This window comes from Camellia sinensis, chromosome 15 (assembly GCF_055761805.1).
Source record: "Camellia sinensis isolate YWXY chromosome 15, ASM5576180v1, whole genome shotgun sequence".
In the NCBI taxonomy this organism is placed as follows: domain Eukaryota; kingdom Viridiplantae; phylum Streptophyta; class Magnoliopsida; order Ericales; family Theaceae; genus Camellia; species Camellia sinensis.
Window position 1 is genome coordinate 17,029,966 of NC_138975.1, and position 121,896 is coordinate 17,151,861.

The 121,896-nt window shown below is 38.1% G+C and overlaps 5 protein-coding genes, 1 long non-coding RNA gene and 1 other non-coding gene across 15 annotated transcripts; 5 read left to right on the top strand and 2 right to left on the bottom strand.

The window, feature by feature from the left end:
- Positions 1-41,529: 41,529 nt before the first annotated feature.
- On the bottom strand, positions 41,530-43,344 carry LOC145812827 (uncharacterized). The gene is made up of 2 exons (XM_082908053.1): positions 43,214-43,344; positions 41,530-42,493 (listed from the first exon to the last, which is right to left on the bottom strand). Exons 1-2 carry the CDS (start codon positions 43,342-43,344, stop codon positions 41,530-41,532), a joined length of 1,095 nt encoding a protein of 364 aa, XP_082764179.1.
- Positions 43,345-55,547: 12,203 nt separating this feature from the next.
- On the top strand, positions 55,548-78,210 carry LOC114271237 (dentin sialophosphoprotein-like protein). The gene is made up of 12 exons (XM_028212857.2): positions 55,548-56,082; positions 62,218-62,444; positions 65,040-65,107; positions 70,435-70,509; positions 70,696-71,057; positions 71,247-71,315; positions 71,406-71,494; positions 74,262-76,463; positions 76,600-76,677; positions 76,812-76,926; positions 77,515-77,565; positions 77,697-78,210. Exons 1-12 carry the CDS (start codon positions 55,675-55,677, stop codon positions 77,745-77,747), a joined length of 3,795 nt encoding a protein of 1,264 aa, XP_028068658.2. The 5' UTR covers positions 55,548-55,674; the 3' UTR covers positions 77,748-78,210.
- Positions 78,211-82,184: 3,974 nt separating this feature from the next.
- LOC114271238 (uncharacterized) lies at positions 82,185-106,068 on the top strand. Of its 7 annotated transcripts, none has more exons than XM_028212864.2 (16): positions 82,185-82,549; positions 83,205-83,807; positions 84,688-84,817; positions 84,930-85,131; positions 86,130-86,216; positions 86,341-86,400; positions 86,567-86,653; positions 87,313-87,384; positions 87,854-87,909; positions 96,954-97,039; positions 97,891-97,981; positions 98,067-98,224; positions 98,339-98,430; positions 99,407-99,469; positions 100,539-100,612; positions 100,908-101,385. In XM_028212864.2, the coding sequence occupies exons 2-16, from the start codon at positions 83,246-83,248 to the stop codon at positions 100,981-100,983; spliced, it is 1,896 nt and encodes a 631-aa protein (XP_028068665.1). In that variant the 5' UTR covers positions 82,185-82,549; positions 83,205-83,245; the 3' UTR covers positions 100,984-101,385. The 7 variants fall into 7 exon arrangements, 5 of the variants coding, with proteins under 5 accessions (XP_028068665.1, XP_028068666.1, XP_028068669.1 ...); XR_014356908.1 differs by lacking the exon at positions 100,908-101,385 and adding an exon at positions 101,813-102,158 and having other exon boundaries at positions 82,190-82,549; positions 98,067-98,129; XR_014356907.1 differs by having other exon boundaries at positions 82,190-82,549; positions 98,067-98,129.
- On the bottom strand, positions 102,059-105,246 carry LOC114271240 (uncharacterized). Of its 2 annotated transcripts, none has more exons than XR_003632280.2 (4): positions 105,113-105,246; positions 104,215-104,277; positions 104,008-104,084; positions 102,059-102,483 (listed from the first exon to the last, which is right to left on the bottom strand). It is a non-coding gene; the product is annotated as an uncharacterized LOC114271240 (long non-coding RNA). The 2 variants fall into 2 exon arrangements; XR_014356909.1 differs by having other exon boundaries at positions 104,017-104,084; positions 105,113-105,238.
- Positions 106,069-106,077: 9 nt separating the features above from the next.
- On the top strand, positions 106,078-113,372 carry LOC145788594 (Tudor/PWWP/MBT superfamily protein). The gene is made up of 3 exons (XM_082909483.1): positions 106,078-106,268; positions 108,167-109,092; positions 111,827-113,372. The coding sequence occupies exons 1-3, from the start codon at positions 106,078-106,080 to the stop codon at positions 112,921-112,923; spliced, it is 2,214 nt and encodes a 737-aa protein (XP_082765609.1). The 3' UTR covers positions 112,924-113,372.
- A 3,667-nt stretch (positions 113,373-117,039) lies between these two features.
- LOC114271241 (large ribosomal subunit protein eL28y) lies at positions 117,040-119,841 on the top strand. 2 transcript variants are annotated; one of them, XM_028212869.2, is made up of 4 exons: positions 117,040-117,197; positions 117,291-117,455; positions 117,952-118,115; positions 119,479-119,841. In XM_028212869.2, exons 2-4 carry the CDS (start codon positions 117,308-117,310, stop codon positions 119,605-119,607), a joined length of 441 nt encoding a protein of 146 aa, XP_028068670.1. In that variant the 5' UTR covers positions 117,040-117,197; positions 117,291-117,307; the 3' UTR covers positions 119,608-119,841. The 2 variants fall into 2 exon arrangements, with proteins under 2 accessions (XP_028068670.1, XP_028068671.1); XM_028212870.2 differs by having other exon boundaries at positions 117,043-117,193.
- Positions 119,204-119,313, top strand: LOC114310395 (small nucleolar RNA snoR98). The gene has a single exon (XR_003646111.2). It is a non-coding gene; the product is annotated as a small nucleolar RNA snoR98 (small nucleolar RNA).
- Positions 119,842-121,896: the final 2,055 nt, after the last annotated feature.

The following is a 121,896-nucleotide window of genomic DNA, read 5'->3' on the forward strand; positions in this document are numbered from 1 at the left end:
GTTCACTAATCCAACGCCGATAGACTTTGCAGAGCCTGGTGCGACGATGACTTTGTTATCAATTAGATCTTGTATTTCATGGCGAAGACGAACACACATGTTAGTGTCATGGCCGGCTTGTTGATGGAAGGCACAGTACTTGGCCGGATCATGTGAGGAAGGGACGTTATTCGGGAGAGGCCGGGGCTCAAGGGGTTTGAGATGGCCTTTTTTGATCAACACAACCATGGCTTTGGATAAGGACATATGAAGCGGGGCGAAGAACCTCTGGCCTCGGGGTGGGTACTTCAGGGTTTGTGAGGTTATATTGGATGTACCGGCAAAAGGGTCGGCAGGTGTTGACTGGGTTTGCTGATCTCCGACAGATGTAGGGCTGAAGTTGAGAGGGATGTTTCTGGTACGACATCTATTTTCCCGACTTGCCCCTTGATTCAGAATGCTCTCATCCTGAGTGGCAAAAGTGCCATCCACAGTCTTTGCAACAACTGCCAGCACTTGCTGTTTGTTCAGCCCTTTGTCCTTCAATGCCTTGATAACCCACCGAAGTTGTGCATAAGGATTAACACCTACCCCGGCATCATTCCTACCACTTGCTTTAGCTTGGCCAAGGAATTGGGTCGCTATATCTGAGCGGAGCCCGGTTGTTTTCGACATGTCACCACCCAGATCTGAGATGGTTTCAAGTTGGCCATTTTCAGTTGCAGCTCGCCCCAAGATTGAAGAGCCTTTTGGATCAAAATTTCTGGCCCGTGATGTGGTCGATGATGGAGCCAAAATGCCAAAGGCTAAATCTGCCACAGTTCTTTGCAAATCTTCAATCATACTCCCCAGCTCAGAAGTAGTGGGTTCATGGGTTTGAGACGATTAGGGTTCAGATGCATCCATCATGCATAAGTCCATGCTGACTGAAATGAACACCTCAGGCTCGGGTAGATAGGCCGGGGTGATGTATATGCTGGGGTTGTAGTTGGATGGCAGTATATGGATTAGATTGAGGTGTGGAGGTGACGGGTCAGTGGTGGCCTGAGGTCCCTTTGGTGGAGCTATGATATCTTCGTCAATAAGATCCTGAGTCTTATGACGGAGGCGAATGCAACGGTTCGTATAATGACCGTGTTGTTGATGATAGACACAGCACTTAGCTGGGTCATATCTGGCAGGGAGAGTATTTGGAAGGGGTTGAGGTTCTAGGAGCTCACGGTACCCTTCTTCTCGCAGCATTTTCAAAGCTTGAGAGAGACTCATGTAAAGAGGATGGAAATTTTGGGCTTGGGGCCGAATTGAAGTGGTTGGTTTTTGGCCATTATCGGGAGGAAGGCTTTCAATGCGTATGGTTGCAGTGTTTACTTCTTCTGAGCATTTCGCAACTGTGCCACCACAGTAGTAACATTGAAACTGTGAGCAACATTCCTATTCAAAGGCTCATTATCTCCCACAAAGATCCCTTGTCGGAGGGCCTTCTTGATTTGAACCCCAATGTCATGAAGGTCCTTAAAGTTGAATATCATATTCTGCAATGTCTCGGCTTGTCTAACCATATCTTGCTGCAGCGAATCCACTGATTGCTGAAAATGGATCAACAAATCCTCTAAATTTGTCGAAGGCTGCGCCATGATAGAGGTAGATGCTCGTGCTCTGAACAAAGGTGATGTGACTGGTGACTGTCGAATCAGTTGAACCAATGAGCCCTGCTTGGCACTTCTTTGCCTTGCCTCAACGAAGGAAACACTGGTTGCCCCTGAACTAAATCTCCAACCTGACAGAGTCTATCAACATAAGTCCAATGTACCCGGGAGATATTGGAGCCTTCTGAAACTATGGTTCCAAGAATACCTTGCAAAAGAGAAAACAGACAGCATCTCAGCCAGATTTCACCAGAATAGATATGAACATAGCTGAATGACTGTACTCGTTATTGAATTCTACCTCAAAATTTTCGGCCCCAAAACTGATATCCTCAAATTCATACCCAGCCTTGCAACTGATACATACATTCCTGTAGAGACACACCCTAACAACACATATCAAGCAAGTGAGAGCCAAAATGCCCCTATAGTGGGGTAGGGTTTCCGTGTCCTATTTTGTCAGGAGCTAGAGTTTCACTACGCACGCATGCGGTTCCAAACAATCCTGCATTCGGGTGAGCAACCTGTCCTAGTTTGGAACAGTCTCTAAGGCTTCCGATATACAACTAGGTCAAATTGTCAAAGAGGGTGCCTCGGCGGTGATCCCGATCCGAGATTTGTGTTCCCATCGTAGCAGAGCCTGCAACTGGTCAGCCTTATGGCACGCTTTTCTAAGAAGGCCTCTGGCAAACTGTTCAAGAATAACAGACAGCAAATACTGTGTCCTAGGCGCACCAATGCAAATGCAATGCAAAGAAACACATAAATGTAGATAAAACAACATATCATGAGTTTCAAGTCAAGTTCTCTAAATCCCCAACAGAGTCACCAGAAACTATAAACCCGACTTTCTCCTTCTCGGAGAGGGCACGAATTGGTCTTACTACAGTTCAGACTCCTGTCACGGTTCTGAATCTAATCTCACAAAGTGCAATGTGAGACTGATAAACACCAAAGAGTCCAAATCCGGCAAATCGTTTTGAAAAATTGATTTTGAATAAAAAGCGCCAAACATGGACTGCTTTGTCAGATTATAGAGTCGCCACCTAAATATTTTATTTTAGGGAAATTTAGGAAACCCTGACTCGTGCCAAAGGCCACGTGTCCGTCATCACCAAAGTTGCCTCGGCTCGGGAACTTGGGTACGAGAGGGGAAGGTCTTGAAATGAGCACCCCCGCTCGCCCGATCAAAGGATCGGCCTCTACTAGGCATGATATGTTGTTTTATAAATCTCATGTGTTCTTATTCTGGTTATTAGCTAACTTTACTATGTGATGCACACAGCATACAAGTATGGACTCGATCACGAGAATTAGAACAAAACAACTCATGTTTGTTTTCAAAAATGGTTTGGAAGTGCTACTCGCAAGTAGGCTAAAGCGCAGATTTGCCACCCTCAAGTGGGTTTAAAACATGATGATTTTGCACTTCGCAAAGTGGGCTTAAAACTTACAGTCATCGAGTTGTTCCAATTCAGGCAATCAAGCCTTCACCCACAGGCATTCATGCAGTTAATCACTTAAGCAAATAGCCTCATAGCAAGCATGATATCATGGCAACACTCACACTCATGCAAGGATGCTAAAGCGTAAACACTTACAGTGTACACCGAGCTAAAACAAAAGCTAGTTAGAAAAGAATGCATGATCCTAACTATGCTAGCAATACCTAATGCAACACATGCAATAACGCAACTAAATAGGCTCAGCTATCTAAGATGGCATACAAAGCAACTTGATAACATGTATTCAAGTAAGTATTGAAATACGATGCAGTTTGAATGATGCGCCGAGCCCGGTGCATGCAAGACAAATGAATGCTGCATGCATACAAAGCATAAGGTATGCTAATTGAAATATGTCCCTAAACTAACCATTGAAAGCGGTTAAGTAAAAGGGAGAAAGAAGTGGGGTTGGAAGACATGCACACACACATGCACCCTTATTATTACAACAATGCACCCTCTCGAAGGAGGGTCTGAATGAATAAGCTAAGCTAAACTAAGCTAAGCTAACTATTACAAACCACCTAATTAACTAACTTAGCTAATTAACTATTACAACACAATTGAAACTAAATTAACTAACTATTCTAAGCTAATTAAAATATTACAAAGATGAATTAAAACACATTAACTAATTAATTATACAACCGGTAAATTAACTAGCTAAGTAAAGCAGTAAAATGGCCTCGAGGGGGAGGGAGACATGTATGCTCGGTTCGCTTCACCTGAAAATGCATTGCCTTACCATGAGTTGCCTCTGTTTGCACTCGTGGTGATCTCAGAACATCATACGAACTTCCAGATTGCATCTGCCCCAACACAGGAACACTTTGAACAATTTTCCCTGTAGGTGGCCGGCCGGCCACCTCAACTAGTCAATAGGCTACCTTAGCTGGCCGGCCGGCCAGTGCAAGTGGTCGGTAGGCTAATGCAAGTGGCCGGCCAGCCACCTCTCTTTCCAGAATTCTGCCTTTGCTGCAACAGAGAGCAACAGAGCCAAGACAATGTATTTTGCAAGAAATGTGTGTACTACCACCCGCCTCATCATGTCTCAAGCTTAAAAGAGTGTGGTACTTGGCTCTCAATCCACCAATCAAGCATCTTAATGCATGATGGCCGAAGAACCAAGCTTGTACAAGCTTAGTGAATGCCCACATAAGACTCAAAGTGCCTCCACCCCATCATGCATGATCAAGGGTTTTGGCGACCAAGAAATGTGACATGTTCCATCACTATGAGTATGAAACGTCTCGCATTTCTTATGTTTGGATTAACGTCCGATCTAAACAAATGCAATGCAACACAAATGCTTATCTTGTTCATGTTTTACTTGACTCATTTCTTGTTTACATATTTTAGATTACCAATTAATCCCTTAACCGGTTAAGTCCAATGTGAAAGTCCTCTAATAAGAGGGGTCAACCAAAAGGGTGGTTTAGGACATGAAAGGGATTATGCCTTTGACCAGGAGGAACCCTCAAAAGAGTGTTAAAGCCATTTGAGCACAAACCCTACCTCATGCTTAAAGACAAACTTAAAGCTAAACAACTTTCAAAGCATATCAAAAATAAAGAAATGAGGGAGGTGGCAGAAATTTCAGTGCTAAAATGGCATGACAAGTAATGCTACAACATGCAAGCAACACATGCACAACATGTTAGGGGCCCCAAAACTCAAAGCTAATCGAAGCACTTACACTACAACCATGCATAACAAGCCTTATATGGCCAAGACCATTCAAAACAAAGTCAAACCAGGCTAAATCAGTGGCAAAAACATACTGAAGTAGAGCTAACACAAACTAGGATAATAGGCTAGAACATGAAACATGTTAGGCCAACAAGCATGATTGCACTACAAGTACCAAAAGCAAGAAAGAAGTGACCCAACCAGCCAAAATCAGAGTTAAAGCATTTTAAAATATAGCCAAAAACATGCTTGAACTAAGCTAACATAAGCCATAAAAAGATGCTACTTTGTAGTGCTAACAAGGCATGGCATAAAAAGACAAGGAGGGGAGGCCACCCCCTCCTATTTTGGACTTCAAAAAAAAGTTTCTACCACAGAAATTCCTCTGGAATTCAGTGGTTTTAAGGCCAAAAAAGGACTCAAAAGCTCTTAAGAAAAGGCTCAAAAGGCTTTGCAAGCCAAAGAGCAAAAACGGGGGGACCACCCCCTAACCAAACAAGGTTCAAACCTTAATTTTAAAACCTTAAAATCAGAGTTTTTAAAGGTCAAAACCAGCCTCAAAATAGTGTAAAAAGATGGCCAAGCACTTAGCTAAAACAAAGCTTAAAAGGGACAAATTCTTACCCTTGAAACGCAACTGCAAAACAAGCATAAATCTGAGCTCAAACCAAACTTAGGAGCTCCAAATAAGCCTCAAAGAACCTCAGCTCCAAGATGAGGATATTTGATTAAGGGTCCCTTTGTAAAAGCATAGAGAATTCTAAGCTTAAGGCACAAAACAAGAAGAGAGAGAGGCTGAGATTTTGATCACAAAATTTTGTAGAGAGAGAGGGATTTTAGAGAGAGAGCCTCCCAAAATTGTTAACCTTTTCATATGAAAGATATGGCCTCCATATATAGCAAAAACACAAGCCCTGGTCGAAATATCTGAAAATAGGATAGCTGGAGCTTGTGTAGAATAGCTGGAGGGAAAAGATCTGCAAAATAACTGAGTTTGAGACACTAGTGGCCGACAACCCACTTTTTTGGCCGGTCGGCTACTTGTGGTAGCCGACTGGCTACTAAAAATCGTCTTCCAGGCCCGACTTCAAACGGGCATAAGTCCTTTATCTGGACTCCTTTTCAGGTCATTCTTGTGTCTAAATTGAAGCCTCGGAAGTAATATTTCCAATGGTGGAAGCCTCACATCAAAATTCCAAGAGTGAAAAAATTTATGCTCCTTTTAGTGAAGACTGCTCATTTCCAGCTCAATAAGATTGATGTCCAACTTCAACCAACCATATCTCCCTCATCAGGCCTCGGCTTTAGGAGATTCTTGTGTTTAAAATGAAGCCTCGGAAGTCCACTTTCCAACGGTGGTGGCCTCATAGCTAAAATCTAAGTGTACAAATGGATAGGCTCAATTTGGCGAGGGTCGCTCGACTCTCCCTTAACGATTCATGCCCATCTTCTTCCCCAACTTGGTTTCTTCCCTCTCCTCTAATTTTCTTCAACTCCAAACCTCTAAACAAGATGTTTTAAAGATTTTTTCAATGAGATCATCTCTCTTTCATTCATTTCCACTTTGTGCTTGCTCGATTTATCGAAAAGCGCAATGTTTAACAAAATACGAGCCTCGGAACATCGTAAAAACATTTTTTTCAAAAAAAATTTGAAGGAGAGGGTTTTAAGGTCTAAAATCTTTGGGGAAAATAGTTTTAGTCCAAAAAATGGGGTGTAAGGTTTGGATTTGACTCTCTCCTTTCCAAAGAAATCAAACCATTTGCACAAGATAGCCTGCACCATCGAATGATCCAATTAGTGGTGCCCAAATCTTAAGAACGGTCAAAAATGGGGTGTCTACAGTTGCCCCTCTTTGACAGAGCTCAGAGTCATGAAATGACGTGAGTAAATGTCAAAGCCCAGAGACGACCCATTTTTGACAAGGCCAAAGACTTGGACAAATAAACAAAATACAAATGCAATTGGTTGAACCCAAAGGTTGCCTACGTATCCCTTTGCAATGAATCAAACCAGCGTAGTTCAGGGGCATGATGCAAAATGATAGGCAATATAACAAAACAATGATATACAATGCAAATGATATGCAATGTAATTGAATCATCTACCCACAAGCAGTGCAAAACTACAAAATATCATAAAGGGATGGAGATGCAGAATCAACCTACGTTTAACACAGAAAAGATGCCAGAACCCTTAAACCACAATTCTCTTAGTGGAATAGGCGTATGCACATGAAAAACTATGTGTTTTGCAGAAAGAATACAAGTAATTGGGTGGGATGATATAAGTGAGGAAAGATCGTGATCCTAAATGCTGAATACAACAAAACAAAGTACAATATAGTGGATGCAATGAATGAAGTGAATAAGGCGTAAGCCGAACCATATTTTGCCCAGAAAAGGCATGGACACAAAACAGACCACGTCTAACACAGAAAAGGTGCCGACACCCTCAGACCACAATTCTCTTAATGGAATAGGCGCGTACACATTATCTCAGAACCATGCTTCAACGAAGGAAATGTATGAGCACATGCCAGACTAAGCATAACATGGAAAGGATGCAAGTGACAAAATGGACAATGTCGTAGATGCATACAATATATTTTATATGCAATAGCTAAAATGCAATGTGGTAGCTAGGAAGTGAAGGTACCTTATAAGGGCAATTGGCAATGACTTACCTCATGCTGCTATGGATCTTTCCCTTTCTACAACTTACGTTTTCGAACCACAGGTACTACTTTTCTCCCTAGCTATGGTCGCAGCTTTCCCTATTCTCCAACAGGGTGACAGACTAAGTTGGTTTAGTATCCAAAATTGAGGCGCATACCCGCTACCTCAACTTATGGGGCTGCCATACAGATTTCAAGTCGAAGATACACCCCTGGGTATTTAAACCAGACTTTAGTCTCTGAAATCCCGAACCTTTGCGTTCTAGGCATCGGCCATTCGAACTCTAGTTTCCACCGTCTCAGTTGATCTCCTAGGAACTCACCACAAACACAGGTAGGTGGCTATACCAGACCACTGGAAGTCGTTCAGGCACGACAAACACCAAAGGAATTGCACCATCAGAGGATTTAAGGTCTCCTAGACCAGGTGAGTGCACAAGACAGTACAATAACCGTGCTATATGCAAGGTGCACGAAACAGTGCGATGCAGAGTGAATGCACAAAATAGTGTTATATGCAAGGTGTACAAAACAGTGCAATGCGCTAGATAGCGCGAACAATTTGAAATGCACTAAACAGTGCGATGCGCTAAACAGTGCGAACAATTGGGGTGCGCAAGATAACGCGAATACAATGCACTGACGAGTGCAGGTAAGGTGCGCAAGAAAGCACGATGCACTGCACTAACCAGTGCAGGTAAGGTGCGCAAGAAAGCGCGATGAACTACAATAACAAGTGCAGGTAAGGTGCGCAAAATAGTGTGAGCAAGTTCTATGGAAAAGAAACGAGCATTTTATATCCAAGATGAGAGCATGTAATGAAATGCACAAGACAGTGCGATGCACAAGAAAGTGCGAGTGATGAATTTCACAAAAAAGTGCGATGCGCAAGAAAGCGCGAGTGTAAACTGTACAAAACAGTGCGATGCACAAGAAAGCGCGAGTGTAAACTGCACAAAACAGTGCGATGTGCAAGAAAGTGCGAGTGATGAATTGCACAAAAAAGTGCGAAGCGCAAGAAAGCGTGAGTGTAAACTACACAAAACAGTGTGATGCGCAAGAAAGCGCGAGTGTAAACTACACAAAACAGTGTGATGCGCAAGAAAGCGCGAGTGTAAACTGCACAAAACAGTGCGATGCACAAGAAAACGCGAGTGTAAACTGCCAAAAACAGTGCGATGCCCAAAAAAAGTGCGAGTGTAAACTACACAAAATAGTGCGATGCGCAAGAAAGCGCAAGTGTAAACTACAGAAAATAGTGCGATGTGCAAGAAAGCGCGAGTGTAAGCTGCATAAAATAGTGCGATGCACAAGAAAGCCTGAGTGTAAACTGCGCAAAACAATGCGATGCGCAAGAAAGCGTGAGTGTAAATTCAAATGCACAAAATAGCATGATGCGCAAAAAAGCGCGAGTGTAAATTCAAATGCACAAAATAGTGCAATGCGCAAGAAAGCGCGAGTGTAAATGTAGGATTTTAAGGTCTCCTAGACCAAAGAATGCACAGGATAGTGCAAGTATGTCCAAATGCACCACACGCAAGTGGAGAAAGGTTGCGTAAGAAAGCGCAATACACAAGAAAGTGGGAGTGGCACACAACCACAAAGTGCACAAGATAGTGCGAGTGAGATACAATGCATGAGAAAGTGCGATGCGCAAGAAAGCACGAGCAAAGATACAGGATTTAAGGTCTCCTAGACCGGGTGAGTGCACAAGACAGTGCGAGTGATACGAATTTGCAAGGTGCACAAGACAGTGCGAGTGATATGAAATTGTGAAATATATGTACTGAGTGACATCATTGTGCAATAGATACACGATGTTAATTGGAAGCATGTTCGATGCATGAAACAAGCATATTCTATGCAAGAGACAAAAACATATTCTCTGCAAGAATCATAAACGATGCGTGGCACGCATGCAACAAAAGTGTATGTGAAAATGTACATTCTACGCAATGAGGGGGGCAAATATGAACTTTGGTGCCTCCGATTTACCTCTCAAAGGACTTTGCAACGTGCTTAACTCAAAAAGGACACACCCTGTTCAAATTGGCAAGGGGTAACATTTGCATGCTGCTTGGATTACCATTCTAGCTTGAAGCAAGCTTGAGCTTGAGCTTGAGCTTGAGGTAGAGGCACACTCATACTCTAGACAAATGGCGAGGTCTGAGAAGGTGCACCTGGAATGCAGTCTCGAAATTTGCTGAAGTTGAAACACACTTAGATTCTCTAAATTTTCCCTCTTTTCTTTTGCTTTGCAATCCGGAATCTATGCAGCTTCAGATAGGTCCTGATTTTATTGTTCTCACAATGACCTGGGTTGAACCTTGCAGTTTTATGAAAAAACAAGCACAAATGTTGAGAATGACACAGCACTCTGAGCACAAAACGATTTATTTTTGAAATTGAGAAATGAGTTCTCGACCGGGTATTGAGCCTACGACTAACCATAGTCAAAACGACTCAACAAAGGGAAAGACAAAGGTAAACAACCTAAAAACATCTATTGACACTCGAAACGACTCAAAACAAGAATCGAGACAAACAAAAACATACATACAATACTCAAACGTGTTCCAATGGCGAGAGACCTCTCAGTTCACGGGGAGCCCACAGCTTCTCCAGGTATTGTTTCCCACCCTTTCTCATTTGTGATTCTCACATCACTCTGGCACTCAATCTCCAGTTTTCTGAAAAAGCCCTTTTCCACACTTTTTCTCTCAGCGCACATCTCTCTATTATTTAATCTCTCTTCTTTTTCATCCCTTCCCTAGGTGGTTGATGGATAAACAAGAAGTTGTGGGCTCTTACCCCTAGTATTCTACTAGATTCTCCTTCTTCCGCTCATAGCAGTTAGCTTTTCCACAAAGGGGTTGTGGCGCGACTGGATGCAAATCTGCAACTCACATCGGTTGACGATGCCCCTGGCTTAACTTGACCGTCCCACTGGCCAGGGATACAATTGATTGGCCTCACACATTACATTTTCTATGCTCCCATTCCGGGTCAGATACCAATTTGAGTGAGATCAAACCCGTCTAGATGAGGGGGTCAAACATCTAGCTCCATTTCCTGTTCGTGCTTCGCACTTAGCTTGATACCTCGGTGCTTAAAGGATAAAAGAGCTTTCAGCCCTTTGCTGTTAGCTTGAGTTGTGCCCTTTCTGGCAAGTATGGTGCCCTTTCCTGCAAATATGGTGCCCTTTCTGGCAAGTATGTTAACAATGGGGAAAAGACAAAAAACTTGACTCAACTGTGCCCCTAGTTCATCACTTTGACCATTTTTTTGTTTTGCTTTCAACTAAAACAATTTTAACCAACATGAGAGTTAGATTAACATCCTTGGTTGATTTTCTGATTTGAAATCATGCAAGTCAGGTTGTGGACACTGAAAATTTTCCTTTTTTGGGTCCAAGAAATGGTTCAATTTTTGAAAAATGGAATAATTTTCGAGAGAATTGGTCAACCTCATTAAAAATCCTCAAAACTGTTTTTGCAAATGGCCACTGCTCGACCAACATAAAATTTACCCTTGAGATGTACAACCTCATATCTGAACTTGAATTGTCTTGCAGCTGAATCTTCCAACGGAATAGAACAACTGAATTTGAGCGAAGGCGAGCCAATTTGTACATAGACAAGATAGCCGAGTTGAACAGGGATAAACCAATCAACATGGATGAGCCAAGCAGGTTGAAAAGGATTGGGGCCGAACTTCCAGATAAAGTTGCCTACGTATCCTAAACATGGGAATCAGGCCTGACATAGTTCCAGGGTTGAGGTACACTCGGGTGTTGACACTCTCCTTTTACGCTCTAACTTTTGCCAAGGCCACCCTTCCGGGTTTTCAACCTTGCGAGCTCTATTTTTCTTCTCTTTTCATTTCTTTTCATTTCATTTCTTTTCTTCTTTTCTTCTATTCTTTGCTTCATTTTTGTTCTTTTCTTTTCTTTTTCTTGCTCTAACTTTTGCTTGGGTCGGCCTTCTGGGTTTTCAGCCCAGCGAGCCTCTCAAGGGTAAAAGTTTAACTTGTCCATGTTGATCATATTAAGATCTCGAAGCCATCTGAATCCAGTAGAATGGTTGTTGTTCGCTGATGATGCAAGAATCCATCCAATGGGGGCTGAAGTTGGCCGGATCATGTGAGGAAGGGAGGTTATTCGGGAGAGGCCAGGGCTAAAGGGGTTTGAGATGGCCTTTTTTTATCAACACACCCATGGCTTTGGATAAGGACATATAAAGCGGGACGAAGAACCTATGACCTCGGGGTGGGTACTTCAGGGTTTGTGAGGTTATATTGGATGTACCAGCGAAAGGGTCGGCAGGTGTTGACTGGGTTTGCTGATCTCCGACAGATGTAGGACTGAAGTTGAGAGGGGTGTTTCTGGTACGACATCCCTTTTCCCAACTTGCCCCTTGATTCAGAATGCTCTCATCCTGAGTGGCAAAAGTGTCATCCACAGTCTTTGCAACAACTACCAGCACTTGCTGTTTGTTCAGCCCTTTGTCCTTCAATGCCTTGATCACCCACCGAAATTGTCCATAAGGATCAATACTTGTCCCGGCTTCGTTCCTACCACTTGCTTTAGCTTGGCCAAGGGATTGGTTCGCTATATCTGAGCGAAGCCCAGTTGTTGTCGACATGTCACCACCCAGATCTGAGATGGCTTCAAGTTGGCCATTTTCAGTTGCAGCTCGCCCCAAGATTGAGGAGCCTTTTGGATCGAAATTTCTAGCCTGTGATGTGGTCGATGATGGAGCCAAAATCCCAAAGGCTAAATCTGCCACAGTTCTTTGCAAATCTTTAATCATGCTCCCCAGCTCAGAAGTAGTGGGTTCATGGGTTTGAGATGATTGGGGTTCAGATGCATCTATCATGCATAAGTCCATGCTAACTGGAATGAACACCTCAGGCTCGGGTAGATGGGCCGGGGTGATGTATATGTTGGGGTTGTAGTTGGATGGCAGTATATGGATTAGATTGAGGTGTGGAGGTGACGGGTCATTGGTGGCCTGAGGTCCCTTTGGTGGAGCTATGATATCTTCGTCAATAAGATCCTGAATCTTATGACGGAGACGAATGCAACGGTTCGTATGATGACCGTGTTGTTGATGATAGACACAGTATTTAGCTAGGTCATATCTAGCAGGGAGAGTATTTGGAAGGGATTAAGGTTCTAGGAGCTCTAGGTACCCTTCTTCTCGCAGCATTTTCAAGGCTTTAGAGAGACTCATGTAAAGATGATAGAAATTTCGGGCTTCGGGCCGAATTAAAGTGGTTGGTTTTTGGCCATTATCGGGAGGAAGGTTTTCAATGGGTATGGTTGCAGTGTTTACTTCTTCTAAGCATTTCGTAGCTGTGCTACCATCAGTAGTAGCATTGGAACTGTGAGCAACATTCCTCTTCAAAGGCTCATTATCTCCCACAAAGATCCCTTGTCGGAGGGCCTCCTTGATTTGAACCCCAATGTCATGAAGGTCCTTAAAGTTGAATATCATATTCTGCAATGTCTCGGCTTGCCAAACCATATCTTGCTGCAGCGAATCCACTGATTGCTGAAAACGGATCAGCAAATCCTCTAAATTTGTCGAAGGCTGAGCCATGATAGAGGTAGATGCTTGTGCTCTGAACAAAGGTGATGTGACTGGTGACTGTCGAATCAGTTGAACCAATGAGCCCTGCTTGGCACTTCTTTGCCTTGCCTCAACGAAGGAAACACTGGTTGCCCCTGAACTAAATCTCCAACCTGACAGAGTCTATCAACGCAAGTCCAATGTACCCGGGAGATATTGGAGCCTTCTGAAACTATGGTTCCAAGACTACCTTGCAAAAGAGAAAACAGACAGCATCTCAGCCGGATTTCACCAGAACAGAAATGAGCATAGCTGAATGAGTGTACTCGTTATTGAATTCTGCCTAAAAATTTTTCGCCCCAAAACTGATATCCTCAAACTCATACCCAGCCTTGCAACTGATACATGCATTCCTGTAGAGACACACCCTAACAGCGCATATCAAGCAAGTGAGAGCAAAAATGCCCCTATAGTGGGGTAGGGTTTTCGTGTTCTATTTTGTTAGGAGCTAGGGTTTCACTACGCACGCATGCGGTTTCAAACAATCCTGCATTCGGGTGAACAACCTGTCCTAGTTTAGAACAGTCTCTAAGGCTTCCGATATGCAACTAGGTCAAATTGTCAAAGAGGGTGCCTCGGCGGTGATCCCGATCCGAGATTTGTGTTCCCATCGTAGCAGAGCCTACAACTGGTCAGCCTTATGGCACGCTTTTCCAAGAAGGCCTCTGGCAAACCGTTCAAGAATAACAGACAGCAAATACTGTGTCCTAGGCGCACCAATGCAAATGCAATGCAAAGAAACACATAAATGTAGATAAAACAACATATCATGAGTTTCGAGTCAAGTTCTCTAAATCCCCAACAGAGTCACCAGAAACTATAAACCCGACTTTCTCCCTCTCGGAGAGGGCGCGAATTGGTCTTACTACAGTTCAGACTCCTGTCACGGTTCTGAATCTAATCTCACAAAGTGCAATGTGAGACTGATAAACACCAAAGAGTCCAAATCCGGCAAATCGTTTTGGAAAATCGATTTTGAATAAAAAGCGTCAAACATGGACTGCTTTACCAGATTACAAAGTCGCCACCTAAATATTTTGTTTTTGGAAAATTTAGGAAACCTTGACTCGTGCCAAAGGCCACGTGTCTGTCATCACCAAAGTTGCCTCGGCTCAGGAACTTGGGTATAAGAGGGGAAGGTCCTGAAATGAGCACCCCCGCTCGCCCAATCAAAGGATCGGCCTCTACTAGGAATGATATGTTGTTTTATAAATCTCATGTGTTCTTATTCTGGTTATTAGCTAACTTTACTATGTGATGAGCACAGCATACAAGTATAGACTCGATCACGAGAATTAGAACAAAACAACCCATGTTTTTTTTCGAAAATGGTTTGGAAGTGCTACTCGCAAGTAGGCTAAAGCGCGGATTTGCCACCCTCAAGTGGGCTTAAAACATGATGATTTTGCCACTTCGCAAAGTGGGCTTAAAACTTACAGTCATCGAGTTGTTCCAATTCAAGCAATCAAGCCTTCACCTAGAGGCATTCATGTAGTTAATCACTTAAGCAAATAGCCTCATGACAAGCATGATATCATGGCAACACTCACACTCATGCAAGGATGCTAAAGCGTAAACACTTACAGTGTACTCCGAGCTAAAACAAAAGCTAGTTAGAAAACAATGCATGATCCTAACTGTACTAGCAATGCCTAATGCAACACATGCAATAATGTAACTAAATAGGCTCGGCTATCTAAGATAACATACGAAGCAACTTGATAACATGTATTCAAGTAAGTATTGAAATACGATGTAGTTTGAATGATGCGCCGAGCCCGGTGCATGCATGACAAATGAATGATGCACGCATGCAAAGCATAAGGTATGCTAATTGAAATATGCCCCTAAACTAACCATCGAAAGCGGTTAAGTAAAAGGGAGAAAGAAATCGGGTTGGAAGATATGCACACACACACACACCCTTATTATTACAACAATGCGCCCTCTCGAAGGAGGGTCCGAATGAATAAGCTAAGCTAAATTAAGCTAAGCTAAGCTAACTATTACAAACCACCTAATTAACTAACTTAGCTAATTAATTATTACAACACAATTGAAACTAAATTAACTAACTATTCTAAGCTAATTAAAATATTACAAAGATGAATTAAATTAGCTAAACACATTAACTAATTAATTATACAACCGATAAATTAACTAGCCAAGTAAAGCAGTAAAATGGCCTCGAGGGGGAGGGAGACATGCATGCTTGATTTGCTTTGCCCGAAAGTGCACTGCCTTACCATGAGTTGCCTTTGTTTGCACTCGCAGTGATCTCAGAACGTCATACGAACTTCCAGATTGCATCTGCCCCAACACAGGAACACTTTGAACAATTTTCCCTGCAAGTGGCCGGCCGGCCACCTCAATTGGTCAGTAGGCTACCTCAATTGGCCGGCCGGCTAGTGCAAGTGGTCCGTAGGCTAGTGCAAGTGGCCGACCGGCCACCTCTCTTTCTAGAATTCTACCTTTGCTGCAACAGAGAGCAACAGAGCCAAGACAATGTATTTGGCAAGAAATATGTGCACTACCACCCTCCCCATCATGTCTCAAGCTCAAAGGAGTGTGGTACTTGGCTCTTAAGCCACCAATCAAGCATCTCAATGCATGATGGCCGAAGAACCAAGCTTGTACAAGCTTAGTGAATGCGCACATAAGACTCAAAGTGCCTCCACCCCATCATGCATGATCAAGGGTGTTGGCAACCAAGAAATGTGACATGTTCCATCACTATGAGTATGAAACGTCCCGCATTTCTTGTGTTTGGATTAACGTCTGATCCAAACAAATGCAATGCAACACAAATGCTTATCTTGTTCATGTTTTACTTGGCTCATTTCTTGTTTACATATTTTAGCTTACCAATTAATCCCTTAACCGGTTAAGTCCAATGTGAAAGTCCTCTAATAAGAGGGGTCAACCAAAAAGGTGGTTTAGGACAGGAGAGGGATTATGCCTTTGACTAGGAGGAACCCTCAAAAGAGGGTTAAAGCCATTTGAGCACAAACCCTACCTCATGCTTAAAGACAAACTTAAGGCTAAACAACTCTCAAAGCAAATCAAAAATGAAGAAATGAGGGAGGTGGCAGAAATTTCAGTGCTGAAATGGCATGACAAGTAATGCTACAACATGCAAGCAACACATGCACAACATGTTAGGGGCCCCAAAACTCAAAGCTAATCGAGGCACTTACACTACAATCATGCATAACAAGCCTTATATGGCCAAGACCATTCAAAACAGAGTCAAACCATGCTAAATCAGTGGCAAAAACATACTGAAGTAGAACTAACACAAACTAGGATGATAAGCTAAAACATGAAACATGTTAGGCCAACAAGCATGATTGCATTACAAGTACCAAAAGCAAGAAAGAAGTGACCCAACCACCCAAAATCAGAGTTAAAGCATTTTAAATATAGCCAAAAACATGTTTGAACTAAGCTAACATAAGCCATAAAAAGATGCTACTTTGTAGTGCTAACAAGGCATGGCATAGAGAGACAAGGAGGGGAGGCCACCCCCTTCTATTTTGGACTTCAAAAAAAAGTTTCTACCACAGAAATTCCTCTAGAATTTAGTGGTTTTAAGGCCAAAAAAAAGGACTCAAAAGATCCTAAGAGAAGGCTCAAAAGGCTTTGCAAGCCAAATAGCAAAAACGGGGGGACCACCCCCAAACCATACAAGGTTCAAACCTCAATTTTAAATCCTTAAAATTAGAGTTTTTAGAGGTCAAAACCAGCCTCAAAGTAGTGTAAAAAGATGGCCAAGCACTTAGCTAAAACAAAGCTTAAAAAGGACAAATTCTTACCCTTGAAGCACAGCTGCAAAACAGGTATAAATCTGAGCTCAAACCAACCTTAGGAGCTCTAAATAAGCCTCAAAGAACCTCAGCTCCAAGATGAGGATGTTTGATTAAGGGTCGCTTTGTAAAAGTGTAGAGAATTCTAAGCTTAAGGCACAAAACAAGAAGAGAGAGACGCTTCTAGAGAGAGAGGCTGAGATTTTGCTCACAAAATTTTGTAGAGAGAGAGGGATTTTAGAGAGAGAGCCTCCCAAAATTGTTAACCTTTTCAAAAGAGAGACATGGCCTCCATATATAGCAAAAACACAAGCCCTGGTCGAAATATTTGAAAATGGGACAGCTGGAGCTTGTGTAGAACAGCTGGAGGGAAAAGATCTGCAAAATAACTGAGTTTGGGAAACTAGTGGCCGGCCGACCACTTTTTGTGGCCGACAACCCACTTTTCTGGCCGGTCGGCTACTTGTGGTGGCTGGCCGGCCACTAAAAATCTACTTTCAGGCCGAACTTCAAACGGGCATAACTCCTTCATCTGGACTCCTTTTCAGGTCATTCTTGTATGTAAATTAAAGCCCCGGAAGTAATATTTTCAATGGTGGCAGTCTCACATCAAAATTCCAAGTGTGTAAAATGTTATACTCCTTTTAGTGAAGACTACTCATTTCCAGCTCAATCAGATTGATGCCCAACTTCAACCAACCATATCTCCCTCATTTGGCCGCGGCTTTAGGAGATTCTTGAGTGAAAAATGAAGCCCCGGAAGTCCAATTTCCAACGGTGGTGGCCTCATATCTGAAATCCAAGTGTACAAATGGATAGGCTCAATTTAGTGAGGGCCGCTCGACTCTCCCTTAACGATTCATGCCCATCTTCTTTCCCAACTTGGTTTCTTCCCTCTCCTCTAATTTTCTTCAAATCCAAACCTCTAAACAAGATGTTTTAAAGATTTTTTCAATGAGCTCACCTCTCTTTCATTCATTTCCACTTTGTCCTTGCTCGATTTACCGAAAAGCGCAACATTTAACAAAATGCGAGCCTCGAAACATCGTAGAAACTTTTTTTCCAAAAAAAAATTTGAAGGAGAGGGTTTTAAGGTCTAAAATCTTTGGTGAAAATAGTTTTAGTCCAAAAATGGGGTGTAAGGTTTGGATTTGACTCTCTTCTTTCCAAATAAATCTAACCTTTTACACAAGATAGCCTGCACCATCGAATGATCCAATCAGTGGCCCCCAAGTCTTAAGGACAGTCAAAAATGGGGTGTCTACAGTTGCCCATCTTTGACAGAGCTCAGAGTCATGAAATGGTGTGAGTGAATGTCAAAGCCCAGAGATGACCCATTTTTGACAAGGCCAAAGACTTGGACAAATAAACAAATTATAGATTCAGTTGGTTGAACCCGAAGGTTGCCTACGTATCCCTTTACAAGGAATCAAACCAGCGTAGTTCAGGGGCATGATGCAAAATGATATGCAATATAACAAAACAATGATATACAGTGCAACGAAACAATGCAAATGATTTTCAATGTAGTTGAATCATCTACCCACAAGCAGTGCAAAACCACACAAATATCATAAAGGGATGGAGATACAGAATCAACCTACGTTTAACACATAAAAGGTGCCAAAACCCACAAACCACAATTCTCTTAGTGGAATAGGCGTATGCACATGCAGAACTGTGTGTTTCGCAGAAAGAATACAAGTAATTGGGTGGGATAATATAAGTGAGGAAAGATCGTGATCCTAAATGATAAATGCAATAAAACAAAGTACAATATAGTGGATGCAATGAATGAAGTGAATAAGGCGTAAGCCAAACCACATTTTGCCTGGAAAAGGCATGGACACAAAACAGACCACGTCTAACACAGAAAATGTGCCGACACCCTCAGACCACAATGCTCTTAGTGGAATAGGCGCGTACACATTATCTCAGAACCATGCTTCAATGAAGGAAATGTATGAGCACATGCCAGACTAAGCTTAACATGGAAAGGATGCAAGCGACAAAATGGATAATGCCGTAGATGCATGCAATATATTCTATATGCAATGCAATGTACTAGCTAAAATACAATGTGGTAGCTAGGAAGTGAAGGTACCTTACAAGGGCTATTGGCAATGACTTACCTCATGCTGCTGGGGATCTTCCCATTTCTACATCTTGCATTTCCAAACCACAGGTACTACTTTTCTCCCTAGCTATGGTCGCAGATTTCCCTATTCTCCAACAGGGTAACAGACTAGGTTGGTTCAGTATCCAAAATTGAGGCGCATACCTACTACCTCAACCTATAGGGCTGCCATACAGATTTCAAGCCGAGGATACACCCCTGGGTATTTAAACCAGACTTTAGTCTCGAAAATCCTGAACCTTTGTGTTCTAGGCATCGACCATTCGAACACTAGTTTCCACCGTCTCAGTTAATCTCCTAGGAACTCACTGCAAACACAGGCAGGTGGCTATACCAAACCACCAGAAGTCGTTCGGGCACGAGAAACACCAAAGGAATTGCACCTTCAGAGGATTTAAGGTCTCCTAGACTAGGTGATTGCACAAGACAGTGCGATAACAGTGCTATATGCAAGGTGAACGAAACAGTGCGATGCAGAGTGAATGCGCAAAACAGTGTTATATGCAAGGTGCACAAAATAGTGCAATGTGTTAGACAGCGCGAACAATTTGAAATGCACTAAACGGTGCGATGTGCTAAATAGCGCGAACAATTGGGGTGCGCAAGATAACGCGAATACAATGCTCTGACGAGTGCAAGTAAGGTGCGCAAGAAAGCACGATGCACTGCACTGACGAGTGCAGGTAAGGTGTGCAAGAAAGCGCGATGCACTGCAATAACAAGTGCAGGTAAGGTGCACAAAACTGCGCGAGCAAGTTCTATGCAAAAGAAACGAGCATTTTCTATGCAAGATGAGAGCATGTAATGAAATGCACAAGATAGTGCAATACGCAAGAAAGCGTGAGGGTAAACTGCACAAAACAGTGCGATGCGCAAGAAAGCGCGATTGATGAATTGCACAAAAAAGTGCGATGCGCAAGAAAGCACGAGCATAAACTGCACAAAACAATGCAATGCGCAAGAAAACGCGAGTGTAAACTGCACATAACAGTGCGATGCGCAAGAAAGCGCGAATGATGAATTGCACAACAAAGTGCAATGCGCAAGAAAACGCGAGTGTAAACTGCACATAACAGTGCGATGCGCAAGAAAGCGCGAGTGTAAACTACACAAAACAGTGTGATGCGCAAGAAAGCGCGAGTATAAACTGCACAAAACAGTGTGATGCGCAAGAAAACGCGAGTGTAAACTGCCAAAAACAGTGCAATGCGCAAAAAAAGCGCGAGTGTAAACTACACAAAATAGTGCGATGCGCAAAGAAAGCGCGAGTGTAAACTACAGAAAACAGTGCGATGCGCAACAAAGCGCGAGTGTAAACTGCACAAAATAGTGCGATACGTAAGAAAGCTCGAGCGTAAACTGCACAAAACAATGCGATGTGCAAGAAAGCATAAGAAAGCGCGAATGTAAATTCAAATGCACAAAATAGCGCGATGCGCAAGAAAGCGGGAGTGTAAATTCAAATGCACAAAATAGTGCAATGTGCAAGAAAGCACGAGTGTAAATGTAGGATTTTAAGGTCTTCTAGACCGAAGAATGTATAGGATAGTGCGAGTACGTCCAAACACACCCATGGCTTTGGATAGGGACATATAAAGCGGGGCGAAGAACCTCTAGCCTCGGGGTAGGTACTTCAGGGTTTGCGAGGTTGTATTGGATGTACCGGTGAAAGGGTCGGCAGGTGTTGACTAGGTTTGCTGATCTCCGACAGATGTAGGACTGAAGTTGAGAGCGGTGTTTCTGGTACGACATCCCTTTTCTTGACTTGCTCCTTGATTCAGAATGCTCTCATCCTGAGTGGCAAAAGTGCCGTCCATAGTGTTTGCAACAACTACCAACACTTGCTGTTTGATCAGCCCTTTGTCCTTCAATGCCTTGATAGCCCACCGAAGTTGTGCATAAGGATCAATACCTGTCTTGGCTTCGTTCCTACCACTTGCTTCAGCTTGGCAAGGAATTGAGTTGCTATATCTGAGTAAAGCACGGTTGTTGTCGACATGTCACCACCCAGATCTGAGATGGCTTCAAGTTTGCCCTTTTCAGTTGCAGCTCGCCCCAAAATTGAGGAGCCTTTTGGATCGAAATTTCTGGCCCGTGATGTGGTCGATGATGGAGCCAAAATCCCAAAGGCTAAATCTACCACAGTTCTTTGCAAATCTTCAATCATGCTCCCCAACTCAGAAGTAGTGGGTTCATGGGTTTGAGATGATTGGGGTTCAGATGCATCCATCATACATAAGCCCATGTTGACTGGAATGAACACCTCAGGCTTAGGTAGATGGGTCGGGGTGATGTATATGCTGGGGTTGTAGTTGGATGGTAGTATATGGATTACTTCTGGTAGGGAGAGTATTTGGAAGAGGTTGAGATTCTAGCTGGGTCATATCTGGTAGGGAGAGTATTTGGAAGGGGTTGAGATTCTAGGAGCTCTAGGTACCCTTCTTCTCGCAGCATTTTCAAAGCTTGAGAGAGACTCATGTAAAGATGATGGAAATTTCGGGCTTGGGGCCGAATTAAAGTGGTTGGTTTTTGGCCATTATCGGGAGAAAGGTTTTCAATGGGTATGGTTGCAGTGTTTACTTCTTCTGAGCATTTCGCAGCTGTGCTACCATCAGTAGTAGCATTGGAACGGCGAGCAACATTCCTCTTCAAAGGCTCATTATCTCCCACAAAGATCCCTTGTCGGAAGGCCTCCTTGATTTGAACCCCAATGTCATGAAGGTCCTTAACGTTGAGTATCATATTCTGCAATGTCTCTGCTTGCTTAGCCATATCTTGCTGTAGCGAATCCACTAATTGCTGAAAACGGATCAGCAAATCCTCTAAATTTGCCAGAGGCTGCGCCATGATAAAGGTAGATGCTCGTGCTCTGAGCAAAGCTGATGTGACTGGTGACTGTCGGATCAGTTGAACCAATGAGCCCTGTTTGGCCCTTCTTTGCCTTGCCTCAGCGAAGGAAACACTGGTTGCCCCTGAACTAAATCTCCAACCTGACAGAGTCTATCAACACAAGTCCAATGTACTCGGGGTATATTAGAGCCTTTTGAAGCTATGGTTCCAGGACTACCTTGCAAAACAGAAAACAGGCAGCATCTCAGCCGGATTTCACCAGATTAGATATGAGCATAGCTGAATGACTGTACTCGTTATTGAATTCTACCTCAAAATTTTTCGCCCGAAAACTGATATCCTAAAATTCATACCCAGCCTTGCAATTGATACATACATTCCTGTAGAGACACACCGTAACAGCACATATCAAGCAAGTGAGAGCCAAAACACCCCTATAGTGGGGTAGGGTTTCCGTGTCCTATTTTGTCAGGAGCTAGGGTTTCACTATGCACGCATGCGGTTTCAAATAATCCTGCATTCGGGTGAGCAACCTATCCTAGTTTGGAACAGTCTCTAAGGCTTCCGATATGCAACTAGGTCAAATTGTCAAAGAGGGTGCCTCGGCGGTGACCCCGATCCGAGGTTTGTGTTCCCATCGCGGCATTGCCCGTAATCGGTCAGTCTTATGGCACGTTTTTCCAAGCAAGCCTCTGGCAAACCGTTTAAGAATAACATATGACAAACACTGTGTCCTAGGTGCACCAATGCAAATGCAATGCAAAGAAACACATAAATGTAGATAAAACAACATATCATGAGTTTCGAGTCAAGTTCTCTAAATCCCCAGCAGAGTCGCCAAAACTATAGACCCGACTTTATTTGCACGCCTCCCTCTCGGAGAGGGCGCGAATTGGTCTTACTACAGTTCAGACTCCTGTTACGATTCTGAATCTAATCTCACAAAGTGCAATGTGAGACTAATAAACACCAAAAAGTCCAAATCCGGCAAATCGTTTTGGAAAATCGATTTTGAATAAAAAGCGCCAAACATGGACTGCTTTGCCAGATTACAGAGTCGCCACCTAAATTTTTTTTTTTGAGAAATTTAGGAAACCCTGACTCGTGTCAAAGGCCACATGTCCGTCATCACCAAAGTTGCCTCGGCTCGGGAACTTGGGTACGAGAGGGGAAGGTCCTGAAATGAGCACCCCCGCTCGCCCGATCAAAGGATCAGCCTCTACTAAGCATGATATGTTGTTTTATAAATCTCATGTGTTCTTATTCTGGTTATTAGCTAACTTTACTATGTGATGTGCACGGCATATAAATATAGACTCGATCATGAGAATTAGAACAAAACAACCCATGTTTGTTTTCGAAAATGGTTTGGAAGTGCTACTCGCAAGTAGGCTAAAGCGCGGATTTGCTACCCTCAAATGGGCTTAAACCATGATGATTTGCCACTTCGCAAAGTGGGCTTAAAACTTACAGTCATCGAGTTGTTCCAATTCAGGCAATCAAGCCTTCACCCATAGGCATTCATGCAGTTAATCACTTAAGCAAATAGCCTCATGGCAAGCATGCTATCATGGCAACACTCACACTTATGCAAGGATGCTAAAGCGTAAACACTTACAGTGTACTCCGAGCCAAAACAAAAGCTAGTTAGAAACAATGCATGATCCTAACTATGCTAGCAATGCCTAATGCAACACATGCAATAATGCAACTAAATAGGCTCGGTTATCTAAGATGGCATACGAAGCAACTTGATAACATGTATTCAAGTAAGTATTGAAATACGATGCAGTTTGAATGATGCGCCGATGTAGACCCGACTTTCTTCGCGCCCTCCTTCCGCAGAAGGCGCAAATTGGTCTTACTACAGTTCGGACTCCTGTCACGATTCTGAATCTAATCTCACAAGGTACAATGTGAGATTGATAAACACCAAAGAGTCCAAATCTGGCAATTGGTTTTGGAAAATCAATTTTGAATCAAAAAGCGCCAAACATGGACTGCTTTGCCAGATTACAGAGTCGCCACCTAAATATTTTGTTTTGGAAAATTTAGGAAACCCTGACTCATGCCAAAGGAAACGTGTCCGTCATCACTAAAGTTGCCTCGGCTTAGGAACTTGGGTACGAGAGGGGAAGGTCCTGAAATGAGCACCCCCGCTCGCCCGATCAAAGGATCGGCCTCTACAAGCATGATATGTTGTTTTATAAACACATGTGTTCTTATTCTGATTATTAGTAAACTTACTATGTGATGTGCACAGCATACAAGTATAGACTCAATCACGAGAATTAGAACAAAACAACTCATGTTCATTTTTGAAAATGGTTTGAAAGTGCTACTCGCAAGTAGGCCAAAGTGCGGATTTGCCACCCTCAAGTGGGCTTAAAAACATGATTTTGCCACTCCGCAAAGTGGGCTTAAAACTCCAATCATCGAGTTGTTCCAATTCAGGCAATCAAGCCTTCACCTACAGGCATTCATGCAGTTAATCATTTAAGCAAATAGCCTCATAGCAAGCATGATATCATGGCAACACTCACACTCATGCAAGGATGCTAAAGCGTAAACACTTACAGTGTACTCCGAGCCAAAACAAAAGCTAGTTAGAAATATGCATTATCCTAACTATGCTAGATACCTAATGCAACACATGCAAAATGCAACTAAAATAAGCTCGGCTATCTAAAATGGCATACGAATGCAACAATTTAATACATGTATTCAAAGAGGTATTCAAATACAATGCAGTTTGAATGATGCGCCGAGCCTGGTGCATGTAATACAAATGAATGATGCAAACATGCAAAGCATATGGTATGCTAATTGAAAAATGCCCTAAAACTAACCATCAAAAGCGGTTAAATAAAAGGGAGAAAGATGTGGGGTTGGAAGACGTGCACACACGTACGCACACTTATTACAATATTATGCCCTCTCGACGAAGGGTCCGAATGAATGAGCCAAGCTAATCAACTAATCTAATTAAACTAACTAGACTAATTATTACACAACAAATCAAATAACTAGTAAACTTTTTACTAATTATTACAACACTTTATCTAATTAATTAACAAATTAATTAAATTAGAAAACCAATGCTAACTAACAAGTAAAGCATTAAATTACACTACTTCAGCTCTGCTTGGAAAGTTGAACATGCATGCATGCATTCAGTTTCTCGCCCCGAAAAGCCTTCTGGTTTGCTCTTTAGAGGCTCTGTTTGCAGGGTGTCTCCAAGAATTCTCTGCTGAAACTTACCAAAACAATGCTAGGGAGTGCACCAGTGACCTGCCGGCCCTGAATGGTGGCTGTCGGCCACCTGCCAGCCAAAGAGAGGCACTGCCGGCCAAAAAATGAAGCACCGTCGGCCACCAGTGAAGCACCGCCGGCCACTGGTGTGCTGGTTCACCAAACTGCAACAGAGCACAAAAAAGAGAAAAATAGAGGTTCTTCCAGGGACGTGTTTGTGCTATGCCACTCCTTATCATCTCAAAACATCAAAGGAGTGGCACCATCGGGTCTAAAGCCACCAATCAAGCATTTTTTATGCATGATAGCCAAGGATCCAACTTGCACAAATTCAATAAATGCACAAAACAAAGACACAAGTCCATTACCTTATCATGAGAGATCAAAGGCAATAAAGACAAAGGGGACTGGCTCACTTTCATCACTTTGAGTATGAAGTGGACCAATCCACCTTGTGTTCAATATAACGTCCGATTGAGCACAATGCAATGCAACTCAAAACATGTTTATTTTGGCCATGTTGTACTTGATTCAATTCTTGTTTAAACATTTTAAGATTACCAAGCCATTCATTAACCAATTTGTCCAATGTGAAAGTCCTCTAATGAGAAAGAGGTCAATCAAAAAGATGACTTAAGACGTGAGAGAAACCATGCCTTTGACTAGGAGGAACCCTCAAAAGAGAGTTAAAGTCATTTAAGCATAAGCCTCAATCCCAAGCTTAAGCACAACTTTAGGACCAACCATCCCTCAAAACAAATCAAAAGTGAAGAAATGAGGGAGATGGCAAATTTTTCAATGCTGATATGGCATGAAAAACAAGACTCTAACATGTAAACAACTCATGTACAACATGTTAGAGACCAAAGCATTAAAGCTAGTAAAGAGCTTTACACTAGGAGCATGCAATATCAAGCACAAAGGACCAAACCAGCCTAAGACAGACCTCAAACATGCCAAAATACTGGCTAAGATGGTAACATGAAAAGCAAAAAAGACATGTTCATGTATTGGCCCATAAACAAGGCATAAGGCACAACTCTCAAACACAATGAAAGAGTGGAATATGTGAGAGTGTGACAAGGCTACATGCGTTGAAATCATGTATGAAATGATGCAATGGCATGCAAACATCACAAGCAACGCATGCTAGATGCCTTGAAACTCAAAGCTAGTCAAGGTCATTTACACTATAGCTATACAAAGCAAGCCTCATATGACCAAGACCACTCAAAATAGAGTTAAAACATGCTAAAATATGAGCAAAAGCATGCTGAGATGGAGCTAACACAAGCTAGACTGATAGACTAACTCATTAAGCATATTAGACTAGTAAGCATAATTACACTACAAGTGCAAAAAGCAAGCAACAAGTGACCCAACCAGCCAAAAACAGAGTTAAAGCAGGTCAAAATAGGGCCTGAAACATACTTGAATAAATCTACAAAGAGGTAGTAATACATGCTCACATGTTAGGCCATCAACACATGCAAACAAACACAAGAAGGGGAGGCCAACCCCTTCTATTTTGGACCTCAAAACATGGTTTTCACCACTAAAATTCCCTTGGAATTCAGTTGTTAAAAGGCCAAAAAGGTTGGTTTGAAAGGTGATGAAAGATGGCACAAAAAGCTACACAAGCTAAGGAGCAAAAGGCAGAGACAATCCCCTAACACAAAATAGGCTCCAACTACCATTTTTAGGACTGAAAAATAGAGTTTTTTGCAGTTGAAAGCCAGCTCAAAAATAGCACAAAAAGGTGGCAAAAACAAGTATGAAAATAAGCTTAAAGGGTGAGTCTTATATCTCTTAAAAGGAAGACAACACATAAGCAACAAAACCAAGCAAAACCACCTTAAGGAGCTCCAAGGAGGCATCAAGAGAGCTTCAAGCAATCTCAACCCAAAGATGCACCACTCTTGTTAAGTGTTGATAGGTTGAAGATGGATGTATGCAAGCTCTCAAGCACAAAAGCTTTTAGAGAGAGAGGAATCTAGAGAGAGGATTCAGAGAGAGAGGCTCCCAAACTTCTTCCTAAATTGTTCTAGCCCTCAAAACCATAGAGAAGCCTCTCTATATATAGCAAAATACAAGCTTTGGTCGAAATATCTCCAAAAGGGACAGCTGTAACAGCTGGAGCAAAAATATTTGCCAAAAATTGCTTTTCTGCATCAATGGCCGGCACTTCTTCACTGATGGCCGGCACTTCTTCATTGTTGGCTGGAATGGGTCACCCTTGGATAGTAGGGGGCTGGCATTGGCCATTCATGGCCGGCACATGGCCAAACAATCCCATTTATGGCCAGCATTCTCCACCTCTGGTTGGCCAGAAAAATTTACTTTTTGGGCCCGACATCAACCGGACATAACTCCTTCATTTGGACTGATTTGCAAGTCATTCTTGAGCCTAAATTGAAGCCCTAGAAGTCTTATTTCCAATGGTGAAAACCTCACATCAAAATTCTAACTGTACAAAAAGTTATGCCTATTTGAGTGAGGACTGCTCAGTTTCGATCCTATCCGGTTTTATGCCGAACTTCTCCCAAACTTGGTTTCTTCTCTCCTCGCCTCTTTTCTTCAACTTCATACCCCTAGATAAGGTGTTTTGAAAGAATTTTCAAATATTTCACCTCTCTTTCATTCATTTCCACTTTGTCCTTGCTCGGTTTACCGAAAAGCGCAACATTTAACAAAATGCGAGCCTCGGAACATCGTAGGAACTTTTCAAAAATATTTTGAAAGAAAGGGTTTTAAAGTCTAAAATCCTTTGGTCAAAATGGTTTTGGTCCAAAAAGGGGTGTGAGGTTTGGGATTTGAAACTCCTCTTGCTGAAGAAATCGAACCCTTGCACTGCATATCTTTCATCACCAAGTAAACAATCAGTAACGCCCAAGTCTTAAGGGTGGTCAAAAATGGGGTGTCTACATCCGAGCTCGGTGCATGCAAGACAAATGAATGAGGAACGCATGCAAAGCATAAGGTATGCTAATTGAAATATGCCCCTAAACTAACCATCGAAAGCGGTTAAGTAAAAGAGAGAAAGAAGTCTGGTTGGAAGACATACACACACGCGCACCCTTATTACAACAATGCGCCCTCTCAAAGGAGGGTCCGAATGAATAAGCTAAGCTAAACTAAGCTAAACTAACTATTGTAAACCAACTAATTAACTAACTTAGCTAATTAATTATTACAACACAATTGAAACTAAATTAACTAACTATTCTAAGCTAATTAAAATATTACAAAGATGAATTAAATTAGCTAAACACATTAACTAATTAATTATACAACCGGTAAATTAACTAGCTAAGTAAAGCAGTAAAATGGCCTCGAGGGAGAGGGAGACATGCATGCTCGGTTTGCTTCGCCCGAAAATGCATTACCTTGCCATGAGTTGCCTCTGTTTGCACTCACGGTGATCTCAGAACATCATACGAACTTCCAGATTGCATCTTCACCATCACAGGAACACTTTGGACAATTTTCCCTACAGGTGGCTGGCCGACCACCTCAACTGGTCAGTAGGCTACCTCAACTGGCCGGCCAGCCAGTGCAAGTGGTCGATAGGCTAGTGAGAGTGGCCGTGTAACAACCTTCACTCTATCTTGGTCATGCTGACATGCAATTATATGTTTTCGTCTTGTTAAACTTGCATTACGGATCTTGTCTTATTTTGCTTAAGTGTTGTTTGCTTTGCTTTGTTTGTTGCTTGGTGTGTGTAGCCGAGGTCATCCTAAGCCTAGGTCACCTTTGAGCCTCTTATGCCTAGGACCATCTTGGGATCACCTTGACTGACCTTCACCTTCACCCTGGCATATTGGCCGAGATGTCATTATCTAGGCCGAAATGTTATCCTTGCACCTAGTGATCTTGTTCCTGGATTAGTGCGACCTAGACCGAGGTGTGGCACATCTAGGCCGAGGTGTGGCACATCTAGGCCGAGGTATGGCACAGCTAGGCCAAGTGTTGTCCTTCCTAGCCGAGATTATTGTTCCCTTACTTACCGGTGCCTTGTTCTTAGCCAAGATCATTACCTGCCGGAGTGCCTATGCCATCTTGCTTGTTGAGCACACTTTGTCATAGTCTTGTCTCTTCACTCAGTCACCTTTTTTAGTAGAGCCAACTAGCCGTTGCCAGTGTCCGAGCTGAGTGTTAAATCAACTGGCAGAGAGAGAAATGTATCATTTGTTATATGTCTTTGTTCTTGAGGAGAGAGAAGCTCTAGAAGAGGGAGAAGGAGTTCTTAGAGAGGAAATAGATTTCCAAGCTTGCTCCTTAGAGTCCAAACCGTTTGATTCGTCTTTTGAGGTTAGAATCTTAATCTACTCTTGTTGTTCTTATTGTTCATCTAGCTGCATTGCATGATCGAGCACGATTTGTAAGCCATGCATCGATTTAAAGTTTGGTTTTAGAAAGAGAAAGTGTTATTCATGTGTTCTTGAATAAAAGCCTTGTTTGATCCGAAAGCTTGCATCAAGATTCATGTTTTTGTGTTTGTTTTCATAAAATCTTCGAGTATGGGTACCCAAGTCCATGTTTTTGAATTCATAGCATGAAATCTCAGATTTTGTAATGATAAGTTATGATCTTTGCATCCATGTTCTTCATGTTCATGTTCTTCATGTTCTTCAAGAAAGGGAAACCCAGATTTTCCCAACTTCATTTCCTTGAATGTGGCTATCAGGGCCACACCTCGACAAGGAGGTGTGGGACCTCGGCCAAGACCTGGTTGGTGCCCAGCAAGTTTTTCTCGAGATGAGAAACAGTGTTTTGTTTCGGTTCGACTTAGTTTTGAAGGAATGCCGAGATCAGTTGCATTCATGTAAAGCTTGTTTAAAAGTGTATTCAATAGACTTTGCCATGTGTTTGTAGGACTTGGACTCTCGCTTGACCCCGACGTTGAAGAACTATGTGAGTGGTATCTTTAATAAAGCTATGTTATAATGTTTTGATAAGCCTTGCTTTGCTTTGTTTTGAAAAGTATTTAATCAAGCATGAATGATTATCCCTGTTTTGTATGCCAAGTATAAGTTTTATTTTGGATGACATTCTCGGAAGTCCGTACATGCCAGGGGACTTTAAGCATTTGTGGCACTAGTCCGTACGTGCTAGGGGACTATAAGCATTTGTAGCACAACCTTTGAAAGTCTGTACGTGCTAGGGGACTATAAGCATTTGTAGCACAAGTCCTTACGTGCTAGAGGACTCTAAGCTTTTGTAGCACCTTTGTTAATGTCACCCCTTGAAACTTGAAAGCCTTGAAAGACTTTGATTGATGAAGCTTGAAAGACTTGTTAGATGAACTTGTTTTGTCTTTGATTTTGTGTAAGATATAATGTGTATCGCTTTGATAAAGATCTCGGATATTGTTCATGCAAACCCTTTATTACTTGTACCATTCACTAAGTATCCAAGCTCACCCTCTCTCTCTCTATATATATATATATATATATGTAGGTGATGAGCAGGACGGTGGTGATGCCTAGATGTGCTTTGCAACTTGTTTTGGACTCGCATTTTGTAGCATCTTGAAGATCATGCTTCTTAGCTTGTAATTCATTGTGTTTTGTATATGATGGCTTGAGAAGCCTTTTGGTCAAGATGTATTCTGTATTTTATTTTATTGTATCCAAGTTGTAAGACCTTAATAAGATGTTTGACATTCCACTCAATCTATGCACAGCTCTTATGGACTAATTAGATTTACATTTATTGCTTCCGCACATGTTAGCCCCATATGTATACTCTGATTGTGTGTGAATCCTTGTAAGTTGGCCTTTGGTAATCTCGGATTACTGGCCATCATGGCACCATTCTACTAGGGGCGGAATGGGGTCGGGACAGATTGGTATCAGAGCACAAGTTTCTTATAATACGTTACTCACACACTTCGAGTCCTAAAGAGCGTAGGATTTCCCTTAGAATTGATGTTAGGATTGCATCATAATGCTTGCTACTTGACAATGTGTGCATCGTCTCGGCATGACTATTTGTTATTTGCAAGCATATTATTTGATTGTTTTGTTTTAAAGTCACATTTTGCATATTTTTAGCATCATGAGAAGGGGTAGGCCTCCAGTTGGCCTAGATCATCCTGAAGACAGATTGGACAGATTAGAGAGATTAATCGAAGGTTTGGTCCATGAGTTGAGACAACCTAGGCCACAAGACACTAGTACTACTTCTACCCAAGCCGAGCAGACAAACGGCCGATATGCTGTTCCACCTCCACCTCCTCCAGCACCGCAAGTGCCTCCACAGCAAGCTTTATATGGGACGGCACCATAGCCCTGATCCGAGAGTTTAAGAAAATGAAACCGCCGAGATTCTCTGGGGGTATGGAGCCGATGAAAGCCGAAGCGTGGGTCTTGGAAATGGAGAAACTGTTTGAGATTTTTCCCAGCACCGACGCCCAGAAGGTGTCATTGGCCGCGTTCACATTAGACAACGATGCACGAAGATGGTGGATGATAACCCGAGAAAGCAAACCAGGTCTGACTTGGGCCAGATTTTTGGAGTTGTTGTACAACAAACACTTTCCCCTTAGCGTTCGAGACCGCAAGACTACAGAGTTCCAGACTCTAACACAAGGCAACAGGACAGTGGCAGAATATGACCGTACTTTTACCGAGTTGGTGAGATATGCACCTCACATGGTCGATGATGAACATAGAAAAGCCAGAAAGTTTGAAAGTGGGCTTCGTGGGCTGATACAAGATCAAGTTAACATGCTCAACATGCCGACTTACGCCAGAGTATTGGACAAGGCCATCCTTGCAGAAGCTAACTTGAACCGATATTAGAATTCAGGAAAGAGCCAGAGGAAGAGACAGAACTATGATAATCGCCGAGTTCCGTTTAACGCCAAGAAGAAAGCGAATGTGGGTAGCTCCAGCAACTCGAACCAGGAAGGTAATGCTAAGCCGACGTGTGCAAGTTGTGGGAAACCGCATTCCAGAGTTTGCCGTTGGGCATCAGGAGCCTATTTTGAATGTGGCAAAATGGGTCATCGCGTGAAAGACTGTCCGAAGGCAAGGACTGATGATGGTAAGAAGAATGGGAGTACCTCGGGCTCTGCACAGAGAAATAATATCGGGAGGGCCCAGACGAGACAGGGCAGAGTTTTTGCATTGGTACCAGAGAAGTAATTGTGTCATCCGAGGCTTCTGGCCCAAGCGGTTTTGCCTGTTCTTGAGGGTCCTTCGAGGTAGAGGGAGATTGGGCGGATGGGCCTCTGCTCTGGTTCCTGTTATCAGAGGAGGAGGAGAGTTCTTTGTCAGTATATAAATTATTAATACTGTTTTTGTGTATCCATAATCTAAGGAAGTCGTCTTCCCTCAAACGGAGAGACAGCAATTTTGACATAACTCGTACTGAACGAAATTTCGAATTACAAACAAAATATTATTTTCTGCCCATTTTTTTACTTCTTCATTTAAGAAAGGAAATGAATTAAATGAGCTAGTATATGGGGGCCTCTCCCTTTTGTAATGAATTGCCTGGCCAGTTAGTGGATAGGGAAATAGAATTTACGGTTGATGTTATGTTGGGAACCCAACCTATCTCCAAAACACCCTATAGAATGGCCCCGACCAAACTCAAGGAACTGAAACTACAATTACAGGAATTATTGGACAAGGGATTCATTAGACCATGCACTTCACCTTGGGGAGCCCCAGTTCTATTTGTCAAGAAAAAGGATGGTACACTTCATCTTTGTATCGACTACCGAGAACTAAATAAGGTGACCATTAAGAATAAATATCCACTGCCGAGGATTAATGATTTACTTGATCAACTACAAGGGGCACGGGTCTTTTCTAAGATTGATCTGAGGTCGGGCTACCATCAACTGAAGGTTAAGGCTGAGGATGTCGAGAAGACTGCTTTTCGGACAAGGTATGGCCACTACGAATTTTTGGTAATGCCTTTCGAAGTGACCAATGCTCCTGCAGCATTCATGGATTTGATGAACAGAGTTTTTAAGCCGTACCTAGACGAGTTCGTGGTTGTTTTCATCGACGGCAAATTGATCTATTCCAAGAGTGGTGATGAGCATGAGAAGCATTTGAGACTAGCCTTACAAATCCTAAGAGACAGGAAATTATATGCCAAGCTTAGCAAGTGTGAATTTTGGCTTTCCAGCATTTCATTTTTGGGCCATGTGATTAATGAAGAAGGAATCTCTATTGATCCACGTAAGATTGAAGCTGTCGTGAATTGGCCAACACCGACTAATGTGTCCGAGATTCGTAGTTTTCTGGGTTTGGCCGGCTATTACAGGAAGTTTGTGAAAGATTTCTCAAGGATTGTAGTACCACTGACACAACTAACTCAGAAAGGAGTGGCGTATGAATGGACCGAGGATAGGGAATCAGCTTTTCGGGAGTTAAAGACGAGGTTGGTTACAGCACTGATACTTATACTACCGTCAGACAAAGAAGAATTTCAAATTTATAGTGATGCTTCACATAAGGGATTGGGTTGCGTATTAATGCAAGGAAGTAAGTTATAGCGTATGCATCCCGTCAGTTAAAACCTCACGAAAAGAATTACCCTACCCATGATTTAGAGCTAGCAGCCGTGGTGTTTGCTTTGAAGATTTGGCGTCATTACTTGTATGGGGCTTCTTGCCAAGTTTTCACAGATCATCAGAGTTTAAAGTACTTATTCACTCAAAAGGAGTTAAATTTGAGACAGAGAAGATGGCTTGAGTTATTGAAAGACTACGACATGCAAATTTAGTATCACCCAGGTAAAGCAAACTCAGTAGCCGACGCATTGAGCAGAAAATCAATTAAAAGTCTGGCATGCTTAACCATGATTCCAGTGGAGTCGACCGTTACAGAGGAAATGAAGGCCAGACAAATAGAAGACGGATTCTTCAAGAAAGTTGTCGATGAGATTATCACTAAGCCGAGGTCAGGGTACAGTATTGAAAATCAGGTACATAAGTTTGAAGGAAGATTGTGCGTGGCCGACATTCCAGAGTTGAAAAGAAAGATTCTGCAGGAATCTCATGGTTCCAGATTTGTTGTTCATCCAGGGAACACTAAGATGTATCAAGATGTGAAACAAACTTTTTGGTGGCTGAATATGAAAAGAGAAATAGTTGAGTTCGTTTCCAAGTGTTTGCATTGTCAACAAGTGAAAGCAGAACACCAAAGGCCAGCAAGACTACTTCGACCTTTGCCGATTCCTGAGTGGAAATGGGAACACATCTCCATGGACTTTGTGGTTGGTTTGCCGAGGACACAAAAAGGCATGGATTCAATTTGGGTTATCATTGACAGATTAACTAAGTCAGCACACTTCTTGCCTATTCAGACTACATTCAATGCTGACCGACTTGCTGTACTATATATGAATGAGATTGTGACACTTCATGGAGTGCCGATGTCCATTATGTTAGACCGAGATCCGAAGTTTGTTTCTAGATTTTGGCAGAGTTTACAAAGAGCTTTGGGAACCGAGTTGAAGTTTAGCATAGCTTTTCATCCCTAGACCGATGGACAAATAGAAAGAACGATTCAGACACTCGAAGATATGCTCAGACTATGTGTGTTAGATTTCAAAGGAAGTTGGGAAGTGCATCTACCGTTAGTAGAATTCGCTTACAACAACAGTTATCAAGCTAGCATTGGCATGGCGCCGTACGAAGCTTTGTATGGAAGGAAGTGCAGATCGCCGATATGTTGGACTGAAGTGGGAGATAAAGCTTTGATTGGTCCCGAGCTAGTTCAAGTTACAACTGAGAAGATTAAGCTCATTCGACAAAGGATCAAAACTGCTCAAAGTCGACAAAAGAGCTATGCCGACCAGAGAAGAAGAGAGTTGGAGTTTGAAGTTGGGGATCATGTATTCCTAAAGGTTTCACCAATGAAAGGAATTTCCAGATTTGGGAAGAAAGGTAAGTTAGCACCTCGTTACATCGGGCCGTTTGAAATACTTGAAAAAGTTAACCCAGCTGCCTATAGACTGGCTTTACCACCGGAACTAAGTCAAGTTCACAATGTGTTCCATATTTCAATGTTGAGGAAGTATATTCAGGATCCACTACATGTAATTGATTACTCCGGGATTGCGGTTAATGAAGATTTAGGCTACGAGGAGAAGCCGATGAAAATTATTGACAGACAAGTGAGACAGTTGAGAAACAAGTCGATACCGATGGTAAAGGTTGAATGGAAGGAGCATTATGGCAAGGAGGCTACATGGGAAAAGGAAGAATAAGTGAAAATCTGTCATCCAGAGTTATTTGTAGAGCAAGGTAACTTAAGTTTGGGGACCAAACTTCTTTAAGGAGGGTAGGATGTAACAACCCTCACTCCATCTTGGTCATGCTCAAATGCAATTATATGATTTCGTCTTGTTAAACTTGCATTACGGATCTTGTCTTGTTTTGCTTAAGTGTTGTTTGCTTTGCTTTGTTTGTTGCTTGGTGTGTGTAGCCGAGGTCATCCTAAGCCTAGGTCACCTTTGAGCCTCTTATGCCTAGGACCATCTTGGGATCACCTTGACTGACCTTCACCTTCACCCTGGCATATTGGCCGAGATGTCATTATCTAGGCCGAAATGTTATCCTTGCACCTAGTGATCTTGTTCCTGGATTGGTGTGACCTAGACCGAGGTGTGGCACATCTAGGCCGAGGTGTGGCACAGCTAGGCCAAGTGTCGTCCTTCCTAGCCGAGATTATTGTTCCCTTACTTACCGGTGCCTTGTTCTTAGCCAAGATCATTACCTGCCGAAGTGCCTATGCCATCTTGCTTGTTGAGCACACTTTGTCATAGTCTTGTCTCTTCACTCAGTCACCTTTTTTAATAGAGCCAACCAGCCGTTGCCAGTGTCCGAGCTGAGTGTTAAATCAACCGGCAGAGAGAGAAATGTATCATTTGTTATATCTCTTTGTTCTTGAGGAGAGAGAAGCTCTAGAAGAGGGAGAAGGAGTTCTTAGAGAGGAAATAGATTTCCAAGCTTGCTCCTTAGAGTCCAAACTGTTTGATTCGTCTTTTGAGGTTAGAATCTTAATCTACTCTTGTTGTTCTTATTGTTCATCTAGCTGCATTGCATGATCGAGCACGATTTGTAAGCCATGCATCGATTTAAAGTTTGGTTTTAGAAAGAGAAAGTGTTATTCATGTGTTCTTGAATAAAAACCTTGTTTGATCCGAAAGCTTGCATCAAGATTCATGTTTTTGTGTTTGTTTTCATAAAATCTTCGAGTATGGGTACCCAAGTCCATGTTTTTGAATTCATAGCATGAAATCTCAGATTTTGTAATGATAAGTTATGATCTTTGCATCCATGTTCTTCATGTTCATGTTCTTCATGTTCTTCAAGAAAGGGAAACCCAGATTTTCCCAACTTCATTTCCTTGAATGTGGCTATCAGGGCCACACCTCGACAAGGAGGTGTGGGACCTCGGCCAAGACCTGGTTGGTGCCCAGCAAGTTTTTCTCGAGATGAGAAACAGTGTTTTGTTTCGGTTCGACTTAGTTTTGAAGGAATGCCGAGATCAGTTGCATTCATGTAAAGCTTGTTTAAAAGTGTATTCAATAGACTTTGCCATGTGTTTGTAGGACTTGGACTCTCGCTTGACCCCGACGTTGAAGAACTATGTGAGTGGTATCTTTAATAAAGCTATGTTATAATGTTTTGATAAGCCTTGCTTTGCTTTGTTTTGAAAAGTATTTAATCAAGCATGAATGATTATCCCTGTTTTGTATGCCAAGTATAAGTTTTATTTTGGATGACATTCTCGGAAGTCCGTACATACCAGGGGACTTTAAGCATTTGTGGCACTAGTCCGTACGTGCTAGGGGACTATAAGCATTTGTAGCACAACCTTTGAAAGTCCGTACGTGTTAGGGGACTATAAGCATTTGTAGCACAACCTTTGAAAGTCCGTACGTGCTAGGGGACTATAAGCATTTGTAGCACAAGTCCTTACGTGCTAGAGGACTCTAAGCTTTTGTAGCACCTTTGTTAATGTCACCCCTTGAAACTTGAAAGCCTTGAAAGACTTTGATTGATGAAGCTTGAAAGACTTGTTAGATGAACTTGTTTTGTCTTTGATTTTGTGCAAGATATAATGTGTATCGCTTTGATAAAGATCTCGGATATTGTTCATACAAACCCTTTATTACTTGTATCATTCACTGAGTATCCAAGCTCACCCTCTCTATATATATATATATATGTAGGTGATGAGCAGGACGGCGGTGATGCCTAGATGTGCTTTGCAACTTGTTTTGGACTTGCATTTTGTAGCATTTTGAAGATCATGCTTCTTAGCTTGTAATTCATTGTGTTTTGTATATGATGGCTTAAGAAGCCTTTTGGTCAAGATGTATTCTGTATTTTATTTTATTGTATCCAAGTTGTAAGACCTTGATAAGATGTTTGACATTCCACTCGATCTATGCACAGCTCTTATGGACTAATTAGATTTACATTTATTGCTTCCGCACGTGTTAGCCCCATATGTATACTCTGATTGTGTGTGAATCCTTGTAAGTTAGCCTTTGGTAATCTCAGATTACTGGCCATCATGGCACCATTCTACTAGAGGTGGAATGGGGTCGTGACAGGCCGGCTGGCCACCTCTCTTTCCAGAATTCTGCCTTTGCTGCAACAGAGAGCAATAGAGCCAAGACAATGTATTTGGCAAGAAATGTGTGTACTACCACCCTCCTCATCATGTCTCAAGCTCAAAGGAGTGTGGTACTTGGCTCTCAAGCCACCAATCAAGCATCTCAATGCATGATGGCCGAAGAACCAAGCTTGTACAAGCTTAGTGAATGCGCACATAAGACTCAAAGTGCCTCCACCCCATCATGCATGATCAAGAGTGTTGGCGACCAAGAAATGTGACACATTCCATCACTATGAGTATGAAACGTCTCGCATTTCTTGTGTTTAGATTAACGTCCGATCCAAACAAATGCAATGCAACACAAATGCTTATCTTGTTCATGTTTTACTTGGCTCATTTCTTGTTTACACATTTTAACTTACCAATTAATCCCTTAACCGGTTAAGTTTAATGTGAAAGTCCTCTGATAAGAGGGGTCAACCAATAGGGTGGTTTAGGACATGAGAGGGATTATGCCTTTGACTAGGAGGAACACTCAAAAGAGGATTAAAGCCATTTGAGCACAAACCCTACCTCATGCTTAAAGACAAACTTAAGGCCCAACAACCCTGATTTGCTTATAGATTTATAGTTATCTTAATCGTCTCACAAATTATTTCATAACTCCCCTGATTTGCAGGCCAACACATGGCCGATCCGGATCATCTCACAGATTATTTCATAACTCCCCTGATTTGCTTATAGATTTATAGTTATCTTAATAAATATTTAAGATAATTACACTTTGACCCAGTTTCCTAGCATAACTATATAAATAAATTAATCCTTAATTAAATTACACTTTATCGTATACTAACAGAAAATTAATTATTTATTTTACTACCACACCCACTATTATTATTATTGTTATCAATATTATTATTTATTTACTCTTACTTTTATATTTATTTATTTACTATCTTTAACTCTAATTTGACTCAACTAGTATTATAATTTCATATTTCTGTTAATTTGGCCCCAAATAATAATCCCTAATTAATCTCATACTTGATAATCCAATGCCAAGTTAGATTCTGTATTTATTATTATTTATTTAATAATATATTATCACATACATTCACAATTATATATAACTATAAGTATTTATGTGGTATTTAATTAAACGTTCAAGGTGTCACATTTCTCCATTTTCTAAATAAAAGTTTGTCCCCAAACTTAACGTACCTTAATTTTCGAAGAGGTGTGGTTACTTGGCTCACATTTGACTTTCCGTTTCCCACGTAGCTTCTTCGATACGATGATTTCGCCATAAGACCTTTACCAACAGTATGGTCTTGTTTCGGAGAATTTGATCACGACGATCGAGAATCTACACTAGTTGCTCTTCATAAGAGAGATCCTCCTGAACTTCCAGATCCTCGTAATCAACAATGTGCTCTAGATCTCAAAGGTACCGCCGAAGCATTGAAACATAAAACACATTGTGGACATTGGATAGTTCAGGTAGTAGTGCAAGGCGATAGGCTACAGGACCAATCCTTTCCAGTATCTCGAATGGCCCGATGTAACGTGGGTTTAACTTTCATCGCTTTCCAAATCGGATCACTCTTTTTGTTGGTGAGATCTTGAGGAACACATGATCCCCTTCTTGAAATTCCAAGTCCCGTCTCCGAGTATCTGCATAACTTTTCTTGTGGCTCTAAGCAGTGCGAATTCGCTATTGGATGAGTTGGATTTTCTCACTTGTGACTTGCACGATCTTGGGGCCTAATTTATTTCCTGTTCCCAACTTCTGTCCAACATAGAGGTGATCGACATCTCTTTTCATATAGAGCTTCGTACGGTGTTATTCCAATGCTTGCTTGGTAGCTGTTGTTATAGACGAATTCCACTAAAGGTAGGTGTTCATCCCAGTAACCTTTGAGGTCCAACACGCATACACGTAACATGTCTTCCAACGTATAGATTGTTCTTTTGGATTGTCCATCAGTTTGTGGATGATAAACCGTGCTAAACTTCAGTGTAGTCCCCAAAGCTTCTTGCAATTTGTTCCAAAAGTGAGACACGAAACGGGGGTCTCGGTCAGACACGATCGAAACTGGGATACCATGCAAATGAATAATTTCCTTGACATATAAAGTGGCAAACTTATTAAGGGAGTACATGATTTTGATTGGTAGAAAATGCGTTGACTTCGTCAATCGGTGTACTATAACCCATATTGCATCATTCTTCGAAATTGGCTGTGGTAGCCCGACCACGAAGTCTATAGTAATGTGCTCCCATTTCCATTCAGGAATAGGGAGTGGTTGCAGCAGTACTGCAGGTCTCTGATGTTCTGCTTTAACATGTTGACAATGCAGACATTTGGAAACATGGCTTGCTATGTCTCTTTTCATTCCGGTCCACCAGTAATGTTCCTTCAGATCATGGTACATCTTTGTGTTGCCAGGGTGGACTGCAAATCTCGAGTTATGAGCTTCCTCCAGTATCTTCTTTTTGAGTTCTGGGATGTCGGGTATGCAAATTCAATTTCGAAATTTCAGTATCTCATTGCTTATAGTAAAATCAGGGTCAGGCGTATTCCTTTGTTCCTCGTACTTTTTCTTCAAAAGTTTATCTTCCCATTGGCGCGCTTTAATTTCTTTAATCAATGTAGGCTCCACGGTTACGTTGGTGAGCAACCCATTGATCTTGCGAGAAATGAAAGCACATACCAAACTTCTAGTCATCTTTCAGCGTAGTGCGTCTGCAACCACGTTAGCTTTGCCTGGATGGTGATGGATCTCTACACCATAATCTTTCATAAATTCTAGCCATCGTCGTTGCCTCATATTCAGTTCCTTCTGTGTGAACAGATATTTAAGGTTCTTGTGATCAGTGTAAATCTCGCAGGTTGCACTGTAAAGATAATGACGCCAAATTTTGATAGCAAAGATTACCACAGCCAATTCCAAATCATGAGTAGGGTAGTTCTTCTCGTGAGTCTTTAATTGTCACGACGCATAAGCAATGACTTTTCCGTTTTGCATGATAACGTAACCCAAACCATTTTATGAGGCATCACTATAGATTACGAACCCATCTACTCCTGTAGGGAGTGCTAGTATAGGGACTGACACAAGTCGACTTTTTAATTCTTGAAAGCAACGCTCCTGTTTATCAGTCCATTCGAAGGGTGTATTCTTCTGAGTTAGCTGGGTCCAGGGTGATGCTAACTTTGAGAAATCTTGCACGAAGCGTCGACAATAGCCAGCTAGACCCAAGAAACTTCGAATTTTTGACACATTAGTAGGTTCTGGCTAGTTCACGATTGCTGCAACTTTTTGGGGATCAACCGAGATGCCATCCTTGTTAATGACGTGACCGAGAAAGTGTACACTAGTGATCCAGAATTCACATTTCTTCAACTTGGCATAAAGTTTGTGATCACGTAGTGTTTGTAGAACTGTTCGCAAGTGCTGCTCATGGGCCTCTGGCGACTTGGAGTATATGAGGATGTCGTCAATGAAGAGGATGACGAACTCGTCAAGATAGGGTTTGAACACTCGATTCATGAGATTCATGAAGGTTGCTGGGGCATTTGTGACGCCAAAAGGCATGACAAGAAACTCGTAGTGCCCGTAACGAGTTCTGAAGGCAGTTTTTTCGATGCTTTTCGTTTTGACTTTTAGCTGATAATAGCCAGAACGCAAGTCGATTTTAGAGAATACTTGGGCACCTTGAAGTTGATCGAACAAGTCATCGATTCGCGGTTCAGCTCCAGGTAATCGATGCATAATCTATCGTGCCATCCTTTTTCTTCACGAACAATACTGGAGCTCCCCAGGATGAGGTACTAGGTCGAACGAAACCTTTGTCCAGTAGTTCCTGGAGTTGAGTCTTCAGCTCTTTCAATTCTGTCATCGACATGCGATAAGGAGCTTTTGATATTGGTTGTGTGCCAGGTTGGGTTTCAATGGTGAATTCGATTTCCCGATCAACGGGGATACCGGGTAGATCTTCAAGAAAAACATCTGAGAACTCTCGTACTACGGGAATCACATCCACGGTAAGGGCCTCTTTTTGTGTATCGATCACATAACAAATATAACTACCACAACCCTTTCTTAGAAGTTGTTGGGCTGTCATGGAGGATATAATACATGGAGGGTTAGAGGCTCCAGTCCCATCAAAGACAAGTTCGAGTTGGTTTGGTAACCTGAGGAAGACCTTTTTGGCTTTACAATCGATAGAGGCGTGGTTGGCAGCCAGCCAATCCATACCTATGATCACATTAAAGTTCCCAATGTGGAGAGGAATGAAGTCTACATATAAGGTTTTGCCTTTTAAGAATATAGCACAAGATCTGTACACATCTGTACTACAAGCAGACTTACCAGAAGGAAAAGACACAGACAATATATATCTTAATGATTCGGATGTTGATGCCAACTTGGCAGCAAAGTGTGGTGCAACAAAAGAATAAGTTGACCCAGAGTCAATGAGGACATGAGCTAAATGACCACAGACAGAAAGTGTACCTGACACAACGTTTTCAGTAACTTCTGATTTTCCAGGTACCAAGGCGAAAGCTTGTTCTTGGCGTTTTTGGTCCTTCCTCTCTCCTCCAAGTCCTACGGGTTTTCTGACTGGGCCAGAGGGGCTGGCTGTAGGATTAGTCAGCTTTGGACAATCCCTCAGCAAGTGGCCAACTTGACTGCATTTAAAATATGCTCCCCTGTCTCGATAGCATTGTCCCCAATAAGGTTTCCCATAAGTGGGACAAATTGGAACAGTGCCACCTCAGGAGTTGGTAGAACCTCGATGGCCTGAACTGGTTGTGCCCGTATTCATCTTTTTGGAAGGCGCAACACCGAGTCTTCTGTTGTCTCTTTCCCAGTATCGCTTCTTATGGTTTGGTTCCCCGAAACGCCAGGCTTTAATCCCCTTTTCTACAATGTACGCCCGGTCTACCACTTCTGCATAGGTTGGCAGTTTTAAGACCTCAAGCCTGTCTTTAATTTCAGCATCCAATCCTGTTTCAAATTTTCTTGCTTTTCGAGTTTCGGTGGAGATAACATATGTTGCAAACCGAGCGAGTTGTGTGAACTTGCTCTCCTATCTGGCCACCGTCATGGTTCCTTGCTTTATATGTATGAATTCGGATGTCTTCTGTTCCCGCAATGAATCTGGGAAGCATTTTTCGTAGAATACTTCCAAGAATCTTGCCCAAGTCGTAATTTCTTCTTTGGCCAGAGTGAGAAGCCACTATTTCTATGCATTGTCTTTGAAAGTGAAAGTGGCGAAAGTTACCTTTTGTCTTTCGGTGCAGGGTAGGGCGCGAAAAATCTTTTCCATGTCTTTCACCCAAGCATTTGCTACCATTGGGTCTGGGCCGCCGATAAATGTGGTGGGTTTCAAATCTTGGAACTATTTTTTGGTAACCAGCTCTTCTCGCCGTTCTGGCATCCCATTATTGATGTTAGTTTGCAAGGCTTGCAAAAAGCTAGTAACCGTTCTTTCCATTATTCTTTCCATCGATTCAGTGCCACTAGCTGATGACTCACTTCCATTACCATTGTTAGCCATTCTACAAAGTAATAAACGAGGCATTACATTCACAACGCAGCATATATATAAGCATGTGTAGCGCAATCTATATTTATATAAAATGCCAACTTTACATTTTTTTACAATTCATATACATCAGTCAGAATATGTTAGTGTCTCAACCCTGTGGTAACAAAAACAAAAAGACAACAAAAAAGGGATTAGAACACATCATAGTCAGCATACAAAAAGATTTTCTTCTACCCAAATCTAGAGTGGTGGGTCAAATGGGCCGAAAAACCATGGAAAATAGTGCTGCATAAAAGCTCAAATTCCCACCCCAACTGAACTACACCAAAACACATCCACACTGTCTGGACTGTGAAAATGGGAACGGACTGTATATATCCCAAGGATGCTCGATCGACAATCCAGTCGGGTGTCTCAATATATGACAAGTCATTATTAAAGTCACCATTTTGAATATTAATTATCTCTAGCGGGTTAGGGACTGTGGTGAAAATATAGTCCTCAGGGTACACGTTCCCCCTTCTGGCCACAAAATCTGGGGGTAGAGGGCCTATGATATAGTGTGGGCGGTCATGTCCCGGGGCAACGCCAAGGACACGAGTGGGTCCAAGGAAACGTCTGTGTGTATCGGCACGGCTTTACCTCCACAGTAAATATGCAACATCGGTAGGGTCAGCCTGCATATAAACTGGCCGACCCATCAACTGGGCAAGGCCTGGGTGCAGTCCTCGGATTATGTCCTATGAATCTCCCCAACTCTCAGGTAAGGCGGGGGCGGGGTGCTCTGCTAGAATCTCATATAAATTAATGGCCTCAAGCTCATCCCAAAACGCATCATCAAGATTAATCTCTAACATTCCTACAACACCAGAATAAACGTGAGATTTTACACAAAAGGACTAACGTTGCAGGTAAATATTTATTATTATTTTTTTTTATCTTATTTTATTTTATTATGTTTATTTAGCTATATATTTTTATTTATAGATTTGTTTATAACTTTTTGAACTTCCTGATCAAATTAAAATAGCATTTTTTTTTGAACCGTTGCTCTGATACCACCTTTGTCACGACCCGACCCCAGGGCTTAGGGTTGGAATCGCAACTTACTAACTCGTTCTATTTGTAGTAAATTAAACTGCACAAGAGGAAATAAATATAAAAAAATAATTAAACAGGAAACTACTCCATTTTACTATTTTAGTAAGAGAAAATACATTTGTAGGGCTTTTAATATTTTATTATTCAGTAACCGGCCCCGAGTAGAACAAAAGGGAGCAAAAACAAAATATAAAAAAAGAAAGACAAAAATAGTGGTTCAACATCAATCCACGTGCGGGTTCCATTTCGTGAGCTTATGTGTTTCCCCTACATCTCGTCACCTGAAAGGGTAACAGCTATAAGTACATAGCAGAGTGAGAAATATTATGCCAAGAGTATAGGAAATACAAAATAATCATGGATAGTTAGTTAAGCCAAAACATTTACATAACTCAATTTGGTAAATAAATCATTTAAGTGGCAGAAACTGAAACATAGAAATTATGTAAATAAATAACCATAACCACGGTACAGAACAGATCAGAACAAAGGTCACAGAAGTGACAATCAGAACAGAGGACCATAAAGTGGCCAGACAGAGACCAATGGTTATTTAAGTCCCCTAAGGCGTGGGACTCTCGTGGTGGTACTTACAAAATATAATTGTTTATAAGGTCATAGTCAAATATTCTTTAAAATTTAAGCAAACATATCCATGGGTTTCATTTAAACAAATAGAGTTTAAAAATTAATCCACGTAACTGAAATATTTCTAAAACATAACTTGAATTGATATAACTTATAAAATATAACTTGTATAAAATAAATTATGGTAAGTCAAAACCTATGTAAAATATATTATGGTAACTCAAGGTATAATATAACTTACCTTAATATTGACCCTTAGTCTTTCTTTCACTATCACAACCTTCCTACTATAAATACCTACTTCAGTAACTTACGTGCCTCTGTTTCATTTTTTTCCTTTTTCCTTACTTTCTTTTCTACAAATTGATCCATTCCTCCTTATTTATAGTGAGGTGAGACCACTAGCAGGCCAACATGTGGCCGATCCGAATCATCTCACAGATTGTTTCATAACTCCCCTGATTTGCTCATAGATTTATAGTTATCTTAATAAATATTTAAGATAATTACACTTTGGCCCAGTTTCCTAGCATAACTATATAAATAAATTAATCCTTAATTAAATTACACTTTATTGTATACCAACAGAAAATTAATTATTTATTTACTACCACACCCACTATTATTATTATTATTATTATTATTATTATTATTATTATTTATTTATTTATTTATTTACTCTTACTTTTATATTTATTTATTTACTATCTTTAACTCTAATTTGACTCAACTAGTATTATAATTCCATATTTCTGTTAATTTGGCCCCAAATAATAATCCCTAATTAATCTCATACTTGATAATCCAATGCCAAATTAGATTCTGTATTTATTATTATTTATTTAATAATATATTATCCAAATTAGATTCTGTATTTATTATTATTTATTTAATAATATATTATCACATACATTCACAATTATATATAACTATAAGTATTTATGTGGTATTTAATTAAACATTCAGGGTGTCACACTTTAGGCCATACATGGTATAACAATACTGAATGTCGGCCAATGTTATCCTAATGTTTTCTCAGTGGGCTAGGGCAATTATACCATCAATAACCCTGTAGGAGTTGATGGCTAGTTGCATAGGGTTGAGTTTATAGTAGTGAATGATTTCCCTAAAGAGAATATCTAAGGGAAGCCGAAATCCGCATTCTATGAAGGCCACAACGGGAAAAGGCATGGAGTCTCTATCTGGCATGATGGAGTCCTCCTCCCCGACTAACCTAATCTGGATGTCGACGGGGATAGAAAACTTTCTCTTAAAATACTTGAGCTTTTTTGGGATGTCAACCCTCCACCTAAACATACCCATTATCTTGGGTAAAGGGGTTGGGCAATAGGGTAATGGATATAGGTTTGAATACCTCGGCTAAAACCTAAACTAGCATTGGGGCTAAGGTTTTCTCAAATCTAAGGGGAGTTTGTTTCAGTTTCTCCTAAGTGTTTGGTTTCTAAGCGAATCCCAAACCTAAAAGCTAAGCACGAAAACAAAGGAACAAGGGCAAGAATCTGGAAATCAAGTCAAAGAAAAACAAAAAAGAACATGATTCAGACTTAAGAAATAAAACAAAGATTCATGAACACTGAACATGTGTGTGCAAATGTGTCAAGGTCAAGAGTAATGAAAAATTGTTAAAACATCAAATGCTTAAGCAGTGCGTATGTGTGTGCAATAACCACGAACAGTATATAGACATAGAGATAAATTGAACAGCACAAATTGCAAACAAACACATCTGACATTTTGAATGATGAAATTCAAAGCGCAGTTAAAATTCAAGAAATCAAAAATGACTCATGATGACCAAAACATAAGAACAGACGAAGAACAGTACAAATTATTTAAAAATACGAGCAGTAATATTAGGGACTTGCCGACTGAAGATGAAGAAAGAGACGCCAGATTCAGATGACTTGAAAGATCAAAGTTAGATGATAAAAAGGTCGCCAGATGAGGTAATCAGAGCAAGTGCAGAGCTCCGAAGGTATAAAAATGGCAGAATCTAGAGAGCGAAAATTTGAGCACAAGAGAAGACAATGCAAGAATGAGAAGTAAAGAGACAGAGAGGGAGTAAGAGTTTTGTCAAAAATTCAGAAAGATGGCAAACCATAAAGACATGTCTTGGACGACGTGTTTGTCAGGCGGTGTGCGCAGAAGTGACGCGACCTGGTGGCACGTATCAGGTACGAATCAATGAGAGAAGGATGCGTGGCGAAAACAGTTGAGAAAACCGTGCGTGATAGCTTATGAGCAAATAAAACTCTAAGAGTTCTTGATTTAATGAAGCAAAAACCTCGGCTAGAGGAATAATCTCAATTAAGATACTTAAAGAACTTGGTTCTTGGTTCTTGGTTCTTGATCCTTGATAAAAATGGACAATTAAGTACTGGGCACTTAAAGCCAACGAGTAATGACCTCAGTCGACGGAAGGAATGAATTTTAGCCAGCATCATCTAGGAGTGGGTGATGTAGGTTCCATTACCTCAGGATGCTGGGATAATAGAACCTAGGGGGCAATTGTGGGGACATATGTTGAGGGTGACAGCACGTGGCTAAGGTGATGCCGAAGTATCAACCGAGGTGCCACGTGGCCTGGTCTTGATGCCGAGGTGATCTCGATTAGACCGAGGTTATCTGCGAGGATATCGGAATCCGGGATGAACAGATAAGGGACAAGAGTCCTAGAACAAGGGAGGATCTCAGTCTAGATAAAGATAAAGCTCTTAGGGAGTTTATCCCTATCTAGTCGAGAGTCCAGGATAAGCATTGAGCCTTAGTCCACAGGAGTGAGGCTTCTGCAGGGATCAGATCAGTGCTGGTTATAAAAGCAAGGCACTCCCGTAAGACTCAGGTATGTGTTATGTGTGATATACGGTAAGCAGTAAGTTCATTCTTGTGAGTTAAGCACAATTGACTATCTTTGAGAGATAATTACTGACTTGATCGTCAGAGTGCCCCCGGGTAGACGAACCACCGCCAGACTCTTATCTTTCTGTGACAGGTTGTTCGAGTTTAATCTATTATGCCGGTGCTTTCCTGCTAAGTTTCCCTATTTGGTTGTGTAGTCAAAAATCAACACCCACAATTATATATAATCGCTATTAATTGACTTAATTTTATTATTAACAAATTAATTAGTTGTCAAAAAAATTAGGTTATTACAATAATTTTCACAATTATATATATTGACATGTGTATCTAGGGTTGCTATGAATCCTATATCACAAAAATGGTATCTTGGAATCGTAAAAATGGATTATCAATTTCACAATCATTGATAAATATCAAATGTCAAAAGAATTCGAATTCGTGATTTTACACATATGCCAATGGTAAGAATTGTTATCATCCCAATTAATGAAAGCTAAACAATATGTATATATGTTCGTTTATAGAGAGAGATTAATTTATGTTTTTTCAAATATTTTGTTAGTTTCATATTTTCAAATACTTGAGTACATCGAGCAAATTGATGTTGACAACCTTTAGATTGATTTGTGCAAAAGTTGTTATCAAAAAGTTGAATATCATTATGATCACATTATTTGTCGTCATTGCATACATGATGATATTGATATTGTAATGAGGTAGTTTTCTTTAGGCAAATAATTGTTATGTACAATAATAATTCAAACTTAACAAGTGTTTTAATTTTTTATTAAATACAATATTTTCTTTTAACAAGTGTTTTTTTTTTTTTTTTGATTAGATATAATGTTAACATTGTGGTCAAAGACAATACTCATTCAATAAATATCATTGTTCAAGATAAACGGGTAGAGTTTATTTTAAGATGTCAACCATCATATTTGAAGAATATGAGATCAAAGGTAATGTTAACATTATAAATAACATATTTCTATCTTTTCAAACGCAATGTTATAATTTCAAAATTTTACCGGATAATGGAGTTAGAATGATTAAAGATTATATTGCATCATGTCAAGACTGTGCCTATGCATTTATCATACCGATACCAACAATGCAACGTCAACTAAATTGTGCACTATGCGTGACCTTTGTTTTAAATATAGATTGGTTTAAAGAATGTTTATACCTTTTAGAAGGTAAAAAATATATATATATATATATATATAATTTGTAAGTATAATATTTTTACTTTATAACATTCTATAAATACATAATATATGTGTTGTTCATCAATTATAATACTAACTATCATGTTGACAATACAGGAATGCTGATAGAAGATACATAATAATTTAGATTTTAGTTATAATATATTTTATTTATTCAGTGAATTTCAAAAAAATGTAATAAATTTTTATTTTTATTACTTTAATTATAAAATGTCAGTATTTTCTTTCAAAATTACGTATATTTTTTTATTAATAATTTAAAAATTTGTTCAACATAGCCATAATTTTTTTTTTTTAAATCTTATGCATAACACAGATGATATGTTAGTAAATTATTATTCACAACACTCCTATATCATACCATCTCTCTCTCCATTTTCCCTTCAAATTTTAATTATTTTAAAAAATACAAAATTAACTACCCTGCCCTTGCCTTACCACTTTGATTATATTTTTATAAAAAGTGCTTAAAATTTTAAATTGACTTGCTAGTTACAAATATATATAGATATATATTTTATTTATATATAATACACCAACCTAATATTAAATTAGGTTATATCTTGTAAGATTCATTACGTTCCATGAATAGCTAAGTATGACTGTCGCCAATTCTTGTATCGGAAGGTGTTGGGTTAGCTCCTGTAATAAGTGCAACTCTAATATTTAGGTCAAGTTTGACATATATAAAATATTTTTTTTTTTTTTTATCATATCATCTCTCTATTTTTTTATATATTTTTTTGTAAAAAGATAAAAAATATATTTATTTAGGTTATTTCAAACAATCTCTTAATTGTGATTGTTGAGTTTGAGATATTTAGGTGTTGGGTTAGCTTAAGCGCAACTCTAATATTTAGTTGTGATTGTTGAGTGAGATATTGAAATTTAGTTGTGATTGTTGAGTTTGAGATATTGAACATATTGCTGATAATAAGCCAAAACTATTTCAATAACCGACTCAATTTATTATTTCAGAATTAGAATGTAGAACCAAATTGGAAATAAAAATGAGAATTTGTAATTCTTGGTAAAACATAAGTATTTGTTAGCAACAATTAATATTATTAATTTCGTCAAAAAAAAAAAATACTTAGGCTTAAAGTTGTCCCAAGCAAGGTAAATTTTTATATACTAATATTATCTTTCACCAATCACAAATATATATGCTCCTATAAATAATGTTATATCCATCAATTGATATATTACAATTAATATATTAACGGATGATGTGACATAATTTTAAAAGTTTTGAATTTTTATAATTTAAGGGTTGTTTGGGATGTTCTAAATAAGTGTATTTATTTACTTTTTATGAAATATGAGTTGGATATGAGTTGAGTTTGAAGTGATATGGTAGAGAAATGATGTGACTTAAATAAGATGATGTGACTTAAATATGATGGTGACTTTTTAGCTTTTTGACTTTTTTGAGATATGACAAACAAGGCCTTATATAATAGGTGGGGTCATAATTTTGAAATGACAATAACATATGTTGCTATACTAATTGATATACCAATTCATACGTGTAGCACCATTCACTGTGTTTGGTTTGAGTTTTCTGGATTAAGTTTTTTGAAAATTGACTTTTTTAGTTTTTGTGTTTTTTTGTTTTTAGTGAATATTTTTTAAATTTTAAACATTTTTTTTTACTTTTTTAGATGCATCTTACTTAGATGTATCTAAAAAGTAAAAAAATTGTGAAAAAATATTTTAAAAAATTAATAAATACATAAAAATACAAAAAATGTACTGAATTCTTGTATTTTTTTTTGTATTTTTGGTATTTAGTGAATTTTTTAAAGATTTTTTTTACAATTTTTTTACTTTTTAGGTGTATTTATGTTAGGTGTGTCTAAAAAGTAAAAAAATTGCTTAAAATATTAAAAAAATTCAGTAAAAATAAAAAAAATACGAAAAATAAGAAAGTAAAATTTTCTGAAAAGTGTTTTGGAAAACTGGAAACCAAGCAAGGTGATTGGTTCTCTATTATTCCTCAAATACTCAACATAAATGTAGTTGATCGTACTGTCAAGATTAATCACAATAATAAAAAGTAGCACGTGACATATATTCTATCCGCATACAAGAATTACTTCATAACTGAATACCTAGCAATTGATGCTTAAAAAAATAGAAAATAAAAAAATAAGGGTAAATTACACTAACACCCCCTAAGGTTTATATTTATTACAGTTCCTCCTCACATTTGAAAAATTACATTGACCACCCTTGTCAGTGTAATTATTTGACGGTGTTAACTTTTAAGTTAAAATGACATATTTATCCTTATCCATTACATATACTTTAAAGGGTAAACAACATTAACACCCCCTGAGGTTTCAATTTAATATAGATCCCCCCTGACATTTAAAAAAAAAATAATTTAATAAAAATAAATATGAAAAAATATATTTAATTTGCAAAAAATTATTTCTAAACACTCGAAGGATAAAAATTATATAAAAATGATATTTATTTTTTATTTTTTATTTCGTAACCAAATTAATTTTTAATTTAAAAAAAAAATTCTAAAAATCAAACCATACATAGCCTAAGAATCTTTTGATATGTCATTTCTTACGTTGGTAACTTATTTAATTATTTGTTAATTTTACGACATTTTTACCATCTAAGGCATGTTTGGTAATCATTTCGTTTTCAGTTTTCAATTTATATTTACAAAAATTTTAAAAACTGTCATAAAATCTTATTTGATAATTTTTTTGATTTATAAATGGTTGTCTCAATTTGTAAATTTGAGGAAAAAACGTAAATTAAAAAAATGAGTTTACGTTGGTTTTTAAACAGAAATTTAAAGGGTAAATTACATTTACCTCCCCTGAGATTTCTGACAAATACAGGGACCTCCCCTGTGGTTTGAATAATTACAGTAACCTCCCCTACTTTACCTGACAATGTCAAGATTCCCCCATTTTTTGACTGTCGTTCATGTAACTAACAGAAGTTGCTGATGTCATCAAAAAAAAAAACTGAAATTCCTATAATGCCCTCAAGTTTTTGATTCGGGTCTCTCTTTCTCTCCTCAATCTATTTTTGCCCATGAGTTCTTTTTGGATACTACTCATTTTAGCACATATATATAAGTATATATATATACATATAATAATGGGAGAAGAAGAAACCAAGAAAGTTGAATATGCAGTTACTCCGGCGGTCGCACCATTTGAGAGGCTTCCGAGTTCTTTCAAACACGGCGGCGGAAACTCCGAGGAGGCTTCTTCTCTATCGTCGTCATTGAGACGTTGTTGCTCAACGGGGATGTCGTAGTTCTGGGCAACGACGAACTTGAAGGATCCAATGGTGGAGTAGAAGCTGATTTGTACCGGAACTTTAGCCGTTAAAGCATCGGATGTGGGCAGTCACGTTACCACCACCACTATTACCGTCGCTTTCGGCAGTGTTGTTGTTTGATTCGGTTGCCTTCGCTACACCACCGCCCATGCTCAGAAACAGAAAATAGTTGGATCAATGGAAATTGCAAAGATCAAAAGCCCCTATTCTTTAATCTAACCCTCAAGTATTATCTAATTTGTATATATGCCACATATATATGTGTGTGTGTGTGTGTGTACACTATATTCGATTAAAATTATTTAATTTATCTCAAATTTACATATATATATATATATATATAACCATAAAGGTAATATTTAATTGTTAATTTTATGGCTATTTTTTGTAAAACATGGTATCTGTAAAGATTGTTATGGGTTTGCTAATTGTTAATTTTATGGCTATTTTTGTGAAATATGGTATATGTAAAGATTGTTATGGGTTTGCTACTATTGCCTGCTGTTGTAGCAAAGGTAAAAAAAATGAAGTAAAAATCCTTTGTTTCAGCCATGAGAAATGGTAGATGATGAAACCAAAAAAAAAAAATGAGAAAGGAAAAGAAAAGAACCCCTATTCTTTATTCCTTGGTCTCACATACTTACTGAACTCTTTGTTATAGATGTATAAATCTCTACTATATAAATCTCTGCATCTATGTATATCTATATATATATATATTACTATTTGTAAAAATCTATATATATATATATATATATATCTATATTACTATATATAAATCCCTACATCTATATATCTAAATTAGTGATTTTTATCATCTGGGTCTTGTATATTTTGATTAAAAAAAAGTAATTATCTTCAGGGTTATCTCTCACTCTCTGTTTTAGAACTCAAGCTCTGAGGAGGATGACCCTGATGGAACAAAAGGTATTTTCATATTTTTGACCTCAAATTAAGGGGTAATATGTTCATTTAATATATGCAAGTAACGTCGTTTGTTGCAATCTGACGAAAGGGAGGAATCTTAATATTGTCAGGTAAAGCAGAGGAGGTTACTGTAATTATTCAAACCACATGAGAAGTCTCTGTATTTGTCAGAAATCTCAGGGGAGGTAAATGTAATTTACCCAAATTTAAAAAATTTTATTAACAAAATTTTTTTCAATTAAATTTTTTTTTCAACTAATACTAACCGATGGGGCAATTGGTAATGCTACTTTAAACCTTGGGGAGGGGATTGTAATTTCTAAAATATGAGGGGTGTCAATGTAATTTACCCAGTGAGGACAAAATTAGTATTTAAAAAAACTAAATTGCTGATATCAGCAAAATCTGTTAACTGAAAGAACAATCTTGTTGTTTGATTCGGTTGCCTTCGCTACACCACCGCCCATGCTCAGAAACAGAAAATAGTTGGATCAATGGAAATTGCAAAGATCAAAAGCCCCTATTCTTTAATCTAACCCTCAAGTATTATCTAATTTGTATATATGCCACATATATATTTGTGTGTGTACGCTATATTCGATTAAAAGTATTTAATTTATCTCAAATTTACATATATATATATATATATATATAACCATAAAGGTAATATTTAATTGTTAATTTTATGGCTATTTTTTGTAAAACATGGTATCTGTAAAGATTGTTATGGGTTTGCTAATTGTTAATTTTATGGCTATTTTTGTGAAATATGGTATATGTAAAGATTGTTACGGGTTTGCTACTATTGCTTGCTGTTGTAGCAAAGGTAAAAAAAAATGAAGTAAAAATCCTTTGTTTCAGCCATGAGAAATGGTAGATGATGAAACTAAAAAAAAAAATGAGAAAGGAAAAGAAAAGAACCCCTATTCTTTATTCCTTGGTCTCACATACTTACTGAACTCTTTGTTATAGATGTATAAATCTCTACTATATAAATCTCTGCATCTATGTATATCTACATATATATATATATATATTACTATTTGTAAAAATCTATATATATATATATATATATCTATATTACTATATATAAATCCCTACATCTATATATCTAAATTAGTGATTTTTATCATCTGGGTCTTGCATATTTTGATTAAAATAAGTAATTCCATCATGGCTTTCCCAAGTGGGACATCTTCAGGGTTATCTCTCACTCTCTGTTTTAGAACTCAAGCTCTGAGGAGGATGACCCTGATGGAACAAAGGGTATTTTCATATTTTTGACCTCAAATTAAGGGGTAATATGTTCATTTAATATATGCAAGTAACGTCGTTTGTTGCAATCTGACGGAATAGGGGAATCTTGATATTGTCAGGTAAAGCAGGGAAGGTTACTGTAATTATTCAAACCACATGAGAAGTCTCTGTATTTGTCAGAAATCTCAGGGAAGGTAAATGTAATTTACCCAAATTTAAAAAATTTGATTAACAAATTTTTTTTCAATTAAATTTTTTTTTCAACTAATATTAACCGATGGGGCAATTGGTAATGCTACTTTAAACCTTGGGGAGGGGATTGTAATTTCTAAAATATGAGGGGTGTTAATGTAATTTACCCAGTGAAGACAAAATTAGTATTTAAAAAAACTAAATTGCTGATATCAGCATAATCTGAAAGAACAATCTGTAATTAAATTTTAAATCTTAAGAAATGGGATGTAATTTTCAAAAAGTGAGAAAAAAACTATAAAAAATATAAATCTTAAGAATGTTAATGTAATTTATCCAAAAAAAAAATAAATAGCAATTGGGTTGGACTCCAATGCACATCTACTCACGTGTGAATAATGTTTCTCATTCTCTTGATGGTGGTGTATTTATAAGGGCAAATTACATATACACCCCTCCAGGTTTGGCAAAATTACAGATACCCCTGAGGTTTGAGAAATTACGAATTCCCCCCTGAATGCTATATTTGCATAAGAAATTAGGGGGTAATTTGTTATGAAATATAAATCTCAGGGGGTAAATTGTTATGAAAATACAAACCTCAGGGGGCGGGATGTAATTTCCGAAACCTCAGGGGTATCTATAATTTAACCAAACCTGGAGGGGTGTATATGTAATTTGCCCTATTTATAATGTATGCATATAAATCATCATCATAAACTAAAAAGGAAAATAATTCAAAAAAAATAAAATATAAAAAATATATATATATAGGCAGAAGAAGTCTCTTCGGTATCTCTAGGTTCGATTCCCTCCCAACCAGACCCAATTCTCGCCCTTTGCAATGTACGGACCCACCGGAAAGCTCGGCCGCGGCGGCGGTGGCGGCCGAGGCGGTGCTGGCGGAGGAGGAGGTGCCGGCAAGCGCAACAACAACCTCCACTCCACCTTCCACCACCCGGCGCCTATCCACCGCCCTTCCTCCTCCTCCTCTACTCCCGGAAACCGCCTCTCCGTCGGCGGCGGCGGCACTGGTCCTCGTAACCGTAACACCGCCGCTGGCTCTACTGCATCAGCCCCTTCGGCGGCGGCGGCGGAGGAGACGTTTAGTTTAGTCACCGGGAATCCCCTTGACTTCGCCATGATTATACGGCTCGCGCCTGACCTAGTTGAGGAGATCAAGCGCGTTGAGGCTCAGGGTGGTACTGCACGGATCAAATTCGATTCGAATATGAACAATACTTCCGGAAATGTAAGTTTGCTTGAATTGAATCGCACATGATTGGGCAAATCCATATTAATTAAAGTTTGGTCCTTGTGAAATTGAAACTGAGTTTGGAATTTGGTCTTAGTGTTGGAGTAGTACTTTAGTGTTTTAGCTCAATTTGTTATTGGAAACTAGGACAATTACAATCTGTAGTATGGGGAATTTTGGGTAGTCGATAAATTAATCAGCCAGTACTTGATAAATTTGATAAGTTTTGGGTTTCTGGGTTTTCTTCATTTCTGTGTTGGATTAAGAATTTATGCCTTTTGAGTTATCTGGCAGTGGAGAAAATGCTACCAATTGAAACCCATCTGGTGCTAAAATGTTTCGGTGGCTAAAATTATAGAATGAACTTGTCCATTAAGATTAAATATGGAGGCCACTTTCCCCTGAGCATTTTGTAGGTGCAGCAGTAAGCTAGGTCACTTTGACTTAAAATCCAGATTGTTTTAAAGTAAATTTGTAGGTCTGAGAGCATCGCCAATCGTTCATCAAATCTTTCATCAAATTTGAGTAAAAAATTGATGAAAAGTTTGATCTGATATGATGCACTCCAACGGTTTTCATCAATTATGCTGGTTATCCTGCTGGTCGTCCGATGAAAAGTAAATTTTTATCCAAAACCAGTTGTCTGGGAGGTTGTCCACCCGGTCTTCCACCAACGGTCACGTGCAAAATTTGATGAAAGATTAAACGCCCCAGTAATTTTATGAAAATTTTGCCGCTTCCTTTGATTGGTATCACTTTGATGACAGGGTTGGATCTCATGTTTTAAGCCTTTTTCATCAAATTTGAATTTGATGATAAATTTGAGTAAACGTTGGAGATGGCCTAAGTAGTCACTTATTGTGTGTTAATAAACACACCATGTAAATGATTTAGTAAAAACTTTTAGTATATGAACATTAATTATATTCATTGTCTGCTTTCCTAATGCTAATTTCGTTAATGTAATGCTTCTTTTAAATTTTTAGCTACAACTATCGTTATTCCATTCTTATGTTTATCTATTCCAATTCCATTATACCATTGTTTATGTTAGGTTCTTTCAATTTCCCTTTTCGATCTCCATAAAATTTCTTCTACCGATTTAGTTTATTGTTGACAAATAATATTAATTTTCATTACAATCATAGTATTTACTAATTTCATCCCTTTACTCGGTAGTATTCCTATATTCCAAGTTTCTAATTGTATACTACTCACTTGGATTAGCTTCTGCACGCACTCGTTCATTAAAGTGCAAGAATCCTTGCCTACTTCTCACCACAACTAGACATCAATGTGACACATCTCGTGGAGGAAATATTAAAGCGAAGTCCCATATCATCTAAGGACTAAAGTAAAGTATATAAGCATGAGAGCACTCTCACCGCAATATCTAGCTTTGGGGGTTGAATTCTACTCAAGACCATGTAACATGATATCACAACTGAAGTTCCTAGTGGCCTGCACACCACTAGTGTTGTCTAGTAAGCACACTATGCATGAGGGAGGGTGTGTAGCGAAGCCCTACATCACATAGGTACTAAGTGAACTATATAAGCGTAAGGGCATCCTCACCTCAATAGCTAGTTTTTGGGGTTGAGTTATACCCTAGTTAAGTCTTGTTGTTTTATCACTACACTTGGTCTCCGATGTAGCACATTGCAAGTAGGGAACGCCTCAATGGAAGAATTTTTAGTATCCATATTCATAAAGGTGTGATTATAAATTTCATAATGGATATTGATTTGCCATGATCCCCTTCTTTTAATTGGCCTTGAGGTTGGTTGTGTCAAAAGACGACATAAGCAGAGTTATTGAAAATCATGCCTAGTGCCTCGATTAATCATGGTAGCGCTATAATACAATGTTATGTTTCTCATGTCTAGAGAACTTTTCATAGATTAAGTAGACAATGGGATTGTTATATCAATTGGGTGTAACTTGGTTCCTCTTGTGAAAGTTGATGGAAAGAATTTGGTAGTAGATTTATCGTTGGAAAACCAACAACTTCTTCCATTGCCACCACAATCTTCTTGATGTTCTACATGGGTAGGAGTTGTTCAATTTGTTTTTAAGAATGTGGGAATGAAAGGAAATAGGTATTGGAAATAAAAAGAAGTGTTTAGTAATTCAACTCGACTAAGGCCTTGTTTGGGAAGGTGGGTTAGTCGCCAAAAAGCCACTATATTTTAATTGGGTTTGAATTTCATCATCTCTGATGTTTCCCATCAAACCTTATGCACCATCTTTAACATAGGGTTGAAATGGGAGAATTAGATTGGTAGGAAATTACAGCTATACGATGAACAATTAAGGGACGTTAAGTTTGATAATAAAGGCGTGGCGAGATTACTTAATGGTATTGAGTTGGGTAATAAGAGATCTGACCGTCAATCAGACAAGATCGTGGTTAAGGGTATCAAATTCATTGGTAATGTTCAATTGGGACAGGATGCTAAGGACGAAGCTGTGGTCCACCACGTGTTGTTTTTTGTCATCAACGATAATAGTCCGTCAGATTCCGTCCCTACACCTGACAAGATATTTATTGGAGTTGGCGAGGGTAATCCTGAGACCTGGGTCTTAAAAGGTGCACGACTACGGTAACTACGCCTATATCCACTGATCGCCGGTGTCCTTGACCTCCGGTACGCAAGGGGGGTCCGGTAATGGCTGCTTCCTATTCATTCCATTTTTTATAAATAACTCCAAGTCTTTTATACGAACACTTCTACAGGATCTGTTACCTCTGCTAACCCTTCTGTTCAGACACCTTAGCTTTGATATTTTTGCCCTCTGATCTTCGTACACCGGAACAAACTTCACCGGAGCTCTCCGCCGGCTCTCTTCCCACAGTCCTAGTTGCCACGTCAAAAAGCGATCTACACACATTTGAGTGAACTGCCCGTAATTCTCTGAATACTCTTCTAAGGAGTACAACATTGTATACCAAATAAATCGACAAAAATGGCAGAAAGAAAAAGAGGGACGAAACAAGGTACCAGAAAATCACCTCAGTGTAATAACTCTCCAACTGCAAAAGCATATCTCTCATATCTCTCTCCACTGACAAATATCTGAGGCTGGACCCAGATATATAGACAGCTGTAAATACGGAGATTCGGAATTTAAAATTTGAATTCCCGCCCATTACTGTTCATTCATGCGGAATTCTGTGCACCTTTGCTTTATCTCCAAGCAAAACCACCACGATCGTGACACGTGGGTGGACAGGATTCGGCCACGTCTACTCACACCACTCACACAAAATAGTGATTACTATTTGGTGTGAGTACGGATTTAATCTCCACTTTACACGTCACCATCCGTACGTCTATCGACGGATGAAATTGCCTATCGGGTACAATTTCAACAGGGGGGGCGCTAGTAATATTATATATAGCACCCCCCCAGCTGGTGTGACCTCCCCCTATATAAGCCCTCGACAAACAACATTCACACCAGTGTAAGTTAAGTGTTAATTACTAAATAAGCTAAATCATGTCTCGCCAAGCCTCCTTCCGTTTTTATGCCAAGAATGTCTTCCTCACCTACCCACAATGCCCATGCCCAAAAGAACAACTCTTAAAACTCCTCCAGTCTCTCCTCCAACTAGCCTGTCAGCCATACTACATACTTGTCGCAAGGGAGCTCCATGAAGATGGAAACCCTCACCTTCATGCCATGGTCCAATGCACGAAGAAGATCCAAACCTCCAACCCGAGATTTTTCGATCTCACTGGAACCAATGGGAGGATTTACCATCCAAATATAGAAAAACTCCACTCGCCAACAGCAAGTCGACAGTATATACAGAAAGGGGGCGAGTACGTCGAATGGGGAGAATTTTCATCTAAGGGAAGAAGTCCTTCAAAAAACAGAGACGAACTCTGGAAGGGAATACTTGGCGAAGCAGAAACGGAGGAACAATTCTATGCTCTCTGTAAAGAAAAATGTCCCACCGATTACGTCACAAAATACCCCCAATTAAAAACATTTTCCAGGGATCATTACAAAAGAGAGAGGCCCCCATATACTAGCCCTTTTAATTCATTTCCTTTCTTAAATGAAGAAGTAAAAAAATGGGCAGAAAATAATATTTTGTTTGTAAGTCGAAATTGCGTTCAGTACGAGTTATGTCAAAATTGTTGTCTCTCCGTTTGGAGGGAAGACGATTTCCTTAGATTAGGGATACACAAAAATAATATAAACAATTTATATACTGACGAAGAACTCTCCTCCTCCTCTGATAACAGGAACCAGAGCAGAGGCCCATCCGCCCAATCTCCCTCTACCTCGAAGGACCCTCAAGAACAGGTAAAACCGCCTGGGCCAGAAGCCTCGGACGACACAATTACTTCTCCGGCAGAATAAGTTTCAAGGACTACGACCACCATGTCTTGGTTTGACCCCAGAATTTTTTTTTTTTTTTTGAATAACAACAAAATTTTATTGAAACGGGAAAGAGAAAGAGGACAAGAAGTCCTCATACAAAGAAAGAAAAAGAAAAGAAGAAAAGCAAAACAAAAACGCAAAACTCGTAACCTTAAGGATGGCAAACAACAGCACAATCCCTAGAGATTAAAAACAAAGGGACTCCTTTAAAAGGAGGAGATACAAATGCCCAAAAAGAGACCAAATATTCAGCCCTATCCCACAAATCCTCTACACTTACTTCCTTGCCTTCAAAAATTCAAACATTTATCTCCAACCATATAACCCAGAAAATAGCAAAAACAATGCTTGTTCACATTGTTTTGGCTTTCTTGGTACTCCCAAACCCGTCAAACCGAATAAGAAGCATATGTATACACTCCCGTGGAGCAGCCCACTGCACATCACATAACCTGAAAAGACGCTGTCATAATACAGTAGCCACCAGGCAATGAAGAAAAAGATGATCCGCTACCACCAAATTTCTCTTGCACATCACACACCATTGGGGGCATAGAGAGTGATTAGGCCTTCTCTTCTGGAGATCATCATTAGTTGAAATACCCTTTTGAGCCAAAGACCACATGCAAAATTTCACTTTATAAGGGACACCCACTTTCCAAATTTTCTTATGAAAAGGGAACAAGGGAATCGAGGGATTATCAATAATCTTATCAAAAAAGGATTTGCATGAAAAGACCTCAGAAGAGACAAGATTCCACACCCTACTATTGGAAGACGAAGAAAGAGAAACCCCCTCGAGCACAACCAACAAAGATGCCAACTCCCCCGCCTCCCTATCATTCAAGTTTCTAATGAGATCAAAATTTCAGGAGATGGGTGCCATAGACGAGCAAGCCACCAACGCTATAGACACATTTGCAGAACAAGCCAACCTATAAAGAAGGGGAAAAAGATCTAGGGATGTAATAAGATGTTTATTTGATATCACATAGCTGATTGGGTTAGGATGCTGGAAGATATTATACTAATTTCCAGCATCAATAGCACTGATTAAAATGCCCATATATATTCCCAGACAACTATCCAAGGACTCCTCTATCCTTGATTAACTTTATAGTTTGTAACAGCCATGCACATCAGCTGTTGATAGCAAACTGGAATGCTTCTCTTTTTTATAAAATGAACTCCAAGACCTTTTTAAGCAGTGCATAAGTTTCAGTCTATTGAGGACAAGATACTAAAATTAATTTGTGATTTCTTCTTATTTGGCTGCTGAGAAATAAGTTGTAATTTGTGTGTTCCACATTTCTTTCTTTTGTCTTCTTTTTCGTTTCTCATCCTAAGAGAATGCATAGGCAAAAATTTAAGCTGTTTCCAGTAACTTAGCATTCTATTTATTAGCTAAGAATATGAGGTTACGGCTTGTTTATGGGTGAATTTGGATTGTTCTGAAGATTTCTGAGAGCTGGATCATTAATTGTTCACAAGTTTGTATGTGTCAAGTAGGCTTGCATATAGAGCGAGTTTAGATACTTAACTGACCAATTTCCTTTTTTCGTAATGTGTGTGAAGATTTATAATATCATATCTCCTACATTACTACTTATTAGATTCCATGACATTTGCAATTGCAACAAGATGCCCATCAATGTTCTGTTTGTTATTAATCTCTTGTGATTTTGACCTTTTAGTAATTTATCAATCATAGCTTTAAGCAGTCTGTCATTGCATCAGGTTATTGATGTGGGTGGTAAGGACTTCAGGTTCGTGTGGTCTCGTGAAATGGGAGACCTCTGTGACATATATGAAGAACGTCAAAGTGGTGAAGATGGAAATGGCTTGCTTGTTGAATCAGGGTGCGCCTGGCGCAAGCTGAATGTACAGCGTGTCTTGGATGAATCGACTAAAAACCATGTTAAAATGCGGTCAGAGGAAGCTGAAAAGAAGCTAAGATCACGAAAGTATGTTGTGGATTTGATTTGCAGAATGTCTTCTTCATAATTATCTGGTGGATTAAGCATGCTTATATATCTCTTTTTCCTCTCTCTCTCTCTCTTTCAAACACTAATTTTATGCTTTTTCATCTATATCCATTAATAATTTTTTGATATGTATGTGTTGCATAAAGGCTTTATGTTTTGCTATCCACATGCCTCAGTAAGATGTAGTTCAATGGGCATATGCAGGAATTTTACCTGTTGAGATTGTGCCTTATGGTTAATGTTTCATTCTTGCTCTTTCCGGAGAATTTTATACATTTTATCCTTTTTTATCTGTTACCAAGATTTTATTTAACTCAAAAGCTGTAATTAATGTTATTGGCACATTTGTGGTTTCTTTCCTTTGTAACTTTGTTTAAAGTTATATATGACCAGAACCTGTATAAGTTTAGTGTACAATGTAAATTTTCAGAGTAGAGTTCTGCTGAATACTTGGTTATTTTTATAAGGTCATACATATTTTGCATCCTTGGTGTTAATGTAAAGGTGGTTTCTCTCTTTACAATGTAATTCATGACAAACTAATTCACGAGATCACTCAAGTCATCATGCAGAGGATTTATTACCTTGAAACAATGCAGACTAAGTTAGAGAATTGGTGTTCTCAGGGGGGATATCTTCTCCATTTTGACCTTTTGATCAAAAGTCTAGTGTAGTTTCTCCTGGACAGTTGGTTTTAATGCATGTCTCATGGGAATTTTTGTGTTTAATTCATGGGATTAGTGCCAATTAGAGGGTCAGTCACACCTTTGGTTTTTACTATAAAGGAAATAATTATTTTTGCAGAGTGTTTAAAATATTTTAAACACAATATTGTAGTGGTCTTCTGTTCTGGATTGTGGTTTAGTGTTTTAGATTTCATGGGTCTGCTATAAATCCAAAGTTGAGAGGGAAACAGCACAGCTTGTATGCTAAGCTCCCTAAAGCCTAAAATCATAGCAAAGACAACCCCCATCACCAGAAACCATTGAATAATTACGCATGTAGTTGCCTGATTCTAGAGAAACAGAACTCTTTCTTCAAATCCGACCTACCGTCAATCCAAATCTAATAGTTGGAACTCCCCCTCCTTCCTTTTCTTCTCACTTGTGAGGGTCTGGACCTCCACAAAGGGGGATGGAGTCAACTGAACGTCTCAGCCATTGGCAAGCATTCCACCCACATCTAATCAATTCTTGTTCACTGCGGATGATTGTCTTGGGTGAATTTTCCTGAATAAGATGAATAGAAGGTAATAACTGTCCTCGATTCCAGCTTTAAGCGAGCTTAAGAATTCAATGGTTTTGCTTCTTTGTTCTTCAGTTGGTGTACAAAGACAAATTCATCTTTTGGATGTCTTGAGGTTGGATTCCTCGTCACAGCAGGAAGGTGGAAATTTGTGAGACATGTGACACGCAATAAGAATTGATGCTTTAAATTTATACAAAAAGGGTTTCATTACTGGGTGGTTGTTTCTAGAAGTTTGTTGTATTGTTCCGTTGGGCTTCACTTTGCAAAATGTTGCTGTCAAAAATTGGTGCCAGCTTACAGTTCACAACATTTTTTGTGTTAATTTGGCAAGTGTATACAATATTGAGGACCTCATTATGTATCTTGTTATGAGTGTTGTCCTGATTCCTATAGGTCAAAGACGTGTTAGTTGTAAAGCTTTAAGCTGGGTAATATTAGTTTTTCTTTATGTGTTTGGAAGTATCTGGAAACCTTATAATTTTCGTCATTTGTAAATTTGGTTTACAACTCTTTAGTTGGTGCAAACTCCTGATAATGCATACGTCATTCTTGAATTGTGAGTGGCCTTGTAAGGAAAGCTTCCTGAAAATGAGTTAAAGCATTTTTGTTCAAACTGGAGGCTTTTCACCCTGTAACAATGGCATTCATGTTGTGAAATACATTGCTTCATCATGATGGCATTCATAGCAGACTGTTATAAAGCTTTTGCACAACATTCAACTTTAATCACACAATAACTTTTTGTTGTTCCTCAGAATTGTTTTCAAATCAGATATTACATTTTCTGGTTGTGACCCAGAACTTCTTGCAATTAATGTAGTTATTGTCCAATCTTTTATTTGCCTGTAGAATTTGTTTCAGTACTTCTGGCAAGTTCAGATCTGTTTTTTTGAGTGTGTGTGTGTGTGAATAGAGAGCTGTTGTTGCTATGATTGGACAGTAAACATATCACAATTAAAATAAAATAAAAAAAAAAAGAAAAAAGAAAAAGAAAAAGAAAAAGAAGAAGCTTATCTGTGAAACATTTGTAAATCTGTTCCTTTTGCATGATTAAGCTGATCGTTATATGGGACAAAATTGTGCCCAAATTTGCCCAACAATTAATTCAGATTATATTTAGTGTTGAAGAAATGGCCCTGATGTTTTCTCTATCATCTCTAAATAATATTTCAAATTTGGAATGATGCCTCCCTTAGTCATATCTACGCGCTTCTGTTTCAAAAGAGTTACTTAAAGGCTGATTTATAGTCATATTGTTGAGAGTGATTCCTCAAGCTATTTGGATGCTTTATGCAAGTAATATTGACTGTATTTTCTTTATCACAGGGCCATTATTTTAGACCATGGAAATCCGTCAATGAAGAGTCAAATGAAGGCATTAGCTGCTGCAGAGGGTAAGATTTTGATTCAAATGTTTATCTATCTTTTTCTTTATCTTTCTTTCTTTTTTTAATAGTTACCATTTCTAATCCTTGATGACATGCAGAGAAAATTTTATGAACAAATGTTGAATGATGGTAGTATATTTTGCCAAATTCTTTTATGAAGTTTTCAAATTTTCATTATAGTTGGCATTATTGTGCAAAACAGCACCAAACTTCTTTTGTATGGTATTTGATTCAGAGCAGCATTTTTCCTACTAAAGTAGGCCAATATTCCTCCTTCCCATCTTTAACCCCCTTCCCCCAATAAAAAAAACCATCAATGTGTTTGGTTTTAATTTTTTGAATTCAGTTTTTTAGAAATTGAGTTTTTTGTTTTTCGTGTTTTTTTTATTTTTAATGAATATTTTTAAAATTTTAAGCAATTTTTTTTTTTTACTTTTTTAGATACGCCTTTTTTACTTTTTTAGATAAGCCTTAATAGTGAAATATTTGTGAAAAAATATTTTTAAAAATTAATAAATACAAAAAATACGAAAAATGTACTGAATTTTCGTTTATTTTATTTTATTTTATTTTTATATTTTTGGTATTTAGTGAATTTTTTAAAGATTTTTTTCACAAATATTATAGTTTTTAAGTGTATTTATGTTAGGTGTGTCTAAAAATTTTTAAAAAAAAATTGCTTAAAATATTAAAAAAATTTAGTGAAAGAAGAAAAATACGGAAAACGAAAAAGTAGATTTTTTTGAAAAGTGAATTATGGAAATGGAAACCAAACGGAATGAATTTTTTTTTTTTTTTTTTTTTTTGATTTATTTGAATGGATGATAGTTGAATGACGTGAAATTTGAGACATTTCTATACTTGGAATGACAACAAACTCTGGATGGGGTTGAAGATGGACATGTTGGGGTTTATTGCTCCATTAAATGCATGCATACACCATGCACATCATGTATGGAATAGAATCAGTGGTTCAATGTGTGATGTACGATGGTGCCTAATGAAGGCTGCACTCTCATCACATGTTACTGGATAAGATCACATCTTTAAGGGTTGACGAATGGAAGATAAGATTAGGTTTTAAAGATGGAATTAGGCTTGAATTAGTTGAAGTTTGAACCGTTTGGTTTACTGTGAAATTGAATGAAAAACATGCTGAGAAGAGAGAAGTCAGGATTTGGGCTAGGGCAAGGTGGGGATGAATTAGGTTAGGATGCCATGGTATGTTTTTTGTTTTCAGTGCAAGATGCTATGGTACCCTACTGGGATTTTGTAGGATGATCTGACTTATGTGGAGTGGAACCAATATATAGCCACATGAGTTTTGTTGGAACTTTCCTTTTGTTAAGTATTAGTGTATAAGGGTAGTTATGTCTTTTGTTCATTTAGTCTTTTATTATAAGTATGTGTAACCCTAATATGTTTAGTGGTGTGAAATAATATACAGCAGCGGCAGTGCTCTCTCTTTTCTTCCTTTCTTTCTTTTCTTGCTTTTATGCAAATCTAACATGGTATCAGAGCTTCATCTTCCTCCTTGAAGATTCTTCTCTTGTTTCTTGTTTCTTTCGTTTTTCCCTATACACACAAAAAAAAAAAAAAATCCACAAAAAAAAAAATCCAAAAAAAATTCCTGTATGGTTGAAATTCGATGGGTTTTCACCATAGATTTTTATTTTAATTTTTTGATGAGTTTTTGAGTGTTTTTCCAATTTTTGTTGATTTTTGGAAAAACCGATTGATTTTTTTGGAAGTCCCTGCTGGGGCTTGTTTTTGGCTGTTTTTTCCTTCCTCCCTCTACCTTGGGAGCCGACTGGGACTGTCCTAGGGTTGGGAGGATTGGTTTGATGATTTGGCAAGGTTTCACTCTATTTTTGTCGATTTTTCTCAGTTTCAGCACGTTTTCTCTCAGTTTTTGACTGGTTTTGGCCTCTCCAGCCCCTGTTTCAGCTCTCAAGTGCACTACTGGCTCTTCTCTTTCTCTCCTTCATTAGTGGCATCGCCGTTTGGGTTATCCTTCCTTTAGTGTTTTAGAGAAACTTTTTCCTTTTTTAGTTCGTGATTGTCCTAGTAGTATTTTTGGTTGTGATGCTTGTGAACTTGCAAAGCATAAACGTACTTGTTACCCTTCAATTAATAAAAGTACTTTTCCTTTTATGCTTATTCATACCGATGTGTGAGGCCCTTTCCCTATGGTTTCTACTTCTGGGTATCGATGGTTTGTTACATTTATTGATTATTTTTTCCGTGTGACTTGGATTTACTTGCTTCGAATTAAGAGTGAAGTTTTTTCTTGTTTCCAAACTTTTCATAAAATGGTGACCAATCTTTTCAATGCTCAAATCAAAATTCTTCGTAGTGATAATGGGACTGAGTATGTTGATTGAGTTTTTCGGGCATACCTAGAGGAGCATGGCATTTTTTATCAGACTAGTTGTGTTGGTACTCCTCAATAGAATGGAGTTGCCGAATGCAAGAATGACCATCTTCTTGAAGTTGCTCGCTCTCTCTTGTTTACCATGAATGTCCCTAAGTCATTTTGGGGTGATGTTGTTCTTACCGCTGCTTACCTTATTAACCGTATGCCTTCCAATGTCCTCCAATTTCAGATTCCTCTTCAACTGATTCTTATCGCATATCCCACCTCTTATTTTCCTCCTCGGGTGTTTGGGTGTGTCTGTTTTGTTCATTTGCAACCTCGTACTCGTGGGAAACTCGATCCTAAGGCTGTGCATTGTGTCTTTATTGGTTATTCTGCTACTCACTCGCAAAGTGTATGTAAGTATGGATGTCACTTTCCGTGAATCTATGTCCTTTTTTCCTTCTCCTCCGCCATCTCCTCCGGAGGAGAGTAGTAGTGGTATGGATGAGATTGCGGATGAGGAGATGGCCTATCAACACGAGTTGTCTTTTTTCCTTCCTAGTCAGCAAACTACTATTTGTGGTGAGGGGGAGCCTAATAGTTCTCTTGATGTGGAGCCTGACATTAGTGGTCATTTGGACAGGGCTGATCTTAAGACTTATTCTCGGTGTCCGAAAGAGCAAGCATCCCTTGTGCCACCAAACCCATCATTATCCCTCATGCCAGTTCCAGGTAATGCATCTCAATCTATCCCTCTACCTCTAGTTGAGAGTCCTATTGTCAATGATTTGGGTCTTCCTATTGCTCTTAGAAAAGGGGTTAAGGCTTGTACTCAACACCCCATTTCTAAATTTGTGTCATATGATTCATTGTCTTCTATATATCGTGTTTTTGTTTCGTCTTTGTCTTCTGCATGTATTCCCCAGAGTTGGACAGAAGCTATCAATGATCCTAAGTGGAAAGTAGCTATGGTAGAAGAGATGCAAGCTCTAAGCAAGAATAACACTTGGGAGTTGGTTTCTCTTCCTAGTGGAAAAAAGCCTATAGGGTGTAAGTGGGTGTTCACCATCAAGCAGAAAGCAGATGGAACAATTGAACGGTACAGAGCACGATTAGTGGCCAAGGGATTTACTCAGACATATGATTATTAAGAAACCTTTGCTCCTGTGGCAAAGATGAATTCCATTTGAGCTATTCTCTCATGTGCAGCTAATTTGGAATGGCCTTTACAGCAGTTAGACGTGAAGAATGTATTTCTCCATGGTGATTTGGAGGAGGAGGTATATATGGATATACTACCAGGATTCTCATCTTAGTCTACAATTGGGAAAGTTTGTAGGTTGAAAAGGCATTATATGGTTTGAAACAGTCTTATCGAGCTTGGTTTGACAGATTCCTAAAGGCTATGTTGAGGTTCGGGTATAAGCAAAGCAATGCAGATCACACAATGTTTGTCAACCGTCACGCAAATAAGGTAACTGTGCTTATAGTATAGGTGGATGACATAGTTGTGACAGGTAAGGATGAGGAAAAAGTGACACATCTTAAGATGCTGTTGGTCAAGACCTTGGTTCGTTGCGGTACTTTCTTGGGATTGAAGTTGCCAGATCTGACAAAAGCATCTTTCTTTCTCAACGGAAGTATATTTTAGATCTTCTTGAGGGAACTGGCATGTTAGGCTGCCGACCTGTTGATTCGCTAATTGAGGCTAATCACCATCTTTGTAGTGGTGATCTTGTGGAGAAGGAAAGGTACCAGCGACTTGTGGGAAGACTTATATATTTATCCCACACTCGTCCAGATATTGCCTATGCGGTTGGGATAGTGAGTCAATTTATGCATGAGCCTTGTGCCCCTCATTTGGATGCAGTGTATCGTATTTTGAGGTATCTTAAATATGCTCTTGGAAAAGGGATTTTATTTTCCAATCATAGTCATTTGAGGTTGGAGGCATTCACAGATGCTGATTGGGCTGGTTTTATAGATGACAGGCAATCTACCTCCAGTTACTGTGCATTTGTGGGAGGAAATTTAGTCACATGGCGTAGTAAGAAACAAGCAGTGGTGTCCAGATCTAGTGCAGAGGCAGAATACAGGGCTATGGCGCATGGTACATGTGAATTGATGTGGCTCCAGTCCTTGTTGAATGATATTGGGTTTGTTTGTAGTGAACCATTGACACTGTACTGTGACAACAAAGCTGTCATTAGTATTGCTCACAATCCTATTCAGCATGATAGAACAAAGCATATTGAGATCGACAGACATTTCATCAAGGAGAAATTGAATAAGGGTTTCATATGTATGCCTTTTGTGAAGTTTGCAGATCAATTGGCTGATGTCTTTACTAAGGGTCTTAGTAGTAAGATTTTCCATCCTATTTGCTGCAAGTTGGGCATGAGAGATATCTTTGCACCAACTTGAGGGGGAGTGCTAAGTATTAGTGTATAAGGGTAGTTATATCTTTTGTTCCTTTAGTCTTTTATTATAAGTATGTGTAACCCTAATATGTTTAGTGGTGTGAAATAATATACAGCAGCAGCAATGCTCTCTCTTTTCTTCATTTCTTTCTTTTCTTTCTTTTATGCAAATCTAACACTTTCTTTTTGTGTTGGACATTTAATATATTTCACAAAGGAGGCCTAAAAGACCACATCTCTTTACTTCTGCTATTGTTGAGTAGTCTCCATTTATTTGGCAATGTGAGATCTAGTTTTATACCGTCTGGTAATAAATGACATCCACATCAATAATTCTGGCATTTTCCCTGTATTATGATAATGAGAAATTGGTGATAGAAGTAAATAAGTTAATTCTCCTGCATTTGCAGATGTTGGATTATTGATCTCCTCGAGATAACTGATCTTGTAATTTGGTTTAAATGCATTCTCATGTAAATACTTCCAATGTAAGAATTACATTCCAAAATTTTGACATCATTGCAAGGTACCTAACATGGTTTCCTTGTTTCTAGTTAACCCGTGGAGAAAGCCTTTCAAACAAAAGAAGGAGCCTGAATTCAAAAAGAGGAAAATTGAGACACCTCCAGGTAATTGGTGCTGTTAAATATGAACATTTCTTCTTCAGGATGTGCTTTATTTTGAAGTTCAACTTGAACATCACTCGAGCACTTTAGCTGCTACTTTAAATTGTTGTTAATTCATTTTAAAATTTTCTTACTTGTGTAAGTCGTCGTTAAAATTTCTTTAATTTCTCTTTTATTCTCTTGCCACAGTTGCAGTTGGAGGCCCTCCTAAATCTACTTACAAACCTGGATTGCCCTCAACAACTCCTGCGAAGAGCAGGCCATCAGGTTCTCCACTACCTTCACCACCTGAGCATTCTGGTGCTCCAGCATCTCCATTTGGAATTGGTAATATTATCAAAAGTCATACCAGTGTAGAAGAGATTATGCCCAGTCAGGTTATGAGTAAAGAGAATGCTACCAGCTCTGAGAAAGAAATGCCCAACAGGGCCACTAGTGGAGCAGTATGGGAAAAACCAGGACGCAAGGGGAATTTAGGAGCTAAACCAATGGACTTGCAGAGCATGCTGATTTCACTACTTACGGAGAAACCTGAGGGTATGAGTCTAAAGGTAAGCTTGTGATTCAAACTACTTTCATCAAATTTGTTGGTTTTCTGTGAGTAATTTATATATTTCTGTTAGGACGTTCATGCAGTAAAACTTTCATCAAATTATCGAGTATATTTCATTGCATCCATTCATTCTCTATCACATGCTTGTTAATTTCTTTTTGCTCCTACATTTTGTTGTATATTATAGGCCTTGGAGAAAGCTATTGGCGATATGATACCCAACTCTGCAAAGAAGATTGAGCACATAATTAAAAAAGTAAGTGGTGGAAATCCTTGATACAATTGTTTGTAAGAACAGTGAATGAGTGAATGATCTTGTGTGTTCTCATTTAAATTTCGGAATCAGATTGCAACTTTCCAAGCCCCAGGAAGATATATCTTGAAACCAGGAGTGGAGTTGGAAAACTTCAAGAAACCTTTGTCAGAAAGTGGAAGGTACCTGCCATTTCTTTATTGCATAAGGGGGTTACCAACAGTGTAGTTGTTTAACTGTTTTATATTTTAGCAAGTTATAATCAATACAAGACACAAGCTAGGTACTTTGTATTCATTGCTTCATCTTGATTATCCATTAGGAAAAGGATGAACTGAAATGGGATAAAAAATATTACTGTGTTACACAAGGCATGCATAAAATCTGCAATATGTGATACTTTGTAAATTATCCTATCCTCGCATCTAGAATGATATGAGTTTTTTTTTTTTTCTTCTTCTTTTTATTTTTTAACTGCTTTTAATAAAATAAAAATAAAAAAACCATGCTGCTTTTGTGTGCCATTTGTTTGTCAATCTCATTAATTTGGATGCTGATATCTTTGCATCATTATCCATTTACATTTCGTAATTTGATCTGATAGTTGTACGTTTTGGATGAAAATTTCATGCAATCCTGATTTTCTCCTCTGCCTTATTTTTATTTGTTTATTTTTTTTATTGTTGGAATAATTACTGGAAATTCCATGCCTGTAATTTTTGATTGGATATATTTTTCATTCATGGATTTGACTCACTGCATTCTGCTTATCTGGTGAATAAGCCAGGTGTCCGCTATGCTGTAGCTTTTTTCCTTTTCTTTTTGATTAAAAAGTGACACATACAAAAGAACTTTATGTAATTTCATACTCTTTTTTTTTTTTTTTTGGGGGGGGGGGGGGGGGGGGCTTGGTTGTACTCTTACATCCTCTCTTTTTTTTTTTCTTTTTTTTTTTTGTTGATAAATAAACAAATATTATTAAAAAAGCATCAAAGAGATGCAACAAATACAAAATGCCCGCCCCAATTAGGGGAAAACAGAAAAACAAGCATTAACTAATCACATAAAATCTAAAAAGACAAATAGGTCTGGATCAACTTTCCCCTCCAACCAACTATACAAAACTACAAGAAGACGATTCTCTAACCAAGAGACACCATGTGAGACCTCGGAAAAGGTGCGTCTATTCTGCTCCAACCAAACAAGCCACATTAAACAGAATGGCGCCAACAACCACCCGCCGACGTCGACGCCCAAGCCGAACACCCCGCCAAAGCCAAAGCAAATCCAACACTCCTTTCAGTTGAACCCAAGCAATCCCAAAAAGTGAGCAAACAAAACCCCACAATTGCGATGTCACCAAACAATGAAGAAACAAATGTTCTACCGACTCCGCATCAGTACAACACAGATTCACTAAAACATGCCTCCGCCGCATCAAATTCACCAAAGTGAGATTCCTTTCTAAAGCTGTCATCCACATGAAGAAAGCAACTTTAGAAGGAACCCCCAAAACCCAAACACTCTTCCAAGGGAATACCCGTCCACAATCCCCCACCAAACCCCAATAGAATGACGCAACTGTGAATCCTCCCTTTGCCCCCCTCCCACTCCACACCATACCATCTTGTCCCTCTCCAGTCATCCCCAAACCGTATAAAAAACCCCACAACTCCACCAACTGAGCAACCTCCCAATCCTACACCTCCTACCGTAACTGAATATTCCAAACCACCGTACCTCCACCTCCCAAATGAGAAGCAACTGTAGCCTCCCAATCAATCGCGATATTAAAAATCAATGGGAAACAGGTCTCCAGCAAAATCCCACCACACCACCTATGCTTTCAAAACCTAACCCTCACCCCATTCCCCACCTTGAACCCAATCCACTTCCAAAACTTCACCCTCTCCAACCAAATCCGTTTCCATAACCCACAACCATAAGTACAAGCCACATCTCTCGAAACCCAATCCCCTCGTCCCACCCAATACTTAGAAGCCACAACCTTCTGCCAGAATCAATCATGCCCCAACGCAAAGCGCCACAACCACTTCCCCAAGAGAGCTCTATTGAAAGTCACCAACCTCCTCACCCCCAAACCCCCTGCTTGCTTAGGTAGACAGATCCACCCCCAATCCACCAAATGATGCCTAAACTCATCTCCGCCACTTCCCCACAAAAAATCCCTCTAAAGCTTCTCCATTCGTTGTGCCACTGACACTGGGATAACATGGACCGACATGAAGTAGGTCAGAATACTGCTCAACACACTCTTAATCAATGTCAATCTCCCTCCTTTCCTGCGAGATGACGTTGAACACGTTCCATTACTCCCTCCCACACCCCTTTCGCCTTGAATGATGTCCCTAATGGCAAACCCAAATAAGACAACGGCAACGCCGAGACCTTGCAGCCCAATACCACCGCTAAAGTATGCAACCTATCAACCTGCCCAACTGAAATAAGCTCCGACTTCCGCAAGTTGACCTAGAGGCCCAACACCGCCTCAAAGCAAATCAAAACAAAGCAAAGCAAAACACATCTCAAATGTCCAACCTACTCTACTTTAGCCCCACAAAAAATCAAAGCATCATCTGCTTATAACAAATGAGATACACCAATAGTAGCACTAGACAACGATCCCACAACAAAACCTTCCAGTAGCTCTTCCTGCACTGCTCTATCCAACAATCTACTCAACGCCTCCATCATTAGAATAAATAGCAGTGGTGACAAAGGGTCCCTCCTGTCAAAGACCTTGAAAAGTTGGAAAGAATCCCGCTGGAGTCCCATTAATCAACACAGACATCCGCACCATGGAAACAATTTCATAGAATCTTGCCTCGTAAATTGTTATAAAAGGTGAAAGTTACACATCTTGGAAGGGGTGCCATCATTCTCTAGAAAATTATTTCTTTACTTTCTGTAATATTGTATCTTTTGCAGTTCTCCTGAAGATAATCTTCACCAAATACCTGCTCTTGAAGACAAGCGTGACGACGTTCCTGCTCCCATACCAATCTTTCCAGAGAAAGGTGCTACTGAAGAATTTGAGAAACAGGCACAGTTGAACTCTAACATTGGAGAAGAATTTAATTCTTTAGAAAAAAATGATATCCAACACCATTCTCCTGATCTTTTTGGTGATAAAAAGGTTTCTGACAATAGTGAAGGGCCAGCAGGTAGCTCCAGTGATAGTGGAAGTGACAGTGATAGTGAAACTGACAGCAGTGATAGTGGAAGTGACAGTGGAAGCCATAGTAGAAGCAGAAGCAAAAGTAAGAGCCCAATTGGAAGTGGAAGCGGAAGTAGCAGTGACAGTGAAAGCGATGCCTCTTCTAACAGCAAGCAGGGCTCTGATGAGGATGTGGATATCATGACGAGTGACGATGACAAGGAATCAAAGCCGCAATTGCAAACTTCTGAACCAGGGTTTTCTACAGCACCAATGGCATGGAGGGATTTTGTTGTTGGGCCTGTACAAAATGGAATTGATGAAAAACAAGATGGCAATGGCTCTGATGTAGCTGAGATTGAGAAAGACTTGCCTGATGATGATCCGGAGACTGATTTTGCTATTGTTGCCAATTCAATTTCTAATAAAGACAGTGAAAAACCTGTTGAAGACATTCGACTTTCTTCTCCTGCTCACCAAGAACATCAAGAGAGCCAGGTCTACACAGGAAATTTATTTAGTGACAAAGAAAATATTGCTAAAGATGGCTTCAAGCGTGGGCAGACTGACAGCTCTGAGAGGATATTCAAAGGTAAATCTAAAAGGGGTTCTGATTCAAAGCACCCGCACCCTCGTGAAAAATCTGAACATGCAAAAAGATTAAAAGATGGGAGCTCTCTTCAACCAAAAGCATCTCAAGGTAGGGACTCTGTCTTGGAAAGTCCTAAAAAATCATCTCCTGATAGAGTCATTGAAGACCCTCAAAAGGGCCATTCCACCCAAATGATGAATAGGGCCTCTAGGGATGGAAATGCTGATTCTGCCTTGCAAAAAGGCTACAACCAAGGAATCCCTAGTAAATCTATTTCGGATTCTCTGAATTCAGGACAAAAGCCTGTTGATCTTAATGCACGGGTAAAGGCTCCTGATTCAGCAGAAAGACCTGGTATACATGCTGAGAACTTGGGACGTGGCAGTAAATATTCTGAAAGGAATCGTCAGTCGCATGAGGGTTTACCCGCCCAAAAAGACACAGTTTCTAGGGAAATACAAGATGAAGATTGTTATACCAAAGAGACAAAGATGCCAAGAAATTGTAAGGAAGCTGCTTTTGGAGATAAACACTCAACACACTTTGACTCTTATTATTATGGGAAACATGGTGAACTGGGTGGGAAATTTAAGGAGGCTGGAGAGGTTTCAAACTCTCATATGGAAAGATCCCCTGCCATAAATGGGAGAGGCAAATTGCTTCAAAGGGAGCTTTCAGACTTGGAGTTGGGTGAACTTCGTGAGCCTTTGTCCGAGGAAACTCCTGGGGTTAAGAAGGAATTTGAAAGAAAAAGTTCGTTTAAGCAGTCAGAGAACAAACAAAGCTCTTCAGATTACTGGAATTTGGATTTGAGTAAGGGAAAACCTACTGGAAAAACAATTGTAGACATTGGAAAGCCCTCCCCACCCCATTTAAGGGGTGGGATCCCTAGCAATCCAGAGGCTTTATCTAAGAGGAGGACTCCTGAACATCATGCTGAAGATTTAACAAGACCACACCAAAGGGCTGTGCCATCTCAGCCACAAGGCCCACTACACCTCTCAAGAGTAGTAGATCGTCCTGAAGTTGGTACTCAAAAATTAGCAGATGTGAGTGGTAAGCTTAGACATAACGAAGCTAGAGCAAGCCAGGGGATTGGTCTAGAAGATTTTGGAGATACTAATAAGAAAGCATCTATCAGTGCACCACAGCAGCATGATACATATAGGGGACCAATTTCTCATCCTATGAAAGAAAGTAAAATACAAAAATCAAATACTTTGGCAGACTCAGGTGATATACACAAGGATACTTCTTTAACTGAGAGTAATGAAGGGGGTCTAAAGAGGAGGGAATCTTCTTCTGATGAGAATAGTTGTTCATATTCCAAGTATGAAAAGGAGGAGCCGGATCTCAAAGGACCAATAAAGGACTTCTCTCAGTAAGTAGTCACAGAGTTTGCTTACATTAATTAATATATTTTTCCTTTGCCTTTTATCTTCCATATGTTGTGGAGTCACCTAAAATTTTGGCATCTGCTCATTTTTTCTGTTGCCTTTGTCTTCATGCATCTTTAGGTACAAAGAATATGTGCAGGAGTATCGTGAGAAGTATGATAGCTACTGCTCATTGAACAAGACTTTAGAGAGCTACAGGTATTATGGAAATTTTAATTGCTCACGTTCAAGGTTTTGGGCTTTCCACTTTAGCTTCTAATTGTTTGGTTGCTGCAAATTGGATTTGTGGGTCCAAATTCTTGTTGGTTGAGACGTGGTTTCTTTTGTTGCAGGAATGAATTTGATAAACTGGGAAAGGACCTTGAAATTGCAAAAGGGAAGGATAATATGGAAAAATATTTTACCATTTTGGGGCAGTTAAAGGAATCTTATCGTCAGTGTGGAACGGTAAGCCTCATTTTTGTTTCTCTCATGTTTTATTTCATATACATGGAATGCTTGAAGCATTGGTTAAATCTATTATGAAAATTTTGTTTATTGACCAAATACCATTTTCCCCTTGTATTTTCCAATTTATCTTATTTTTAATCATCCCTCTCCTAACCTGATTTAACACACCTTTTGTGACATGATACTTACAATAATCTGGAGTGTTGTGGAAATCAGATTGCTATAAATCCCAATTGCTGACCTTGCCCATTTAGGTTCAACACATTGGCTGTGTGCTCAAGTCTCCAAGCCTTGGGTAGTTTGCATGGATGATGATTATCACCGTTAAAAACTTTTAGGGTCTCTATAGTTGCTTTGATGGATTTCACAGCCAATCAAACGTTGTTTTCAGCTCAGAAACTTGCATCATGTGGCATCTCTTTTGCTCCAACAATTAAGCTTTGTGATGTTTGATTTGACGATATGAAATCATCCTCTTCAATTTAAAGCTCATGCTCATTTGGGGGCTCTTAATGAATCATTTGTACCTATTCTGCTTCTTGGACTTCCTAGTCTGACTTGATTTCAATTATTCAACTTATGTAGAGACATAAACGGCTGAAGAAAATATTCATTGTGCTTCATGAAGAATTAAAGGTAATCTTAATCCAAACTAGTCACTTTCAATCTTTGATATCTTTTCTATTAGTCTGCCACAAAATGATTTCATGTTTGAGTAATAGCCCCTTGTGATAATATGTATTTATAACTATGATATCTTATTGCAGAACCTGAAGCAGATGATTAAAGACTACGCTGTCTCATATATAAGAGATTGATGCCTTTTTCTTGTTTTATACCCTAAGATTCCAGTTGGGTTCTTTTTATGTCAGCCAAGGTTTGTTCCAATGACAGCGCTACAGTTTTTAATGTGGAAATCAATTTGTAAAATTCTATAAATGGCTGGAGTGAGAGACTATCGGTAGAAGAAGCTTCACAATGTTCTTGCAAAGGAAGCTCTACTCCAGTCTCCATGGGAATGAAGTTGTAGCCACCCAAACCAAAAACGAAAAAAATGTTGATGCCACAACCCTTGTTAGAGCAATGTGGAAAGAAGGAAATTTGTGATTCATCTTCTCAAGCAGGTCTACGAGCCCTATTTTTTTGTGGATTTTTGTGGCAGTTTTTTTGTTGCTCTGGTGGCAACACTGTAAGAAAGCCATTCCCTGTGCCCCCCAAATTTTGTACGATTGTCTTTGCTACTGAACAATGGTTTATACAAAAGGTCGCCTCTTTTAGTCCCCCTGTGGAATTCATGTGAAATCATGTCAAGTATTTTGTTAGATAGTCCAACTAGGGTTAGCCGAGACAAGGATCCAAAGAGGTTCCCAAGAGCTACCATTGATACCATGGTTTTAATTTTCACTAATTATCATAGATACCGTGGTTTTGATTTCCGCTAATTACCATCGTTACAGGAGCAATTTTAGTAGACAAAACTTGTGCTAGGTGTTTAGGTTTGGTGGAGAGATCAAAATTGAAGATGTCAAGAGATGATGAGATGCGTCTCAGGTAAACTTGCACGAGCGTGTTGCATTAGTCTAGAACACTTTAGTATGTAAAATTGCACTGCACGAGCGTGTTGCATTAGTTTAGAATACATTAGTATATTTTGTCATTATTTAACTAATCATTTGGGAATCGAGAGTAATAGTGTTAACTTTTAACAATAATTTCAAGGAGTTGTGAAGACTCAAGTCTCGGATCTCCTATTGTTGAAGTTCTTGTGATCAATCCTTCTGTGTATCTGTAATGTAACTTAAATAATGGTATATATCTTATTATATATTGGAGGAATTGTTATTTTTAGCAAATTCTAAGAATTTCGAATTTTGTTTGTGGTAGGGATGTTTGACTTTATTATTAGTATTTTTTTGATAATTTTCGTCGTTTTGAAATTTTATTGTTTTTAAAAACGTAGTTGGGCAATCAAGCTAGCAATAAAAATATTTTCCATCATTTGAACCCCCTTCTCTTTGAAAATGCATATTTTCAAAATAGTTTTTATTGTTGTGTGTTTATTATTATTATTATTACTATTTTGGAGTTTATGTATTGAAGGTAATGGTATGTGTTGAGTTCCATGGCCAATGCTGAATGGATACAATTGCGTCCATTGATGCTTGCTTTTATGGGGAAATTACCATTTAGGGGTAGTTTTGAAAAGTTATTACAAATTTATGATAAAATGTATGATTTTAATTATTAATATTTATAAAATTTATCAGTTATTTGTAATTATTTTTCAAAACTTACGCTAATTTTAAATTTCTCCTATTTTTATTGGGATCAATAAACATGTGCAAATTTTGTAAAGAATAATTTTCACTCTTATCAATCTATATTTAATAATTTGACCAGTACGGTTTAAATTTCTTAAGATAAAAAATAAACAAATAGTTTAACACAATCATACTGATATATTTATAATTTGAAATTATGCATTTTTATAATAACGTTATATTTTTTATGAAAAAATGTGTAATATTATCATAAAAATGCATGGCATTACAAAAAATATATAACTTAATTTTTGAACCATAAATTATTATAAATCTATGAGAAGATTATATAATATTTATCATAAAAATGTGTAACAAGCATTACAAAAATAGTGTATATGATACACAATCGTAGATTTTTAGAAAATAGAAATAAGAAAATAGAAATAAGTTATGTTATGATTAAATTTTTTTTTTTATATAGAATTGGATATTTCATAGTTGTGTCTTATTTTGTAAGGATCATTTTTTGTATTAGAAATTAAGTTTTAAAATTTGTTTCAGATTTCAGATTTTATTTTTTGATTTTATTGTTGAAAAATAAAAAATAAAAAAAGAAATAATATATATTTTTAATCCTTAAAAATTACTTTCAGCCCAAAAAAAAAAAAAGAAAAAAAAAAAGAAAAATTCATAAATATTTATTATTAATTTTTTTACCATCTTAGTTTTGAAATTGGGTAAATTACACTTTGTCATTTTTATATTCAGTCATTTTCTCATTTTGATATTTAAAGTTTTTCCCCCCTTACTTTAACCCTTCATGTTTTAATTTTTTTTCTTCAATTTACTCTAAAAGCTATCTTGTGTGCACAATTAGACAAAAAATTTATCAAATTCACAATAACATAACATAAAAATATTATTATACATAATTCACAGTTCTGACACAAACTCAAATAATAATATAATAATATATTTTTTAAGTCATGTGACAATGAATGTGGCATTTTTAATCTAATTTTAAATATAAGTTAGTTTTTAACAGTAAATTGAGAAAATTTAAAATATGAACGGCCAAAGTAAGAAAAAAAAGCTTAAGAGTTAAAAATTGAGAGAATGACCAAATATGAAGAAGCAAAGTGTAATTTATCCTTTGAATATTTCCCAAAAATCAAAATAAAATAAAATAAAATAAAAAATAAAAAAGCGTAACCAATTGAATCCTGAAAAAATTTGCAAAATAAATAAAGCGACAATTACAAAAAAATAAAATAAAAAAATTCTGAAGTTTTAATTTTGTTAGGCCTCGTTCGGTAATATTAACTTTTAGTTTAAAAATCAAAAAGTTATTAAAAAAGGTCAAAATGTCAACAAATTATACAAAAAAATAAAAAAAAATTGTTCTTTTTATTTTATTTTTGTACATTTTTTCATTAAAACTTAAGAAGTCATTCAAACATGCTAATGTTTTTTTACCTTATATTTTAACTATAAAAAATTAAAAAATTATTAAAATAACGTAGACCTACTAAAATTCTTATCCCTTTGTGTTTTTTTTTTTCCTTGATGGCCTTTTGTTTGCTGCAGCACAAAGGCCATGTTTGTTATCTCCATAAGTGGTAGGATTTGAGTGACAGTAAGGTTAGACTAGTGAAAATATGTTTGGTTGGAGAAATTTATGAGTGGATTATTAGTCTAACTGGATTAACAATTCCCTTATACAATCGGATTAACAAAGTTAGAAAAGGTATGTGATTAAAAAAATAACGAGGGGATTAAGTGTTATTTTATTATTTTATTATTATTATTATTATTTTATCCAAGTGCAATCTGTTATTTGTAAAAAAAAAAAAAATTATATTTGTTTTAAATTTTTTTTTTTAAAATTTATATAAAAATAATTTAGTAACACCATCACCATCACTTCCACTATCATTAAAAAAATACACTTCTACTTAATCTCATCAATAACAATCTCCATATTAATAATCTCTTCATCAACCATCTCTTCATTAACAATCCTATTTAATCTAATCTGCTAAAAGAACGTGACCAAAATGCCATATTGAGTCCCATCTTAAATGAAATCCATGTAATTAGTCCCCATTTGAAAAGTTGGTTGAGACTAAAAAAAATATAAAAAAAATAAATTAAATTAAATTAATTAATAAAATAAAATGTCACAATTAAATTATAATTGTTTTATTTTTTTCTCAAGAAAAATAAAAAGTTAAAAAATTATTAGCCAAATCTAACCAAAAAATTAGACTAAAAACGTCCCTCCCAAGCTAATCATTAGGTTTCGTTTATATATTTTAATTAAAAAATTATTATAAATTATCATATTATTTTTTATATATATTTTTATAAAAATTAAAAAATTATTGCAATAACGTTCCAAAACGAGGTTATAGTAGTACCCATAAGCTTGGCCCACGTTCTACCACATCAAATACACAGAGAGGCAAAGTGTGGATTAACAATGTGGGTGTTTGGCAAAGGTTTTTTATAGATTTTTTAGCTAAAATTTATAAAAGGATAAAATAAACGACAATGCTAGGTAACTCAAAGAATAATGCTTGGGACCCCCTTTTGGGGGTCACCCCCTCACCCCTTTGCCACGTGGCAGGGGGTGATTGGTGGAGTAGGAAAAAAAAAGAAAAAGAAAAAGAAAAGGTAACCAATGAGAGAGAGAGGGGGTCAAAGGGGTGGGGGAAAAAGGGGGATGAATCATTACTCGTAACTCAAATTTTTGTGGTGTAAATGGCTTAAATCTGTCAAAACGACGTCGTTTTGACAAATTTGAGCCATTTGAGCCGCAAAAATTTGAGCTACCAAACATTTTCTTAAAATAAATTAAAATAATTAATAAAATAAAATATTATATCAAATATATAATTATTTTATTTTTTTTATAAACATTACATCTAATCAATAAATAAAAAAAAAACAAATTATCTTCAAAAACATAAAAATTTTAATTTATAATAGCTTACTCAAATAATAACTTACCAAACGCCCACAATAAATTTCTCTCTCCTTCCTCCATTCTGATCACTGCAACTTATCCCAATTTTTGATAAATCTCTCCCAAACCCCTCTCTCAACAAACCCTCCTCCCTCTTTCTTCATCTCTCTCTCTCTCTCTCTCTCTCTCTCTCTCTCTCTCTCTATATATATATATATATATATATATCTATAGTATAATCAGAGCTGATCACAGAATGAGCGAACAATCTGATCGCGGTCCGACCAATTGTTTCCGTTAAGGAATACGATTTAGTTGTGGGATTTCATCTTCAAGCCTGATACAGCAAGTTCGGTGAAGACTGAAGAGAGTTTATACTTCAATTCAGGTCTCAATTTTGATTTTGGGTTTGCGTTTTTTCCTTTATTGGAATTAGTTTCTGAAACACTTCTTGCTACTTTAGTTATTGAATTCTTGTTCTTTTTTTGGAATCGATAATTAGCTAGTGAAAATTTGATGTGGGTTGGTTGTTTGGATTTTGAAAGTGTATGATTCTGTGTTAGGAAACAAAATTTAAAGCAAAATTTGCTTCCAATAGCGAGGAAGTGCTTTGGAAATGCAATGATGCTGTTTGATTGAATGGGAATAGGGCAATAATATGGGAAAATGGTTTTAAGTATACGAGATATTGTGGGTTTCATGGGTGATTTTGAAGAGTTTGTTTTGGTAATCTTTTGTTTCACAGTAGTGATTTGTGTGAGTTGTGTTTGTTTGTCTTTTATGATCAGACATGATAATTATGTTCCTTTACTGGAAAGAAAGAGATCTTTTTGGTTATAGTTTTGAAGCCCAATTATTAGTGCTATAAATCATTGGGAATTTTCTAGTTAGGGTTTCATCCAAAATGGGTTTGTCTTGGAATTGGGTGTATTGGTTGGTACATACTATTTTAATTATATAACTTGTGTTTCCATCTGTAATTTTTCTCTTTCTGGTTATAACAGTGCAAGTTAATAAGTTAATTTAGTTGGTTCTACATGCAGAGAATAAAGGATTTTGAGGTGTGGTTGAACTGTCATGCTGAATGTTGCTACCGGTAGGTGGGATAGGGATGAATTCTACAATGGATGATATGAGCTTAATTCAGCAGGCACAGAGACATCACCTGGTTGTTAGGGAGCTTGGAGAAGAAATTGATTTGGAAATTGGGCCTGGGGATGATGACCCAACATTTGCAAGCACTCCCCTTATCAGTGGCCTGCCAAGAGAGTCTTCAGTTGAAGAGCATGATGATAGCAAACAGATGGTGATGGTTTCCCAACTTGCCGGCGAAGACCTGGATTTGTCTAAGGCACAAAATGTGAAAAGGAAGAAGAAGGTGGTTAAAAGATGGAGAGAGGAATGGGCTGACACGTACAAGTGGGCATATGTTGATGTGAAGGAAGGGACAGCGAGGATATTCTGTTCTGTTTGTAGAGAATATGGTAGGAAGCATAGAAGAAATCCTTATGGGAATGAAGGTAGTAGGAATATGCAGATGAGTGCACTGGAAGAACACAACAATAGTTTGCTGCACAAAGAGGCTCTTCGTCTCCAAATGGCTTCCAAAGACAAGATTATTGTTGACAAACCTATTTGTGTTAAAGGTCAGTCTTCCAATTTCTTTTTTATTTTTTTATACTTGCATGAAACTTCTATAGACATCCTATTTATTAAGTGGGTTCTGCAGTATGTTATGTGAAAATGATGTATCAATTTACTTGTATTTTTTAAGATTTTGTTTATATAAAAGTCATGCAATTAATTATAACTCAACTCAACTCCACTTCACAAATATAAGAGTCATTCTTTGTTTGGACTGTTTGGGGTTGACCGCCTGACACTTGGTGTTATGTTTCTAATCTATCAACTGCAATGCTTGCAGTTGTGCAGTAAACCACATGCTATATTCCGAGGGTTCATGTCATAACTCATATGGGCTCTAGCTAGCTTTAATGGTGGCTATTAGCTACATAATGAAAATTTTATCCTTTGTCAGGCTTGGAACTAGCTGTTAATGATGAGACACTAAGCATCTGTAGGTGGAGTTTCATGTACAAATGTTTCTCTATATAGAACCACTTGATGAAACCCAAAAAAGCAGATAAGAAACAATAAATTTACATTTTGAAGTTTTAATACTCAATCTTTCAAGTTCTTCAAGGTTGATATCTTGGTGGAAAATTACTATAATAATAAGTTGGCTTGCTTGTGCTTCACTTAAATTATTTGTGGAAATTAATTGCAAATACATTGATTAATTCCTTGGGAATTCTGTAATTGTCGAGTATTTTCCCTTGGGACTGAATCAGTGGAACAAAGATATCCATTTCTGAAAGTTTAATTTAGTTTATATATGTGCAATAGACAACAATGAGACATGAAGTAACACAACTAGCACACCTAGGGCTATGACAGCTAAGCTAAATTTTGCTTTCTGATTATTTTTTCTTTTGGCACTTATCTGCTGGTTTCCTTAAACTGAAGCTCTTATGTCAAAAACGGCTGGATCAATCGTTGAAGCAGCGTTGAAGAGGGATCCTCATGAGATTGAGTTCATACAGTGTGTGCAAGAAGTGGTTCATGCTTTAGAAAGAGTGATTGCTAAAAATTCTCAGTGAGTTTCTCATGGACGAATGATATTTGATTAGCACTTCATCATTCAGTGTGAAACATGTTTTCAGTGAAATACATTAAAATTCTCATGTGGTGGCTCTATAATGTTTCAGTTATGTCAACATTATGGAGCGCTTGCTTGAACCTGAGCGTATGATTCTTTTCCGAGTCCCTTGGGTTGATGATCGAGGTGAGGCAAATGTCAATCGAGGCTTTCGAGTTCAATTCAACCAGACTTTGGGCCCATGTAGGGGAGGTCTTCGTTTTCATCCATTGATGAACTTAAGCATTGCAAAGTTTCTGGGTTTCCAACAGGTATAACCAGTATTTCTGGTTTTTGTGTCATTCCTCATTCTGCTTCTATGGTTTGTTGTCCAAAGTTTGCACTAAACTTTGCTTCCCATTTTGAGTTAATTTGCATACTTGCATGCTTGGTGCAATTAGGAACCCTGCAATCAATGGTTGGGACTCATGGATATTTCTGCCATCCAGAGACAATATTTTGAAAATTGCCAAATAGTACACATGTCAAATGAACATCTTTTGGACATTCACAGAGAGTTCACCTTGTTTATTCTCCTTAGGATGAAGTTACATCAATGGTTGCCATTTGGACCATCCTGTTTTGCTGACCCAGGTGTGTGATGGGGGCAGTTTGATTGGTTTTCTAGTTGTTACATTGGGCAGTCTGGATGTGCTACAATGTTTATTTTATGTTCAGTGTGTTTCCCCTACGCATTTTTGGGTGTGAGTTACTTTAGTGGGCACATGGCTTTGTTTTGCTGGCACTTTTCTGTGTGTTATTTTAAAATTTTTTTTGCTAGGGAGTTTTATTTTCTTTCTTTTCTATGCCTAGCCAATTGGGTTGTGTTTGGATTTATTTTTATGTTAGCTTGGGTAACGTGTCTCTCTTTGAGTGTGTGCCCTTGGGGGCTGTGTACATGGGAGTATTGTTTTGAGCCTCATTGTAATATCTTTAAATTTGGTAATATAACTCTTACTGAAAAAAATTTGCATCATTGGAGAGATTTAAAAGGTACTTGGATATTCTCCAAACTGATCTTTATTGAATTAATAGATCACAAGAATGTTTATAGTTTTCACAATAGCTGCTACACTAGTACGCTTGCTAGGACTATGGGGGAGCCTATGGCTATGCTTCATATCTTTTCTTCTTATTTACATATGGTTAAAGTCTATCTACAGATGCATTTCAGATGATATTTAGCTGCCTGAACTTTGCTTACAGAATAAATATTACTGATGGGAAGCAAATGATTCTGTGTTAATCTTTTGTTTTTACTTCTTTGCAGACATTAAAAAGTGCCTTATCTCCTTATAAACTTGGAGGTGCTGCTGGTGGTAGTGATTTTGATCCAAAAGGAAAAAGTGACAGTGAGGTATTATTTTCATTTAAAAATGTATTTGCTGTTGATGATGAATTCTTAGAAGTTCTAATTCTTTTTGATGTTAATAATTTTTTTTGAAACTTTTAGTAATTGTCTATTGAACCCACATTTGCAGATCATGCGCTTTTGTCAGAGTTTTATGGATGAACTATATCGTTATTTGGGTCCTGATAAGGTAACGCAGAAAGAGAGATATTTTTCTGTGGATTTCAGACTCTCAGTGGATTATATATGAAATTTTAAGCATGTCACTTATATGTTGTTTCTCCTTTTATTTTATATTTTGTTTTATTTTTTGCTAAGCCAAGAGAACCTATGTTTTATTGTTTGTGAATTTTTAGGATCTTCCTTCAGAGGAGATGGGTGTTGGTGCTCGTGAAATGGGTTATATGTTTGGGAAATATCGTCGTCTAGCAAGTCATGTTCAGGTAACAAGCTTTGTTTCTTGCTGACCTAAATTTTTAATTTGTATACTATACATACATGCATACGTGTACATATATATTGATGATAAAGTATATTATCAAGTTATGGCTCAATCAAGAGTGGAACAATTGGTCATGACTACATGGCATTCATGTGAAGAGTAGGAGAATTAAGCAGTGAATCTGACACGTTTATGTTCTCCTACTTGTCCAATAATGTTCTACAGGATACTTTTTACTATAATTCCCTATAATTTTTTCTAGGCTGTTCTTGGACTGCTTCTTTGAATGGCAAGAAGCTACCACATCAAGCATATAAAAGAGTACAATTTTATTTTCCTTTTATGTTGGTGGTTTGGGGTTTTCAATGTATAAGCTTTTGTATGGAAAGCTGCAGAGACTCTGCATGGGGGTTTGAGGTGTATCAGAAATCTCCATGTTCAAGGGCTTACAAAAAATTCAAATTCAAGCTTTCTTGACAATGTATTAGGCTATTATTTTGTTTTCTTTTACGCTATATTTATACTATATTATCCATGAATGCATCACGTTACTGCTAATGCAAGGTTTTTTCATGGAGTCATTTTACTTGGACCTTTTTTTAAGTATGATTACCGTGTAATTTTTCTGGATGATTTCATTTGTATGTCTTACTTATGCAGGGAAGTTTTACAGGGCCAAGGATAATCTGGTCTGGCTCTAGCCTACGAACTGAAGCTACTGGCTATGGGCTGGTATGTAATATTTCTTTCTGTTAGATCACCAATTGTCCCAAAAGCTCTAGTTGTTTCCTAATGAGCTAAACAATATAAAGCTATCCAACACCCTTCTTCAAGTGCAACCCCATCTCCTGTGTGAAGATGCAAGCATCCATACATACAGAGAAGAAATAATGCAAACAAGGGAATAACATATTAGATCACTAATTGTTCTATAAGGGTTAGGAAATGGGCCCTATAATGTATATCAAGCTCTCAAACTCTCTTCATATCTCTTTTTGTGTATTTAAGCATGTCCATGGATGGGGTGGGTTTTAGGGATTGTGCATGTTGACTTCTATGCATCCTCATTTGTATGAGAAATCTTTTTTTTTTTTTTTTCTCCTTGACTGGATGGCTGCCTTTTTTCATTTTATTTTTAACTGCATCCTGATTTATGCCTTTGTTGCATGATAGGAATCTCACATATTCCTTGACTTTGCAGGTTTTCTTTACCCAGCTTGTTCTTGCAGACATGAATAAAGAACTTAAAGGACTAAGGTTCATTGCTTAAATTTTGAAAGCTTATAAACTATAGTTTAGTCCAGCAAACAATGACGTTATATTTTATTATATTGACTGGAACAAATTTTCTATGGCACTATTTTAGAAGATTTGAAGGGAATCCCCCCCCTTCTTTTTACAATCAATTTTGTGAACATAGATTATATACTCACCTCCTTAGACTTGTGTTTACCTCTTTTTTTTTTTTTCTTTTTTTTTAATTTTAATTTTAATTTTTGGGAGGGGAGGGGTGGGGTAGGTGGGTGGGTGAACTACAATTCCCACTTTGAGGTTTATGATAATTGCTGTTATCTTCCTGTATATTTTTGTAATTACACTGATCTCCATCTGGTGATGGGTGAATGCTGTTTTAGGAGCTCAAGAAAAGACACATTCACCCTACTTTTTGCATTGTTAAAGATGTCTTTCCACTATTCATCTTCTCTGGGAATTCTGGCATGTAGTTGGAGTTTCTCCATGAAACTATAACACCTGGATTCAGCTCAATTGAAAAACTTATGATCATGATTGAGATTTTGAAGGACGATTCAAGAAAAAGTTGTTGGTTCAAAAAATATTGATAAGGGGAGATCTGGAGGATGATGTTGAGGTTAAGTGGACAGACATGATGGAGAAGTTCATGATTTGCTAGCATGTTTGTGATACATATATTTAATTTCCTGATTTTGTTTGCTTTTTTCTTTTAGGTATGTATGGTTATGTGCACAGTTATTGTGGTGGGTTAAGTGGAGGTGATGGTTATGGAAGTGTTTTCTATTGAGGTGGTCACATATAAGATAGGTTTCAGTAAATGTTGTGTTTATGGGGGTGGTTTTTGATAATGGAAATTATTGAGCAAGCAGATAATGATGGGACTTTACAGCTAATCTTAGCAAAACTGAAGGTGGCAGTAATTTGGGTGGTTTAATAATGGGAAAACCTAATTTTTGGGTTGGATGTGGGTTTTTAATTATGGGCGAATTGTTATCTCAGGATAGTTTCATTAACAGAACTTGTGGGTGGCGGAGGCTCTTGGATGCACTGCTGAGGGCTTAAGAATGTGGTTTAAGGACATGGACCCATTAAAAAGGCATTCCTTTTCTTCAAGCCCTGCACCAATATATCTGTAGAATGAACTGTATTGATTGTATTTTACATAAATTACTGCCAAGACCAATTGTCAATGGTGCCGAGATACAAGACAAAGAGCCCCCTCTTCTCTCTCTCTCTCTCTCTCTCTCTCTCTCTCTGTAACGTTACAAAACATTATTCAGTTATATAACCAATTTCATATATAGAGCGTTCCAATTCTCTCTCTAGGATTTCAGATTCTCTTCCAGTATCTCTTAGAGATATACTTTCTAGAAGGAGAAAAAAGCTTAGTTTTTTTTTCTTTATGAATTATGCGGAATTCAAGCTGATTTCTTCACTTCACTCATACCTCAGATTCGGATCTTTCACGATCTTCACAGTTCAGTTTCGATCCGATTATATGTGGAGCTGAACCTGGAAGATTTCAAGCATGAAACGATCTGTAATAGCTTGAAAGATTATATTAATTGAATCAGCTCTCAATTCGTCAATTTAAATGATTAATTTTCGTAATCATATTAATGAATCTGTCTTCGTGATCTGTTGGAGTCAACTACTTTGAGAGGCAAAAAGGTGGCAATTGAAGCTGGGGGTCATCCTTTTATATGGTATGCAACAGTAGCTTTAGGTTCGTGATTCTTCAAGCTGGGCATATTGAGAGATTCACTGGGGGAAGGGTTCAATTGAGCAACTTAGGAAGAAGTTTGAATGCAACGTGGGCTCAGACATATTCCAAGGATCACAAATTTACGAAGACAGGAGAGATGATGGTTGATTTTGGTGCAACTGCTAAAGGAGGGCCTACTGTTGATATCTTACCTGAGAAAGACGATGATCTCAGCTATGCCAGTGGAGGGTGGAAAAGAGAATTTCAGGCAAAGGCATCCTCTAGAGTGAGAATGAGAGTCTATAGCGGGGGAGCTTCTGAGTTGCGAATTGAACAGAAGCTTATTATCATTCAGGTGGATGGTGAATCTAGGGGAGGTTTAGTGGAGAATATTGAGAGGAACCGACTTAGAAGTTACACTATGAAAATAGATTTTGGGGGTGTCTCTTGGGCAATGCGAGCTTTGCGTCAGGTTTGGAGTTGGCACAATGAACGATCCTTTTTCACCAAGTATAGTAGTAGTTCAGCAATTTTTTGTCTTTAGAAATTCAGTAACAAAAGTGGCGTCTTCGTCGAGATGTCAAAATGGGAGGCTGGGGTAAAAAGAGGTAATATCATTATTCCGGCAGGGGCTGATGGTAAAGGGTGGATGACAATGGCCAAAATGTTTGAACGAATTATCTGTGGAGATTCCAAAGTTAAGGACAATGACAAGGGAAGACAGTATCAAAGTGACCACAATTTATTAAGGACTCGCAGAGGAAAAACAGAAGTGAACATTTATCAGAAAACAGGGGCAAACGGATGAGCTTCGTACGTTGAAGTGCTTAAGTCTAAAGCAAGTATCGTAGGAGGCAGTAATCCTTTTTTCGAAATGCCCAAGGTGGTGGTATGCACTAGAACAGACTTCTTCAATGAATGGTCACAGATTAAGAAGGAACTATGTCGATTGTTTAAAACTTCAGTTACTGTATGGCCTTTTCAATTAAACAAGGCTTTGTTTTTTGCAAATAGTGCTGAAAAGGCTGATTACTGTGGTGATCAGGGAGTTTGCTTCTTCAATAAGGGCATTGTAGTGAGGCTAGAAGGCTGGTTGGAAGAGATGCACAGTAGGGTTAACGTCATCGTGTCAAATGGAGGATGGGTCTCTGTCTGTGATTTGCCTTTTAATCTTTGGAATGAAAGGGCTTTTGAATGGATTGGGGCGAAGTGTGGTGGTTTGATAGAGGTGGATAATAGAACCAGATCTTTCGGAAATCTCTTGGAGGCAAGATTAAATGTCAGAGGTTATGGTAATGGCTTCTTACCTACAACTGTTCATGTTCAGCTGGACAATATTTCTATCATTGTTTGGTTGAAGGCTTTAACAAAGCCTGTCGAAAGGAGGGAGGTTCACTGGTAATGGAGGTTCCAACCTGAATTTTCAAGTGACTTCAGCGTCGGAGAAAGGGGAGGTGAAGAGGGGACAGCCACGACACGTGGCAGAAAGAAGGTGAGGAGACAGATGGATGATCTGAACGAGGGGGAGGGCTGTAATTGAGGAATAGTAAGAGACGAAAGGGGTATTAGGCCTGGCCAAGGTGTGGGCTCAGCCCAACATTTGGTTATCGCAAGTAAGGATATTAACTTTTGTGGATTGGAACAGTTGGTTCCAAATGTTCCAGGCCTTCATGTGGATACAAACGAGGTCCTTACTTATAAAGATAAGGGCCTAGTTTGTATTGAAGGTCCACGGGCTTTTCTTCCCAGATCGACGGAGGCTTCGGAGTTAGGTTTGGGTCGACAGGCAGACTTGACTCTTTTGACCACACTGGTTATAGACTATGAGTTAGTTGGAGATATAGGGCTTCGAAGAAGTCCAGCAATTAAGGAGGGGAGTCAACTTCCATCGTCTGAGGTATCCGGATCAAACGATCGTGCGCTACGATTACAATCACTCATTCGTGATGATCTTAACATAGAGGAAGTACAACTAAGGCTGGCAGGCATTGTGGACAGAACATATGGGGATTTTCAGAGAGAGAATAGGATACCAAAGGAAGGGGCTGAGGATATGATAGAGCTTATTATGGCTTTAGAAAAGCAGGTTCATGAGGTGGATGAGGGTTATTTTGTAATACATGAGGTATTGCAGAATTTGGAGGCATATGGATTATCTGAGAGTTCGAAGTCACATTCTGAAATGGAAACCATTGAGGAGGAGCAAGTTGACTTCAATTGGGACCTCAACAGTCTTTTTAATGTAGATTGTACTATCGAGGATGAGGATAACGAAAAGGTTTCTGAATCTTTGAATCAGGTCAATCCTTCCTTTAACCAAGATTTATCATTTTCACCTTCTCATAAGGGGGTATAAGCTATTCCTGAACCTTCTATTTCTAGGGATAGGGATAGGGATAGGGTTTTAGTGCTTTGTCCTTCCAGTTCTTCATGTCCTATTATCGAAATCTCACCAGTTGATATTGTTGTACAAGGGTTTACTTCTAAAATCCCAAGGGCCACTATGATTGAGTCTACCATTGTGTCTGAGTGCTTACATGCTATTATTTCTCAAGGTCAGGTGAATGACAATCAGGGTGGGGTATCGAGTAATCATTTTGACAAGGGGGGCCAGGTTTTTAGTGAAGGGGAGGAGAAAACAGAGAGGTGGTTGAAGGAGTTGAGGAGGTATGAGACTTATCCAATTGAGGAGAATGAGGTATAGTTGATATCGTTGTACAAGGGGTTACTTCTGAAATCCTGTGGGCCACTGTGATTGAGTCTACCATTGTGTCTGAGTCCTTACATGCTATTATTTCTCAAGGTCAGGTGAATGACAATCAGGGTGGGGTATCGGGTAATCATTTTGACAAGGGATGCCAGGTTTTTAGTGAAGGCGATGAGGAAATGGTGAGATGGCTGAAAGAGTTGAGCAAGTATGAGACTTGTCCAATTGAGGAGAATGAGGTACCTCATTTTATGTAGTTACTTCAGGTTATGGGATTGTCACTAGTTAAAATTAAGGACACTTTTGGGCCATTTAGGAAGTGTAATAGGTTCACAAGGGAGAAAGCTGTTAGAACGGAAGGAGAGGGTAGTAAAAAGGGGGCAAGGGAATTAAGGAATTTAGCAAGTTCAGTTAACTATGAGAGGAGGCGTGAGGAGGTTATCCAATGAAGATTATTAGTTGGAATGTGAGGAGGTTGGGTTCTCGTAAAAAGAGGAGTGTTATTAAGGATTTTCTAAGGAGTCATCAACGGATTTAGTTGTTTTTCAGGAATCTAAAGTAGAAGGGTGTGATAGGAGATTTATGGAAAGTCTTTGGGGAGTTAGACATGGGAGATGGGTTTGCTTGCCTTCAGTTGGTAGATAGGAGATGGGTTTGTTTGCCTTCAGTTGGTAGATCGGGGGGAATTTTGGTTTTGTGGGATGAGAGGGTTGTTTCTGAATGTGAAACTATATTAGGGGAATTTTCACTATCAGTTAGGTTTAGGAACCTTGACAATACGGAGTGGTAGTTGACTGGGGTTTATGGACCTAATAGGCCTTCTAGGAGAAAGGATTTCTTGGAGGAGCTATATGGGTTATTTGGGTTGTGTTCACCAAATTGGTGTTTAGGGAGGGATTTTAATGTGGTTAGGAGGGTCTCAGAAAAGCTCAATGGGATTAGAACTACTAGGGGATGAGGGACTTTGATTTGTTTATAAGAGATAGTGAGTTGGTGGATTTTCCGTTGTGTAATACAAGATTTACATGGTCTAATCTTCAAGAGAATTTGATGTGTTGCAAACTGAATGTATTTTTATATTCCTTGGGGTGGAAAGGGGTTTTCCCCAATTTAAGATAGGAATCGCTAACTAGATTAGTTTCAAACCACTGTCCTATTATGATAGAAAGTTGGCCATTAAAATGGGGACCGATGCCTTTTAGATTTGAGAATATGGCTGGAGCATCCATCTTTTAAATGGAATTTTGAGGATTGGTGGACCAATGCCAGTTGTCATGGATGGAAAGGTTTTAAATTTATGAGAAAGTTGAAGATGGTCAAGGAGAATGTCAAGGGTTGGAATAGGGATGTTTTTGGGATTTTGGAGTCTTCAAAAAAGGAGGTGATGCGTTGGATTGAAGAGTTAGATATATTGGAGTCGCAAGGGGGTTTTGTAGTGTCATTTAGGAGGGAAAGATCTGAGCTGAGATTGAAATTGGAAGAGTTGACTTTTAAGGAGCAAATTTCTTGGGCTCAAAAAACGAACGTCAAATAGTTGAAGGAAGAGGATGTTCATTCAAAATTTTTTCTCAAGTTTGTAGATGGGGAAAAAGGGAAGAAGTTTATTAAGAGATTAGAAGTGAGTCAAGGGGTTATAGAGGAAAGGGAGCATTAGATTGTCAGTGGCGTGCATGATTTTTATTCTAAGCTTCATTCGAAGGAGGAGGTGAATAGACCAGGGATTGTAGGACTTGAGTGGGGGTCCATTGATCAGGCAATTGCGACGTGGCTTGAAAGACCTTTTGATGAAGCGGAAATTTGAGAGGCTGTCTTTGATTATGAGAGAGATAAAGCTCTAGGTCCGGATAGCTTTTCCATGGTCGTCTTTCAGGACTGTTGGGAGGTGGTGAAAGGGGATCTGTTGAGAGTGTTTTCGAAATTCCATGAGTCGAGGGCTGTTAATTTGAGCTCAAATGCCACGTTCATCTGTTTAATTCCTAAGTGAATGCTGTAAGAATTGGAGATTTTAGGCCCATCAGTTTGTTTACATCACTTTATAAGATCTTAGGGAGGGTTCTATCAAAACGACTGAGTATGTCTTTGAGGGAGACAGTGTCTAGGATGCATGGGGCTTTTGTGAAAGGAAGACAAATCTTAGATGTTGCCTTACTGGCAAATGAAGTAGTGGAGGAATATAAAAGTTTAGGGAAGGAGTGACTTGTTTTTAAGGTGAATTTTGAGAAGACATATGACCATGTGGATTGACAGTTTCTGGATTTTGTATTGGACATGAAAGGATGTGGTGGGTGGTGGAGATCTTGGATTAGGGGATGTTTGTCGACTTGCAATATGTTAGTCTTAGTTAATGGTAAACCAAAGGATTGCTTTAGGGCTACGCGAGGGCTATGACAAAAGGATCCTCTATCTCCTTTTCTTTTTATTCTAGTGGCTGATGTACTAGGAATGATGGTTGATAGGGCTAAAGAAATAGGTCTTTTTGCGGGATTGGAGGTGGGGAGGGATAAAGTTAGTGTGACACATTTACAATTTGCAGATGATGCTATATTTTTATCTTCAGGGGATGAAAGTCAGACATCTAATCTTTTTTCAATTTTGAGACTTTTTGAGATAATCTCAGGGCTTAAAGTTAATTTGGGAAAAAGTACTATGGTGGTAATTAATATGCAGTAAGATTAGCTTCAAAATAGGGTGACACTTTTAGGATGTGGGGTATAGAGTCACTTCTGTTTAAGTATTTGGGACTTCCATTGGGGGGTAATCCTAGAAGTGAAGCTTTTTGGAATCCAGTTGTGGAAAAAAATGGCAAGAGACTGGAAGGGTGGAGTAAGGCTTTATCGTCACGTGGGGGTAAATACACTTTGGTTAAGACTGTGTTTTTCCTATTTATTATTTATCCTTGTTCAAGATTCCGGTTAAGGTGGTAAGATCACTAGAAAAGTTGGTGAGGGATTTTCTTTAGGAAGGAAAGGATGAGGGGAAAAAGGATCACTTGGTGAGTTGGGAGGTAGTTGCTTTGCCTAAAGAGATGGGAGGGTTTGGCTATTGGTAACATTGTGGCTAGGAACGAGGCCCTTCTTGGCAAGTGGTTATGGAGATTTTCACTTGAGACTGATTCACTATGGCACTCAGTTATTAGAAGCAAATATGGGCCTTAAAACAATGGTAGGGATTCACAGGTGGTCCTGAGGGGTAACTGTCGTGCTCCTTGGAAATCAATTTATCAAATCTTCACATGTTGGTCTAGTCATCTCTCTGTATGAGTGGGCAACGGGGAACTTGCTCGATTTTGGGAGGATGTTTAGATGGGTCATTCTTCTTTTGCTACTGATTTTCCACATCTCTATAGAGTGGCTCAATCTCATAATTCATCAATTGCTTCCATGGCTTGTTCACTTTTAACTCCTATCTCCTGGAATTTTGATTTCTCTAAGAATCTTAATGATAGAGAGGCTTCACAGTTGACTACTTTGTTATCCAGAATTGGTCACTTTTCTTTATCTCTTTTTTTGGAGGATAAGAGGATTTAGGCTCTTCATTCATCTGGGATACTTTTTTGCAAGTCTTTTTTTGATTATATCATCGACACTCCTCATGTTCCTCAATTTCTTTTTTGCAAAAGAATTTGGAAGGCTTGTGCTTCTCTAAAGGTAAAGGTGTTCATGTGGGCCTTGGTTCATGGAGGTATTTTGACAAATGACACATTGCAAAAATGGAGACCTAATCATTTTCTAAATCCTCAGTGGTACATTTTGTATTTCAAGAATGGGTAATCTATGGATCATTTATTTCTGTATTGCCCAATTGCTTTGAATTTATGGCACAAATTGTTTTCTTTGGTGAGTAGCCCCAAAAGGGAGTGTGCATATGCTCCTAGTTGACTTTAGAGCATTTGGTGGATCAAAGAGAGCCAAAATGTTATGGTCTTGTTCAGTCTTCGCAACTTATTGGGTCCTATAGTTGGAAAGAAATGCGAGATTGTTTGAAGATAAGTTCTGGGAGGTGGATTGTTTGTGGGATCATGTTTCTTTTTGGGTGTTGGGGAGTTCTCTATTTAAGGGAATCCCACTTTTTTTGTTAGCAAGAGTTTGGTTGGCGATGTGTGATATGTAGGCTTTTGCTTGAGATTATCTTGTTAGGGTTTCGTTTTTTGTATTTCCATTACCCTTTTGTAAGAGGATGCCTCATCCTCGTTCCCTTTTTTGATTTATCAATAAAGTTCTTTGTTGTTAAAAAAGACAAATTGTTAATCATGTTGGGACAAGGGGCATGAGAGTTGTTAGTTTAGTACATTCGATTGGTTTAATGAGGTACCAAAAATATTATAAAATGAATGAGTAGAACTAGATTAGAGAAGGGAAAAGTAATTATTGAAATTAGTTCAATTCATGATGGCAACATATTTTGCCTACCTTATGCTCATGCACACCAGAGGGGAGATCAGTGTTAAATTAAAAATTGTGAGGATGGGAATATGCAATTGTTAGAAGCCTCAGGGTGCTCATTTAATTTACTCGATATATTTTTTTTTTCTTAGGTTTACTGTCTGCTTCATTTACAGAACGAAGAGCAAGAGACCTGAAGTTTGGTTACTTGCTAAGTTGTTGGTTTTAACTGTTCCTATCTGAACTGCTCCAGATGTGTTGTTAGTGGTTCTGGAAAGATTGCAATGCATGTTCTAGAGAAGCTTCTTGCTTTTGGTGCTATTCCCATCACAGTATCAGGTTTGTTCTAATGCCCATTTCTATTATTTCAGAACTAATTTAATCTTTTGAAGTAGTTTGTTGTTTGTAAGAAAAATATATATATATGTATATATTTTTCTTTAAAATGACTTCAGTTCCATCATTCTTTTTGGACCTACTCTTGTGGTTTAAGCATTTTACCTGGAACATATGCTGAAGCTCCTGCACTACCATGCTTAACTTTTAGAGTCATTAACGGTGTAGGATGTCCTATAAATTTCAATTCTTTGCTTCAACCAGTTACAACTGGCAAAGTCATCTGTTAAACATGCTTGTGATTAGTATCCATAATCAAGTGTTTGGTATGGTGTGGGTAATGCCAAGGTTGTTGATGCAGAACATCTTTAGGAAGCTTGGAGTTTTGTTGCCTACAATACGAATTGTGGTAGGTTTTGGTTGTAGAAAGCTTACAGGGTTAAGGTTCTAAAAAGGAGAAGGATTCTAGGTTAAGAGATGGTGTGATTAATTGGTGGTTCGTATGAAGGCTCGGTTTCCGGTGCTTTTGTAGAGCTGGGTATTGGGGACTATGTCTCCGGATTTGTTTGAAGGTTTTTCATCTTTGTAGTAGGAACTAATGGTTGAAGGTTTTTCAACTTTTTTGTTCTCTGTTAAAATAAGTCTGAAAAATGTGGAAAATTCGGTCTATTGTTCTTCCTTCTTAATTGTTTTATCATCTTGTAAAGTGCTTATATTTATGGATTTCATTATTATTATTTATTTATTGGGTACTTTTGGAATGACACGTGGTGGTTAAATCCCTACAATGACTGAATACCATTTTATGGACAGTATGTATAAACACATGCCTTTGCTGAAAACATATTGTACAGATTCCAAGGGTTATTTGGTGGATGAGGATGGATTCGATTTCATGAAAATATCTTTTCTGAGAGATATTAAAACTCAACAACGAAGTTTGAGGTTCGTTATTTACCCCATCATTATTTACCAAATTGCAACCCTCAGAAACGTTGATATGTCCTAATTCATTGAATGGCACCTGCAGAGACTATTCAAAGACTTATGCTCGTTCTAAGTACTATGATGAAGTAAAACCTTGGAATGAAAGGTGTGATGTTGCATTTCCTTGTGCTTCACAAAATGAAATTGATCATTCTGATGCCATTAATTTGGTTAATTCAGGTTGTCGTATACTAGTAGAAGGTAGTGTTTCTCAATATTATACTTGATGCCTTTAGTTCTTTACTTTTTATATGTGATTTTGTTTGTTATGGTTTTTCCTTCTTGTTAGTAACTATATTGCAATATGCACTCTAGGTTCCAATATGCCCTGTACACCTGAAGCAGTTGATGTTCTAAGAAAAGCTAATGTTCTCATTGCCCCTGCTATTGCTGCTGGTGCTGGAGGGGTAGGATATAACACTGACCACCTCTTAGTTATCCATGCTCTATGTCTTCAGCCTTTTTATGAACAATATGTAACTATGAATTTTTTTATTTATTGTTCATTTTTTTATATCCATGTGAACATGATTCAGTATTATAAGCAAAATGCATGTCAACAAACTTTTTAGATGATGTGGTATATTTACCAATTCAAAATCTGAGTCTGCCAAATTATCATCTGAATTGCTTGGGGTATATTTCTTTTAGGTAGTCCAAGTCCATAGAAAATTTATGTAGGTTGAAGGAAAACCTGCAGATTGAACATTTGGATTGCGGATTTTGGCACATGGAGAAAGACAAAAACATGAATGGAATAGGGATAGGGTCTACACATGAAGTGTGGAAGATGGAGCTATATGCAATTATGCTCAGAGTCTTAATTTTTTTCAGAGGCAGGTTATTGTTTCTACATATGCACTAGATGAGGACACTGTAGTAATAACTTGGAGAGAGATTTCGGAAGGCTTGGATTCTTGCTACTCAGTGTTTGACGTGGTTGGTTTGGTTGGAACGCAGTAGGCATGTTTTCCAAGATCTATGTCATGCCATTTCTTGGTTAGAGAGTAGGCTTTTGTTGGTTTTGCTTAGTTGGGTTACGGGTTTGGTTGATCCTAATGTTTTGGCTTTTGTAGAGTTTGTGGAGGATTTAAGTCGTTAGGTTGTTGGACCCGAATTGGGTGGTGTTTTTTTATTCTTTACATCGTCTTGATGCTTTTCTAATAAAGTGTGATTATTTATCAAAAAAAAAAAACTTGGAGAGAGATGTATGGAGTAGTTAAAGGTACACCTGAGGAAGATAAAATATTTGTAGAGGGAATTTAAATGGCAAAAATTATTCTGTTTCTTTCTTATCCTTATTTGTGTTATTGGTACTGCTCTTGGATGTTTTTCAATCATTATTCGATTCATGTGCTAAATCTGTAACCACTTGGTCTGTAGGTTGCTGCGGGAGAACTTGAACTGATTAACTGGTCGCCCGAAGAATTTGAATCTAAATTACAGGTGAGGTTTAATAATAATTTATTTGGCTGCTGGATTTTGAGAGAACTCCCAAGTTGCAATTCCATATCCTGATGTGTTTGAGTTTGGATGCCAATTGATTTTCTTCTTTTATTTTAAATAATCGAATCAAGCTCACTTGTACATGTACTAAATAAAGAAAAGAAAAAAAGGAGCTTGATTTGGGTCAACTAATGCTTTGGTAATGAGTGCTTGGAAGGTGCTAGAAATGGTGAGGAAGGACATTACTTGGATTTAATTGAAGATTTTGCTTTGAATAGAATGAATTGGAGAAAATGTATCCATGTAGCTGACCTAGAGTAATTGGGATTAAGCCTTGTTGAGTTGAGTTCAGTTGTATCACTTGTTAAATTATGGTACATCTTTATATGGGAACAGAAAAATGATAAATAGAAAAACAAGTTCTCTTGCAGAGAAAAAGGCAACAAAAGTATTGAGGGAATCTGGTTTCTGGGAATACTATAGTTCATCAGTGCCCAGCAAATGGTATTTTCTGGTAAATAGGACGTTTTCTAGGTAGGACTTATAACGATCTCACTTCTTTAGTATAGGTGGAGGTGCTTGTCTTGTGAAATTTGAAGTGTCATATAGCCTGTTCAAAATTATGTCTTCATATTTGCTGTCACCATCTCGTGATACTGAACTATGGTATCACAGCAGAGTCTGGTTTCTATCAAATGTCTATATATAGAGCGAGCTTAATCTTTCAATCATTAGACTGTGATGCCCATTATAGTATTTTCCTTAGTCATTTGGTGCATCAAGAATGCGGTAGTGATTAATCACCTTAAAAATAATTGAAATCCAGCTAGGCTTAATTTTTTATTTCTCATCCCGGGTAACTTGGTGTTGGTATTTAAACTCATTGTAATCATGTTGGAGTTTCCTACTATAGAGATTATTCTTATTACCATCCCAGTCACAAAGCAGCAAGTTGTTGTGGGACTCAATCGTGGAGCTGTGGTGCTTTTGTTGGCTTGACCTGTTATGTAATTCAAACTCTTTTCTGCGGATACTATTATTACATCTTCCCTTTGCCCCTTCCTGGCAGGAAGCAATGAAGCAGACTTACCAGAGAACGCTCAAAGCAGCAACTGATTTCGGCTATCAGAAAGAGAGTCCTGAGTAAGTACTTATTTGAAACCCTCGCCACCAATATTTCCGATTTCCACATGCATGTGTTATTGCTTTTTTACTGGTGGTTTTCTGTTTTGAAGTAGTTCATAAAGGAGGGAGGGGGAGGGGAGGAGGGGCGCTTGTATAACTTCTAGAATTTGTTAAATTAGGATGGCTTTATAAACCTCCTTGCTTGTGACTTAACATCACTTTTCAAAAAGAAAGATGTAGAAGGCAACACCGTATGGCATATCAAATCTCTCTCTCTCTCTCTGCCTAATCTTATCTTTTCCGTGCTGGCCAGGGCTTTGGTACATGGTGCAGCCATCTCTGCCTTTCTGACTGTTGCTAATGGTATGTCAGATCAAGGATGTGTGTAGAAACAATGGCAAAACCCTAATTTGCTGATTTCCCTAGACTGACTGCCCTCAGCTGCACAGTTAGATGAGCTTGGGGGCATATGCTCTATTGGTAGAAACTGTAGTAAAGATATATCAGCTAATTCTCAAGCACTGTCGTGGGCTGCAATTTCCCATAAGATTAAGGGATTCAGTATCGGGATATGGTAGGAGTCATCTCTGTAACCCTTGTGTAATTTTATAACCAAAGCTTGAAAGGCTAATTTGTGGAAGATTGATAGTGCTTCTATATGTAACCGAATAGATTTGCTGTGAAATATTTGTGATCTTGGCACAATTAAGAAGTTAAACATTCTGCAGTCCTGTGAAAATGTTGAACCGTCATATCAGAAATAAAAATAAAAAATGATTCTTTATTGACAATGCTTTTGAGTAACATTTTTTTTTTCTTAGATATTGTTGCTTTTGCTCCCCTTTTTTTTTATTTTTTTTTATTTTTTACAGCTATGCTCCAGACCCCACAACCCCGCAGCATTTGTGAGAGAGAGTGAGGAGAGAGAGAGGAAAAAAACGAAAAACAAAAAACAAAATGAGTGATCACAAATCAAGTGGGAATTGTGGGGATCACCAAAAATAGGGATCTCAAGTATTTTTCTTTATTTTAAATTTATTTATTTACTTAAGACTAAGTGGGTCTTTTAGTACATATCATACCAACACATTGAAAGACAACAGGTTTATTTCTAGGATTGTAAATTTGAGAATTGCAGCTGTTAGATTGTGATCCATTTTTTTTGCTTGTCCATGGTGAGAACTGTGCCTAGAACTTTCTTTCTTTTTTGTTTTTCAGGGTTAAATAAGAAGTGAATGAGAGAGAGAGAGTATTCATCTCCTGCTCGCTTACCTGATGGAAAATAGAATTTCACTAATTTTGGATGGGAACTAAAAGGCTCTTTGCACCTTGTGTTAGCTTAGATGAGTTCTTAAATTTGAGAAATCGTTCTTTTTGTAGGAAAATGTGTTTCCCTGCTATTCGAAGAATTTTGTTTGCATCTTCCTATTTGCAATAGTTGTAATCCGAATGCAGGACATGTAATTGTCTCCTGACACGTGAAGCCAGCCAAAATGATTACATGTGACAAAGGCTAAAATGTTCACAATCAAATTCTCATCCAAATTACAATGTTAATGAGAAACCTAGGACTTCCATTCTCCCTTGATATGTGAAACTGTGGCCAAAATGCATACATGTGAAAAGGAGGCTAAATGATTCACAAATTTCTCATCCAAGACATGACTTGTAACCAAATCATTGTGTTTGAAACCACATTATAACGTTCCTTTTAATTGGTTCTCCTTGACGAGTGAGAGGATGTGTCTGATTTCTCAGCAAGATGGTGCTCAAGCATATCTTTTTCATCAGCATTGCACCAAAGATGGTGAAGCATTTTTGCCTTTTTCTATGAGGTTTTAAACATCATCTTCCTCATCAGATTGTTCAGTAATCAGTGCTGAACTGTTCTGCAGAATGGGGGGGAAAAAAACCTCATTACAATTTACATTATTTGAAATGAATCATGGTACTTAATTGCTTGTTCTCAGTTGCACAATCAATTTTCTGCAAAACTAGGAAGCAAAGTGCGGCAAACACAGAATATGCATCTACGCTACAAGGGAAGAAAATATCTGAAAGATTTAAGTGCTACAGAAACTCTTCCTGTGAGCTTCTTTTTCTCGGGTGCAGAAAGTGCTAATTTGGGCATTAACCTGAGATTGCATGGTCACTTGTCATGAAGATAAAGGTCAATAGCAAATAAAGAGCATTAGTCTAGTCAAATCCAAAACAGATATATTCATGTTTCATTAAAACGTAGATCTTATAAATGGGGAAAGACATATTTGTGATTTTGTTAGCTTATCAGGCAATGTACTAGGGTCAACCAAATATAGGATAGGATTATTAATAGAAAATTCAAAGCATTAATCCAGGCCAAACAAAAGCTAGATATGCAATGAAATGACAAGGGACTATTAGTCCTTCGAATTCTATATCCGGGAATTATCAATCCCTGGATTTGTAATCCTATAAACATGGGTATAGAGTACAATATATACACACACAACAGGACAATTAAGCTTTTCTACTACTTACGCCCCTTGATCACTAACAATTCTACGTGCTGTTTCAGTAGTTAAGATTTCAAAGAGGTCATACTTTTGTCCATTCCATTTGGTGCCATATCAAGAAAATATTATTACCAATTATTGCACACCAATGATCTCAAATTGTTAAGTTGCAAAAGGAATGTCTTTGAACAAGATATTTAAACAAATGAAATGGAAAATTTCAAATTAAAGCAAGAAGTGCTTTAAAAACTACCTCTTGCTCTAGCTTTTCTCTCAAAATCTTAAGATCTGCTGCTTGTATCCCTTTTGAACTGACAAATACGTAGATAATGGGATAGGCACAATGCAGTAGCAACATGATAGTTCTTAAAAGAGATAGTACTACAGAATTCAGCTGTTGGGACTAATACAATTTGCCATTCAGTAAAGATCAAAAGAAGCATACAGTATATTAGAGGTCAGTGTTGGATGCTTCTCAAATCGCCATTTGTAACAACTTATCCAAAACAGCAATTAAATTAATGGCAATGAAGAATTATTTCTTTCTTTTACCCAAAAATTAAATTTGTAGTTGCAAAAGGCAAGTGGCAAACCACGTGTGTCATTCCAATGTTTAGAAAGTGTTGATCAAGTCGAGCAAATTCATCAAAAGCTAGAGGTGTAACAAAGAAGAAGTTGGTCCGTTCCTACTGACCAAAAAGTAAAATCGTGGAGGACAATAGACAAAAGTGGACTGTCATATTGATTATGTCAAATCGTATGCAAGACTACCCTCTCTGACGTAGATATCTCAATAACGAAACCTATAATTTCATCTCCTTGTGTCGGTGTTTGTTATTAAGCTTATAACAATGGCCTAGCTTGACTAGATGAGGATAGCATCATTTGGCAATCTACATAGAGGCCAATGGCACTTACAGTATATACCTGTGGAGATGGCATAACCTGGAAGCACCGATTACAAGTGTTTAGCCCACTTTCGCTAGAGTGAATTTCTGGCATTACAAAAGCAAAGAAAAACAGCACCTTGTTAATTGTCGGGAATCTATCAAAGGAAAATGCGGGATTTTTGGTGTTCAACAACAGAAGTCCAAGGGGCAAAATGCAATATTATAAAGTAAGAACCTTTAAAATCATTCATAAGTATGGCCTTCCAATTCTTCAACTTCCATCTCTTGCTCTTGTGGTCTGCTACAAAGGTTGTGTAGATGAAATTAAGAAAACACAAAAAACTAATGTAAGAAATCCATAGCAGCATCAGATTTTCCTCAATGACAAAATGAAATGTCTTTCTTAAGTACCCATTTTTAGACCTTTTTGTGAATACACATTTCATCAAGTTCACTGATGCAGGCAAAGCATTGCAAACAATGAATAGCCATAGAACAGAAGCTGGGAAGCTCAATTCCTCCTTTCTCCTCAATACACTAATTTTTTCTTGTGAAAATCTTAGTCAAAACAAAAGAATCAACAGAAGCAAAAGGCAATAAAAAAAAAATGGCTGACATTAGGCAAACTAGTCCATTTGGTAAAATTTCCCCTTTAGGTTGGTTATGTTTGGAGCATCAATTTGAAAAAATTAGGTAGAGATTTAGAAAGAAAAAGAGAAAAAAAAAGAGTAAAATGTGAAAGAAATATAAACTAAATTCTTTCAACATTTTTTTTTTTTTTCTTTCTAAATCTCTATTCAAATTTATAATCCAAACACGGTTTTAACATTGGAAAAACTAAATACATCAAAATTCACACACATAAAAATAAATAAATAAATAAAAACATTGGAGCTCCTGGGTATCAACGAGTTCCTTGAGATTAATTCACCTACCAACATGCTATACCAAGAAGAAAAGCAGCAAAGAAAAAATGTTATGAACCCATGAATCAAGATCATCAAATCACCATAAGAAACATTCAAAATTACAATATCAAGAACCAATGTTGAAAAACACACCAAAAATAACACAAAAGCCATGTGATTCAAACTACAGGATGAAAAATGAATAATATTTTTCAGAGCGATTACCAGCCACGGCTCTCTCTCTCTCTCCTCTTCAAGCTGCATAAGAAAACCTAGCCCAATCGATAAACCGACCACACTGTTTGTCACCCCATATTTAAATGTTTCCGCTCACACACAAAGTAACATATAAGTATGATATAATTTCAATGATGAAGTTCAATCAAGACAATCATAGCCGTTGATCACATAAATCAAAACCACATCTCTCTTTCATCACCATCCAATGTGGGCCCATCGAAGACAAGTGTAGAAATCTAGATATGAAACCTGTCGTACCTAATCAACCCACTTTTTTTTCCTTTTATTTTCTCTCCTCTCCACTTCAAAAACAAATATTAATCCAAAATCTCTCTCTCTCTCTCTCTCTCTCTCTCTCTACCCCCAGAAGAGCATCCTGCGTTGGCAAAAAGATACCAAAAGGTTAGTCTGATCCATTTTCTATACAGAAGCCACGCTACTTCACCGTTCATCATCAACTCCACTCTCTCTTCTCTTCACCTACGCACTTGTATCTGAAAAACCCACAATGGTTCACTCATAAAAATCTTTAAAAAAATCAAATAAATGATCAGTAGAGAAGTATACAGAGATTTTGAAGAACAAGGGGAAAAAGAGATCTCTCTTTGGAGATTATCCCATCTGTTTCCCCTTGTTTCTCTCTCTACCCAGATCTCATAAACCCTCTAATCTGGGTTTTTCTCTGCCCTCTCATATTTATTGAGTTTTATATATATATTGGTTTGTGGGTTTTTGTATTGCATGCGAGGTTGTTGAAAATTTGTCTGATTTTTGAGTTTTTTTGTAAACCATGGTTTTTGTAGGGTTAAAGGGTATGTGCATTTGTTCAGGCAAGGGATTGTTGTGGTATTTGGGACTTGAATGTGCTTTGGAATGGAGGGTTGAGATTGGTTTTTTTGATTTTTGAGATCGGTTGTTGATTTTTGTGCTGTGTTGTGTGGGAGAGAGAGATGGGGAGTTCGAGTGAGCCGAACACAAAGGGCATTGATTCGGCAGTTGGTGGGTTGGTTTGGGTTCGGAGGCGAAATGGGTCGTGGTGGCCTGGTCGGATTATGGGTTTGGATGAATTGTCTGAGAGTTGTTTGGTGTCGCCGAGATCGGGTACTCCAGTGAAGCTTCTGGGAAGAGAAGATGCAAGCGTGTAAGTCCCCATTTGTGCCCTTTACATAATTGTCGTCAATTATCGTTGTGCTTGTGATTCCTGACTTTATTTTTAATTCCTATGCCACTGTTTTGTAGTTTAAGCTGTATAAGCCAGATGTTAGCCTTAGAAGTTTGATTCATTGTTGCTGAACTTTGATTTATTGTGTCGTGGCATTGTTGAAGACGAAAGAAATAAATTGACGTTGGTTGGCAGAAAATGAATAATCGTTAGGGTAGGTGTCATTCTATTAATGGTATTAGGGTTAGGAGAGAATCATGCGTCGGCAAGTGCAAAGTAATTTTGCATATACTGTAGGTGGGTTAGGTCAGTTTGTAAACTGGTTGACAAACTTTCAACCGCTGGCTAACTGGCCTGCAATTTATCATCTATGCCATCCAACGCAACCCACTCATCTTCTGAAATTGCACGTGTTGGTTTATTTCGCTTTGGGTTGGTGTGGTTTGGCGTGTGATAGTTTTTTTTGCACACTTCTAGTTGTCAGTGTCGTTACAGTTAAAATTGTTCTATATTGTATTTGTTTGTAAAACAATCCCTTATTATATTCAACTATAGGACTATTTACACAGACATTGGCTTATTTGGTATCATTTTCAAAATTTTTGTTTTCATTTTCATTTTCATTTTTCGTGTTTTTTAAAACAGAAACAATGAAAAGTTTAGAAACACTCATTGTTTTTATTCAAGAAATATGAAATATAGTTGTATCTAGGGGTCGTTGATGTGAAAATTAGATGAATCTGACAGACATACATTAATTTGATGTGGGAAGAAGGAAAAAGGAAAATACCAACATTTATTGATGCTTGAAGGATTTCCTCTGGTTTATTCTTATAAATTTCTTTCTTACTAAGAAACAAATCTTGTTAACAAAATTTTCAATGGTTTGATATTTGTTGTCCTAGATATGGAGTAATAAAACGTTTTGTGATTTTAATATTTGTTGTTCATGTACACTCAACATTCTGTGTTTTGTAACTTGTGAGTATTTTGGGTTACTTCTTTAGCTTGATCATGCATTTGTTTGAGATGCGAAGGGCCCATTTGGCATCATTTCCATTGTTGTCATTTTCATTTTTGGTTTTCTATATTTGTGCTTTTGGAAATAAATTAATGGGAGTTTTAAAACTAAATCATTGTCATGGCATTTTCATTTCTTATGAATTCAATCTTTTGATTACTACAAAGATGCACATAATTACTTCTACAAAAACATAATTAAACTGTTTCCTAAAAAAATGGGTTGTTCTAGGAAATTATCACAAAAACAGGTTTGGAAACAGCTCTGGCAAACACGTTTTCATTATCATTTTGAATTTTATTTTTGTTTTTGGGTTTTCAAGAACCAAAAACAGTTTCCGACAACAATTGCAAACAAGCCCTAAAGCTTCAGCTGGATCTTGTGAGCAGTTTGTTTGAATATTTGTTTTAGTCCTTCGGATGCTTTAAATTCTTCTGAACTTTTCTCTTCATTGTATTGTTAAAACAGAAGAAAATACTAGTGAGACACTTTGTTCTCAAACTTCCCTAATCAAATTCAAATTCTGCCCACTCAATGCAAATTGACAATGCCTCCCATACTATAGCTTGCAGCTAGGGTTGCATATCAGACGTCAAAGGACTAAATGGCTGAATTTTGTCTTTTCTTCCCTGTAATTAACGTTTTCAAATTTCTTGCTACCAGTTGGAGCCAAATTTATGATAATCTTGTACTTCTTGCAGCACTCGTGCACTTGGGTTATAGTAACTATTATTTACATGAATCTGATCTTTTTTCCTTTAAAATTTAAGAAATAATTTCCTAGCTTTACACTTTGATTTGAATTTTCTACTTGCTCTTGAGTGTACTAAAAATGTTTATTATATTTTTGGTCTAGGGACTGGTATAATCTTGAAAAGTCTAAACGGGTGAAGGCATTTCGTTGTGGGGAGTATGATGAGTGCATCAAAAAAGCCTTGGCTTCTGCAGCTAATTCTTCCAAAAAAGTAGTGAAGTATGCTCGGCGTGAAGACGCCATTCTTCATGCTCTTGAGCTTGAAAGTGCTCGCCAATCCAAAGATCATCCCGACTTGTGCTCAGAAATGGATAAATCAGCTGGTGAACCACAACTTGTCAAGGAGTCACCAACAATGTCTGATTCTAGCAAAGAAATTGAACGTCTGGATGAGGAATCAAGTAGTTTCGAAGACAATTCTAATTCAGTGCCAGAATTCTCTCAGTCTGGTGTATCATTTGAAGAGCCGAACCAGGTCGGTGCTTCTAGAGAGCAATCTGTGCAGGGGACACGACGACGAACCCCAAATGATTCAGAAGATGATGGAACAGAAGGAGTTAAGCGTATGAAAGGACTCGAGGATTTGGGAATGGGTATAGTATCTTCATTGAAAAGGAAGAGATCTCAAGTGGCCCATGTTCATGAGTTCTTAAAACGGAAAAATCGTCGCCGTCCCTTGACAAAGGTTTTGGAGAGTACAGCTATGGTGTCTGTTCCAGTTATGTGTGAACAACTTCCCAATCCAATTGGATCACCTCTCCGAGGAGTATCTGACAGCAAAGTTTCTGGATTAGAGTCCAATGAATCAAAGAGAAGTTTCTCAATGGTACTTAATAACTCAGACAGTACGGGAGTTTCATGTGAAAATGGAATCTCATTGAATGCGTCTGGACATAATTCTGATGCATCTCTTATTAACTACAAACAAAAGGAGAACGAAATTTCCAGCATGTCAGGGTTACCTAAGAATGATTCTGCTGAAACATTATTTGATGTGCCGTTCATAGAGGAGGAGAAGCACCCCAGAGGTATGCTTTATCATAAATGCAAACTAACCCAAAGTTATATACTTTGCTTCTATCTTCTGTAGTATCTATTTTGTATTATTTTTAAGATGATATTCCCCAATGTTAATGAAATAATGAGTTCATCTCGTCTCATAAATAGTGGTTTGAAACCATCAAGTGGGGAGAAAACTCACAAACCGCTACAGCCTAAAAATAGTTGCAATATTATTGAACCAAAACGGAATAGTACAATACCATAAGCCTAATATTTATAAGCCAAAACCCTAATTTAAAATAGAAAACTAAAATCAGAAATATCTAGACTAAATATGTTTTTTTAAATTCTAACTAAACAGTAATATTATCAATTACATTCATAGGGTCAAAAAGAATTTGGTCCCAAGGGTTTCACCTTGATCTTCCAAATCCGATAATGGGTTTCCAACCAATCCTGGGCCGCAGCATCCCTGAGCTGTTTGGAGATCACTAAAAGTCGGAGACGAGAGACAGTCAAGGTGGCCTCAGGAAGCAAGGTCTCTATTGCATGCATAGGAGGCTTCCTTGTATAGGGTGGGTGGCGATTCAGGGAGAGGCTAACTCGGCTAGGGGCAAGTGATTCAATCCCCTTGGCTAGAAAAATGGAGGGAGCTTTAGTCAACTTTGCAACCATAGCAAGGCCTCAGGGGACATATTATATGTAGACAGTTGGTAAATTTGTTGCGGCCTTTTCAATTGTGGCAGGATGACTTAGGGGTAGGTATGATACAGTCGTTAAGGTATCAAATGTTTTGGTCAAGGCCTCTCTCTCTCTCTCCCTCTCTCTCTAAGATTGGTCTGAGCACACCTTATCTTGAAGGAGTTAGTGAGGTGCTCTAGAAAATCCTTGAATTCTAGCCTTCTATCCTCAAGTCCTCAAGGGATCAAGTGAGGTACCGTATAGGTACATAGGCCCTACTCCCAGCCTAGGTAGTGCAAGAAGCATGCTTAGGTCTGGAAGTGAGGGCACACTTGGACTTGGTGAGCCTATTGGCGAGACAGGCAGACTGAGCAAGCTTGAGTTTGTTGGTGATGATGCACGGAATGTGGGAGGTTGCCGGTGATGGCTTGCAAAACGCACTTTGAGGCACTCAGGTGCTAATGTGTGATTAGGACACTTGTTATCCTATGATGCAGACACATGGCACATGAGTCTTGTAGGCACAACCACCAAAAGGGTTATGTGGTGCTGCCACGTGGCAAGGCTAACCCATGTACCTACACAATATGAAGAAGAAAATCTCCGAAAAAGATGTGGGAGAGAATTCTACATAGTGAAGCACAAACAGAAAAGTGTTGGTAATGAGTTATGGAATGCCAAAGAATCTTTCCTATGATGACTGATCATTTTAACAGGCCAATACTCAAAATATATATTTTTTAATAATCAGCATAGAATATTTATTAAAGAAAAAAGAAAAGGTATGAGGGGCAAGAAGTCTCTTAAAAATTAAAAAAAAAAAAATAGAAAGCCAAAAAATTACATCTCCTACATATTGCTCTCCAATCACTACTAATAAATAACAAAGGAATCCCCCTAAAGGGAGATGACACCGAGACCCAAAAAGAAGTCAAATCTTATCTCATGCAGTCCCAATATCTCTAATTTACCCTAAAAAACTCTTGCACCCATAGCACGATATATACTACACAACTCCAAACACAAGCCTTCTTTTTACTACCAAAGGGCAAAGGCCCTATAGGCAATTGTAAGCATCTGGACACAGGAGGATGGGACCACCCAATCCATGATGCAGCATAGCAGACAATTTTTACAATGAAAGCTTATAAACCTACATTTTCCCGGCTCTCATGGTCCTTGAGTCCCGGGAATAGATTTAAGAAGAGCATCTAGATAATGTCATTTAATAAAATTGCCTTTATTTATCCCCCCCAAAAAATAATAATCTAGATACAGATTCATATTTCCTAGATGGTGGTAGAAAGTTAGATGGCATGTATATCTACTAGGACTAACGTCTTTGAGAGAGAGGTGCAAGTTTGAGGCTCAAGAAAGGGAACACGGGGTTAAGTAAAAGCATGCTGTTCTCTTGGTTGGATACTCTGCTTCATAAACTTACGATAGAGTACAGAGAATACCTAGATATCCATGTATTTGTTCATACATATGTACATTACGTTTAATTATGCATGTCTTTGTATTCTTTTGTGTATGCTTAGTGAGCTTTCTATGCATGGTAGTTGTTTAGGTATCTTAATGTTGTAATAGATACATACATATATACATATATATATATATATATATATATTTACCCATATGGATGTTAGTTGTAACACAATGAGATTCATTTGAAAGGACTTGCGTTGCCACAAAATGTTTCATTAACCATACGTTATAGGCATCTAAGTTTTATTATTTTTTTTAAACTATTTTATTAGATGGAGTATGATGCCAAATTTTTTATTGGAAACATTCGTCTGGAGACGAATGACCTGCTTATACATGCATATGGGAATTTTTGTTGCTGGCAATTTTTCTACTTATTAAATTTTGTTGCACCTATTTGGGTAGCTCGTGCTTGGGTACTGTAATTTAGTATTTCTGATAAGCTGAGGTTGAAATTGAACTATTTTGGTGCTTATTGCAGTATTTATTTTACTCACCCTCTTTCTATTCCCCTAATATCTTACATGGTGTCTTCACCAAATCATTAGGATGTTTTTAACATATTCTGATATCTCAATTATATTCAACCAGGCTTTGCTCCAATTCTGGTATCATGTTCGTCTCAAAAGCCTCATATTGGTCCTGGGGGACAATCTAGTCAAAGCAGTCAAGTTGAAACTGTTTCTGTGGGAAACGAAGAACTTCACGAGTCTGGTTCTACTAGTTCAGGTGCTGCTGCTGATATCGATAGCTTCAACCAGAGGATAGAGAATGGTTCTTCAAAGTGGCAGTTAAAAGGAAAGAGAAACTCAAGATATGGAAGTAAAAATAAAAGACAAGACTCGAGGAATTCTGTCGATGTTGATGATGAATCCAACGGTTATTTGGCAGGCTTAGAGCCCGGGGATGTATTTTCTATTGGTTCTGGTCGGAAAGTTGATACAGATTCTCAGGTAGATGAGCTCAGGGGATGGGGTGGGACCCGCAAACTACTTCATATGAGGGGGCCCACAGACATGAAACTTTTGCCCGATTGCTCTCCAACTTCACAAAGGTCACTTCCCTATCGCCAATCCCGTTTTACGGTGAACCCAAAATATCAGACATCAGATTTTCCTATCAGAAATTATGATACCGGTTCATCCTTGTATGAAGTTAATCTGGAGGTGAAAGCGAGCTATCGTCCTCAACATGTTCCGTATATTTCTCTCATGAGCAAATTGAATTGTCAACCCATCATAGGTCATCCTCTTACTGTCGAGGTTTTGGACGATGGTTTCTGTGATCTTCTGGTGAGTGGGCCCGAATGCTATCTGACTAGTAGCAGCTGTGAGTTGGATGATGACCCGCAAGAGAAATTCTCTGCTTTCGCAAGTGTTGATTTTGATTATGAAGCAAAGCCAAATATCGGAGGTGGAAGGGTTCCTACAAAGCATTTGACGTTGCATCGTGTTTCGCCAAGTAAATCACAAAAAACCCGGAAAAATGGGCTCTCGTCTAAAAAGATTCGCAAACTGTCTTCGCTAACCGGTTCTCGCAAGCAAAGTGAAGACGAAAAGAAACCTGTGGTAGAGAAGATCAAGGGCCCCGCTGTAGCGTGTGTCCCCTTGAAAGTGGTGTTCAGTAGGATAAAGGCATCGCTTAATGGTTCAATTCGACCAGCACACCGTGTTATGAAATCGGGGTAATCCATGAAATTTGCTTTTGAGTAGCTGCTGGGGAAAAAAAAATGTATCCTTGTTTGTTTTTTTTTTTAGGGATTTTGATTCAATTGGGCGGCCTAGTTTCAAAATTTTTATCTGTTAAATTGTGCTCTGCTCTTCACAGCTCTGTACATTCTGCCCTGGAAGGTAGAATCCCTTCTTGTATAATAATCGTCATGACATTTTTATTGTAGGAAGGATCTTTTTAGAGTAAAAATGAATTAGGCTGCTTTGGTTGTGTATATATAATGTAACATTAGTAGAGGTGTAAAAATGGTGACCTGATGTTAGGGTTTGGTGAGATCTGATATCTGGTTTGTTCTTGAATTTTCGGTTGATTCAAGGAGCTGATGTTGCAGAGTACTGGTGTTGTCGATGAAAATCATGATTAATGGAAGATTCAAAGCCACATTTTCTGGGCTTCTTTAGTGTTCTTGACATTTTGCAGGTTAATTCAGAGTTTGTTAGAAGATTATAATTGAAAGTTTTCTAGCTGTTTTTATGTTTGGAACCAATTTCTTGCATTTTGCAGATTCTAATTGAAAGATTTCTAGCTGTTTTTATGTTTGGAACCAATTTCTTGCATTTTGCAGATTCTAATTGAAAGATTTCTAGCTGTTTTTATGTTTGGAACCAATTTCTTGCATTTTGCAGATTATATTGTTAGTTTGGTGAGCAAGTGAAGTATTGGATTTGAGTCAAACTACTCTATGTTGTGCGTTGTAGGATCATTGTCTATATCTTTGTTTTTTTCTCTTCTTTTATATATAACTCATAGTCCAACCCATTAAGTCGGTGAGAAAAAATAAAATGTGAAAATTTAGTGTTCTTTTAAGACTATGTTTATTTGGATGGACTTGATTATAGTATTTTTTTTAGGAATGTACTTTTGATTGTGTATCTTATTAAAATGGATGAATTATACTAACAGTTTTTATAGTTAGAGGCTTGTGTTATTTTAATTCTTAACTTTTAAATTGTGACATATTTGGTCTTAAATTTTAAATCTTATTCAAAATAAAGATAATTGTAGATATCATTACTCAATTTTAAGGGCAAAGTCATCAATTTGATAAAATATAAATTAATTTGATAAAAATAAATAAGTACTCCATGAATTATTTTAAACTCCTCATTTATTTGTACCCCCGCTTATAAATTTTTAAACCCTTAAAATTTCTTTTTACCCTCCAAATAATACCAAAATTATACTTAAACATTCTCATCCATTGAATGAACACCTCTTACACCTCCAAAAAAAACCTTCCTTCCAAAAAATTTTAACAAACCCACTAAGAAGAAGAAGAGTCTCATCATTTTCAAAACTCACGAAAAAGAAAACGGAGAAGAAGAAGGAAAAAAAGAAGCAGAATAAGAATATTGTCTATATTCATATAAGTTACGACATGGTATAGCCTTTTGACTAACTACTACACAGAGAGAGAGAGAGAAATCTTTTTTCTTTTTCTTTTTTTAATCTCATTTGGGCCATCTGATATGCTTACCTGTTGATCAACTGCTCTTGTTTAACATAGTATAGCCTTTTGATGTGCTCTCGTTTCTACCATAACATATCCTCTCTTTCTTCTCTCTATCTCTGTCTTGGGACTATGACAGTGTGGCTGGATGGGTGTGTGGTGAGTATTGAGAGAGCGCCATAAACAAAACAGAGTTGTAGTATACCCAAAAATGGTGAGTTTCTTTCATGTTCGGACATGTATTCCTGAACAAAATAGGTAATGTTTGGAAATGTGTTTCCAAATAGATAAATAATGGTCAAGCCTGTATTTTCGAGCTTGAAAAAAAAAAATCTGCGAGTGTTAAGAATTTTAACTATTAACTTGCCATCATCCTAAAATAAATAACAATACAAATTAAATTTCAAAATGTGATTAATAAAACAGGTTCGAACCTATGAATAATGTTTAGTTATCTGTTTTTGAACAAATAAACAATGTTCGGGCCTATGTTCCCGAATTTCAGTCATATGTTCAGGAGTTCAGTCCCGAAAAAATAACGAACATATTTTATTATTTTTGCCATTTTTTTTAAAGAAACTTACCCTTACAAAGCCAATCTCCTCTGAGCTAAGAACAATATCAAAGTTATGAGCCTCCTTTAATTTTTTATTATTATACTCCTCTCGTTTTATGAAGTTGTGGCTGTCAAAAAAACTTTTACTCATTGTCATTGCTAGAGAAGTGTAAGTAATCAAATGGTTGCCACGTTACAGCCGGAATATTGCCGCCAAAAGGTTTTCAAGATTTTGAGGGTGGGTAAGTTTTAAATGTGAGATTTGGGGAAGATGGATGGGTGGTGATGGAGGTATGTACGTTCATAAACCCTAATTCATGATGTAATCAGTGTATAGGTTTAATTATGAGATAAAGTGTTCCAAAATTAACGATATCATTTGTAGTAATTTTATTCAAGGCTATTATTGTAATAAAAAAGCTAAAAAGTGGGGGGTCCAAAATAATTTATGGGGTACTAATAGCAGCACTTAAATAAATGTCAAAAAATATTTTTGAATTTTTAAAAATTATTTCTATCCACTAAAGATAAAATTATGTAAAATTAATAAATTTGTTACACATTCATTTATTTATTTATCAAATTTATTTATATTATGTGTTTGGATGATAATCATGTAATGGGTAGTTGTTAAGTTTTTAATGTGTAACCGATATATTTAATATATGAAATACTTTTAGTTTTGGATTTTTAATTTAATGGATTGGTTTAATAATGATATCAAAGTTGTCGCTATATTTGACTTTTGAAAAAATAGAAATTAATTTAATAAAAATAAAAACAACTACCCATAAATTGACCTATGGGCACTTTTGCAAGAAAGAGATTGTTTGGGAGGATGTTTGATCCAATGGTCACCTACAAATTTAATGAAACAATAAAGCTCCCTTGATTTAATAAAAAAAAGTAACTCTTTCTTTACTTGCTATGAGTTTGATGAAAGGGTTATCAAATTTGAATTTGATGACAGATTTGATGAAGCGTTAGAGACGCTTTAAGGAAGAAGAAGTAGAAGAGAAAACAATAGGAAAGAAAATGAAAAATATGTATATGTAATTGTGTGCTATGAAAAATATTTTTAAAATTTAATATATATTGTCTTTATTAATAAATTTATATTAAAATATAATAAAATTTTAATTAAGCGTGGGTAATGATTTTTTTTTTTGGGGGGAACTTACTGATAAGTCCCATGTACCAAGTTCAAGATTCAGCTAATCCCAAAACAAAACACTTGCACCAATTAGTCCAATACATTTTTAATTGTTACAAAAAAATCTTTTTTTTTTTTTAATTTACAGACACTGTTCACATCTTACTATCGTCGGACTTTCATTTAACGGTCGCCGAAGACTCACCGGAATGTCTAGAATATTGCCGGAAAAAAAAATTAAAAAACATGTTAGGAAACTGTAAAATTTTACAGTTTTAAACCATGATTCATTCCAGCACCAAAAAAAAATTTTGAAATTGCAAAATTTTACAGTTTTCACCGCCTGTAACTAAAACTCGAAAACTACTTGTTCAGAATTCGAAAATTTTCTCTATTAGAACAGAAAAACAGAAGTGTATAGCAGAGAAAAAAAAAGAGATCGAAGGAGAAAGGCGGATGTAGAGAGAGGATTATACTCTGACAACTATTTTTTGTTTAGATCTAGCCAAATTTGATGTAGATCTAATCAGATCTGATAAATCTGAGTAGATCTACATCAGATCTAAGTAGATCCACTCATCTTCTTCGTCGGAAATATATATCTTCGCCGTCGGTGAGAGTGAAATCACGAGTTGATTTCGATGGTTGGCGGTTATCAGTGAACCCCGATCAATGGAGAAAGACATGAACACTTGCACCATCGTCTATGACGAAGACGATGAGAGAGAAATGTAGAAAAAAAGAGAAAGCATAAAACGTAAAAAGGGAGGAAAAAACCAGAGAGATGGAGGAAAGGACTTTTGGATGTACCCAAAAAATTATGAAATTAAATGGTGTCTACATATTCTATATGGGACCTGTGGGTAATTTCCCTTTTTTTTTTTTTAAGTGTACCAAATTGACTTCATGGGCTTGTACACTGTGAATTTGTGCTCTTGTGGGCCGTAGGCCCATATTCACTCAGCTGCACCCTAGGGTTTCAAAAACGAGCGTATATAGCTTCGATCGTCTTCTCCTACTCACCCAAAAACCAGCCGTCGAATCCAGACGCTTCAGAACTTTCTCTCTGTAGGTATTTTCACTCACTTTCTCTCTTTCTACACGTGTATAGCTATATACATATATATGTGTGTATGTGTATCGATAAATGATGTTGTGGATGCAGAGTTAGGAGGTGTGGAAATGGCGACAGTACCAGGGCCTCTGATCTGGGAGATTGTGAAGAAGAATAACTCTTTCCTCGTGAAGGAGTTCGGTAACGGAACTGCTAGCGTGCGCTTCAGCAAAGAGAGCAACAATCTCTACAACCTCAACTCCTACAAGCACTCTGGTATTATTCAAATCACACTTCATTACTCTCAAAGCTTTAATCCCTTATATGTTTGGTTTCGGAGAAAATTTGTGAAAGTAATCGTCGTTATCTTGGTTGAGTTGAATCTCTTTTTCTTTTTCCTTTGCTTTTTCTTTTTAAAAATAAGTTCATTCATTTGTACTGTCTGTTAGTATTTTTATTTATTTAGTTTGCAATAATATAAAAGCTGTCTTTAAATCAATGATTTGAGTTGGGATTTGTGGAGGGAAAGAGAGACCCTTCCCTCCACAAATTATTGATCCAAACACTGCCTAAGGGGAATGTTCTTTGTATTATTTTGGATACTCTAATTGTGTTCAATATGAATTTGATTTCTGTTCAACTTTCAATTTATGTGATCTTCTAGCAAAACACACACAGTTGGCGATTTTATGCTGGAGTTTTTGTGGGTTTAGATTGAAATTATGTTTGTGTATATATTTAACGTGTCTGTTTAATGGGTATGATGTTATAGGGTTGGCGAACAAGAAAACTGTAACCATTCAACCAGGGGGGAAAGATCAATCTGTGTTGCTTGCAACAACGAAGACCAAGAAGCAGGCCAAACCATCCACTTTACTCCACAAGTCTGTTATGAAGAAGGAGTTCCGTCGCATGGCAAAGGCAGTGACAAACCAGGTATGAATTGGTTGTTGGCACCTTGTGTGTTCATATGAGCAATGGTTGCAATTGATATAGGCAATAGTGGAACTTAATACGCATGGGTTTTGGTTGGGGGAGTATATTTGACGAAATCTACTTGTTGAGTTGTAACCACATGTGTTCTCATGTTTCGAGTCGATGCATATTGATATTTGTTGGAAATTTATCTTGGATGGGAACTGGTTATCTAAGAACAGCCGCAGCTTACTCTCTCAACTCAATATATTATAGGGATCTTCTGGCCAAGTTTGACAACTTTTTTCTGCAGCAATGAGCAGTTGTGAGAAGAGCCTGTCGGTTCTTTATGAAATTATCGTGTTTAGGCCTTGTTTGTGAGCTTCTGTTCTACTATTAGTGCTTCAGTAGTTTGTATTCCATTGCTGGTGATATCTATGCGAGCATGATAAAGTTATGCTTTATTTGATTGTTGTGCTATTGCAATTGTAATTTTGAAGATGTTGACTAGCTTATGACTTTAACAGGTGGAATTTTTACCAATTGAAAAAGCACATCAATTGAGGTTTTCAGTTTTATTGGCATGCTGCTTAGCATGCTTGATTTGTGATGCAATTTGAATGTGTGAAATGTGAATGGCCGTTCAGCATGTGTTCTCATACTTGTATTTTTTTGGATAATTGCATGTGTTCATACTTTTGCTATTTGGGTACTGAGAGAAACATAAAGCTAGGGAGGTCTTTACTCTTTGTAAAAATTCCTTGGTGGTGGGTTGTTTTGGCACCCAGCCAGCACATTGTTATGTGGTTCACAGGGTTGTCCCTTGTACCATCACTTTTGTTTTCAGGAATGGAGAGAAAATCTGGTGAGATGTTCTTATTTCTTTTTTATTTTTAGTGAGGGACAACGATTCAAAATCTGAGCTGTGTAAATGGTTGTATTGCCTTGCCTTTTTCATTTTTGTGTTGATCTATAGGAAAAACAGTAATGTGTACTGCTTTCATTTTGTTGTTTTCGCTTTGGATGTCTTTTGGCATGCAAGTGCTAGACTCTTTAGTGAACTTTGGGAGAGAGGGAAAAACGGCTTCAGGTGCTGGAACTTAATCTCCTATCATCTGATAGCCGCCTTTACTTATCTCTCCCCAAAGTAAGAAGTCAGAAGTTTAATGCTTGTACGCCACTTTATATGGTTTGCAAGTTTGGCTCTTCTGTTACATTCTCCTAGAAGTGAGCACTCAAGTGGTGGTGGATAACCACTACATTTGAGTGTTTTCTGTTGGTTGCTGAAGTTAAAAAGTTCTCTCCATTTTTTATTATTTATTTAGTTATAAGGTTGAGAAAGTGTATTCTTATCACTTTTTTATTATTAAATCATTTATTGCAGGTGGGAAATAACTATTACAGGCCAGATCTGAAGAATGCCGCCCTTGCAAGGTTGAGCGCCGTGCACAGGAGCCTGAAGGTCACCAAATCTGGTGTCAAGAAGAGGAACAGGCAGGCTCTTAGGAAGTGAATTTAGGACAAGAGTGATTCTTGTTTCCATCATTTCTAGACTTTGGAAGTTTGTGTTTTTTTTTTTTCTTCCTTTTTTTGCTTTATTGAAGCTTTTCTTTTTGTGATGCTATTAGATCAAGTTTCAAAACAAAAGAGTAGTTGGCCTTTTACTTATCTATCAGTTTTGCATTATGATTTGGTGGTTTACATGGATACTTGGATTTAATGTTTATTAATGGAGTTTCTTCTGATACTGTTGGTTGGATTTTGAGTAATTGATACGAGAGTACTGGCACATTTACCTTGTGATGTGAATCACATCGTAGTTTAAATCTCTCTCAACTGTGTGCTATTTTTGAGTTTGACTTCCTAATGCTTAAAACTCAGCACTTCTATTTTGTGACAATCCGGTAGTAGGCTGTTAGGGTTTTGAATGGAAAATGTCATGTGAGCAAGCATGTGACAATGCAACCTAAGATTTTAGGATTAAAATGCCGTTGTTCTTGTTTGCTACATGGCCTTGTCTATCCCTGGAGCCAAACATAGCCTTAGCCAAACAGGAATTAGAATTTAGAGGTATATAGCCAAAATCAATGGTGTAGCAAGCCATTGAGTCTGTCTCATTCCTCTTAAACCATCCTTACAACTTGATCTGCTGCATCAAGAAGTGGAGATAGCATCACCCAATGAGTTGTCTCATTCCTATTCCTCTTCCCTCCTCTCTTTCCCCTCCTTTTGAGTGACATCTTTCTCGTTATTGTGATTATGCATTTAATCCTCTTCAATCTGCTGGTGGAGTAAGTATGGTTTGCCTTAATGCAATTCCATTCTTGTGAGAAGAACTTTATTTCAGAAATTGGTTGACCAAAGTTGTGCTCCCCTAGCTACTATTAAGATTGCCTCACAGTGGGCTTATGACATCCTTTTTATATGTATATATTCTCACAAATTCATCATCTGTTTTTGAGCAGTTGAAAGGTGTACCAGGGGTATTAAAGCTGGTTGTGAAAGGTGTCTCAAATTCCTCGCCTTTTCTCGTATCCCAGCTTCTAACTCTGCCTTGTTCCCATTTGACAATTGATGACAGGGATGATGGCCTTGAGAACATGCTCTTTGATTACGTTTTGGTTGAAGTATTTTTTTTATTTGTTATTGTTATTATTATTTTTTATGTTCACCTTATTAAGGTGTAGTTATATTGCAGTGATAGGGCTCTTTTTCCTCATCCATGATTTTGCAATGTATTTTTGACTAGTTGCTATGATGGATCATTGATGTACTGTTCCCTTTTAATAACGGGGAAATTACACTCAGCTCCCTAAGGTATGGAGAAAATTAAGTTAATTTGTAGACACTTCATTTTTTATGGCCCATAAGATTTGGGCATTATTGATTGATTGCTCGATGATGAAAATTATATTGTGCAAATGTTTGATTTTTTAGCAAGAAGAGTTTCTAAATTCTAACTTTACACTCTATTTTGATCAAAAACATATTAGACCAAAACTATTTTAGACCTTAAAACTTGCTTTTTCAAAATATTTTTGAAAATATTTCTACGATGTTTCGAGACTTGTATTTCGTTTAAAATATTATACTTTTCGATAAACCGAGCAAAGATAAAGTGGAAATAAATAGAAGGGAGGTGAACTCTTTGAATTTTTTTTAAAAACATTTTATTTAGAGGTTTGGAGTTGAGGGAAATAGGAGGGGAGGGAAACAAACTAGTTGAGAAGGAAGTTGGGCATCAATCCGTTAGGGCAGAAATAAGCAGCTTTCAGTAAAATAGGCATATCTCTTTGCACACTTAGAATTTAAATGTGAGGCCGCCACCATTGAAAAGTAGACTTCCAGGCTTTAATTTAGACTCAAGAATGACTTAAAACCGAATCTGGATGAGGAAGATTTGCCCGTTTGAAGTCGAGCAGGGAAGTAGATTTTTGCCTGCCGCCCACTAATAGTGGCTGGCAACCCACTTTTAGTGGCCTATCAGCCACTTGTGTAAAAAGCCAGATTTTTGCAGATATTCGCTGCCAAATATTCCCACATTGCACCAGCTGTTCCTATACAGATATTTTCGAGATAGACACCTGTTTTCTATATATAGATGACCCTCTCTTTGGTTGCCAAGGTTAGAAAAATTTAGGAGTGAGAAAATATTTTGAAGAGCAAATTTTGAAAATTCCTCTCTCTCTCGCAATTTGCATAGCATTTGCCTAAACATTCTAAGCCGAACCTAGAGAGCTTTTTGCTGAGGTGATTTGAGCTTAAATTTGAGCTCTTGAGGCACTTGAGAGTGTGAAATTGG

What these genes read in the sequence shown, in the direction of transcription:
- LOC114271241 (XM_028212869.2), top strand. Translation starts at nt 117,308, where the DNA reads ATGGCGACAGTACCAGGGCCTCTGATCTGGGAGATTGTGAAGAAGAAT. An exon ending in CAACTCCTACAAGCACTCTG is followed by an intron (nt 117,456 to 117,951) that starts GTATTATTCAAA and finishes ATGATGTTATAG; the next exon opens with GGTTGGCGAACAAGAAAACT. An exon ending in CAAAGGCAGTGACAAACCAG is followed by an intron (nt 118,116 to 119,478) that starts GTATGAATTGGT and finishes CATTTATTGCAG; the next exon opens with GTGGGAAATAACTATTACAG.
- LOC145812827 (XM_082908053.1), bottom strand. Translation starts at nt 43,344, where the DNA reads ATGGCTAACAATGGTAATGGAAGTGAGTCATCAGCTAGTGGCACTGAA. An exon ending in AATAATGGGATGCCAGAACG is followed by an intron (nt 42,494 to 43,213) that starts GCGAGAAGAGCT and finishes CTATCGAGACAG; the next exon opens with GGGAGCATATTTTAAATGCA.
- LOC145788594 (XM_082909483.1), top strand. Translation starts at nt 106,078, where the DNA reads ATGGGGAGTTCGAGTGAGCCGAACACAAAGGGCATTGATTCGGCAGTT. An exon ending in GGAAGAGAAGATGCAAGCGT is followed by an intron (nt 106,269 to 108,166) that starts GTAAGTCCCCAT and finishes TTTTTGGTCTAG; the next exon opens with GGACTGGTATAATCTTGAAA. An exon ending in GGAGGAGAAGCACCCCAGAG is followed by an intron (nt 109,093 to 111,826) that starts GTATGCTTTATC and finishes ATATTCAACCAG; the next exon opens with GCTTTGCTCCAATTCTGGTA.
- LOC114271237 (XM_028212857.2), top strand. Translation starts at nt 55,675, where the DNA reads ATGTACGGACCCACCGGAAAGCTCGGCCGCGGCGGCGGTGGCGGCCGA. An exon ending in GGCATTAGCTGCTGCAGAGG is followed by an intron (nt 65,108 to 70,434) that starts GTAAGATTTTGA and finishes CCTTGTTTCTAG; the next exon opens with TTAACCCGTGGAGAAAGCCT. An exon ending in AAGACTTTAGAGAGCTACAG is followed by an intron (nt 76,678 to 76,811) that starts GTATTATGGAAA and finishes CTTTTGTTGCAG; the next exon opens with GAATGAATTTGATAAACTGG.
- LOC114271238 (XM_028212864.2), top strand. Translation starts at nt 83,246, where the DNA reads ATGTTGCTACCGGTAGGTGGGATAGGGATGAATTCTACAATGGATGAT. An exon ending in AAGGAAAAAGTGACAGTGAG is followed by an intron (nt 86,217 to 86,340) that starts GTATTATTTTCA and finishes CCACATTTGCAG; the next exon opens with ATCATGCGCTTTTGTCAGAG. An exon ending in GTCTAGCAAGTCATGTTCAG is followed by an intron (nt 86,654 to 87,312) that starts GTAACAAGCTTT and finishes TTACTTATGCAG; the next exon opens with GGAAGTTTTACAGGGCCAAG.